This window comes from Balearica regulorum, chromosome 15 (genome assembly GCF_011004875.1).
Source record: "Balearica regulorum gibbericeps isolate bBalReg1 chromosome 15, bBalReg1.pri, whole genome shotgun sequence".
Classification (NCBI taxonomy): Eukaryota; Metazoa; Chordata; class Aves; order Gruiformes; family Gruidae; genus Balearica; species Balearica regulorum.
The window spans coordinates 17594164-17716059 of NC_046198.1; the positions used below are offsets into that span (position 1 = coordinate 17594164).

A 121896-nucleotide genomic window follows, 5' to 3' on the forward strand; every position below is an offset into this window, starting at 1 on the left:
GCCGAGTACAGCCTGTAGTGACTGCTCCTGATATTTTCAAGAGCCTGAAATTCATCTTTTGCACAAAAAAATTATTCCACATGCAGGAGGAATATCTTGCGTTACTCAACCTGGATGACTTTGGTATTTCAAAAGAACTGTTATAGACTACTTTGGACAGAACGCTGCCCACTTGCAGAGCAGCTCTTTCCAGAGGGTCGTTTGCCCTTCCCTGGCAGATCGGGATGCTCGTAGCTTATTTCCAGAATTTTGTACACGACAATCACCACGGCCTCCATATGAATTACGGAAAGGAGAGAAAAAGTCTAAAACATGAGCCCAGTCATTATTTACAAAACACATTTTCTGCTGTGTCGGAGTGCAGGCCAGCTCCCAGACTCACTGCCTCTAGGCTTCTGCCTGCTCAATCTCTTCAGAAGTGCCAGTATTTACACTGCTCTACCACCCACAGGCCCAAATTACACACCGACATTGAGTGTGACACAAAACATGGTCTTTTACATGAGTAAGAAACAATCCAAGCCAAAAAGAATTTACAATTGGATGAGACAAAAGCAGAGGGAAGGAAGCATCTTGCTCACGCAGTTCTGATTTTACAAACTTCTAGTGCATTTTGCTCTCCAGGTACACTGACCTTTGCTGCCCTTTTCATTGCGGGAGGTTTGTGCACCTGCAGTCCAATGTCAGATGGCACTGGCATCAGGGTAGGAGTGTCTTCTTCATTTTGGAGAAAAAGAAGGAGAAAATTTGCTGTTACACTAGTACCTACTGGCCTGACCCTCTGCATCAATCTACCGGAACCTGTGGGGAGGGGTGACTCGGGTACCCCTTGTCGGGACAAGCACCCGTGCGACGGCCTCAGACAATCCCGCTTGCATTCGTGTTGGATACTGCGCTGCCCAAGGAGGGAAGAAAATTGAACTGGCGGTCAGAGAAGGGAGGAGGAGGACCCACAAGATTCCAAGGGCTGGAGAAAGAGGTTAGCTAGAGGGCTAGATGGGGAGCACGTATCTGTGGGCTGATAAACACCAACAGCGATGAGTACAAACATTTGAGAAGTGTAAGTACCAGAGAAAAGGAAGGAAGCAATGATTTGTTTACTGTGATTCGTGACACTCAAATACCAAGGCAAAAGGGCTCTTCTACAGGACACATTAGATGGGCAGAATTCAGAAGAAAAGGATGAAGTTAATGGAAAAAAAAATAGGACAAACAGAAGAAACCTATGAGTAATTATATCTCATACAGGCAATGAAATTTAGAGGTGGAATAGCAAAGCGGTGAAAGTGTTTTGGGTTGGGTAAAACACTCCCTCCCTGCCCACCCCCTCCCCAAAACAGGTAGCTTGGAAGAGGCTCACATGGGCAGAAGATGACCTGTGGGCCATGTGCCCTCTCTCACTTTTGTAATGCTATTAACTTTAGAAAAGCATCTTCCCAGACTTCCCTCACCCAGAGGCCACCAGCTCACAGCCGTGCTGTTGAAGTTTATTCTCAGTCAAATTAAGAGCTGCATGACAGGTCCAGTTCTGGTCCCACTTTATGTAACGGAAATCAAAAACACTCCCTTTGAAATGCAGAGGGGACACAGTGGAGTAACATCAGAACCTTTTGTTTCCAGATTCCTAGCAACAATCCCATACATTCCCCTTTTCCATACCATCTTCTCTCTTTTTGGCACTCCTAGGCATAAAACTACGTAAAGGCTTAGTCTGAGCTGTGGTAAAAATCACCAACCCTTTGAACAAAATGTTCAATTAAAATTAAAAACAACGCAAATGTTAAGAGCTTGAGCTATATTAATTAGTCACTTCTTCTATTTCAAATCTGCATTTAAATATGTAAACATTGCAGCACTCAAAGATTTATCTGATATAAAATGAGAACATCAGCAATTTCCTTCTAGAGGGGCAGATGTTAAAGTCGTTCTTGTGAATTTTCACAGATGTTCCCCTCCCAGAAATCCAAAATGGGATTTCTATTTCAGTTCTGAAAATCCACGTTCTCATACCAAAATGCAGGCAGCTGATACCAGCTATGAGCACATTTCACAATACCTGCACAAAGAGCCAGGAACTAAAGAGGAAAGGACTTGTGCATCCACAGGTATCCACAGCAGGTTCCAACGTGCTGTACAGCGGGGTATACTGCACCTTGGCTTCTGTAGTTTTTCTGATGTAACTAAGGAGATAACTAATTGATCATGTCCATACAGACTGAAAATTCTGGGATTTATTACCCACAGAAGACCCAGGGAACTACAGGCAGATTAGTCTGCGCTGGCAGCCCAGAAAGCCACCCGTGTCCTGGGCTGCATCCCCAGCAGCGTGACCAGCAGGTCAAGGGAGGGGATTCCGCCCCTCTACTCATCCCCCCCCTGCAGTGCTGTGTCCAGCTCGGGGGTCCCCAGCACAAGAAGGACATGGAGCTGTTGGAGCGAGTCCAGAGGAGGCCACGAAGATGATCCGAGGGCTGGAGCACCTCTCCTATGGAGACAGGCTGAGAGAGTTGGGATTGTTCAGCCTGGAGAAGAGAAGGCTGCGCGGAGACCTTAGAGCCCCTTCCAGTCCCTGCAGGGGCTCCAGGAAAGCTGGAGAGGGGCTGGTGACAAGGGCAGGGAGTGACAGGCCATGGGGAATGGCCTGAAGCTGCAGGAGGGGAGATGGAGATGGGATGTGAGGCAGCAATCCTTCCCTGTGAGGGTGCTGAGGCCCTGGCACAGGGTGCCCAGAGAAGCTGTGGCTGCCCCTGGCTCCCTGGCAGTGTTCAAGGCCAGGTTGGATGGGGCTTTGGGCAACCTGGGCTAGTGGAGGGTGTCCCTCCCCATGGCAGGGGTGGGACTGGATGGGCTGTGAGGTCCCTGCCCGCCCAAACCATTCGAGGATTCTTTGATATTACAAAAATGCCACGGGGTCTCAGAGCACAGGGTCTCCTTGCTGTGAGCATTGCCCAGTCTTTCCCTAGGGGCTTGCACCCGCCTCAGGGAGCTTCCAAGATAAAGAAATCAGAAGGTTTAAAGCTGGCAGTGTCCCTGGCAGTGTCCCCACAGGGGCACAGGGGAAAGGGACATGTTCTTGCAGATGTCAGATTCCTAACGAGCGTGTTTAATGCTGTTATCAGAGCCATTGCTGCTTAATAACACACAGCAAAGGCAGCAGCGAGCAGCCCGTCCCTTCCTGCTCTTACAGTCTGAACGAGGGAAAGCAATGACATTCTGAAACATGACAGAAGGGAAGAAAACCCAACTTCTTCCTGAGAGTCCAAAATCAAAGACAGGAGACAAAGGGAGAACGTGAAAAAGCTCCACAAACCTTCTCTTAAAATAAAAGTCAGCTTGAAGCAGAGCACTGCAAAAAAATGTCAAATGGCAGCCTCGCAGGCTTCCCCTGGATCAGGTCCATCACAGGCTGGAGCTCTGTCCTTCCAGCGCCCGGGTGATCCTGCAGGATCCTTCAGGTCACTCGCCGGCGCCCTGAAGCCACAGGCATTCCCCCGCCCAGGCAGGTCAGGAGAGCCAAGCCAAGCAGCTCGAGTGGGCAAAGCAAAGCGAACAGCACTTGAAAATCCCTGCTTCTCAGCGGTGGTAGGGTCCGATTCACCTGCAGTGATATCAGTAAGGAATACTGTTAATTAAAGCTAATGGCGGGCAGTGAGCAGAGAGCAGGCAGCACAGCTTTGGGAGAAAAGAATCCGAATTGTGGCGTCTCCTGGCCTCGCCGGCTCCCAAGGACTGCAGCAGTCGGAAGAGGAGCTAGCCAAGACAGCAAGACAGAAACACGGGCAGGAAAAGCTACTACAAATCTGAGAGCAATAAGAATGTGCATTTCCTAAGGGGAGGTTCAGGAATGAAGAACGGGTGGCTGTTGTAGTGCAAATCAGATTTTCTATAACCTCCCGTGCAGCTAGAATCCAAGCAGCCTGGAGCAGGCTGTCCCGTTTGGGCTCCCGCAGGCGTCCGGAGCAAGCAGCTGAGGGACACAAATGAGACGAGAAGCAGATTGGGGAAAGACACCTCCCCAGGTGACACCATCCCTCCCCTCGTCGCGCTGTAGCCTGCTCGTGCCAAGCTGAGGAACAAAAGCAATGGTACTGAAGGGAACAGAAAAAACGCAGCAGCTTTGCTACAGCCACGGAAAGACGGGTCTCTCGCCTACAAAATCCCAGATTCCAGCACTGCGTGACCAGCTTGGTGTTTTACAGTCACACAACACACGTTCTATAGAAAGCAGCAGTAAATTTGTTAACAAATTTACAAGGAAACACTGAAAGGTGCAGAGTATGGACAACTTCATAATCACCTTTCTCTATCTCGTCCTAAGCCTTTCCTCCTGCAACGTTAGGAACGGCCAGGAAACCGGAGGCAAGGTAAAGGGCGGGCAGAGAACGCTGGAAGGCACCCCGCAAGACACAGACCAAACGTTTTAGTATCCAGAGCTCCGCGCCTGTAAAACCTTCTGTGCGACCACCTCACAGGTAGTTGCAGGCAGAGCAGCCGTACACCGAGAGGTTTAGTAAGCTAAATAACTTCCTTTGGCAATTTGTCTTGCAGCCAAAAGTAGGTGCAAGGACACGGACATCTAAACCCTGGATGAGAAGCGATTCTGGGGGGGTGGTTTCTGTTTTGTTATGTTGGGGTTTTTCCATTAAAAAGCAGTCATGATATGCATTTTCATCATTATCAGTTTCCAACAGCACGTAAGTGCACATCCGTGCACACTAGATGGATCAGATCGCAGTCACCCAGCAAACTGGAGTCCTGTTGGAAGTCAGACGGAAACCAGTGCTTGGATGAAGAGCAACAACATACAGCTATTTTATTTCTTCTCACTAATACAGCTAGCACAGCTCTTCCAAAGCTGTGCTCTGTTCTGGACAATCATTAAAAACTTTTTTCCAGCTGAAGAAATAAAAAGGGAAAAGGTTTGTGGACTCACAAGCCCTGTTCACCTGCAGCACTCACTCCCCTCCTACTTCTGCTCATTAGCACCACCGCTGGCATTCAAAAAAAATGTTTTCCTCTCTCTAATCTCTGATCTCGTTTATCTTGGGACTGAAGTTCTAACACAGAATTTATCACATCAGAAGCCTTATTTCCCTGGCAACGCCCTGATACAGCTACAAATACCAAGCAAGAGACAATAAGCTATGACTAGCAAACAGAGCTGTATGTTCAGAGCAGCACTGCCCTGCATAAAGATGCCCCATCTGACACACAATCGCTCTCACGCCAGCTCTGAAAAACGGTCTCAGAACAGATTTCCTCCCCGTTTCCTTTCCCTCTGCTTGGAGCGCAGCAGATGCAGGGCAATCTGGGAACCGGCAGCCCGAAACAATTTTCATGGGGAAGGCGTCTGGCCAGCCCACGAGGACGGTCCCTCGCACGACGCAGGGCTGGGGGAGAGCTCCTGCCAGCGGGCCCTGGCAGCGTTCGACGGGGAGCAGGAAGGTGCAGCGTCCCTCCTTCACCTGCCGTCCGCCCTGCCCGGTCCGTCACTGGAGCCAGCCCTTGGTCCGAGCGTGAGCAATGACACACGGATCTGCCACGCAGATTCCCAGCTACGAACTCTCCGTCACACCTCGGGGACCACAGTGAGGTAGAGCGTGGGTACCTGGCACGACAACCATCCTCTGCGCGGCTGGGAGCTGCACTTCGCCTCCCGGCTTTCCCAGGCGCAGCCGAAGCAGGGGAGGGAGCAGAGGCTGGGTGCCCCACGCCCGCAGGGCTCTCCCGGCCCCGGACCGTGTCGCCCACGGGTAGTCCATCCAAACGGAGAAATACGCCAGGAGGCTGCAGGAGTTTCTTCTCTGGAGTTTTACAAAAATAACTCAGTTGTAATTGGAGAAACTGGGGCTCGTGGAACATTTTCCTTCCCACCAGGCAGATGAATCTATGATTTGTATTCTCTGATTTTAAATGAGATTCTCGCCCATCTTCAGTGGATTTGATTGATACTGCACACGAGGCCACTCAGTAAAATGATACAGTGTAGATCAAAGCATGAAAGATAATTTTCCCTGAAATGTATGTAGCTGAGGGTAAGTTATGACTCTTTGTTTCACAGTTTATGGAACACAATTTCATTTAAAGCCTAAATCTGTCATTTCAGCATTGTTTATCAAAATGCATCCAATACCCTCACTCCCTGGAAGAACAGTGTCAAGTCAAAGGTAGAAAATCAAACCAGTACAGAGACATTATTTCAAATATCTAACCATAAAATAAACTCATGGAGAATAGCTTGTGATTTGCATAAATATTATCCACATATGATGCATTTGATGCAAGCAAAAAGTAATTCATCTGCAAGTTAAATACCCAGAGTGGCAAAAAGTGCTGTAAAATTTATGACAGAAAGACTGCTTGATGTATACCTAAAGATGCTATGAACTGCCTTCACCTGCTCGTATATCTATATTTCATAACTTTGTTTTAGTCATGCAGGAGCTGAAAGATATTCCCAACAATGATAATTTTTAATCTCCTTTCTTCATTACCTGGTTTTTGGCTCACTGGCACTTTGGGAGGGGATTTTTCCTCAGAATAATTTCACCACCAAATTACTATGTGCAACATAATTAAGCCACTCCATTTTTATTTTTTTTCCATTACAGCAATACCAGGTTGGTTGGTTCTAAGCAACCTTGCAAACATCCCTAGCTCTTCTCCCCGCACCCCATAAAGCTGCATCACCACTTTGGGTTAATATTTACAAATTTAATAGGCTAAAATGAATTTGGGAGAGATTTGAGAAAGAAAAGCAGAACAGTCATAAGGAAACGTGTGGGAAGAGGAGGAGGAGAGGAGACAAAAAGACAGAACAAAATTCAAACTCTTCTATGCTTATATTTTATATTTATTCCTGAAAAACTGCCCCTGTAGATTTAACTAGGGACACCTTTCTGGAGAGCGAGAAGCTGTTACGGCAATCTCCTCAGCCCCGACATCACTGAACTGGAAATCGCACACCAAAACCTGTCCCGCGCTATACCTGTGCACCCTCGGATCCTCCACAGCTACTTTTGTGCTCAGCCTGGTGCTGTTCCGCCAAGCAGACCCAGGTCACAGACCAAGGACGAGCGTGGTCACTCAGGTTTTGCTCTTTCCTGAAAGCAAGGCGCTCAGCCGCAGGGGATGCCAACGTGACTTCGCTGCGTTCAGGGCGTTCCCATGGCTGTTGGATTTGTTTTGCCGTGGTGGCTGGCAGAATCGTATCTGTAGGGGTATGACAATATATGATAACATCACAAATATTACAGCTACGTGATGTAACAACACAGTATTATCAACGATGTGGTGATATGTGACCTCCTGATCCTGTCCTGCCAACCATACCAAAAACAAAGCAAAACAAAAATAATAAAATCTCTTCTTGGACCAGCCAACGCCGCTGCAGACGAGCCGAGGGAAGAGGAGCTGGCAGCCCCCCTCCCGTGGGGAAATTCCTGCTTTCACAGGAAATCCAGCTGCGCCCACGATGCAGGTAAAACACTTGCTCAGGTTTTCAAGCTCGAGCCAAAGACTGAAGATGACATTACGCAATTATCGTGCAGCAGCAGCATCCAGGCCGCACTGGGCCAGAGGACGGACGCTGTAACGAACAGCTCAGTGCTCTCCTGTTGCTGAGGCTCGCAGAAGTTCAAGGGGCGTGCGGTACTTCCTTGAAACACTGTCTAGCTGCAGCCTGCTGGGAAACAGCAAGCAGAGGCTCGTGAGACGCTGAGCCGGTCATTGCCCCTCGGTACGCAGAGGGCTGCGCACATCCGGGGTTTGGAGAAGGGGAAAGCCGGGTGGCTCTCCCTCAGACACGGCTGTCTCGCGTGCGGGACGTGCCCCGCACCATCACCTCCACCGCTGCTTCCATTCCCCCTGTAGGCTCCTCAGTGGCGTTTCCAAGCGGAGGAGGCACTTCAGAAAGCGTAGGCTGAAGCCCCTGAGGAGAGGGAGCGCAGAGAAGCACTGCCAGCTCCTTACCTCTTCCAGCGACCGAGCTATGGTTTGGAGGAGCTTTGGCAAGGGACGAAACGAGGTCCTGTCCTGTCAGCTATCAGCGACAGCTTTGCTTTTCCCCAGTGGAGCGTCAGAGCAGGGGACACCTCACCCGTGCGCATTACTGATGCTACACACCCTGTGCACCCCGTGGCTGCCCTGCCTGCTCCCCACGACCCCAGAGGAGACCCACGCTGGACTGCCTCCGTGAGTGCGGACACTCAGCCCACGGCAGGGTGTTGGGAAGACGTCCGATGGAGAACGCCAAAGCATCCCTTGGGTTGGGAGCCGTGAGGGAGAAGGGAAGGAGGGTAACACGACTTCCTTTTTTTTAACCTACTCCTCATCCAAAATTCCTGCTGTGGAAGGGCTACCAATGAACAACTAAGGATTCCTAAAAGCACTATGGGGAAGAAACTTGAACGACCGGTTGGAAAACAAGGCTTCTTGTTTAAACACAGCATAGTCAGTCCTGTTCTAAAAAATCTCAGCTTTAGCCTCTGTACTTTTTACAGTTTTGCAAAAATACACTTAATTTCGTACTTTATTTTTAATAGATCTTTGATTCTTGCTTGTTTTTTCCAATTACTTGCAAACAAGAACCTGTTCCATGAAACAATGTCAAAAGTTCAGCATAAAAATGCCAAGAGATCCTTCTCTCTACTTTATCTGAGGGAACTACAGCAAAATCCAAAATTCCTCTAATCTTATCAACGAAAAATACTAACGTAACCGTTAACTACCTGGAGATAAAGTGGCCTTAATGAGAAGTTGAGTGGTTCAGAAGTTACAACCACACAATATCAAGTGAGCTTGTCATTACCACTGACACTAGCGAAAGAAGGTAGCGCGATGCTGGTCCAGGAGTCGGGGATGGGGAAAGGACCCGAAGTAAGCTCCCAGAGCAGAGACTCCCCGGCTGTGCACAGCCCCACTCCTCTCGCTCCCAGCCATACCCTAGGAACAGCAGCACACCCCCACCGGGAACCAACCTACCCTGGGTCGGCTGCTCCCTCTGTGCAAGTAGCTTAAACACACGTGGTCTGGTGCGCTCCAGCCCTGCTCCCTGGAAGGGCCCCTTGCCTGGAAGCGTTCCGGAGTCCTTCTCTACAGGAGGATTCAATCCAGCTAAACTCCGCACCTTTAACACCAGCATCGCTGCAGGAACAGGGCTGTGCTGCTCGCAGAAGAAAGTCCAGCCACACAGACCAGAGTTTATGTGCCGGCGAGGTAAAACAGCTCTGAGCTGGGACACTTGGTGTTCAACTGAATCCAGGTTCAGGAAGGGTCTGGATAAACGAGGAACTCCATCACGAGCCTGCGTCAGCTCCCTCTGCTTCAGCCCCACGGCTCTGTCTCCTCCTACAGAGAACAAGCAGCTCCCTGGCTCAAACACGAGCAGACCAGACAGACCCCACACAGAGCCATAAGAAATACAAATATTGCCTTTGCAAGAAACTTTCAAGAGGAAAAAAAAAAAAAATTAGATTCACTAAAATACTGTGATTAGTATATTTTACAAACAGACTCTCTTCCCCTACAGGGCAGCTTGTGGGGAAGTCAGCAAGCTGACATATTTAGGTGAGATAAACCAGAAACCAGGATTTTTTTCAAACCTAGTTCCTCAATGGAAACAAACTCAGGTTATTAGCGGGCAGAGAACCCTGCACAAAGCTGTAAAAGAGGGCTGGTCTCCTGCTGCACAGAGGAGAAACAGGGATGCTTATCACCCTGTGAGAAACGCCTACAGGAATCCTGCCGCGGGTTTTGTTAACGATACACTGCTTCAACTGTCAGCAACAGACAGGGGCTTCGCTTAAATTTGTACCTAATACGGTTTGTCAGATTTTATAACCAGCTAAAGAAGTTACAAACGGCCACGCGGCATTCAGCTACTCGAACTAGAAGGAATGTTTCCCCTATCACAGCTTAATGGCAACACATAAATAATTAAATCCAAAATAAAACAAAATTAAAAGCAAAATAACACGGACGCCCAGATTTTCACCCTCCTGCCCTACGTCTGTTGATTAAAAGATCACAAGTGATTCTTTTCTATGGACAGAAAGTCGAAAGGCAGCCATACTTCCAGACATGACTGTTACTTATTTCTGGTGTGGAGCCACATCAGTTTGAGTCTGAAGTGTCGGACAACACTTGACAGAGAGTCCCCCTCGATTCCAGTTAAAACTCAGGTGCTCAGTCACGTGCACCTTCGCCCCACACGCGCAGCCCTGCCCTAACTCCACTGGCAGGCAGGCGTGGGATGGGTGAGCTGCCTGGAAACACAGAATCTCTGCGCTGCTCTCCCGGGGACGCCTGGCTGCACGTGCTCCTCCAAGGCAATCCAGTCCTGCAGGGAAACAAGAACGCTTCCTCACGGCACGCAGCAGGACCTTCAGCACAAAACTATAGTAATGCACATCCAGTGCTCGACACTACTTAAAATCTACGTGCTGCTTGGATTATTTTTATTTAACCTCAAGATATTTCTACTTCTAGCCCTTGAAATAAATGGACTTCTCCCTTCCCACCAAATATCTAAAAATAAAGGTGGAAGCATTTTGGGGTTTATATAAAGTCTTTGAAAAAGCCCCTTTTTATAACTAGAAAAGCTTTATGGGTGCTCTTTGTACCTGACCATTTCAAATCTCAAATGAGTCGTATCTCCTGAAATGACCGCTGCACGGTGGTAAGAAGTCAAAAGAACAACTTAGTGTTTATTCCTCTTCAACACAAGCCAGAGGGCTAAGTCCAAACTACCTTGCACAAATGCTACTGTTGTTCAGCTGGAGATTCCACATATGTTTGGTCTAAAGTCTCTGCTCCGTTTCACACATTACACATACACCACACACCCACACCGGCATGGCAAGCACCTATTTACGAAGCCTTTATTATCTGACACTCAGTATTCGGTGCTTATAGATGTTCGAGCAAAGCCAATTACCTTTTCTTCTTAAAACACCAGGCTGTACTTGCCAGCACGAGCATCTGCATCACACCTGACAATATATGGCAGCCACTCCTGGGAAATCCAATGATCTAATTGAAACAAGCAGGCTGTCTTGGAAAGCATTTATTATTCATTGTCGTGCCATTAATATTGTATGGCATGGAAGTGATCACATTGGAAAGGTTACTGTCAAATGAGAAAGGAACCTCTTTGTCAGTACAGGAAGGTCAACATCTAAGACTAGGACAGAGGCAGCTAGTCAGTCATTTATATACACCACGATGAAAAATGACAGAGCTGGAGACAGACCCGCCACTAGAGCTTCACTTTGAATTATTCAGTAATGCTTTTGTTCTTCTCCATGGAACCTGACAATAGTTTGCATATCTTTAAATTGCCCTGATAAGGCCATGGGAAATGTTCTACTGATAAAAGTGCAGAATACAAATTGGAGCTGGATTTACTTAACTGCCCACAATAGATCATCCTGACACACTTTTCCCCTTAAGCAACAACATGGAGAAAAAAAAGCAAGCGGTGTTTCACTTCCAAGTGTCTATCGGCAAATGTTTCTATTTCAAGCGAAAACAGGAGACACAAGGAAGAAAAGGAGGGACCTAGCAGGAAACCGTTCTCATCTCTGCGAATGTATGTATCCCAAAAAATCATCCAAGTGATTTCATTTCATACATTACTTTTTTCCAGTAGGAAGAAATGACAACAAGCCCTAACGGGAGGTAGATGAAACCGAAATGGGGACATTGAAATCTGGACGTCGGGAAAAACAGAAAGAAGAATACCCCACATGTTTCTCTCTCTCTTACCATTATGAAACCCCAGAGACTGATTCTACAGCAGAAGCTACTAACTATTAAAGCCAACACAGGTGGGAGGGGCGGGGGGGTATCCCCTTATCCTAAAGGAATAGCAAGGCCTTTAGCACAACTGCTCGCTGTAACTGAAGTCTGGAGGCTTTCCACTTCTGTCCACGGGATCTGGAGAAGCGCTGTGATATCACACAGCAAAGAAAAATTATGGATGACCTTGCAGAATTCATCCCCACCCACCTGAAACCTTGAGAACTGGGAAATAAGTTAAGCCAAAAAAAAAACCCCAAACCTCTTTCTTCAAGAGTTTGGCAAAAAGGGGGACAGAACATCATCGTTCCCACCTCCTCCCTCGGACAGCACCCAACAGAAGGGGCACACAAATAGACGTGTGGGTTGTTGCTTCTGGGTGCTGTCTCTCTGGTGGCTTTCTTTTGGGGGATGAGGGAGATGAGATAGCAAACCCCATCCTTTTTAAAATCACTCATTATGGACAATGGGTGGTTTCTTTATTAAGGGCACAGAAATGCACAATGTGCAGAAACGACCGGGGCAGACGGCAGGAGACGGCAGCGCCTTCGCCCTGCCCGTGCCCACTGAGAACCACCCACACGGGTCCTTTGGGGCCCTTCCCCCGTGGAAGCTCCAACTGGATCCAAATGAAACCTGGGGCTTCTACACAAAAGGCTTTTTTGTTCCAGACAGGGTAAGATACAGGCTGTGCAGAACATTTCCGAGGAGCGTTCCAGCTCGCATTCACTTCCGACGTCCGGCATTACTGCAGGATCAAGCTGAAATGACTTGGGGGGGGCAGAGGGATGGAGCATGAACGGTCCCTCTCCTCCTCCACCCCGTGCTTCCAGCTTCCCAACGTGCCCTCGTGGCAGCCCACTGCACCTTCTGCACAAACCGTGCAAGAGTTCCGACCGGGGAATTGACTCATTTCACCCTTACCAAAATTTGTGACATGAGAATGTTGTCAGCCGTGCATTCACTTTAATTAATTCCCAGGAAAGACCACTTTCCTTAAATTAACATTCTGTGAAAGCGGGGAGTAGAGGGAGGGGAAACCTAACATCTTTGAAAGGGATAATAATACCTAATCGACTAACTTTCTGATAATTAATTAAAATGTTAGCAGTTCTCTAATTGAAAAACGTTGAATGTATTCCCCAGAACCTTCCATTATTTTTTCCATTACACTAATCATTAGAGGACACCTATTACAGATTACCCCTTTCAAAACACAATCTTCCTGATAAAAAAAAAATCAGGAATGCTGGCAAGGTCAAATGCCCAGCTAAATCCCGATGAGAGCAGGCAACCAGTGAGTATAGTGTTCGGTAAGATTTAGAGAATGTCAAACTACGAAGAAGATAAATGATGGCTTTCCAAATTTAAGGCAGAACACATGAAATGCAGTACACAAGTCAATACTTCCCTATGAATAATGTATTTGTCCTGTGAGGTGGTCCACATACTAGCCTATTAGTTCCCTATCATCTTAAAAGAATTAAGTTAAGCAAACAAGCTTTAGGTAGGATCTATTTATGTAAAATACAGAAGGAAGAGGGGTTTTTTTCTCCTGTAGGTGATAGATGTTCCATAACATCTCAATGCTCTCCTTCAATTATTTTTTGCAGGTTACAAAGATTTTACTGCATATTATTAATAGTGGCATTAAATATACAGCTCACACTTAATATCAGTATACTTCTAGTCCTTTTCAGATGAAGAGAATTCATCACAACATGAATTCATAATGGCCAGAACAGTGGATAAATACTTTTCATGAGCATAAGTTATTTTTGTAGACGGTGCTGTACAGGAGCTGCCTGTGGGTTGTCTCTTACTTAACTGGTAACTTTGGAGATCGGGGAGAGAGGAAGAGGCCCTGTGAAGCATGCTCCATCACACCCAGGAGACTGCAGGCACCGCTGATATTTCTTTCTTTCTACCTGCTTCATCATTTTGTCTAATAAATATGAATGGTCACACACGGGTAGCATTAGAGGTACCGGGTACCTGCGCTGCCCTATTTCACTCACCATGACATAGGAGAGTCGGCGCAGAGACAAAAGAAGCCTACAGCATGGTTAGGACGTGCAGCACGTGGAGGGGAGCCTACGCTGGAGGAACATCCACACGCAGCCCGCGTGGCAGGGAAACGAGGTTTAGGGGAGACGGACCTGCGGGACGGAGCCCTGGAGGAACCACAGAGGTTGATGTCACCCGCGCCCCTGGATAAAGAAAAGCGCGCAGATTGGCAGCGAGAACACGACTAGCCCTTAGGAACAGTTTTGTGACAGAACATTTCATAACGAGACTCGCTGTAATTATGTAGTAAATAGCCATAGATGGTGACAGAGGCTGAAAGGCTGACTCACTCCTCCATGTAGTAAATGCTTATTAAACAGACATCACACGGGACCTGTGGGCAATTACAGCTTTATCTCTCTCCTTCCCATAGCTACTTGGAAACCCAAAGGACTGGGCAAACATGGTCTATCAGCATTGCGCTCAAGGAGCAAAAGGCAAACAGAGCTCAGTAGTACTTTACCTGATGTATGCTTCTCCTCTACATCTATTTTGTTGTCCGTTATCTCCTATAGCAGAGGATCCAGTCTGAGAATGAACTTTGAGCCAAACGCTGCTCTTGGGTGCTTCATATGTAAATACAAAATAACTCGGTGGTGTTCAGTGGCACCAACGATGTCTTGTTTCGTTACCTGACGTGGCAGAAATAACCTGACTGCTACCACCCCAGCTACGCTTTGTTCCTAATGTGTAAGGAGGGAGCAGATGGAGGTATCTAGCCTAACAGTAACTTGGGCAGCCCTGCAGCAACCACTTGCCCAAAGGATGCTCCAACAGCAACCATCTCTAGTGGGAGTCTCCAGTTAAGGACTGGGAGAACAGACCAGGGAGCCGACAACGAGCTGTGAGAGTTCGAGGAGGAGATCGTTCCGGGAAATCCTATTGCCATAACATGAGCTAAGGTCAGACTAGGCCGATTGCCCACGTCTGCTGGCTATCCTCAGGCCAATACAATCAACAGTACCTTGGCATGCTCTTTTTTCAAAAAATCTGCATTTTTCTATAAGCCTGTATGGAATCATCTTCTTCAACATTTGCTCAGCCATGCTTTTACGAGTGATTGTGAATTATTAGCAGGGATTTCCACTCCATGCCTTTACTTCTTCCATGATAACCTGTACTGGGGTGTTCGATCACTTGGGAGATATTGCATGGTAAAGCTAATCACAAACTTCAGCATCTTGCTGCAGCAGAGCCTTATTATTCTTATCTGGCATTCCTTGCTTGGATGGGCCTAACTAGGTTATGCCTTCCAAGAAAATTATGGCCCATCTTCATTGTTTTAAAGTTATCTTGATCCACAGGGAGATTATTTCAACAAGTCAGAAGTGAATGAATAAATAGAAGTGACAACCCAGAAGTGTTCTCCTCTCTAATGGCACTTCTCCAATCACAATGGGGTCCCAACCTCGCTGGTACCTTCAGATATTAAACTATATCTAATAGAGAAAAAGCAGAAAACCAAATGAAGATTCATGTTGACTAAATAAGTGATAATGCCTACAAATTTTCTCAAAAAAAGGTAATATTTCTGCTATGAGATACACAGGAAAGGACAGTATTTCCCCAATTAACATGCTGTTTTGAAGATACAGCAAAACAGAATCTTTACATCATCGGGTTCATTCACTGACAGCCCATCATTATGAACGTTGAGTATCTGCTTAGACTTAGCAGTTTGGTCCCTCCTAAACCCAATGCCTACAACCCCAGAACAACTCCACCTGAAGACGGCAGACAGTGCTTCTCATGGAGGAGCAGCATCTTACGGACTCTGACCGGTGAAGTGGTGCGTGAACAGGATAAGCAGTAGCCACTTCATTTCTATGAGTAGTTCCAAAGAAGTTCAGGTCTTCAGCATTATCCCAAAATAAAATATCAAACGGGCTACTGGAAAGAAGAGCAGTGGATGGAACTCCACAGAACCAATATTAATTCAGTAAGTTAAAAAAACCAAGCAGAAAACCAGAGTTGCTATTTGTTCCCTTTTCTAAACTTGCTGGAGAAAATAGGTCTTACAGCTGTGCTTCGTGTATTGAGCAACACGGTTGCTCAGCAGTGCTTTAATGTGGAAACCTGTACAAACTTTTGAACTGTGATTATGGTGATACATTAGCATTTTCGCTAGTTGAGTTTATGGTCCTTGCACATGTCACATAATATACGGGTTGTCTTACACATACAAAGAATACATTAAAACTGCCAATACTTGCCCACAGGACAGACTTCTTTATGGCTTAATATGCTTATGGTTGTAATAAAATTTATTTTAGGAGAAAGAGTAATAAAACAAAATTCAGAGAGTAGAATAATGAGATAATTATGCTCTAAAACCAAATGTGCTTCCTTTATGTCACCATTTCAAAAAGTCAAAACAATTTATGATAGTGGTGCCTCAATAGCATCACTGTAGTTAACGGTCAGCTGCCGCCCCCATTACAACCCCTGCTTTTCAACACCTCCATGTGGTTCCACAATTCTCACTCGTATTGCACTAGGACTTGGCATATCAACAAGTTATCAGCACGGATGCAGTTCTCCCCACCTAGAATGGCTAACATCCATTTTTAAGATCAGGCCATATTCTTGGGGGGAGGGCAGGGACAGAAGAAGGTTTGCTCCCAGGAACACAAGTAAACAGTGAGACAATATTAGCTACGTAAAAGTGCTTTTTTTCAGAGCCTTTCCCAGTGTCCCTGGCATTGCAGAGATAAGGAACAGAACAGAGCCTTAGGAAGGCTAAAGGAAAGGCCATGGGGCCAGAAGTTGGGGCAGGGGGGGGAGGCAGCCCTGTTATTTATGTACCAGGAACAATACAGTACTATGGTACAGCTTTCACAAGGAGGTCATGCCCTGAATCTCTTGTACATCCAAAATTTTTATTCACTAGAAGGTCGAAGTTCGGGAGATGAGGAAAAGAGGATCAAGAGCAATTTCTTAAGTCAAAGAGGAGACATATGAAGGAGAAAAAAAATACTTAATAGCAGCAATAGGATTTCAGCTCTACATTGCTAACCGTATCCTGGGCAACTTTACCTCATAGAAATTAATAACAGCCAAGGTTTTTTGAAAGACAATGAGAAGGGGCATTCTGTAACACACCGTTGGCACACAAACAAGGCAGTAGGTAGTAAGGCACGCATTCAGGCTGAACATGTAGTAAGTTCCATGTTTTTGAAATGAGTCTCTCAGAAACAGATACTGTCACTTCTCGTTCCTCCAGCTGTTCCTTGCTCCTGCTTCCTCCAGAAGCGGTTGGAGCTTCAAGGTTAGTTCTGGGATGCCTGCCTTGGCACCATCCCTCTCCTTTCTCGCTTCTCTTGCTTGGGCAGAGGCAGCCCAGACCCGTGCCAGCCGCAGTGGGTCAGCCTTGGGATGGCAAAGCCAGAGTTGCCCACAGTGCTGAAGAGCCCCGCGCCGGCTCCGTTTGCAGGGAGGAAGATGCTGCTGGCGACCGGCACCGTGCTGCGCTGGCAGCCTGAGGCCAGCCACCACCGGGGCTGCGCAGGGATCCTGCGCTCAGGAGACAACCAGTTCCTGGATCCAGCAGCAAAGCCAAGCCTTGAGGCAAGAGGAGAGATTATGATGCTGGTTTAGCAAAACAATTTGGAAGTCGATTCCATGAATTATCTATAATCTTGTGCATTCTTCTTTTGTGTCTGGCTACTAACGTGGAATTGGCATTCAGCAGCTCCGGTATGAATCGAAATCAGTAATACTCTCCTACTGGAGACGTTCTACAGAGAGGAAAGGTATTACAGGGTCAGGAGAAAACCACCCCGTCCTTCGCCATGCAGCGGCAAGACTGCAGGGAAGTCCTCATAGTCTAAACTTCCGCATTCATTCTGAAGCTTTCCAATTTACCACTTCCTCACATCAAATATAGATTAGTTTCTTTAATTGCCCTATATGAATTAATAGTTGAAATGTTTGACTTGCCCAGAACTAATTGTCTGCCAAAAAGATATTTTGCAGCCAAGCAGATAGCTTAATTGGATATTTAATTTAACTGCAGGCTTTGTTTTTTCATATTTCAAGTCTTATTCCTTAATGTTTGCTAAATTATGCATTCTGAACACATCCTCAGATTGTCTGCCTTTAAGTCAGTGTTCTGTTGTTCTTTGAAAATAAACATGTTTCATTATTAGCTTCTAGCTCCCTGCCATCGCTGACGTGATTTTCCCCTATTCAGAAAAGCCCAAGACAGGCAGGTCCCTGCAGGAAATAACCCACAGATTGACTCTGCTGTCTCCAACCAGTTAGCGTTTGGAGAATTAGAACTAAAACCTAGAAGACGTCCCTTTATTTGCAGAGGAGAAGTGTCCCTGGTAGTGGTGTGAGGCACGTCTGGGTAGAGCACGGACTGGCAGAGGCACGGCGAGTAGGGGCTGGTGGAAAAAGACACGACCAAAACCTGCTGCTGCTGCTTACGGCTCCGGACTCCCCTGACAGGACCGTACCCCGACGGCCACAAATGCCGCTCTGGAGCGTCGCCGCTCTGCCCCCTCCCCACCACAGCCACCCAGAGCCAGTGCTCCACAAGACCGGGACCAGCGCACACCTCCACGCACAGGCGAGCCCTATGAAGAGTCAAGCCCAAGCAAAACCAGTGGAAGTCAGTATTTCATCCTTTCTCTCTCCCTTCCCATTGGAGCTTTCCCCAGGAACAGAAAAACAGTTTCAGATCCCAGCCTCCTTTCCCCTTTGCAGCTACAGAGATCTGGACAGTGCGGTGTATCGGCAAAGCGTTAGCCCAGCACGGTACCATCTACACCCTACCATCACCAGTCGCAAACTCAAGTTCAACAGCCTGCGTTATAATCACAGGAGGAATCTCTGAAACGTCCTTGTTTTCACAGATCCTTGCTCTCGCCAGATCCTTAGCATTCTCCTAGTATTTTTGTCTAATGATCAGCGTACAAGAGGAAAAAGAACATGTACTCAAAATTTATATCCCATAGCATATGGCAAATTGGATAAAGAGCCTAGTAAACTGAATAAATTACATAGACAGGGATGCTTCTGATTTTATTATCGGCCTTGTCTTTGGGCATCTGCTGTTCCCTTTGAAGCTGCACGACTTTCGCTGCTGATGGCCTCCCTCCTTTGATTAGTGCAGCGTATGTGATCTCCATTGTGTCACTGATTAGACGTTTGCTAATAATTTTTCAACATCACTTATTCAGACACTATTGATTTTCAAATGCATCTAATTACATGACACTCAGAACTTGTTTGTAAGAAGCTTTTTATTTGCATGAGACGAGATCAAAATAACGGTGTTAGAAGTCCAGTGAGAATCAGAAAACCCAATTCCATAGGACTTACAGGCACTTAGAAGTACACAGTGCTTCCAGCCTCCCCGGAAAAGCCAACCAGCTCACAAAGCTTCTCCAAACGACACCCTGGCATTAGGCATGGCACCTAGCTTTACCATCAAGGCAACACCGGCTCTGCCCAGAGCGACCTACCTGAAATCCGCCTGGGACTGGAAAGCAGTTCGCTGCGCTGACATTTATCATCTTTATGCCTTATTGTTGCTAATGGCAGGATAACCTTCAGGACTATTTTATAATTTGCTATTCTAGTTCATATTTTCTTTTTACTCCATGACAGAACTTGGCCTTTTTGAACAAGTTCATTGCAATACAATTTCTAATCTCTTCATCAGGGCTTGGAAAAGAGATTTCTGAGAGCAGAAATCAGTGCAGAGCAAAACAAGTCTGCTCTGCAGAGCGGGATGCACAGGATGAACTGAATGTTCAGCTTAAGGATGAAGGCAACTTTAATTTAGCTGTAAAGCTATGTTGTGTGATCCTTCGACAAAAAGCATGCGCTGTTCATAATACATCACTCCATGTAGTTAGAACACAAGGAATAATGGTCCTATCAGTTCAAAAGGATCTGATTAAGGGAACCACAGTCTTTTGACTAGGTTACGATAAAAATTAGTAACAAACACCTACTGAAATCAAGACAGAGAACACTATATAGAGTAGATAGTGAATGACACTATATATATATATATGGAGAGCTGAGATGTTGCCTTTCAAATAGTTAATGAATAATTAACGGTGCACTTGATGAAATGAATTTGCTTATTTTCATAATTTCCATACTGTCAAACCCTTTGCACCTACATCAAAAAAGGGGACAGGAGCAGGGAAAGAAAATGGCAATTTGTTTGAAAGCCTGCTTCATTAATATTCAAGATCATCCATTTTAAAGCAGCCGTTTGCAAATCAAACAGCGTGTGCCATTTTGCATATCAACGATATTTTAATACGAACATCATCAAATTTCAATTACAAGCACATGAAGCCAAAATCAGCTCTCAAACAGAAGTAGGACAGATGAACAAAAATGCTCTAAATTCTTAGTGTAGGACTTCACAGAACTTGAAAACATTCTCTCCGCTCAGAGTAAATTATTCCTTCGTCCCACAGGATAACATGAAGAATGTATTTGGTGTCCCGAGATGGACCTGATCCTCTTCTGCTGTACACCACTTTCATACCAAAGGAAAGGAATCAAACCAGGAGAAAATGAGCTCAGCAGCCTGGCAAACGCTCTCGCTCATGTTCCCCCACACACCCTTTGCAGCTTTTATTCTGCACGCTTATCAGTAAAATGAGATCCCTTTAAAATATTTATAACACCTATTTCTGTAAAATCCTAACATTAAATATTGGATACAAATGCATGGATAAAATCCCCTCCTAGGTAGACATGCAGGAATAAGTATCCCCAATTCTGAGGGAAATTAACTTCTGCATTTCTTTTAGCGTACAGACCTAAATACGTAGGTAGAAGAAAAATGCGGTTCTCACTCTTGGGAGCTATTTGTTATGCAGAAATATTAGTGATGTTCCTCATGACTTTAAATAGAGGCAACATGGTTTACACAAAGCTCTGCACAGAACCAGAGGCCAGAGACCGTCTCCTGGGCTGCTCCGTATCCGATGTGTGACCAGTGCAAGGCAGTCACAGCAGCAAAGGAAAAGCCCCAGCGACAGCATCAGCCCTTACTCCGCCAGCAGGCAGCAGATATCCCCAGGACGTCTGGCACGGCTCGGTGGTCAGGCTGCTCTTTCCTCTGTCCTCCTCTCCTGCTAGGCTACGCTCTTGCCCTGGGTCGGCACCTCCAAGGACAGGCGGCGATAAAAGCCACCCCAAGGGGGTCAGCTCAGCCCTCCGCAGGGGTGTCAGGGTGGTGTCACTGCGGCCGCTCTGAGCTGGTGGCTCTGCCGAGCTCCAGGAAAGCTGCTCTCGGGCTGTTACTACAGGATTAGAGCGGATAGGCTCCTCAGCATACACTGTCTCTTCATTTGGCCACAGAAATACCCATCACAAATACTGTTCTGCAGAAACATTGTCAATTAGTAAACAAAGAATCACCACAATGAGCTAAGCGTGAGTGCAAACTTTCTTAGACATGGGTGTAAGAGTAAAGGTCTCCCTTGAAATTCAGGTAAGAAACCCCCCGATGTTTTGCGTGGTGTACACAGAAGCGCACTTTCCCTCCTAGCAAGGTTCTGCCGGAGTTTGGCAGGAGTCCCAAGTGCAACTAAGTCAATTACTCTTCTCTCAAACCAGAAAAGAGTCATTTAAAATAATTGCAAGCTATCAGAAAGTCATCTACATTTCAACTACATTAAAAAAAAAAAAAAAAAATTCTCTGGGCCTTAAGCATGTCTTCTGAAGACATTAAGCCAGAGCTGCTTAATTCCGAGCTCCTGGACTCAGGCTGCCTGCCAGTGCTGGAAGTGACAAAAAAAAATTAAAAAAAAAAATCACTGCAGTATAGTGAAAACATGCGAGGTTGCAGCAATCTACCTGGTGAAATAGAGAACCTTCTTTCCATTGCAGGCTCTGCCAAAATGTTGAACGTGGCAGCAGCAGTATTAGAATTGCAAACAATTAATGTGCTGCAGTGACTGGGAAGCTTGCTAATTATTTGTTGATTTTCCACCCAAACTACGCCATTACTGGAGTAAATTGAAATCAGAATGAGCAAAGGAACTCACTAATTCTAGTAGCAAACCAGTCAGAGTGGGAAGAAGCTTGGTCCTTGCGTTTCCCGTTTGGCCGCGTTTCCCTGTTCAGGACTGCCTCACTACGTGCGTACAAGGAAACCAGACAGAGCAATCCACTACTCCAGCGTGTAGCAGGTCAGTTTACGACTGGAGGCTTCAGGAGACTGGTGCAGTCTCCGTACTGGAGGATCCACACGGCACATTCACAAAGAGCACCAGGTGGGGCAAGGCTGCAGCCAAACGCAGCTGCAGAATCGGGAGTTCTGGATGAAGCGCTCCGCTTAGCGCCTAAAACGTTTACAGAACAGGGTGGCCTAGAACACAAGCTCTGTTGATAAAGGGCAAAAGGAATCTCAGTGGTCCTTGTGGCGCAAGGATGAATCTGGGACGTGCGTATGCACATACGGGCAGCTACTGAAAGGTTTGGTGTGACCAAGAGGCGTTGTGTTAGTAATTTTAATCTCATGCACAAAAGGATTGACTCACAGCTTTTACAGACTAAAGCGGCATGCCAGAGAAATGCTGGGAGGTAGATCAGAGGGCTATGGGGGGGGGAAGGAAAAAAAGAAGGAAAAAACCCCCATGCATTATAAAATACCTTCTAGTCCAAACACTTCGTTGCTGGTAGGAGGGAGAAGCATGTCTGGGTGTCACAACAAAGGGCTCAGCTGCAGACACTCAATGAAGCCATCCACAGAGGCCACTGAACTGGAGCAAATTGATGAGTCGGAAGAGCAAAAGGGCAAAACAGCAAAGATCGGAGCTACACAGCCCAGGCACCCAGCAGGGAAGGCTAAGGGATCAAAAATGCAATTAAAAGTCTGCAGACAGGAATGGAAATATTGACCAGGAAAGTTACAGACCTTCAAATGCAGAGACAGCAGGTAACTCCAGAGAGGGGGAGAAGCAGTAAGGTCAACCTGGGCAGGATTTCAATCAAGAGGAGCAAGCTAACACCTGGCCAGAGGCTGAGAGGGCAGGAAAACTAATCTCTGAATGCCGCAGAGGAGCTGGCAGGAGAAGCCTGGTTTAAATGGGACAACTACAACGCAGCAGACTAGGAGGTACTGTAGATACACCACATCAGTAAGGTTGCCTAACCCTGGGCAAATATTTTTATTAGATCGACAACTGATTGCTATTTACTACTTCAGATAAAGACAAAAATATTCAGAGAACGGTAAAGACGGAGGTTTAGTCACTCAGCGAGCACCTCTGACCCTGGAGAGCACGTGGCCAGCGCTTCCATACGTGAATCTGGCGTGGGTCAGCTCCCATTCCACTCAGGAGGGAGCAGCCGACCCAGCTCGTTACCCTTAGCAGAAGTCATGCTTCCTTCAAACTTCTCTTCCAGAAAGGCTATTTAGTCCTGTTCCAGCAATACAAGTAAGAAAATAAATTACTGCCCTGGGCTTTTTCGTCTATGGTGCCTCATTCATCGATACAAACGTGTTTTCCTCTCTTTCTCATGTGAATTCGCATGACTCCAGTTTCGGCTCCCTTTCTACACTCAAACACGTGTTGTGTATGGCGGCACTAATCTCCAGAGCTCTTTAACACTCAGGATTTTATCCCCAGCAAGGCTTTCTAATCAAGCGACTTTTAATCTTCTTTTCATACACTAAGTGGATTGAACTCATACGTTTTTCACTTGAAGACACATCCTGAAACCTCCAAAACACTTTTATAGATTTTTCCATACCTTCTAAAGTCTCCAGGACTATCTGCAGAGAGGGGCAGTTGCCTCAGAGCCCTGCTCGTTAATGCCCGGAGTCCCATGTGTTCCTGTTGCTCTGGGGTACCACGCTTCTCTTCATTGCCCAGTATGTTCCCTCCCGAGAGTCCCTACCGGACTTTTTTTCCTCCAGAGTACGCATTTCACTCAACATCTGTCACAGCTCATGTAGAAATTGAGACTGCACTGGATCATGTCTCAGTCATATCACGAATCCGTTTAAGAGATGTGAAATAACTCATTATGCTACAGCCTCGGTATACAATTAGACTCCATTGTGAGGACAAATGCAGTGGGCAGACAGTTATTTAGGCATAATGCGTTTAGAGGTGCCTACAAATAAGCACAACTAAAATAAGTGTCCCAAGCAGGACAATTACCCTTTGTAGGTAATTTACGTTCCTCTAAAGTAGCATCACTTCATCAGACCTTTAGAAAAAGTCCATAGGACATCTTTTCCAGTGTTGCACCATGAATTTAATTTACAGATCAAAAAATAAAACTCCAATTTGAATGGGTTGGGTTTTTTCCCTCTCTCCCCCATCCCCTGCTCCCACCAAACCCCCAAGTATGGCTTGTAGCTCTTTTTACACAGCTGCTGAGAGCTACATTCTGCTGTTCATAGATCGCGGAGTCTGTTATACTCGGAATGATATCTAAAACTGATCAAGCTTTTAAAGGGTAAGTTAGAAGTTTAGTATTTACATGGAGCAGTGAATTGATCACTCCAGGGGACCTGGAAAAACCTACGGAAAAGTAAGAGTGTGGCACTAGTACGTGCCAATTGTACTTAAGGTTAACTGTTCAACAGTGAAAAAATACGAGACAGACGCGTTGAAATGTACTGCACCACTCGCCCAGCAGCGCTCTCCTTCCGACCGAGCTACCCCGTGGCAGGAGGTACCAGGCAGCTGGGGCACGCTGCCTGCCCGGCCACCAGCCACAGCACCACCGAGCCACAGACCCTTTCACAGCACAGGCGACACCAGTGCTGGCAGGAACTGCAAAATCCTCAGGGGAAAAAACCAAGAACTTTGTCCTACTTTTAAAAACATCATTTTCTCAGGATTAAGCCCTTACATTACAGTAAGGGTTGTAAGACATCAGAACAAAAAGGGATTGGGTTTTGGTTTGGTAAGGGATACTTTTTTGGTTTGGGTGTGGTTTTTTAATTGGCTTTGGATTTATTTGGGGAGTGCTTTTTTTTTTTAAGCACATACTTCAGTTTAACATCTGGGGCCTGAAAACATTTGAGTCATATTTCTTATAGCCATAGATGTGAACATATACTTTGAGAACATCGCCCCAGACACATCTTGTCTAGAACCTAGCTACTGTGCCTAAGGATATTCAGATCCTATCTGTAGCATCAATAAGAGAAACTGCAAGTGGGCCCACAAAAGCAGAATTTCTGAAAGAAAATCCTGCAACCATGCGAAGGCCTGAAGATACTTAGTCTTCGCATCCTTTCATAAAATAAGATAAAGCTGAATCAATACTAGATTAGAGTGTTTACACAGGACAGTTAAAAACATTTCAAGTCATATGGGGACACTCAGTAAAACTGTGCCTGTGCACCCACATCCAAAGCTCCTAGGTACCACACAGCTTCATCTAATCCCGCACAAACGTGTTTACCTGCAGAGTCTGCGCTAGTAGCCTGTTTCAGTCTATGCAATTTTAATTCTGGATATGTGCGCTAAGGTGTCTGTTAAGAAAAGTGTTTAGGACAATTGGCTTTCAAAGCATGTTCAGCTGTACAGGGAAGGTGCACTTGCTGCCTGTCCACCTTCCATAAAGAATTAGGTACCCAGTGGCATAAGGACAGGTCTAAGCCCATGAACAGAAAAATACATTTTTGATATATGGGAAAGAATTAAGAAAATTCACTACTTTAGGTCACCAGCTGTATTTCAGGGATAAGACCTAAAACTCCGTCTCTCTCTGCAGTTTCAGTATTAATGCATCAAAACTGCCAATCAAAGGGTCTTGATACTCTCTTTAGATCTTAAGTGTACATCTATTTATAAATAAAACAAATTATAACTTACATAAAACTTAAGAGATGTGGGTCATTACACAGGAGTATAATTAAATCTGACTGGGTTCCTACAAGCTTCATAGAAGCCATGATAAAATCTTCTTAACTTGGATTAAAAATAAATTGCTGAGTAAATTAGATTTCCTGGTGTTTTATCTAATTAATCCACCCCTTAACTCAAATTGGTTGGCTTTTTAATTACCAGCTGATCTCATCCATATGATGGGGGCTTTTTTTGCTCATATCTTTTCTTTCAGGTATACTATGGTTTGGGAGAGGGGGCTGTGGTTTTTTTAAAAAAGGTCTGGCTTATTTACTTGCATGGGCACGTTACTGGAAAGCAAGGCTTGGGCGATGAAGTTAGGGAGAACCTTCTACTGGAAGAGAATTCTTCTACTTCTACCCCACACTATTTTGCAGAACCATACAGCGGGGATGCAACCCCGGTACATCTACAGTACAAAAGGCAAACAAATGCCAGTGCTCTGCGAAATATATTAAAACTCCCTGGGTTAAAGTTTCACATAAGCATGTGTCTCAGTTTCCTCAGAACAGCACTAGAGGGTGATAGTCTAAAGGCAACTCCTGGAGCATCTTAAAAAACAGAAAGCGATCTCAGTTCCTCCTCCCTCCCGAGCCCTGTGAAAGAGCAGACTTGACAGCAACCTCAGTCTTCAGGATTTGACTGGGCCAGGAGGGAAAAATAAATTCAAGTCAGCAGAACACCAGTAAACATGAGTTCACTGGGGAATATCGAGAACTCAGGTAGGTTTTACACTAATTTTAAGTTTGCTTGAATCCTGTGGGAATTTCAGGCAAATTCAGATAATACTGCCTGCAGCCTACAATGTGCTGACTCTTCTCTTTACACTTTTTTCATTTTTACAGGACAGTCTCAAACTCACAGAAAGCATTCTCCTGCACCACAATTGTTTCATTTTGCTAAGTCTTTGTTTGCTCTAAAAACTGTTGGTGTCTGCTTCCAGGAGCACCTTGCACGGAAGCACCTTGCGTAATCCCAGCGGAACGGCAGCCTCCAGGTAATCCCTTGAGTGACAGCGTTATCCTGTGCTCACGCTCACTCTTCCAGCTTTAAAAAACAAAAATAAAAAAACCCCACACCAAAACCACAGCCACATTTATTCTTTCACCCAGACACGTAAAGCTCAAGAAAAAATATATAAGGAAAAAAGGCTGTACGCTTGTTTACTCGTATTTGTACGCTGCTTTTACCTTGGAAGCCTTGGCTGTGTTACTGACCTGGATATCTCTACCTGTGGGTTGGGCAGGCCAGTCTCCATCACCGGCTCCCTCCCCTGCTCACTGCCAGTCAACATCCCTCCTTCGGCCGGCCCAGAGCCACCCCCAAAGCGCCGCAGGAAACCCCTTGGCTCACCTTGTCCGACCCAGGCCAGTGCTTTTGTACCACCACTGTTTGTCACAGATCATCTCGGAGAAACAAAACTGCCTGTCTAGAGGACACTAAGTTTCCCTGTTATTTCCTCAAAGACTCTCTGTTCCTCCTTACAAGGCCTTCTACCTGCTATTAATCTTCCCCTGCCTTTTAATCTGCTTGGGATTAATTATAAATTCTGATACATCCTCCTTTCCCTTTCACCCCCCCCTCAGCAAAACAAAAGGTAGTAAATGTGTTGCCACTGGACATTGCAAAGGTCAAAAAAGTATAAATGGGTTTGAGAGCTTTAGACGAGTCCATGGGGCTCCTCAGGGACCATACGAGTCGTGGCATTCAGTCTGCAGCTTCCAGCAGGGAGTCGCCAAACCACCAAGCCCTGAGGGGACCGGGGAACAGACACTCTACGCTTCCTCGTGGTCCCCCCAACCTTAACATCAACCCACCGCTGAAGGCAGAATATCTGTCTAGAGGCTCCTCTTACCTGATTACACAGGCAAACCGAGGCACGTATGTCATCCATGGATCCCTACCGCACCCTCTCTAGACACCCCACATTTTAATCGTGCCTCCGGTTCGATAAGGCAAAGAATAGGCACTGCGCAGAGAAACGGCGATGTGGCCGAGCTCAGCCTCTCCTGCTTTCAGGAGTTCGGAGGAAGCAGCTCACCTCACATTTTCAGAGTTGCAGGCGTCGGCATTGCTCAAAGCGTGATCCTTCCAGGCACGTTAGAGATACTGGCCTTGGAGGAAGCCGGCAGTGTGACACCTCCAAGGAGAAAAGCAGTTTCTCAAAGAGACTGAACACATGATAATTTCCCAAACAGACAAACTTTGCAGTATATTAAGAGCTTATTCTGCTGAACTGAAAGTGCATTTGCTTTAGTTCCACAATCGTTGCTCTCTTGCTTTAAACTCTGCCCTGAGGGTAACCAGATGAAACGCCTCCCAGATTTTCTGATCTACAGCGCTAGCTAACCCCCCTGCCTAAAGCGCGACTCTACAACAGCACCTAGATCGGGCCGCATTTCTTATTCCCTCTCCCAGGTACGCAAGAGCAGTGCAGAAGCTTTCCAGGTTAGCTATCGAACGATAGGGTTCTTAATAAAAATGATATTGGGATGAACTTACAGAACATAGGAGCTTGGTATTACACATTATAAGAATTGTAAAAGCAAACTCAACAGTTTTCACTTACTTCTAACATTTAAACCTATAATATAGGCTTACATAATATACTATTTAAAATAATATATTTAATCTTAAAAAAACACCCATAAAGCGAGCTTTTTCAAAAAGCCCTACAGTTGTTTGAATGTGATCTGTACCATGTACCTCTAAACCCTCAAACACAGCTCAGATTCCAAAACTTTGGTCTGTTGACTTGTTTTCTTGCCAATGAAAATCACAATACTTTTTTGGTTATGTATGAACAAAGAGGGAGTGCTAAGCCAGTACTGTTAGCAGCCTTCATTTATTTTTTAAATGTCTCACTCACAGAAGGAAATTGCATTTTGCCACCAGAAACATCATTCACAATGCTTTCCTCCAAATCAACTGCCCCCTTGTTTGTTTTCCAATGCTTCAACCAAAAGCCAAAAAAATACAACTTCAAAAGTGAAATTTAAATCGTATAAGGGGTTTTCCCGGTCATCCAAGAATGTTTCCAACACAAATTGCCCAGTATTTACACAGCCGTGTTTCATGCAAATGGAGTTTACACATCCCTCACAGTACCTAGCCCTATCTGCCAAAGCTGATCAAACACAGGACCATACTTGTTAAGCTTTGCTAACACCACAGCCCTCGATCACAGTTTCCGCAGACAAAGGACATGAGTTAAACAGTCTGTGCTGCTCTCAGGGAGCAATCTGTACAACCGGCTCTGTCCTACCCGGCTGGAGGTGGAGAAGCAGAGCGTAGTAACTGCTATTAGCAGAGCATATTTATTGGGTAACCCAAACGTTACACCCTGAGAACACCCCCACGCTTGTTTTCTTTAAGAAAAAAAATAAAATATTCCCCTGGCTTTACACAAAAGAATCCTAGGATAAACGGGAAGCCAGGGCCATTGCTTGATGTATTTCAGGCTGCTGAGTCGTGGCATTTGATGGCGAACGCCAGCACAGCACACGGAGCGGCAGAGCTGCCTGCCAGCTACACCACGGGTCCTGCTCCGAGGTGCCGCCTGCGTCCGGAGCGCTTGCGTACCTCCTGGGCTGCCTGTCTCAATCCAGACCCCGGCCTCGCGGTGAGACTGGGATTTCACGCTCTGAGGGGAAGGAGGGGGATATTCAGACTGGCAGTTCTCTAATCTCCATCCAGGAGAGCCAGGAGGCAGCACAAGAGGGCTGAGCATTCTTTATACTAAACTTCTCGAAGTTTAGCAAAAAAGAGAACGTGCTTTAAGACAACCTCAAGATTTCCAGGAGCAGTAAAAATTGGGAAGGAGGCATCATTTGTCACAGGCTGGAAAACTTCACTGCAGGTGCATTTATCCTGGCAGTATCTCCGATACCTTACAAGTCACCTCTCGAAGGGGCTACAGTTATTTTATACACAGAAGCACTCGTCAGTAAAATCTGACATTAAAATTAAAATGCAGTGTGTAAGTGTAAACAACATCTCAGAGTCAAAAACCAGCTGGAGTAGTTGTTAGCTCAAGTCCTATGTAAAAAGGCAAAGACAGCTTAAACGGGGAGATCGACATGGCAAACCCACAGTAGTTACATTCCTACTTTACCTTAGGAGGCATTTTGACAGGATTATGTAAAACAATCCAGTTTTCAGAGTAACCTTCCCTGCAGATTACAGCAATATGCTCCATCTAATCTCTCTATCTTTTCTGGGCATTAATGTTTATGTGCCAATCTCCACAGAGCCAGGCGGTGACAGCAAGACAGATGCAGACACTTCATGTGTTTTCATAAATTTGTTGTAGGGAAAGAGTAATCCAATGATGTACAGTCACCAAAGTTTAACACTGCAAAGTCTGCATCAGTAGCTGCAATTTAGATGCACGGTATTTCTGTTCGAGTAAAACCTTTACAAAGCCTTAGGAATGATTTATTCTGCTCATCAGCCTGCTCTCCACATCTGAGGTGTGCCAGAGCAGTTTACAAGAAAACAGGAGAGGTTATGGGTAGCTAGTAAATACTAATTTATAATGGCTAATTACATCCTGACCTACACCACCTGTATAACCACGGGTGAATACCCAACAGTGTTACAGCGGCGCTGATGCACACCCTGCCGTGGCTGTCTGCGGCACACAGTCGCTTCACACGCCACGCTGGCTATCTCCCGGGTTGCCCTTTGCTGGCTCCCAAGCTCTCCGGTTAGCTGAGCAGCCCCTCCACGTGCCTGCTGAGGCCGTGGGAGCCCCCGTTCGCTGTGCCGCGGGTCGCCCCTCCTGCTGCGGGATAACCCAACAGCATCCGCACTGCACTGCTTCTCCTAGTCCATCCCTCCAACCAACCACTAACTCCTTGAGAGCGTGCTGCTCTACGATACCAAGATAACTGGGGTTCCCCAACTCAGTGGTAAACTGGTTTCAGTGGGTGTCCTCATTTTATTGAATTGTTTTAAAGAAAACATCCAAAAAGCTTTTCCTGTGGCCATTTAGAAAGGAGTCCACGTCCCCGGTGCAGACAGCGGCGGCGTGGGGCTGCCCGTGACAGAATCCCACCTCGCGCTGCTGGTGAGATTTCGGTAGACTGAGGCTGTGTCCTGCTGGGGGGCTCTACACCCCGACATGCAGGTCCATTAGAGAGCCCAGAAAATAAGCAGCAGCTAATTTGATAATTAAGATAATCAGCCGTTTAGAAAATTATCTACAAGGAAGACTGAATATACTGTCACCATTTAACATGAAGGCGGGGGGAAGAGACAGAAGAAACAACCTCTTTCCCATCTCACATTAAATCCATCTCTGCTGAGACTCACGAAGCATTTTCATAAATGCAGCCGATTGTCATTGCGCTGTTCCCTCAAAGGTCGAGCTCAATTACATCTTAAAAAAAAAAAAAAATCAAAATATTTGTTTTCATCTCCTGCCCCTCGCAAAGCCTGTATCTTTAGCATGTTGCTCAAGACCAGACTCTTAATCTTCTGGTACAACCGTCTCTTCCCGCATGACGGCAAGCACAGAGGAAATCTTCGGGTGGAAGACAACCTCAAGTAATCCCTCCAGCCTCTCCCTGATACAATTCATCACGACCACCCGTCACAGCATATGGCGAGTTGTACACTGAATGACTGATATTGTGTGTATTAATGAATGTATATTGTGAAATGTTATGTTATACTTGATGAAGACAAATTTAAATAGTTTTCACTCAAAGCTAGCAGGCTAAAGTTCCCCTTTCTTGATATTGGGTATAGTGTGACAGCTCTCTAAAACTATTTAGATTACTCTGATTTTTAATACAGCCACTAAGCTGAAATTCTCATAGTGCTAAACTCTGCATTTACGGTCCAATGACTTTGTAATGTTTCCAAGTCCCATTTCCACACAGTTTGTAGAGAAAAGTTGATGTTACTAACCCAAATTTCACCTTTTTCCAGCTGTACTTGACTATTTCCTTCTGACTAGATCAAAACACTTTCCATCAACTGTTTGTGATTTACAAAAAAGTAAGATGAATGAATTCAAACAGTTTTCAGATATATTGACAAAACATCTCACAAGGTTTTTCATTTTCATTCATTCAGCGTTTGCTAGCAAAAAAAAAAAAGCTCTTTCTCTTCTGAAATTTTTAATACTATTATGCTTAGTAGAGCCAGTGGAAAAGAATCTAGGATGCATTAAAAAAATCTGGTTTTCCAAACTCATCCTAACTTTTATTGTTCTCACATCCACCTGGGTTTAACTGTTAGCCACACGTGACTGCTGCCTGACAAGTCCATGGGTTCCTTAGCCCAGCAAATTCTAGACCTTGCTGCAAATTCACAAAATTGCTATAGCCCTCAGGACGCTAGCGGTATCCACCACCTACAATTAGCCTGTCATTTCATACTCTCTGCTCAGGTGAAGTCAGTTAAGAGTTGAATTAAAAGCTCCTTCAGATCAGGACCAAGAAATACCATCAGAGTTGCGCAAAAAAATTCCTGTTCCCCATCTCTACGCAGCATGACTTGCACTCGCCAAGTTCAACGCTATTAATAGCTTGCTTTCATAAGCATTCATACAGCACTATCATAAAACCAAACACGCAAAAATGCTGAGGTATATTTATGATTTTTCTAATTTCAGTGCTACCTGGCCACTAGCAGCTTACCCAAGTACAGCTTTGCAGCAAGGAAAAACCATCAGCTATCACAAGTTGTGTTCATCAGAAAAATACCTACTATTCTTTTGATCTCTGTGTGCAACTTTGGCTCAGCTCCAATGCAAACTAAAGCTACCAGCGCTTGCACCGATTTACACAAAAGTTCTCGCATGCTTCACTCCAGCAAAGCGACCGCATTAACTAGTCGTACCTCTCCGTGCGCGCTCGTGCAAAGGAGCCGCACAGAACCTGCTGGGTTCCTTCTGTCCTGCCAGCTGACTCGAGTAAGTGGGCACAGTAACCCTCACCCAACACCGAAAGATTATTTTATTTGTTTTCTTTTAAGATTGTTTCTTTCTGTGTATTCCCCCAACCCAAGAGAGTGATCTTGCAGTTTTCAAGGGTAGAAAGTTTGGCACTTGGTAAGTTTGTGATTTTAAAACATCTCCTAAGCATTAAAGAGGCTGCTTTGTGAAGACATTCAGAAACACACTCACAGATTAAAAAAAAAAAAAAAAATATATATATATATCCCCATGACTTCTCTGTCTCAATTTCCCTAGCAGTAAACTGAAATTAACCTCTATTAGGAGATAGGAAATAATTAATATGAGAAGACTTTTCAAACCACTGCTAAAGCCTCAGGAAAACATAAATCCCTAACTCATAATTCACACCTCCAGCAGAAACAAACATTAATTCCTACTTTGCTGGTAGAGAAAATAAGTCAGGGAAGCTGGAAGAAGCCTCTTCTGATTTGCATACTACAATATTAGGCCCCTATATTTATATATAGATAACCACATAAGTCATCAGATATTCAGAAGGGAACACGTGCCCAGAGTAGCTGGTACTGACAACAGGGAAGGGTGTTCTGTTTACTTAACGCAACTCCGTCCTCTTCATTTCTTGAGTTTCACTTCTATGTTACTACCAGCATTTGGCAAACAGTAATCTAGAGATACGTCAAAATTTTTTTTTACTCTGAGGCGAACCATTTTCTGACAGCCGGTATAATTATTTCTCCAGGACCCTGCTCTGCCATCATCCGTTATGTTGAATAACCCCGTTGGCCGTGAACGGCCACAGCAAATCTACGGCAAGTCAGGGGGTTTCCAGGCTGCGCCCGGGAAGGCGCCGTGCTCTCCATGCCCATGCCCTGCTGCGGTCTTACAGGGTTCAACTCCAACAGCCAGCCTGCCCAGGCGGGCAAACGCAGAGCTGCCCAGCTCAGCCACTCCTAAATAGTAAAGGAGAAAGTTTTAACCTTAAAAACCAAGGGAAGATAAGAATGGGAGGTAGAGAGGCATCATATCTAGATGGAAGCAAGAAAAAAGATGGCTTGGGAGATCAGAACAAATGTTTTCTAGGATTTAAATAAAAAGAAATTAGATCAAACCTTTGACAAAATTGTTCTGTGAGCTACTTGAAGAGGAAAAATGGAATTTTGAAGGACAAATTGCAATAGGTCAGGACTAAAGAGCTGTTCAAGTAACCAGCGTGTAGATCCTTGCTGGCAGCTCAGCCAGGACTCCCAGCCCCAGGGCAGCTCGCGGCGTGCCGGCCGGGAGCCCCGAGGGGCTCGGTGGGAGCCCGGGGAGCCCTGAGGGGCTCGGTGGGAGCCCGGGGAGGGTGGGGGCAGAAGCGCACCCCCCGCCTGCAGGACTCCCAGCTGACACTACGCACGGCAGATGTACAACTGCACGGACTTCTCCATTTCTTATTTAAGGCTTGCAATAAATATTTGCATGACTTGACATCTGAGAGAAAGCATACGATAACCCACAAGCACGCCTGTATAGCAACTATACCACACTGAAATTTCAAACCAGGGCTTATTAATCTAATAACATCCCACTTTTTGCTTGTAATTACCTCTTGCCTGCTATCTTGCCTTATCTCCAGCTTGGAGAAGGATAGGCTGCAACCCAGCCATTAAAGCTTTTCCTATGTCGTCTGCAAGTAACAGCAATAAACCGTGGCAGACTACGCAAGTACTACAGAGCAGCTTCTGAAAAATTAAGATTGTATATAGCGATTAATCTAATCGTTCCTGGGATATCAGAGAAGTTGAATGACAAGGTACAAGGAGCACACCTAAATATTCAGCAGACTGTCACTCTGTAACATACCCTTTTCAAAATAATCTCTTTCCAGTGTTATGACAGCTGTTGAACTTCCAGTAGCAGAGTTTTCTGGTGTGCTTTCTGATTTCTTTATAAACAGAACAGGAAAATGGCAAATATCTCCATTATTTAGAAGAGGGTCAAGAAACACACCAGAAAACTAAAAAGCATAAAGTTTAACATCTGTCGCACAATAAATCTTGGAAACTGTCTGGAGATGTGCAGGAAGAACACCTGGGCATACATAGTTGATTAACAACAGGCTTGCTGGCATTTCTGGGAATAAACTACTGTTTTAATGCATTTCCCTGAAGTATTCAAGCTTTCAGCAAGCAGCATGCTGTTCTCAGAGACGCATCGGTTTTGTGTGGTGATAGAATCACATTAAAACTTTCAATGTACAGGAAGAACACACAAGAAAGCATTAGAGGTCTGTCTTGAGTGTCCGACCACCTTGAGTGCCTGCCCCACCAAATGTGTCCTTCCAGAAATTGGAACCAAGTAGTTAGATAACGCCTGGCCGCTAATGAGACAAAGACTCAGGCCACCAACAGCTCCTCCTTAGTAAGGAGACGGTTCCACAAAAATCCCCGAGTCGGTGACTTAGCTCTGCCAGTATAACAGTCCTCACAGCATGCTTGGAAACTAGCTGTAGAGGTTCAGACCAACAGAAAGAGCCAAGAATGGTATTTTGCTGGAAGACAACGTGCCAAAGAAAGAATGCTAGAATGCACAAACCCCATGACAAACCAGCAGTCTCTCCCCTGCCTTCACTGAGCAACCTAAATTTGTTCCAGGGCAGTAACTTGTAAACCACTAAGAACTCAAGTCAACTCAGAGACACGTAAGGGACTTTCTGCAGAATTTCACAAGCTCTTCCCCCATGATGTTACCTAGACACGCAAACATTTGTTCCAGTGCTGCAAGCGCAGCAGTTTGTGGGGTATGAGAGCCCAGCTCCACCAGTTCCTGTGACAGAACTCCCAAACGTGGTCCACAGACACGGGTGTTGCTGTCTGCATGCCTGTCGTGGCACACTGTGAGATCAAACACACAGTCCTGCTTTTGAAGTACGAGTTCTAAAGTTACTCCCATGGGAAGCCTCTCTGCCAAAACATTTAACCTACATGATTCAATCCTAACCCTTAAATACCTGTCTAACAATAAAATCGGTGTATGTTTCTGTATAACGTGTTCCTATTTAAAAGGAAGGTTTCATTCACAGAGTTTCAGTTACTGAAATTAAGACCAAGCTGTGACAAAACACCCAAAAAAACCTCATACAATGTAGAGAAGAACAAGGGAGCAATAGAAATGGGTTATTGGTATGTAGGAAGAATGTGGATGGTCCCACATCAGGACTCAAGAGAGAATGTAGGGTATAGAACAGAGGGCCTGAGAGCAGGACGTGCTTTCAGCTGCAGGCACCGTACCCGTGGGCTCCTTGGTCACTATTCGTACGCAGGATGTTAGCAAGCGCTGGTCCTGCACCTCGGGATACAGCAGCCAGCCCAGGGAATGATGCCTTTGGCAGCTCTTCTGAGCGACCTGCTCTCGTTTGCTCTAGAGCCGCAGTACTTGCTGGGTTTGGCCACAGCCACCTCGCACCAGCAGAACGGCGCTTGCCGCGTACTGGACGCACATAAAGGTGGCACAGCAGGGGACAGATCATGCAGCCGCGGAGCAGGAAACATCTCTGTTTAAGGCTAGTCTCCCAAACCATGCTTAATCATCGTCACATCTGACCCATAATGACTGGCAGCCACAGCTAACCTACACATGTGCATGCACACGTATAAGCCCAAGCATATGTGTGCAGTTACACCCACTTAACTTTTAGTCAACTTCTCATCAATTACCATATTAAAACCTAAAATACTGCAAGATCTAGCTATTTCTCATTTTCTCTGCTAGCTAAACTTTAAATCCTGTGCTTGTATCCAAGATTGATTACCAGAGCTTTCTGTTGCAGCACTTCAGAAAAATAAAATAGACTGAAGTCTAGAGGAAAATTCTGCTGCTGGGCTTCAAATTAAAAAGACAACAATGATGTGCTCAAAGCCAAAGTATAACTCATCTTACAAGAACAAAAGGTCTTGTGAAGAACATGTTATAGATTTCCATTGCCTTGGGAAGAGAGAAGGAAGTTGAAGGGAAATATTTGCAATGAAGAATTTCAAAATTAAATACCTTGCTTGCACATATTAAAGTGTAGATGTGGATAAGTATAAAGTGAATACAAAAGTGAGTAAACAGAACATATTGGCCACAACAAGAAAAACAAGTATAATGGTTTAGTGACATAACCAGTACGGTGCCTCTTCTTGTCCTCCCAATCCTTAAAATAATCAGAAAATGCATGAAAGCTCTTCCCATGCTGCAGGAATAACGGGTTACGGGAACTGTAACGCTCGGTCAGATCCAAGGCCACATACCAGGAACACGGGGGTCACGGTTCCCAACGGGACCCAATTCCAACCACTGGCTCCACAGCCCTGGTGTGGAAAGCAAGGCTGGGTTCTCCTGCAGAACCACCCGTGGTGGCTCCATTTGCCATGTCCCTTTAGACCTGGCCACGAGTTTGGGGTTTTTCCCTCAGTGGGGGGGACGGGGTGAGCGAGCGGCTGCGTGGTGCTTAGCTACCAGCTGGGGTTAAACCAGGACAGTTATAAGGTCCTACCCTCACTGGCAGCAATACCTGGCAATATTATGTCATGATATAAGTGCTTCATTATTAGTATGAAATTACACAGGGCAGAACTCAATCAATATTAAGGACACAAATGCCACATAACTTGATCCTCTAAATTATGCGCCGAAATCACTCAACATCAGCTGCGCCTTGGTCACGAACAGGCTGGCACAGCAGAAGAATTATTTGGTGGGTGTTCAGTATGAGCAATCTGAGCCCAGGTGAATCAAACTGAAAGATCCTAATGCTGAAACTCTCTTGTCTGAGATTTATCATCAGCCCCCCCACGTTTAAATGATTCAACCGGTCCCCTTGCAGCAGCTGTCCCACTAGTATTACACAGAATTTGGAATTTCTCTGCAGAAAGGGGGTAATGCGTTTGTGCTCATACTCTGTGATATTTCATTTGTCATAAAATCAATAGAAATTTTCAGAAAGGGCATTTTGTGCTCAATGTGCTAATGTGACATTCACTGGGCCAAATTCATCCCTGAAGCAACAACCGGCTTCCTGGAGTGTGTGCTGTGCCTGATTCAACATGAGAGCCCGGTCGTTTTATTTTCCTGCTGTCTGCAACAGGGTGAATTCTACCCTTGGTGACATGCAGAAGGCAGCAACGAAATTACGACAGTTCCACTTCAGACTTGCCATCTCTGCTTCAGTTTGTCCTTCTCAGCCTCTTCCCGAATAAGATAGACAAGTTTGTCCCCTGTGATTCACTCCCCACCACCCTCTCCTTGTAGGCTAGCGCTGCATCTCTTCTTTCCCAGCGGGAATTTCACACGCTTGGGCTGATCCACCAACATGTTATGGCTACAACCCCATTCAGTTTGCATGCTGGCCAAAACCTCAGCCACCCACGCTCCTTATCGCATACCTTCTACTAAACTCCCAGGGTCCGCTCTGAGCACCGCTTCCTCCCGCTGGGACTTCCCTGGGTCCAGCCAAGGCGGGGTAGAGCTCTGGCCTTCTGCCAGCAGGCTTCGGCAAGAGAAAAAGCAGAACTACGCACGACGTGCCCGCTCCCGAGGGGAGCGGCAGCACCGCTGTGCCAGAGGGGTGGAATCCAACGGCTTTCAAAGGGCCCCGGGGAGGCAGCTCGGCAGCCACAAGCGGGCGATCACTGCGCTGAGGACTGTTCGACACAAACACGTTAAAAATCGCAGGCAATTCCTGAACCAACACCTAAAACCCTCCTTTTTGTAGCTCCTTTCCACACCGTTCTCCCCTTGCGTGGGGGTCTGTGCCACCCCCTCAGAACCCCACCGATGGCTGCCCACCCCTGGCTAGGTCTCTGGCCGGGCACCTAGCTGTGGCCCAGGCTCCCCCCTGCACCCGACCAGCGCCATCAGCAGAGGGCCACCACCTCTGCCCGGCCAGCGTAGCTCAGGGCCCGGGTTTCCTAGGGCCCAAAGGCACACAGAGGGTGGCCAGCCCTTCCACCGCCGCTCCCGGGCAGTTGTAGAAGCAGAAGCTGGCAAGCGCCCCGGGCGATCCCCTTCCCCTCCACTGCCATCTAGTGCAGTTCAAGAGAAAATAAAAACCCACAGAAGCAGCAAACGCGCACCGGCGGCAACATCTGCTGCCAATCGCCCCCGTACTGCTTCCCATCTCTACACAAACCTAGCCGTTTCTTAGCACTCTCCTTCACACCCTATGGAATCCATGAGCGCTGCCTTAGAGGGAAAGTTACTTAAACGCAGGTAGACCAGTCCTGACGCTGGGGTCAGAGCGCGCCTGCCTGCCGAGGAACAACGCAAATGCCTAGTCTGGGTTTCCACAGACTAGGTTCTTTGGTTCGCCCAGAGAACAGCCTCCTTCGTGCAGGCTTCCCTCCGAGCCAGAGCGGCGCTGAGCCGCCCGCGACACCGGCTCCTCCCGAGCCCCGACGGGGCCAGTCCAAGGGAAGGTTGAGAGCAAGGGAGAGGGAACACCCAGCCAGCCGCTGGCCATGGAGCGTCACCGCTTCAGAGAGGTGCCCAGAACGAGCCCTCTGTCAGGGCCACGTGCTGCTTACGTGTCGATGGGGTTCTAACAGCCCAAGGAAAACCCCCCACTAACACGACACCGACCTAGGCATCAGAACTGAAGCGGCAAGAACAGCTTGTCCCATCCTTCCGAAAGGCAGATGTGCTTGTGCAACACTGCACTGGTGCCTCCATGTTGACCACGGATTACCGAGAGTGCACAAGGGATTTGTTCTCATACTATATTATTGGTAAAGAAAAGTAAAGGGCTTTGGTTTACTGTTGAAAAGCTTTTAGAGACTGGATATATAATTCATCTAAACAGTATCTGCTCTATCAGACATGAATTCTGGACAGGTTAATGCCAGCTTGTCACACTTTTCAATGAGCAGCATCCTTATCTTGCCCATGTAATTCAAACAGTGTATATAAAAAGCTGGGAGGAAGAACGCTGAGGGATGGGAGAATGTTAAACAGAATTAAAATGCATTTAGAGTCAGGAAAGCAAGTGGTGAAAAACTGGCACACTACTCCACAGCAAAGCTGTACGGGCAAATTGATCTTCTGGCTCACTGACAGAACAAAAAAAAAAGTTTTTTTACTCGCAGCAACATTTTGTTGTGAGTAAACTTTACCCTTATTTAAGCAAGGGTAGAGCATTTTGAAAGTAAAAGTCTTTGCAAGTGAAGAATCTAAATATTATGCTTCTAACTTCCACATTTTCCTCCACGACCTCGACAAAAAAAAAGTTAAGTAGTTTCAGTTGAGCAAAGTTATTTTGTTGATAAAACAGTGGAGCGAACCCGCTCCCTTCCCACACGCTGCGCGTTCGCGGGTGTCCGTTTACGCGTGACAATTCTCACCCTCACGCCAGCGCCTGCCGGGGAAGGACTGCTCCCTGCCAGCGGCGGGCTGGAGAGCACCGCTGGATAGCCAGCCTTGCACAGCCGCTGTCGTCCCCGAGAGCTGGGCAGTACTTACGTGCACACCTACACGCGGAATCTTTTGGAAAGAAGTGGGAAGATTGTGCCATTGGTCGTCCCCCCACCTCCACAATAAAAAAAAAAAAAACCCTTAGGAAAACAGGTAACGGCTACACAGATTGGAAGAGAAGGCTTAGGAACAATTCACAGCTACAGCAGCTCGTGTAGAACCACAGCATCTAGTACGTACATTGTACAGCATCCATGCATACACGTTAAGGACAAAATACATTCATGCTTTTCAGGGCTCTGAAAGATACCTAAGGCTCAGAAATACATTTTTCTTAAATATGTCTCGATTTAATGTAAAAAATTCGATTGTCAGCTGGAAAAAAGCAAATTCAATAATAAAGTTCAGATGTCAAAGCTAAGCTGTTAGTCTAAATTTAAAACATGACATTTTTGAAATGACTAACATCAAGCGGACGTTATTTAATTTTAACATCAATTTAGATTTTTTTCCTTTCATAACTTTGCAAGTGTACTGCAGAACAGCTATTTCAGATAGAGCCCACTCTGCATCCTTCCTAAGCTTCTATAAATAAAACATTCAAAAAAAATCTCTACTCCAGCGATTCTCTTTTCCATCACAATTCGCCTGCGGTGTTATTAAAAAAAGAAAAACATCTATTGCACAACAAAATGTAAGCGAAGCTCGTGTTCAATCAGCACTCCCACCTCACAGGAACAAATTCTATTTTCAATAACGTTATTTACTTTCCTTAACAGTCGTCCTCTTCTGCATTCACAGCTCCCATTTAAAGTCATTGCATAAACTTCTGCTACCCATAACTGGTTGAGACAGATTAATGCAATAAAACTATATCAAATTGATTGGTTTATTATTTACTGAAGGATCAGATCATTGCTGGCAGTCAATAAATGCATGCTCTTTAGGAAGCAATCTAATTATGTGGTGCTTCCAGTTAAACCTGTTAATAGTCCGTGTCCGTAGAGCAGTCTGGGACTCAGGCCGCAGAAAGATGCTCAGACTTGGTGGGGGTGATGTCACATCGCATCTGACATCGCATCTGATACGGCAATAGCACACTTCGCATTGTAACTAATTACTAGTAGTGAGAAAACACCTAGCCCCACTTCTACGAACAGAAGCGCTGCCACTGATTTCAGTACAACCTGAGGTTTCCGTATCCCCTAGTATTAAGGTAACCTTTCGGGGGAATGCCTAGAATCCAACTGCTTTCAGAGCTCCATCCCTACTTTTGTGGCTGCAGGCTCCACATTGCACCCACCTCCCCAAGGGGAGGCAGCTGAATGCTTTGACAACAACCCAGGATTTTGGTGAGGAGCCAGATTTCAATGCAGGTCTATCTCTAACTGCTACAGCACTACGCATTGCCAGAGAAAAAAAAAATGGAACAAAATAAGTAGAAGAAAAAAAATATTAAGGTCATGATCTAAGCATCATAGATATTTTTTCCTACTGCAATATCCAAATTGCTCTTTTCCTTTACTCCAGCTTCACATAAATCCAATGCAATCAGGAATTTCGGGATGTAGAACAACTAGATCTTCCACCCACACTGGCAAGTGGGTGGCAAGACCAGGGTCAGACTGACTCTGTATTATGCAGGAGTTCAGGGCTGCTGTAGGCAATCAGTAACTGAAGCAGTTGCGTTGCCGCTTTGTAAAATATAAGGCTTTTTAAACTTTGTACTAGGCTTAATCTGGTCCCCTATGTCCTGCTTCCACCACACGTTTTGAAGATGTCCTGCAGACAACTTTGAAGATCACCTGCATGAGCAGTTGGAGTGCACCTACTGTGGAGCTCCCCCATTTATTTTGGAGAATTCTGAACTATCACACGCACTAAAGTCATTCCCCAAAAACACGCAGTAAGCATGGATGACTGGGAGATTCAGTTCAGGATAACAGCATGGTTTTTGCAGTGAAATGCTAGCAGAATCAGCCATTCATTGTCTTTTATAGCTTTTCTTTAAATCTCTGCCATTTCATCAGCACAGCGCCCAAAACCGTTAAAGAAAAGTTATGTAAGAGCCAGATTCCTAGGCCAACTATTGTCTCAGTAAAAAGACAGCCCCCAGGAACCCGCAGGAGCCATCATCCCCTTACACCAGTGCTGTCACTGCCAGGAAATAACGTCACATTTTTTTAAGCCGCCAGGAAGTTTGGGGTTTCTTCACCTGTACCAATGGGTACCTGAAAAAGAAATCGTGCCCCTCTATCACCGGGTAACCCCACCTCTGGGGACTGACACCATAACGCTCAATCAATCAGGAAGATCTTACCACTCTCTGCCTTTACACACTGGATAGTAACTAAGGACTGTCCCGTAACTCTCACAACAGAGTTGACTGGGAACGGTAAACAGTTAATCCACACTTTTTAAAGCCCCCCCCCAAAATTAGGATGCAATGCCATAAGGACCATTCATATACTAAGAGAAGAGTTTGCCATCTACATGCACTAAAGATGAGAACAGAGGCTGTTAATGCTTATTTTACAAATGTAAAATTATTTTTCTAGCTTTTAGAATAAAGAATTGGTAGATCTGAGGATTGAGCTAACCTGGGCTATTTATTTAATTGGAAGGGCATCCTTTTGTGTCAAGCTTACGCACAGAAACCACTTGGCTATCACCACGTACTTACCAACATTTTTCAGGAAAGTTAGCCTACCATCTGCAGAAAACGACCCACAGGAACCATCTGACTGCCCCCCACCCCCGCGGCAAGCAACCGAAGCGGTAACTGCGGGCAGTCAGAAGCCCTCAGCAAAGCTTTCTTTTCCTTCACACAGTGCGGCGTCCGGAGCCCGCGGATGCTTTGGTTTCCCTTTCCACCAGCCCAGAGGCAGCAGGCACTATTCCGTCACCCAGGGCTAGGCCAAGGGCTACGGGTGACCGAGGCGGCGGGCTCTGGTGTACTCCTGATCGTTACCACCTCTCTGCCAGGTGACAGCTCTTGCTTTTACTATTGGCAAGCTTCCGTCTGCGTTCTTCAGCACGCGTTCAAGTACGGTCGTACAGACTGCTTAATATTTCTGAATTAAGTAAAATGAGCCCCTCGTGGCTAGAGGTGTTTATTATTCTAAGTATTTTAGGTTGTTACGCTAATTTCATTTAAATTACTATCCACTGCCTGACACCCTTAATATTTTTCATTGATACGCCTTCAGGGTTTTATTTTACCCTAAAGCCAACTTTGCTGAAGCAGTATATTCGATTTACCGATAATTTTACCGCTACTAATTCTTCACAGCTGTTCAGATATAGCACATCCCTAATAATACTCTGTGATACAGAGACACCTTTTATTACCTATTCCACGTGAGCTAACACCAAGCTGCCGGGAAGAGCCGGCAGCTCCCAGCAGCACGCTCCGCCCGGAGCAGGGCCAGACCTCGGCACAGGCACAGTCAGCAGAGCCGGCCTGGCCGGCACCAGAAGAGCGCGTGGTCCTGTGGAGAGCAATGATTTCCTAGCGTTCCAGAAACACTCTCACACTTTGGAGATTCAGTAACTTTGTTGATGGTTTCTTCCCCAATCTTGTCATTCTTACACCTATTCGTGACTTCATTTGGGGACCAACAAATAACACTAAGGAGATGTAAAGTGGTCTGTGCTACCTCCTCAGTCAAGCAACTGTATTCAGAAGAGAGAAATCTTAACATTTGCGGCCTTAATTTTCCAAAAAGCTTTGTCATTCATAGGATAAAACACCAACTTTAAATCATCAGGCTTTATATTGCACAGACAAGCTTGAAGTGACATTTTCTCAAGCTCCCTGCCATAGAGTGGACTCTGCTCCCTGGAAGCGAGCAGCTTCTCACTCTTCAGTGACATCGCAGTCCCCGGCAGGTCTCACATTGCAACCACGTCTGGAACATTTACTGCGCTGCTCACACCCACACGTGGCCAGGAGTGATACCCCACGTGCTCCATCGAGCCTTGGAGCCAGCTAACTACTTTGGGCAGCATCATCCCTGGAAAGCTCCAGGGAGGTTGCATCGCTCAGGACCCGTGCTGCTCAGGAAGGGGACAGAGAGGAGTCCCCAGGAGCCACAGCACTGCAAGGAAACGCGCCAGGCTTTGTTCCAGCCTCACGGCCGTTATTAACGCAGAGCGGGTGGAACCAAACCCTCAGCACGGTGCCCGCTTTCACCACTGGCGATAACAAAGACCCACACTTCGTACAGCAGCCAGCCGGGCCGTTCAATCGATGTTCACTAGCAGCCCCCCGCACAACTGAATCCAACTCCTTCAACTTTTCTGCCACGTGCTTTACAGTATGTGTGGCAATAAACATTTGTCACTAGCAAGGTGACTGGGGAAATCACACAATATTAGCAAGCGAGCGTTTAGTGCAGAGCAAGAAAAGCATCATGTCTAATTACGAGTTTTACAATAACCGTACGACACAGTAATTGGGATGGATTTGAAGTGCCTTCAGCAAGCTCCATTTAAACAAAAATTGAGATAGTGAAAAGTAATATTCATTATATTCAGCCATTAGTAAATATTCTCAACTAATACAGTAATGGGAAAACACAATTCCTAGAAGAAACATTTCTGGGTTTCCTATAATTACTGGAAATCAAAACATATAGGATTAAAATTAATTATTTGCCTGCACTGACAAACTTCACAGCTATGCAAGGTTTGGGGTTCCCCCCCCCCAGTTAACAAAACATTGCTTCAAGAACCAAACTAATTTTCTCATTTCTTTTCTCCACTCCTATTCACTCCTTCGATTAACAAGACGCTATTCCAGAATTAAAGCGTTATTCTCCTATAACCGTGTAACGTTAACACTTAGCGCAATGGCTACCCGTGCATGTGTAAAGCCGCACACCTCCACAGGCCTGTCGCTCGTACCGGTTCGAAATTCGGAAGCAAAGCGCCTGAGCGGGCCTCGCGCTTCGCTCGCAGCGCACACCCGCCAGCAGCACGCTGCCCAAGCCCCGCAGAGACCCGATGGATAAAACGGTGCCCTCTCAAGGGTACGGTAATTCAAAGCCGCTACGAAAATCGACAGGAATATAAACTGACTGAACGCGACACGAACCAACGTACGTGCAAAGCCGCCAGCATGTGCGACCCGTCGGTGCTCCGCCAGCCCCGCTGCTCCGCCAGCCCCGCCGCAGCCAGCGCTGCCCTGAGGCCGCTCTGCGCCAGCGCAGCCCGGCACCGCACAGCACCCAGCCCGGCACCGCACAGCACCCAGCCCGGCACCGCACAGCACAGCACCCAGCCGGGCACCGCACAGCACCCAGCCCGGCACCGCACAGCACCCAGCCGGGCACCGCACAGCACCCAGCCGGGCACCGCACAGCACCCAGCACCCAGCCTGGGGGGGGGGGGGGGCAGGGGGCCGGAGGCGGGCCGGACCCAAACAAAGGGCGCTCCGCAGCCCCCGCAAAGCGGTTAACGAGGCGCAGCCGTCAGCCAAACAAAAGCCATGCCGAGCTAAGCACAAGGGCGGGTCCGCTAGTGCCGAAGTCAGAGGTGTTTGAGCTGCGGGCGAACTGCCCTAATTAGCAGGGCAGACCCACGCCTCCGGAGCACGGACCCCCCCGCTGACCCCCGGCCGCCGTGGCTCTCAGCAGGGCCGGGGAGGAGCAGCCCCCCCCCCCCGGGTGCCCCCGCCTGTCCGTGGCAGCAGCGCCAAGCGCTGGGAGGGCGGTTCGCGGCGTGTGGCTGCCCCCGGGCCCCCCAGCTGGGCCGGCTCTGCGGGGCGCCCACCCGCTCCCGCCTCCGCGCAGGCACCGGGCCCCGCCTCGGCTCCTTGCACACCGGGGGACCCTGCTCTGGGACGGCAGACACGCCGCGGAGTGCGTTCGCTGCTCCCAGGTGTAACCCCTACCGCTGTTTCCGTTCAAGAAAAGAACAAAGCGCGTGGCAAAATTAATTCCCACAAGCTCTTTTGATTTGGCATTGTTTTTTAAACTGGCATGTCTAGTCCGTGCATTAGACTGCAAGATAAATTAGCTACAGCGGCTTGTGATAACATCACGTACCACAAACACGCTGTTGTCGTAAGCCTGAGGATTTCTTTACCTCCGATATGATTTGTATACTTTGTCCTTGTCCTTGCAAGTGTAAATTACCTTCTTTGCTCTTTTTTTTTTTTCCTTTGCAACTGTTATCACTGGAAGGTCATCACAGTATTACCAGCCAGCATTCAGAAAATGCCAGTTGGCCGATAAAGCGCTCAGTGAGGCCTCCCATCCATCCATCCATCTGAGGATCACGGAGGGAGGCTGGAAAAGGAATTGTGCCATTTGAAAACATAATTCGACGTCAAACTGGCTCGTATGCCACAGTATCCCCGACTTGTAGCTCAGATGTGTACCGTACCATAACTACAGCCTTAGATATAATCATGGTTTTCATCAGGTAGCTAAACTTACTCATTCCAGCATGCAAATTTTAATCAAGCATGTCACTGGAACATCAAAGCTGGCTAAAACCGATTTGAAGCAGATACCTCAGATGGGATTTTCAAAGGCCCCAAGGAGTCACATGCACACCTTCAAACAGGATTCACTTTTATTTGGGAAACGCTGGCCCTGCTCCCCAGCTCCAAATGCATGCCTGCACCGGAAAGCTCCCGGTGCCAGTCCCCGTGCTGCCATCCCTGTGCAGCACCTCCTTCTAACTGAAGGGCTTGGAGGCTTAGCCAGAGGTTAGGAAACTAGAGCTCAGGCTCTGTTGTTTCCTTTATAATGGAGATAAGCTAAATCCCAGGAATAAACCTGAAAGTGTTAAGCGTCCTAGGAAAACATGTACCCAAATAATTATAATATGTCATTAATAAGGATTAAACATATTAATAAAATTACTTGCAGAGGGGTCAGTCAATTGCTGGTGTCTTTCACGTTAATTAATACTTGGCACGGTATAAATACTCAGACTGTATTTTACTCTATTGTATTCGTATAAGACAGCTTCCAAAGCAGTTTTAGGTAGCTGCCCATGAGAAATAATGGTTGTCTGAGCAAAGCCTTGGACTAAGTTGCAATACAAGGCTTGGTTCCAGAATGTAAAGGTTGCCCATAATTCCCAAGGGATGACTTTCACTCCAACACTTTGATTCAGCCCCATACCTAGTGCAGACAGGCAAGCTTCTCCAGGTACAGGAGCTCTGCCATACGCATCCATCTTCATCTATTTGCGGGACAATATCCTGTACTTGGGATTAGCCCCAGAAACCTATCAGTTGTGTGTGTATGCATATATAAATCTCTTCGCTGAACCTCTTCCACTCAGCAGAAAAAAAACGGGCTTAATTCATTTTTCAAGATCTAAATACAAATTTGTGTCTTATCTGCAGACCAAACGCTGAAATGAGTTTGTCTGGCGTCTTCATCTCTCAATGACCACCACAGTAGCCCTTGTTTTGGCACACATTCTTTCCAGAAGGGACAAATGGGGCCTATTTAGCTTCAGTCTGGCCGCGTGGAATAATTCATTTGGCCAGTCAATAGTGCTACTCTCCAAAATGCCAGCCAACGCCATCAGAGACAGGCTGCAAGGCCTTCAGCCCAGACTGAAGCACTGGCTTCTCCACAACCGTGAAGCTCAGATATTCATTTAAATAGCAGTTAGGCACCCTGCAGCAGTGCTCCTGTGGCTGCGGGATTATCTGACCTGTCAGACGGGAATAGTTGTCCCTGCTGACCCTGGCTCTGCACAGCTCCACATCTCCGCATCACTTGGGAACATTGCCTGCCTCTGTGCCCAGGAATCATCCGGTTCCCGTTCAGGATTTCATCTGACCTTCTCCCAGTTACGTTGCAGATCGTCCACTCACCAAACCGAAACAAACTGCCAGCGTGCTGCCAAATTCATGCACTAAACAGAAGAGGGTAACTCCAACTCCTGCCCCTTAAAGGATAGGTATTTGCTGTAGGAGTAAGATTTCCGAAAGAAACATGATGCTCGAGCCGATTATTTCGGGTTTTCCACTGAAAATTAAACTGTAACACTTAGGTCAGGTTGTCCTTAGCGGCCAGTCAAGATACTCTGGCTGTATTTCTGCAAATGCTAAATCAATCCTTCATACTGCAAGCAAATAATCATTCCTTGGTAAAGGAGAATAAACCCACAACTTTTCCATAGCCTCCCTCGGTCAGCAGGATTTTTTCTGGCCCTGCCAAGCTCAGAGGATGACAGTACTAGACAGGTTATCATCACACTGTCAGAAAGTCTTTAAGCTGCCAGCTGCTGCTCCTTCAGCCTATTTTTTCATAAGCACGGCTCACCCTGCTGCCTGCCAAAGTCTCCCACTGCTGGAACACAGTCACTGCAACTGGCAGCATTCCTTCAAGGAGGAGAAAGGCTTTGCTAGATGTCTGCTTTCCCCACTCCCTCAAAGCAGAAGTGTCAGTTAGTGACAGGCCCCTGTCAGCCCGGAGTGACGGGCAGGTTGCTTGCATTCCTCTTGAGAACCAATTTTGTAAATACGTGCTTAAAACTTGTAAGAGCCCGCAAGTCAAATAAGCTTAACAGTAGTTCTTCAAGTACAAGGACGACTTAAGGTTAACTGCTTCCTTAATGTGCGATAGTAAAACAGATTTACACAAATAAAGTACTTTGATTTTAAGTAGCACTCTTTCTCCTAAATAGTTCCACAGCAGAGGAGAAGTGACCTCGTTCAAGCAGCCTTTGAACTAACGGCATAGGAAATCTTTCAGACAGGAGTTTCCTAGATTCAGCTGACTAAAGGAACTCTCTCCCTACAGCAGGGAGGAAGATGAAGCATTTGTTGCAGGGCTTTGCTCAATAATGAACAGGTTTGGTGAGCAAGCACAGAAAGCTTGGCTGGGACCAGACTGGTGCAGCCCACCCTGCAGAAGGGCCAGCATAAACCACAGCCAGGCTTTATATATACCACACGCAGTTTTACTTGTACCAGGCTTTGAGAATGTACCAGTCAGGCTTTTCCTCTATGACTGTGCTTTCCGTCTGCCTTCTCAGGCAGCAAGGTGCTGCAATGTGAAATGCCATCTCTCCCAACTCCCACCCTGGCTGGTTGCATGCGAGTTCTCATCCGAGACCTTGCTTAGATTTCACTCGAAATCCAAAACAAGGGTGCACAGAGCACAGTTTGTGCGGCACCCCTGCAGAGCCATTGCAGGGACTCTCTGAGTACAGGTGTTTGCCCGCTGTCAACATTTTTGAGAGAAAAAGAAGGGAAAAAACACCACAGACTTGCAGCAAGCAGGACAGCCCATCTTGGACAAAATCCGTAAGATAAGGCTCTGATCTGGAAAATCGCATCCTCACAAGGGTTTCTTACTCACCTAAATAGCCCCCCTGAACTCAGCATCTGCAGTCCATCAGGACACACCAGCTGCTACAGAGTAAGTGTCAGGGTACACAGGTATCCCCAAAGAACTTGTATATTCCCAGCATTAAAAGCACAGTTTTAGGAAGGGAATAAGGAAAGTATCACCCAATGACTCTACTTGCAAAGCTCGAAGTGCCACCAAATGCTTTAACTGGTATGGGTACTGTGCAAAGGGCTGGAAGCCACATCTCCAGGGATGGCAGCGGGCACCTCCCAGCCATCTTGTGGGGACCAGCAGTCCCCACACTGGGGAGTGGGTAGAAACCCAAGGAAAACACGCTTTCCTGAAGGAAAAAACTCACAAACCCTAAAGCTTGCTGGTTCTTCCTGCTGCACCTGGCAGTCTAGAAAGAGACACTACATCTCCCTACAAAACTTGCTTTGCTATTACATGGGCTGGATCTTGGGCACAAAAAAAAAATAATCAGGTAATCATTCTGATATTACGATCTTCCTCACCCGTGCCTTGGTCTGCTCTCAGACAGAAGGCACCCTCAGTACTGAGCCTCAGCTCAGCCATCCCGTCCCACCCCAGCCATCAGCTCCAGCCCTGAGGAAACACCAGCCACCATCTTGTGTGCCCACAGCCATGCTGAGGGAGGAACGTGGAACAGCCATTTGCAGGGTGCTGGCTGCCGTTGACAGCTCCAGGTGCCCTTACGAGCCCGGGGAGAACAACGGCACCCAGACAGGGCCCTGTGTCCCCCACGCACCGGAGACAGGGCACCCCAGGCATGGCAGCTGCTGCGGCCCCGTGCGTGCAGTCCCCTCACCCGGCCCAGCCAGTTTCCCCCAGCTCCACAGCCCCGTGGGGTGCAGGGGTGAACCCCCCCCCGCAGCCTTACCCACTGCAGCAGCACACCCGGGAGGAGGTCTGCAGGCACCCGCCTCGCACGAAGGAGCGGGAGGGAACCACAAAGAGTAGGATGACAAGACAGTCACAGGCACAGCACCCCAACTGCCCATCGCCTCAGGGAGGCCTTTTGGCACCCACAGCAAAGATGCAGAAAGTCGAGACTAGGGAGCAGAGATGTTTATTTAGCTGTCGTGTTCATCTTCCCTCAAGGCCCCGATCAGCAACCCAAAGCCCGTGCTGACTGGCAGCAGCTCAGTTGGGTAAGATGTGCCACAGCAGAGGCTGCGCCCCAGCCGCCCCGCCACATGGGCCAGGCAGCCATCCTGCCCTGCGCCGCCCACCGGCACCCGCTGCTCCTGCCTCTGCACTGGCCCGTGTGGTACCAACCTCGCACCAAGCGGCCTGTAAGTGCTTTAGATTACATCATTAATTATTATAGTCATTAAGATCCCACTTCAAGATTTATCTTCTTCCTATATTCCCATTAAACAAAGTGGATATTAGTTTCCAGTTATTCATTTTGCAGAAGCAAATCCATCAGTGAACTAATGCAGTAATTTTACACATTAACTCCAGATCTCTCCTGCAAGCCAGATTCTTTTCCAGTTTCCAAGACAAGGGACTGGTCAGTCATACAGGGGAACTGCTGCCCATGCGCTGGCGTGGAAAACAAACCCAGATCAGCAGCACGGCTTATGAGATCAGATCCTGCACCACACAAGAAGATGTCCAAAAACAAGTGACCTGGAGCCTCTTACAGGAACTGACTCTTTGCTCAAAAGCAGGGGCCTTGAAAGGAGTTTTCGCACACAGCAAGCATGAAATCTTAAAGGTGTCTGGTTTGGCAGTGGTGTGGGGTTTGCCTGTAGTGCTGTTTCCAATCATCTGGGAAAAAAATCCTGATTTGTATGGAAATGAACATAGGAGGATGTTTCTAGCTCTCCTGAGCTCTCCAGAGCACTGCAGTAGTCAGGTTCTGGTTAGCAGATCTGTACCAGTACCTGGTATGATTAATGCCGACTACTCCCAAGGACAGGATCAGAACAGAGAAAATATACGTGAACCTTATTTAAAAGCAAGGCAGGGGAAGAATTATATTCAAGAAGATTAATCCACAGACAAAAGTCTAGCAAGTAACTACACAATCCCATTTAAGCACTTAAATTCCCTTCTTGTTTCCTTGAAGTTCACTCTCATCCAAAGCACACAAGCACATTTGAAATAAGCGTGTGCTGAACAGCTTTCTCAAATCGTACTCTAAAGAACTCGCCTGAAAACACCTGGCAGTGGGCAGCTACCAGCTGAAAGGCTCCCTCTGCGTCAGCAAGAATCTGAAGTGGGTGGCAGTCGGTCCTACCTGGATCCCAGAAGACCCCTAGAAGTACCACAGCTGGATGCCACTCGCTGCTGTACGCATGCGAGTCCCAGGCAGATGTGGGCAGGATGGCAGCTGCCTGGCTCAGGCAGAGGGCACAGCAGGCTTCCCCCGGACAGGAGCAGCACAGCCACAGACCAGTGTTACAGCCCTCCAGAACCTGCTCGGGCAGTTGGGTCAACAGTGACCTGTTCTACAATATCTGGACTACCCCGGGCAGGTTAGAGCCAGCTTAGCTACACTCACGAGAACTGCCGCTGGTGAAACAGGCACGTACCCTGCCCATGGAGGATGGGGCACGCGGTCCAGCACAGCAATGCCGGAGAGTAAACCTGCCCCTCCTCCCGCCGCCACTAACCTTCCAGTCTCTCAAAACCAACTAGAGGATGTTACGTCTAACAGTTTGACTCTGGATTATAATTTTATCTGTTCTGTTTGCCTCTGACACACTGCCTCTCCTTCGCAGGCTGCCAAGGGGAGAGAGGCACTGCAGGGTTGAAGGGAGCATCGCGTGCTACCAAGGCTCTTTCTGATGTACCTTCATGGACAGTCTCAAGACCAGTGGCTCAACGGGCTAGAAAAAAAATTGGCACAGTATCAGAAAGTAATTTAATAAGCGTTACCTATTGCATTATGGATTCAGAATTCTTCCCTTTAAATGCATTCACAGCATAGAGCTGGATATTTTGACAATTTCTGAAAACTCTGTCAAAGCCATTGGAAATACAAGCTACACATCGGTGAGCCAGAGAATAATATGTCTTAGAAAAACGCGATCCACACAGCAGGTGGATGTTCCACCCCATCCTCAAATGGTTCATATGTTATTTCCAGCTGAGTATGAAGATCATGATGGGTGGAGTGCAGGCAGGACATCCAAATTTACAAGTTTCTCATCAATTTCTCTAACAATTACTATTTCCTTTTTTAAATAAACTGAAGGCATCTTGTTTTATGCCAATGATGGAAGACAAAAGACTACAACATTCAAGTAGCTCAGATTACAAAAAAACCAAAGCATGGGAAGGGAAAGCGTCGGACAGAAGTGAAGGTGCCAGTGCAGGTTATATGGGAGAGCAGAAACAAAACAAAGATCTTTTCAAAGTCTGTCTCCCTATCCTAAACTCTGAATAAACCTGCCTCCCTTTCTTTCAAGCCATCTGCACCACCTCCTTCCTCCAGTTCTGGAATTCTACTTTGATGAATTTTCAGAATTAAAGCAGATTATGGAGACATAACCCCATTTTAATCCCCCTGACTCCACTTCTGAACTCTAGCCTTCTTTGGTTCCACTATTAAAAAAATACATATTCCAGTAACTCTACATTATTTTTTGTTACATTATTTGCCAGAATCTATAAGCACATGAGTTGCAGAAATTGTGACAGTTCTTAAAAAAGTTAAAAACCACACTCATCCCCCTCTAAGAGCTCAGAGCTTTCAATCAACATTCAGAATAATGAAATCGCTCTCTCCTGTAAAAGCTCTCCAGCAGCATTAGGGAGGGCAGAGCCAATGGCTTCCCACGCCTGTCAAGTCAATGCTTCTCCTGAGCTGACGCTGTACCCGAGAGACACACTGCTCTTCAATAGGAAGCAAATTGCATTCTCCATTAGGATGGATTCCCAGACTAAAGAATGTGTCCAATTTTAATTTGCTACACAGAGATAATTGACTTTATACTGAAATTGCTGTCATTTAATGTTTATCATATTCAGATCTGATGAGCAACCTGAGGAGTAGAAATTACTCTTCCCAGGTTTGATTTATTTATGATATCTTTTCTGCTTACTAGAAATGAAAGAAAGATCTTTGGCCCATTCCCAGGCCACACATTAGGTCATCCTGTGAAGTCTGTTCCATACGTGACGTACCAGGAAATCACAGCCGTACGTCACACTTACTCATTGCTATCTGCAGAGATATATTATTGCTGCAGCTGATACTTTAAACAGAAATACCAAGATGCAGGTTTTTTGTTTCGCACCTCCAAATTCTTCCATCCTTTGTCTCTTCACTGCAGCTCACTGCACTTACCTGCTGCTCTTCAGCTTTCCGTTCTCCACACATTAACACCTAGTCATCAAAAGTCTGTACAGCATCAATCTGTGCTCCAGCACGGTCACCTTCAAGTGTCGTAAAGCTCTTCCTACTGCTGCAAGAAAGATCAGATGTGTTTTGATACTTCAGTTCTCATTGTATCAGCACGGCTTTACTCCTTTCTCGAAAGCCCTCAACACTAAAGACACCCCTTGGCTCGCAGCCACAGCATCTCATACCGCGATCCGGAGGGAGAACATATGCACGCTAAGGATTATGAAAAGCGATGACAGAGAGAATACTTGCTCTAGATTGCAAGTGGCACACAGGAGATGATCTTTCTTTTACATCACAGTGGGTCAAGATGAAACACTAACTTTCTGTTTCCCCTCATTTTAAGTCTGGTGTGCTGCCTGGGATTCATCCGTAATTATATCCTATGAAAATTCCACCATACTATCAAGCAGCCCTAGTTTTCTTTTCTGTTTTGGGGTGTGTATTATTGCTGCGCCTATTAAACAACTCTTCTGCTTTGAGACCAAAAGAACAGGCAGGAGGTAGAAGGCAGGACTGCTGAGAGACGTCGCTTCACATCCTCAACTTACTGCATAGGAATTGTGAATATCAATTATTTACAAAGGTCCAGGGAGTACCAGGTTATACATACTGCAGAAAACATACAGAGTTTGGGGACCGGCAATGTGCTCAGCACAAACGGAGAGGCACTTGGTATTACTTCCTGCCGGGGGGCATATATGTCATCACCACATGGCAGGTCATGAACGTGGGAAACAGGATCATTGTGATCTCCTGCCCCCATTCTGAAATAACAATAATAAACACAATCTATTCCTCACTTCTCCCGGGAACAGCAAGACTCGAACAAGGAACAAGAAGAATATTAAAGCAAAAAATACTGGGGAAGAAAAGTGATTTTTCAAAGTTAACTCCAAAACAGTCTGCAAGCTCCAGCGCGTAGCTTGCAAGTGCATCTTCATTTCAGTAATAATTAGATCCCTAGTCAAAAGCAGCAGCATTCATTTCCAGCCATTCCAGCACAGTGCAAAACAGCACCTGAGGAGCTCAGACCGACCTCCGAACACCCTTTGCAACGAGCAAGCTTTCTCAGTCTTACGAAGCCGGGAGTTTGCTACGGACTCCTCAGGGAATCCCAAACCGGTGGGTGTTGGAAGGGACCTCTGGAGATCACCTAGTCCTACCGCTGCTAGAGCAGGCTGAGGCCCTCTCCCCCTTTGCCGACTAACTGCCAGCACCGCGAGCGCTGCACGCACCGTGCCAGGATTGCTCGGGAGGCTTCCAGCACCCACGCGTGAGTAACAGCCTGTCTGGTACTTCACGCGTGATGAGCCGTAATAAATCTGTCTGGCTGTTTGCTTTCCCTGGTTGAAACATCCTCGTGGCTCCAAGGGGTTGGACCATTCAGAGATTTTGGGTTTGCTAGTCCTACCCCAGCTCCAAATGCCGCATGGGATTATCGTTACCTGCAGAACGTGCTTGTCGCCAGCGGAGGGGACGCTCACAGCCACCGGACCGCAGCGTGCTGTAGGGCCAGCGGAGCTCCCTGGAACCAGTTCCCTCGAGCGCCAGCAGCTGGTTAACCAGGCTGCCGTGAAGCCACCACCCCTGGCTTAGTTATTCAGGTTCTCCTGTGCCGAGTTCAACGCTGCAGCAGCTCATTCACAGCCCAGGCAGCCGTGTCTCCCAGCTTTATGTTTAAAACACCTTCTTAAGATGCTGAGACCCCCTCCACTCAGTCCAGCAGGGAGGAGTGACTGGAAGCCGAACGGTTTCCTGCTTTCAAATGAGCGCTTCAAGTGGCAAAGGTGGGACTGGATGTAAAGGAGTGGAAAATATTTCAGGGAAAAAATTGAGGAAGGCTTTATTGATGTGCTAGCCTGGAAAAGGAAGGAAGGAAAAAAATTCCAAGCTCTAAACCATCTCAGGGATCTGGAAAATGCTTTCCAGCTCAGACCTAATTTACCTTACTGATGGATTTCCCCCGAGGAGGGTGAAGGACAAGGCAGCAAATTTCTGCAGGGAGAGCAGCTTGTTTCTCACAAGGGCACAGACATGGCAGGGGTATCACGTACCCACCACAATTTCTCAGGTTAGATAGCTGGCCTGTATAAATGTGAGATTTCAGGAAAAGGCTTTGCTCACCGCAAAACATTCGGGGTGCTCTGGCTGCAGCCATTTGAATATACAAGTTTCCTTTCCAGGACAAAGACCCGGCAATTTCAGATTTCTTTCTGTTACAACATGAAATGAAAAAACCATAAAAATCCAGGAAAATGAAATTTCCAGAAATTTTAGGCAAATACAAACCTGTTTTTATTAAACTAAAAAGTCTTGCTCCATTTTTTATTTTTATCATTATAGTATGAAGTTTACTGTATAAGATATAATAAAATGAAAAAAATATTTAAGAGAAAAAATGGTCTCTATCAGTATCTTCCAATCTTCTAAAATGTGTTTTTATTGAAGTCAACACATCCTCATTAATTTAATCCATCACAATTTTTTAGATTCTTATTCCCAGTGTTAACCAGAGTACTTAGCTTCTGTAGAAAAAAAATGTGATTACATGCCATAAAGTCACAAAGTATTTTCACCTGGAAAATAAATGGAAGTAACCTTTCCAAACAGAATATATTAACATATGCTGGAGAATCCATTGGTTATTCACAGACCTCTTTCTTTCAGTCTTTAATCACTAAAGCCATCATTTTAGAGTCGGTTTTACAAATGGCAAAAGGACCAATAGCTCTCATGAGAACGTGGGGTTTTTTCCCCAATCTGGGCAAGGTCTCACGAATGTGCTATATTCTGGTAATTATTTTTTAAGCAGAAATGTCGTCCCATTCCCTAAACCGAAAAACATATCTGATTCTTCAGAATTCCATTAAGCTCCTTGCAAATGCAATCATCCTCATCTGAGAAGTACAAATATGCAGATGGCTTCCCCCTATTATATCTTGTTCTCTCAAACAGAAGGAAATGAGAAGAAACCAGAAACCAACAAATATCCCCAGGCAAAATTTGCAAGAGCCTGAAGAAAATGGAGAAACACATCTGTTGCTCTTCTCCTCCTGTGATACGGAGAACAAAACCAACACGATACACCTCAAAAAGGGTCAGGTAAGGAGAAAGGAAAATATTTGAGATTTACTTAAAGGAAGTCAGTTGTCAAACGCTCAGGAGAGCTGTATCATCATGGCTTTTTAAAAGACTGACTCACTCTGCTCTGTCTTCAATCAATGAAGTTCAAGCTCCTGCCTTTAGGAGAAGCTGCTTTCTCTCAGTCCCTTTTCCCCAGATCCCAGAAGCACCCTGCTGCCTTCTTGACAGTACATCCAAAGGCTCTGGCCAAGTGATGCGGGGGTGCGGATCCTCTGCAGGGAGCAGCTGCCCGGGACCGGGCACTGCCACCTTCGGTGCTGGAGATGTAGGTCATGGTGGCCATCATAGACACTATGCACATTTGAACTCCTACCATCTGTCTGATCCCCTTAGACTGTAAGGCCTTTGGGCTTTAGTTAGGGACATTTTCTTACCTAGGTAGGCAAGGTGGCTAGAATGATGGGCCATTAGAGCTCCAGCTTGGCCTTCAGAAAGCCTCCACACTTCAGCTAGTAAATAAAAATAGCAATTTGGGACAATGTCCATGCTGTGTAGCACTAAAAAAATCCCAATTTTCCAGCACGTCCTTGAAAAGCAAGTTAAAAATTTCCTTGCTCTTGACAAGATCTCTTTCTGAAAGTGGTAACGCGAGTTGGAAGCTGGGGCTGTTACCGACCTTACGGCTGTGGAGCAAGCGAACGGGAGGAATTCTTAAGGCACGAAGTAGGTGTGAAACCACTTACTGGACGTCAGCTGTAGGCTCTGACATTTCATCTGATTATTAAAGAAAATATTACAGCAAATAAGATTAATAAGACACAAGGAATTAGAATTTACTTAGTGATTTTTGTTAAGCTAAGAATGATTTTAGATGCAGAGCTGGGTTATATTCACCAGAACTAGAGCCGGAGTTTGGATAGCTGAGAGAGCGCGGCTTCAACAGTTAAAGAAAAAGCACCCAAACCAAGGGAGGCCGAAAGGTCCTGCAGAGCTGCAAGCAAGGTCAGCTCGGCGCTGGGAGGTGCAGTTCACAGGTAACAGCCCAGGGGCATCTCTAATGGCGGAACAAAGCGAACCCGATGAGGAGCGTTGCTGGAACATCCCAGTCCCTGAAGGGCCCTTCCAGTGACTCCACCTTGCTCTGGGAGCTGCCAGTCGGGAACGTGGAAACGGCTGGCTCTCGTACTGTAACACATGGCAAAACCTCCCTGATTTGGGCAAACGGGACAGGGTGTGAGGAGAAGGCAGCATAAAAAGCACTATGAGACACAGTTCTGGCCTCACGGGACGGGACCAAAGCGTCAAGAGATTTACTGAGGTACCTGAAAATGCACATAGGTGTTTATTAGATATTTTTATGTATGTAATTCTGTGATTATTATTAAAACCCTGTGAAATAATGGCCTCACTTGCCTAAATCCTTTTAGAAATTCCATCTCTCAAGTGCTGAACATCGGCCTTCAGTGCCCCAGGAAGCCTAGATAAGGAGAAGGGCAGCAGCCTGCTCCTGTTCTGAGGAAGATTAGGAAAACATCTGTGTGTGACAGCGGAGCATCCAGCTACGGCGATGATCGCCACTGGACTCACAATGTCCTAGAAGCCCCTTACTCTCTTATAATGAGAAGAAAAAAGAAAAAGTGAGCAAATAAGGAGAAGCTAGGTATCTAATTCAGCTACCAGTAAGGACAAATGCCTGCATTCAAGATTAAGCCAATAAATTTATTGAATATTCATGTTTAGTGAAGTACGGGATAAATCTCTCGTGGTTTTATTTAGGGTTTTATGATGTACATGCAAATCAGCTTCAGTACTGCTGCTATTAATCACCCTACCCATAGATCTTGAGGGAGGATATCTGTTGCCGTTTCACAGTGTTACTAACAGCAGCGTGTCCCTGTTCTTGCTGTTTCCCCTCTGCGCTACTGCAGCTCTGTACCGGACCTCGTGGAAAGGGAGGGGAGAGATTCATTTTGCCTTTCCCACAATACCTGAACTGCTCCTTACACATGGGTCTCAGCCGGAGATCTGAACCTCCGCAAACCAAAGTCCCAGCTCGTCGAGCTGGAAGTTACACACAGACAGATGAAAGTGAGTTCCCAAAGCACCAAGATCTCTTTCTGGTCATCTTCCACCCTGGTGCTCACCAGAAACAAATAGCATTGAGAGCAAAATTGTCACTTTGGAAAGTTCACCCATACTATAAAAAGTGAAGTCCATGGTCTTATTTCCCACCCTTGAGTCAGTGCTCACTGTGCAGAACCACCACGGCATCGGTTACTCCTCTCTCACACCTGGGCCATAGAGAGCCAAGAAAAAATTTACTGAGTAGAAATGTAAAAATATAAACCTAAGCTCTAGAGACTGCCGAAAGGATGGTGCTGTGCTCTTTGTGCTCTGCTTGGAGAAAATTACATTTGCCAATGAAGAGATGAGTTTGGGATTTACAAAGTGACTGTACCCCACTCTCTCTCCACTTTTAGCAAGCGCTGTGTGCTGGGACCCCCTTCTACTCCCGGCTGCCTCCACCAACAGGAGCTACGAGTTGATCTGGAAAGAGCACAGCCAGTCGTATCGGTAGTGAGAAATGCAAACGAGATGACAATTTTTAGAGGTAAAGGTCAGGCATCTCTCTATTTAGGAAATTCGGGGCTGCATTCAGGACTCCAGCAGAGTCTTGCCCTGTTCAGGGCACCCCAGGGCCGAGTGAGAAGTCCCTGTGGATGCAGCGTGGCCAAAGGGTGGAAGCCTGGCCGCACTGAAAGCCGAGCAACGGGCTCCAGCAGGAGAGGACAAAAAGAAATAATATCAAGTGCAAGACGACACCCATCTGCAGTATCTCAACGTGCAGACAGACCCACGTCCGCAGCCACACAAACAGTTTTGAAAGACAGCAGGAATGATCAACGAGACAGCTGATGAGTGACATTACAGAAAGCATCACACAATCATGGACAAGATTTACACAGCTACAAACATGAAAAGTAACACGTGAATACTTTTTTTTTTAAACTGCTTTACTTTGTGGAGTTCTGACTTTATTGTATGTCACCAATTCCACATCTGCTCGCCATGACTTGAGATATCACTGCTGGACTGAGCTTTGCACGAGCACGCATAGCCACGTGAATCCTTATTAATACAAGCTTAGAATAATACGCCCAGAGCTTGTTTCAGAGCTGACACTAGTCAAAGCTGGTCCCTCCTTCCCTCATGCCAGAAAGAGTGACAGAGTCCCTCGGACTCGCACTCGGCAGTCGCACCAAGCCTGCCCCAGGATGATGGTACACGCAGCCGGAGTGCTGAACAGAAGGGAAACGCCATTTCTGATTTTAAATGCGTAAGCAAATTCACATCCAATTTCCATGCTTATTAAAACAAAGTAATTTTTCTCTCTGCACATGCAGGGCTTTGTTCCCACAGCGCCGGAGGGCTGCCACGGCAGGTGCTGGCTAAGCTTCGTCAGGCCCGTCGGCACAGCAGGAACCCGCCCGGCCCAGCCCGCAGCGAGCTCCCAGTTCAGCCGCAAAGAGAAGCCGTCCCCGTCTGCCACATCCCGTGGATTCGGGAAAGGGCAGAGGAGGCCCGCGCAGCATCCCCGCGCAGCCCCACGGTACAGAACGGAGTGCGTGAACACGGCGCCTAACGACCGCGATACCTAATGACTGCTGTAGAAACCGCTTCAGTGCAGTGAACACTAGAGCCCGTCGGAACAAAATAGCTCAAATGGCTCCTTCTCACGGGTTTTACTTAAGCCCCCATTAGTTCCTTCTGTGCCTTAGAGTAGGAAAGCTTGGAGTGGGAATTTGGTGGTGGTTTACCACAACCCCACGCTTTAAAAAAAAAAAAAAAAAAAAAAAAAAAAAAGTAGCTGGCCTTAGTGTGATGAGAGACCTATGAAGAAACTGGAGTCTTTGTGATGGGGATTTAATTATTCTGGTATCGACAAAGATGAGAATTAAAGGAGGAATCAACCTGCGGCTTTCCACTGGCAGTAAAAAACAGGTTTATCTTTCACTGTTTATTGAGCTCCTAGATATGATAAATTCAATAACAGTCTGGTGGGTGTTTAGTGCTTTATGATAATCTATCATTGGGCTTAACGTAATCATGGTCTTAGGCTACGAAGGTAACAAATAAGACTTCAGACAGCATCATGTTGCTAAGCTCAAATGCTCCCAGAAAGATGGTGGGAGAGGAGGGGGTAGAAGCAGGAAAAAGTGATATTTAAAGCAAACAGAGTAAATAATGCAATCATGTTGATCCCAGTAATAGCACACAGTTAAAAGTGGTAATGGAAGTTACTGGAGTAAAGCAACAACATATCAACTATAGACAGAAAGCAATTACAAAAGGTATAATAGAAAATTGAAAAGACAAGCTAGCTGATGTAAAAAGCTCACAAAACCTCTGTAAAACATTCAAGGGGAAAAAGTTGCACTTGCTAATACTAATCCACGAAGGCTCAGGGAATGCTAATTACATTGAGCTGCTCTTCATTTGCACAAGGACATGTGGGCCCGTTCCAAGTTTAAATAAATGACTGAATGACAGAGACTATGCTCATTGGTGTTCTTTTAAAAGTAAAAAAAAACAACCAGAAATAATTACAGAGTTCTGGCATCAGTTGATAACGCACCAGAAATAGATTTACTGGATTTCCAGACTTTCAGAGATTTTCTAAAGCCACCACTCTATCGGCAAGGAAAACATGACTTCCCACGTCAACTTGAACCCCCGCTGGGTGCGACTGGGGCCAGCACTGCTGTTCAGCTCAGGAAATCCGCTGCCTTTCAGGCCTTCTCTATGCCACCCATTTTATTGCAGCTACCTGTGCAAGAACCCCAATTTAAATTACCTTCAGACTGGAAAAAATAGAAATACAGGTACCATACAAAGTACGGAATACTGAACAGGGGGAAAATTAGACATCAGTCATCTCAGGGTTCAACTCCACATCCAGCCCCAGCTTTTCTGGACAAGTCAGTTACTTGGGTGTCTGGTGGGATTTTCAAAGCCACCTTACCTTCAAAATCCTCGGTGTTCAGTCCTTGTTTCCTCGGCACAGGGCTGAGCAGGGTGCTCGTTGCTTATTAAGACTGCTAATTCTACAGTTGCACTTTCAACATCTAAAGAGCAAAACTCATGCACAGAAGAACAGCAGCAGGAATCAAGTTGCGGTCTCAGATGGGCAATGCTGAAGGCCCGCAGCGTTGCCGCCTTATTTGCACAGTACGGACGTATCTGCTGATGGAAAGCAAAATACCCAAGGGTCACACCATCGTACTGAACGGCCGTAGCAGAGGATGGCACGTCTGCTGTCGGCCCTGACTCAATTAACGTTCTTTCCTTTCTTTCTTCGGTGAGTTCGAGAAGCTGGCAAGGATCGTAGCTTTTCTGCTGTAAAAAGTAACCTGGAGGGGGGAGCCTCGGTCAGCGTATCAGTGCATCAGCAGTAACTCCCCCTTCAGAGATTTCCTCCTGGAGCCCTGCCCTCCGTAGGAAGGGAAGCACCGAGCTGCCACGTCGGGCACAGACCCGATCTCACACTACACTATCATTTTCCCCTACGTGTTCTTAATGGAGAAAAACAAATAAACACTTAGCCCCAAGAATCTGATTCATACAACTATGTATCTTAAATTAAATAGTACAACTCAGCAAATACTGAAATTTCAATTTTAAAAATAAGTGCAAAGACTATTAAATAGGAGGGAACTCTTGCTGAGAAAGTTTTTTTCTGTTTTAAAGCATTCGTTTTCTTGCTTTTAAGTACATTTGGTTTCTAAACTGCTGTATCTTTATTTAACAACATTGTTGCTTAAGCATCAAACCCCATTTGTTCTTGGAATGTGACAGCCATCTAAAAGATGATGCTTTAGAAACTAAGCTGAACCATCTATGAAGAAATTGCAATATTCAATATTAATGACCCATTTCATTCTTAAACAGAATTCTGTGCATCACTGATGAGCCAACCAAATTCGTAATATTCATTGTTGCTTTTGATAGAAAAATCAAGTAACACGCAGTGCCATCTTTATCCAGAGGGCCTTACTCTCATTTCCAACAGAATTCACCCGTTTGCCGGTATTTAGCTCACCAAGCGAATGAATCAATCATTCTTTCACTATTGTGCCTGCAAAAAAGAAGAGTAAATATCGAGCCTTGAAAATTTTCTAGTAGGAGTCAACATCTACATGTTAGTCCAATTCTGCATTTATTCTCTGTGTTAACACAAATTAAAGATGCCATAAGCAGCTTTCACTGACCGTTTCAATACAAAAGCTCAAGAGGCCGGTCCAACTGCTACGGCAGTCTTGGTTTTAAGAGCACAAACCCTAGATACGCAGAGCGAACAATCCCTAAAGCTTCCGCTCAGAGTACAGAAGGCAATCCCGCACCGACTCGCCATTTCTGCGCTGAAGCGCGCGTGTGAAGGAGACCCTGTCGAGCTACGTGCTCCGTGACACCACGGAGGCAGAGCTGCCGCCACCCCGGTCGGCGGTGAAGGCTGGAGGAGGCAGCGGTGCCAGGCACCACCGGGAGCTGGGCCGCGCAGCCAGAGGATCACCCGTGAAGAGCACTGCGTCCACACAAACCTTTCTCCAGTGCCCGTCGGGCTGCCCACGGCTCAGCCTGTCCTCGCTTTACACGCGTGGCTCCGGGGACTGGAGAGACCACATCGCTGATTGCTCTGCTTGGGTCCGTGCCTCTCATCATTGGTTTCCAAACAGAACTGGAGATATTGATTTCTTGACATTTAATACGTCAGCTCTGCTTTAGAGAACGATCTCATGCATTCGTTTTCCCTGTGTTCTTAAAGAGCGCCATGCCTTCTCTGCCAAGAGAAACTGCAAGCTATAGTTTTTGTTAGGAATAAATTCTTCAAAAGCAGAATAAATCTCAAACACAGGGCTGGAACCAGGTGGGCCACCGGTGTGCTGCAGAAGGCAAAGGAGAGCAAATTTTGAGAAGAGACACTGGGGAAATCCTAGGTTTGGAAGCAAAGATTAAATTAGCAATCGCTAACACTTTTTTTTCTTTTTATTAAGAGCATTTCCAATGTTTAAGGTCAATCATCAGCAAGTCCCACAGCTCAGAGGTCAGAATATCTGGTAGTCCCCTGAAGGCACGTGGACACGTGCATTTCCTCCTCGTACATTCCCCCAAAGTAGCAATATCGTTCTTAACATTCACCAGCTTAAGAGAGAGGGGTATTGAAAATGTACAATTTATTTTAAGTCTTACACCACTTTGTTTTCCCCCAGATGTTTCATCACGGCAATATAAAATTCAAGGTCATTAAATAGAGAGCACGATATTTTATTAGAGCTTCATCTCAAACTCTATACATACATGCTTTTTTGACATTCTTAATTTTTAATAAGATCTTGATAGAATTTCCCTCGGAGAGATTAGAATGATCACTGAATGAAGTTTTAATTATTTAGGCCCAAACTAATGCAAAATACCAACAAAAATAGCATAAAACTTTTAGCATTCAAATTTCTAAGAATGGTAGGGTTTGTAAGCTTAAATATTTAAATGTAAAGGGACTTTATTTCAGGCACTATAAAAGAGAAACATTGCCACTTGCTGGCAGTACCAATGTCTTTGCAATACTTGTAAGCATTTAAGTGCATCTTTCAAAAGCTCTATTAACCTTTATACTATTTGTCAATAAAAAGCCCCATTAACATTTAAACTGTGTATGTCCAACCGTCTACTTCAACCAAGAATCAAAACAGAGCCTGTAAGAAACAGGTATTTATTACAGACTACATTGTTGGGACTGTACACCTTGCAGATTTCAAAAAGCTCACGTCTTAAAGTAAAAGAAAAAGAAATTGATCATCAGTTGGCAAGAAGGCTGCACATGGCCTGAGCAGATGCGACAGCCACACGGGCCGCAGGCATCCCCGACAGCACCAAACAGCTTTGGAAAGAGCTGTACAACCTGCTGGAGCCATGTCAGGAACCCTGGAGGTCTGAAAAGATCACACTGAGTGTGAAACTGGAATTTAAACACGGCTTTTGCAGTAGGACCAACAGCACTTACCTGACACTAACCATTTGTCTTCATCGGGCAAAAACTTGATCTTAATCAAAGATAACATAATCACTGGATAAGAACTGAAATCACAGCTGTGCAGATGACAGACTCTTCAATCAAGCTGCTGAACTGGAAGTGCCAAAGACATCATTCACCGCCTTATGTATATTCCCCAAAACTTTGTTTCAAGCACCACTGATTTAGTAAAATCCCAAAGTGCTGTTTCTAAAGTGGGTATTTCAAAAGGTAAGGAAAAATGATCCCAAAATCTACAGACTGAAAGTGAAGTCACATGGTCTATCACCACTGCTTTTACACATCAGTAATGAAGACCGCATGACCTGCTCCACTGAAGAGAAAAAACATTAATGAATTGTCTTCGAGTACGGGAGATGCATTCACAGTGACAGCAGAGGCATTCATTTCATTACTTTACAACAAGGAAATCCGTAGACTCCGTAGAAAATTTACAACCAAAACGGACCTAGTGTGACAAACGGCACTCACGCAGCAACAACAAAAATGGAAAGTCCGCAAATTCAACAAAAAGGCATTTTAGTGGCTTTGCCTCCTCAGGCTCCAGTTTGGCGGAGCACCACTTCATGCAGTCACTCCTTTCACCTCACGTCCGTCTCGTCTTCTGTTTTTTCGTTTGCCTCTTTGCATCCTCTGAGGCGCCTGTGTCAGAACCTGTCTGTCCAAGAGCACGTACTCCCTGCAATCGAGTTGTCAGCTGCAGCAATAAGGGAATAAGCTGGGCAAAAAAAGGGGAAGCCACGTGTGATTACAATGGTACGTGAGGTCTGAATGATAATGTTCTTTAGACCCATGCACCCCCAAGCAGACAGAATCTGTTATGTAAATGGCACATCTGCAGAGATATCAGAAAGTGGCAGCAAATCTTTGGAAGGAATCAAACCACTCCACTGGGAATTTCTGATAATCAAAACCTAAAATGACTGTCAGTAACTTTTTTCCCTGAAGTCATCCAGCCACAAACAGCAGTTTGAGTCCAGAAGATAACCGCTGTTTTCAGTGGAGACACTTCCAGTGACGCCAAACTGCACAGACAAGTTTCTCGTACCAGCAGAACAGAAGTCCAGTCATATCAGAGAAAACTAGAACAGCATGGCTTGTTAACAATGACAAGGGTTACACAGTAGGTAGTTACATTCCTCTTGAGACCTTTTCGCCAGGGAGGGTGTAAAGCTAAAGAGACCAGACTCAATGACTTGCAAGATTATTTCCAGTCTGATTGTTCCTGAAGCCAGTAAAATAATTATTTTCATTCCTATTATCACTGAGTCTGGTTATGTGAATTTGAATGACGCTGTATGGGTTTTTTTCCCAGAGCCATCAAATGAGAAGACAAAATTCAGAAACAACACAGGAACTCACCTTCACACTGAGCTTTTTTAAATGAAGGTAATTGTCCAAAAAAGTGGCTACATTGTGGCTTTTCTTAAAAGATGTCATATAAGGTGACTGCTGACTGCATCTCTGTCTGGTCTGGATAACCACCTCAACAAACCCTCACCTAACACAGGACAAAGTATTCATTGATAGGACAAAAATATTTGGGTAAGACAAAAAACTCCATGACCCACCTTATCATGGTTGTAACCAGCCAACAACAGAAGCAGCGTCAGCGGTAACGCGATGTAAGACCCTTGGGCAATATCTTGTTCAGGCAGTTTTCTCTGAAAACAGTGAGGACCATGGATTTATTTTTAAAACAGTCATTTTGGCTGTGAAATCCCTCAGCTTTAAACAACGTCAGCAATAGGACCATGTGGCACATCCAGCCCTTCCCCAGCTTCCCTCCAAGTACTGCTCTAAGCTGTTCTTTACCTTCTCCTCCAAGCAATCCCCTCGATCAGCTTTGTTCACCTATTACCTCCTCCTGGGGCTGTTGTTTTGCAAAGCTAACTCCCTGCTGGTCAGTCTCCACTTCCCTGGTGCGCTTAACTCGCCTCTCACATGCTGCCCAAACCTCAAACCTCTGCGATCCCAACGGTGACACTACAGCAACCATCCTAGCACTACAGCTTTCGGGCACACCTGCACCCTCCATTTATAATGGCCACATCACATTTCCCTCGTTTCCCTGGCATCTGAGCATGCAGTGATGCAGAAAAGAACTAAGTCATTTAAGTATTACAGAATGAACACCACTAAATTGACAGCACTGTTCAGCGGTGCAGAGAGACACTTCTCTGTCTCAAGGGAGCAGCTTTCCCCGATGATACTCTCGAGACCTCCTCTGCTTTACCCTCTACCTCAGCTCCAACAACTAAAGCTCTCTTTGTGGCCTGGTGATACTGCTTTCATCTAAACAGAAGTCTTTATAAGAATTCTGACAACAATCCTATCTTTCTCCTTCAGCCCCGTGTTACCGCAACCCTTTCGTTCGCGTCACGGCTACAGCTCCTTCCCGAGCTCCCTCCCTGCCTCCCATAACATACCAGGCTACTGCAGCCCTGCCTGAAGCCGTAAACACGGCCACATCCAAACTCATTGTCACTGCAATGCCTCTCACAAACCTCTTCGCATTGACATTAACAGAAAGTTTGGCCAAGACCACAAAGCAGATGCAGGCTATACCACCAGACATTGCTCTCAAGGTGAGCACTTCAACATTTAAGTAGTCATTCTGTACTTACAGTGGGACTAAAGACCAGCGTAATGTGTTTATGATATCCAATAGCGGTGAAGGAAACTTGAGGCAGGGTGTAGTCATACTGTGTTTTGGACAACGTAGAATCCAGGAGGACCACGTAATTCTGCGGGTAAAACATACACTCAGTCTACAGCACCAGTAGCAGTCTGAGATGAAATTAGATTTAAAGGCAAAAGGCAGTTTAACAGGCTTCAAATCTTGTGAGGCGCTGGTCACTCCAGCGTGAGTACAGTATTGCAAGCACACCAGAAAGAACACTTCAGTGTCCCGAGGCGAAAAAATTAAAGTGAGCTGAACTAATCATTCAGCGATATTCTTACCTCTCCATCTCGGAGCAGTGGTGGGAAATGGAAAAATAAGGAGAGGCCTAAGTTGACTGTATGAATTGGGTTGTCAAGGTTTTCACTTTTGTAGAGCTTCACCTGTGAGGGAAAGAAGAAAGCACAAACCAGGTATTTCTGAGCTTGCACCACAACAGATATTTCAAACATCCCACATCATGAGGAATAAAAGCACTTCAAAATTCATCATGAGTTTTATAAACAGAAAGCTGTCAAGTAAGAACACCTGGAATTGTTCTAATCTGGGATGTGAGAAGTCACAGAAACAGTCTTTTTACAGAACCTGAAATAATTTCGGAACAACTGATGTCTGCCATTTTCACGTATGTACTGTGTTCAAAGCAGTCTGTGCTGTACATCCACCAGAACTGAGTATTCTGTTGAATAACCCCAGCAGTTTCACAGGAATTTGCAGCTGAGGTTCTTTCTGTTTCCAATAGGCTCATTTTGCTTGATTTCAATTTCTCTACACTTACTCAACAAGCTAGACATCCTCAAGCTACCAAACAGGCCTGAAGTCCCCAGCAGACAGTTTGCTCAGAAACCAGCATAATTAAAAAAGAGGGTTGTATCATAGTTGAATAAGGCTGGTAGGAGCAGCAGGCCCTCCTCACGTGAGGCTGCCCATACACCCAAACGTCTCCTCCAGAGGACCAGGAAGCGAAGCGGTGGGTTTTGAGGAGCACTCTGCAGCAGCCTCTACACCACTGCTTGGCATTTGCCAAGACTCGGCTCTCCTTGCAGACATGGCCCAACGAAATTCTCATTGATTCCACCCAGTGCTACCGTGGTTGCAGCTCCAACCACAGTCCACTAGAGTGTTTCCAGTTGTTCCATCAAGCCTACGCAACCAGAAGGGACCAGACTGAGGTCACAAAACCTTGTGTCGTATTGAATCTTAGCGCATCTTTCAAAGAGAAAAATTTCTGCCTTGAAAACAAGGGTGATGATGTGCACCCATCAACAGCACACGTGCATTGCATGCAACGCAAGACCCAACCTAATATGAAACAGGAACCGGCTTGGGTAACTTCCATAGAATTACATCAATTCCTATTTGCTTAGGCTAAACTGCAAGGGTCTAAATTCCCCCAGAAAGATGGGAGTTTGCTCTTCAGTAAGGGGATACATCTTCCCTTCACACCTGCTCTGAGTGTGGGATCCTTTGGATATGTCCTAAAAACCCCAGCATCTCAGCAACGAGATCTTGGCAGGTGAGATGCATAACAGACTAGTCTGAAAGGAATCCAGGCATTGCCTTTATATTTGCAGGTAACACTTAAGCCTGAGAAATGGTACTATAACTCCTAGCACACTAACACCTCTTGCAGATACTTCCAGCATTTGCACCCTAAGCCAAAAGGATCGCACGTCTTGAGAAAGTTCTTCCAGAGTGCAGTCTTTTGAATTTTGAAACTTTCAGCTTTACTATTTGTCTCATACTCTCTAAGTACACTTTTAAACTCATGTGTCCTATGCTATCCTTGCATTCATATGGTATCTTCTCACTAGCAGACATGCATGTCAAAAATTCCAGGTATTTCAGGAATCAATGCAGCTCTCTGATACAGAGGACTCATTTCACCCCTGGTGTCTTGCTTTCCCTACGGACAGGGCACCCCTTGTCAGGGAAGCAGACCTAGAAATGTACAGGCCAACCTGAGAAAGTATTTCTTAAAACATACTCCATGAAAAATGGAAACATTGAAGGAAAGCAGTGAGGAACACTGGAATCTTACTTCTATCTGGAATTCAAATTCACCTTCATTAAAGTATTAGTCACAATTTGAATTAAATGTGTGCTCTGGCTGCTGAGCAATTTCCAGCCACCCCGCCAAAAAACACTGGGAAACCAATGGCGAATACACTTGACAAAGATGAAAGGCTTGAACTTACACATAATGTGGAGAGATATTCGGAAGATGTAATTACATTTCCACTTAAATCAAATTGATTAATTTGCCGGAACGCTATAATATTAACATCATCAATGTCACTGTTCCCAACCTGCAACATAAATCACAGTCATGTTTTTTCCAACAGAGGAACAGTTACCAGAGAACAGTTAGCACAGCACAAATACTGCTCAGACTTCTAAACAAGAAATTATTTTTGTTCTATACTAACCACACAGAAACATGAAGGCTTTCCAATTGCAAGTATTTTTCCTCCAGAGTTCACAGCTCACAATTACAGACTTGTGCATTATCAGCACAAGGCCGATGGCATTAAATTAAACTAGAAATGGAAGAAGTATCAAAAGCATGCATTATTTTGGAAGAGGCTGAGTTACATACACACGACTGCCTGATGTCTGAACATTTGTGCTAGGATGTTTATACAGTTGATTAACAAAGAATATGCTCATATCATAAAATAACCTACTTCAAAAATACATAACTATATTCCTCAAAATTGTTTAAAATACAAAACACTTGTGTTTCTAAATCTGAACCCCGCTCGGAGTAAGGAAAGACATTTACTGAAGCCGACAGAAACAGACAGGTTGGGGTCAGGCCAGGTGCCGTATCAGCAGCCAGGCACCACCGAGGCTGCCCGGTTTTCCTGCGGGTGCCTTTCACACGCCTCTCTCTCCTGGAGAAGTGGCAGGCTAGCCAGGACACTGCCCATACAAGCTACTGCATACACCTGTCACTCGCAGTACAAAACCTTCACATCATTTTCTGGAATCGGGTTTCGGCTCTCTTCCCCTTCCCAACCAGCAAGCACTCTCAGCAAGATGACACTCAGGACTTGAAAGAATTCTGCCCTTCTGTTTCACTGTGAAGAAGGCACCCTGGCCAGGCATGTGTCTGACCTCAAATAATGGCCATCTCCCCCTGAAAAGTTCTGGACAACTAACAAAGGCTAATTAACCTTTGCTGGATGTCAAGAGATAAATGCGAGGCAGCTAATCTGAATCTGTAAGGACAGAGGAATTTTTAACAAGATTTCATCAGTTTTTAATTCATTACTACATTACATACTACATTTTATAAAGATTTGCTAGTCTGAACGACAATTTCATCTACATCAAGACTGTAGGATTTGGACCAAACAAAGCATAACAAAAATCTATCTTTCGTTCAGTAACTAAATACAAAGATAGGATAATATGACAATTTATGACATCCTCAAGTCGCTGGGGCTTTATTCCACATCATAAAGAAATGCTGAAAGATATTCTAGACAGTTATCTTATTACTTGACGTACAGTTTTTGTGACTGTGAAAGAATCCTTTTCTCTTGTTTACTGCTTGGGCTTTACCTTATTTCAACGTTAAGCTACAGTGCTGACACACGATATGGGGCCTGTCTTTAGGGAGCTAACTTGCTGAAAGCCGCTTGTCTAAACAGAACACATTCAACTGCATTGCTGCTGGTAGAACAGACATAATGCCTGACAGATGCATTTCATAGTTAAGTGATACTACAAAAAAAGAAAAAATTACCTCAATTGCCCGATGCTGTGGTAAAGCTCTTTCAATGTGATCATTGCCTTCAGCTTTGAGTTGGACATGATAAACACAACCAGGCTAAAAGCAACATTCAGATGATAAATCCCAACTCTGAATCATACATACGTTAATTTTAGAAGACAGTAAGAGATTCCATTTAAGATAAATCACCCAAACAGATCTAACTCTATCCAGTTAAAGTTTCCCTTATCCCAAACAGAAAATTTAACTCACTAACACCATTAGGGTGTTTACTACCAGCAAATACAAAAGGCCTATCACAGAACTTTCACTAGTTTATTACATTACACTATTAAAAGAAATCATCTGCTGTGAAGTGTTTTAGCTAGAAAGAAAATACATTAAACAGGACTAAAACCTGATCAAATACTGCTTTCTACTTCAGCGTAATTGCTTACTCCATACATAGAGGTCCCATAAATTCTGTTTTCTGCAGAACAGCTCACTTTAAATACATGCTGTACAACCGACATCATACATACACCTGATGTCCTGCCAAAAATACCCTGTCACAGCATTTTCACCAGAGAAACAAAACGCTTCCCCAAATTCCTTCGCCTCAGAAAATTCCCTGGTGTAGCACCTGAACACTGCTGACCGCCCATTAGCCACACTCAGCACATCGACCGGGGGCCGTGTCCCCTCGTAGGAACTGTTCGGTGTTTGTGGGAGGCCAGCAGCGTGCTGGCAGCAAGTCCCACGGACTTACACTCTAAGCTTTCCCCCCTTCCCTAGAATGAATGTTCAGCACATGACACTGTTTCTGAACACAGAGGGACTCAAGGGAACCTGAGCAAGCAAATGTGATGGGAAACCAGCAATTGGTACCTAATTAATAAAACACATTTTACTGCTCCATTATCACACTAAATAAATGACAGAGAGGGTTCTAATCCTTACCAGAAGGCCACGGAGCCTGAATTTGCCCTCTTCATCAGTTATGGTGTCTTCTCCATAGATGCTACAATCCTTCTGCCCCACAGCTTCAACTGAGAGTCCCTGCTCAGGCTCTCCGTTTAAAGAAGAAACTGTGCCGTAACAGCTAGAGGTGTAAAGAGAACCAATTGCTACAGATGTGCAGATACTGGTTCAATGCACATTTAAAAGACATTTTATTGTTATAACCGATGGAAAAAGTAGTTAATATATTTAGCATAGCATGGAGTAGAAAAGGGGAATTTATAATGTATATGTAAAACTGTTCAAAGCATGATATTCAGCTGCAGTTCAGAGCACAACTTTAGGAATCCAAGTTTCCCCAAGCTCCATGAACAGCAAGCAGCACGTACCCCTGAGGGCAAGGAAAGGAAGGATCCTGAAGTCAGATGCCTGAATTGGCCTGCCATCCCTCTCCCATCCCACTAGAGATGGCACAGGCCACTCCAGTGCCACTGACACAGCGCTTTCATAGCAACATTTCTCCTTACACTCCTGCCAGCTGGGCTCAGCTATATAGATATCCACACACATAAGAAAAGGCTAAAAAAAGTACTTATACACAGCATCAGAAAGTTAAATCGTGCCTTCAAAAATACCCTCAAACCTTCAGAACAGAGGTGTATCAGGAGGAAGCACACATTTTGCATAACACATGCTGATACAGTACATAGCATTTTGCATGGCATTTCAGCTCTACTGACCTGTAAGCTGTTCTGTAACCAGTTATCCGAATTTTAAGATTCTGTCCTTCCTGCACTTCAATCATTTGTGATGATGGTTCAAAGCGAAACTCTTTCATCATGGGTTTAAAATAATACTGCCCTGGGCTCTGCAAAGAAGCAAAAAACAAGCTGTTTGCTGACCGTGACACAAAAATTCACCTACTCCAAACAATTATGTTTCTGTAAGAGCTCCCTAAAGAGCTAAAGTTCTCTGTCCCAACTGTAGGTTAAACTGGTTGGAAAATGTGAGCACTAAAAAGCAGGGAGCACATTCGACAATAAACCAATGGAACTCCACCAGTGATAATGCCTGAAGAGGGAAAGGAAACTATGGCCCCAAAACCTTACCGCAAGACCTCAAGGACACGCAAGTGCCCAGAAGAGAAAGATGTCTGCAAGGAAACTATTCAGGCATGTCTACATGCATGTACAGATCAATAATCTAATTCGATTTCTTTCCTCTAAAGACTCTGAAATGATCATCAGCAAACTGGCTTGTCTCATGTTTACAGACTGCGGATTAGTAACGGAGGTCCATCAACATCACCTACTACCTGTTGGGGAGGAATCTCTTGCCAGGTTAGATTTCACATCTTTCATTTGCTAAGACTTTAAGTGCTGCCCGCTCTGAGGGACGCACATCTCTCACTGTGGGTTACGATTTCACAGACCAAACACCCCCTGCCACTGGAGAGCCAAGAGCATCCCTGTTTTGGAGGGCAAATGAACACAGCATCGCACATGCAGCCACATTCAGAAGAACCAATTTCAACTTACCAGATTGGAAAAAGTCAGCATGCCGTTATCCTGTGTAAGGAGGTTGGACCGGAACATCCCCCCACTGAGAGACAAGAGAACTCCAGCAAGAGCCTGGTCATCCTCCGATTTGATCTGGTTTTGGAAAAGCAATAGTTGTAAGTGTAAGCAAGGGTTGCTTTACAAAGAAGGGTTCAGTTCAGACGCCCCTTACAGAGTGCACAGATGTGCTGGCTCTGAGCTGTAAGAAGGAAAGTAGCCACATCTGCAGCGTGTCCCCTCCTGCAAGACTGCTGGGCTACAGAAGTTTGTGCTCTCAACACCTGGGCAGTCGCAGCCACACACAGCCAGCGTCACCAGAACAGCCAGCCTTTCTCTGTCACTCCACAGGATGTGCTGGGGGCCAGAACAAAGTATCCCAAAGACCAGAACCAGGCAGCAGTTGGACCAGACTGTACATGAAAACAAATCACCTTGAGGGATAAAACTCATTAAGAGAAGGTGGTTCAACTCTACAAAAGCAAGTAAAGCCAGTCTTCTGGACTGCAGGCTCTAACTTTCAATGTATAAACCTTACAAAATATCTTCTGCATGGCAACTCACGGTCTACAGCTAAGCTCATCCACTGAGGTTTGTTTCCCTGGGACAAAATTATCTTATCCCCAAATCCCACACCCATTTGTGTCTGGCTGGGACACGTGGGTTAACTTGTTGCTTGTCTAGCTCTAAATGCACACACTATTCATTCAGAGTCCAAAGTGTTTAGAACATTACCTCGAACGTCACCCCAGCAAGAGCAAAAGCTTTGAAGTCCCCAACTGTTCCTTCTACTGCAGTCAAAACAAACCCTTCTTTTGAAGCAGTAACTGTATATTCCAAGTCACTGTGGAGCGGCCCAACACTTCAAATAAAAGGAAAGAAGAACTCCTTTTAAAAAAAAAGCACTTGGATCTCACACACATGTTGTCCGGTCACCATTGCACTTTAACTAAGGAATCCAGAAGACAAAAATAAATCTGTTAATTACCTGTAAGCACCTTTATCATCAGTGAAAACTGTGATGAGCGGGGAAGCTGCTCCCTTTTCACCAATGACAATCTCAACACCTTCCAATTCAGGATGAATTCGCCCTTCCAGAAATAAGCCTGCTTTTCCATGAATCTCTATCAGCTTTCCAGGGCAACTCTCTTGGTTGTCGTAAAGGGGATTTAAGACAAACAAGAAAGTCAAAAATACACTCACCACTCTGCCTTACAGCAAGAATTTAACTACTTCCAAATGATCAGCTGATGTTCCTTTACCTCAGAACAAGAGATCAACTCACACAATTCTATGGCCTCTCTACACATTTTAAAACATCTGAACATTCACAAAATCAATAACTAAGTTCCAAAGCTATAAGCGCATCTCCACGGATTTGTTACGTGCTTCGAGGATTCGTTCAGTTACAAATACTCAGCCACATGGAGAGGATTCCACCAATATTCCCTTCTAGCTGATATTACACTGAACTGTGACAAAATTTTTTTGAGGTCAAATTCAGGTCAGCATGTGTCACATTTCATGACAGAAGTAAAATTTTATTTCCCTCCCTCCAAAGTACTCGGAACGTGCACAACAAGGAGCACATAAAAAGGAGTACCTAACATTTTCTAGTGATTGCAAAGTATGTTCACTTGGGAGGCTGATGGACACTGACTTAACATCAGCATCAGCTGACTGACGATAACCCTGACAATTCTGAAGTTTACTTTTTGGTGAATATTTTTATTATTGTAATTTACTACAAAGAAAACTTAACAGAAACTTGAATTTGGCAACAAACTCAAAACACAAACATGGCCTTTGCACAACTATTTTTCTAGACAAGTGTAACATGAACAATGTGGAGAATCTGGTGTAATATCCAGAAATCCAGCCCATTCTCTTGAGCCAGGTGGTCTTTCAGCACTTGGAAGCACATTCTGCTGAAAAACTGTACTAGCACCCTCTACCAAATACCCATGCTTTCAAATTCCAGAGTGAAGTTGGCCGGAAGAAATAGCTGCAACTGAAACTTTCCTAACATCACCTTTGAAGAGCTATTCATACGTTCATCTATAAGGATACATTTCTGCCTTACAAATCTACTCCTTCCAAGCTAGATTTTATTTATATTTACCTCCACTAACAACTGTTTCCACATAAGGCGGGTAGAAAAGCAGCTCTTTTGATGATGGTGTCACAGTAATTTTCTCTCCAGACCTATAAACCACAAATAAGATACAGTCAGAAGAAAATGGCATTTGTTCTACATGGGAGCTGCTGAGTACTGTATATTGACCCAAGAATCCATCTAAACACTCCAAGGACAAAATATCAACAATAACCTAAGCAAAATTCCTATTATGTACTAGTTTCCATTGAGCTGAAAGTGAACAAGAAGAGGCAGGGGTACCCTTACAGCAGCTCTTTCCCAGACAGAATACATCGCTGTTCTGTTTGGTGGAAACACCACACAATAGCACAAAGAATACCCCTTGTCCGCTGGAGCTCAGTATTACCTTGCCCAGTATGAAAATTCATATAAGAACGGTCCTTGGAGCTCCTCCACCATTTCTTGCACTGGTGGCTTTGTTCCTTCATCCTCTTGACCCTTCTTTTCTCTCTCCTGTCGGCGGGTCTCAATTTCTGCCAGCTGCTGCTCCCTCCGTAACTCCTGTACGGATTTCAGGGGCCCTAAAACTAAGGCAGGTTCACTGTCAATGGATGACCTGAAAACATGGAGGAGAAAACAAAATCATCTCCTTTCATATGGAAGGATAAGAGCTTGTTATATCTCTTAATTACTGCCTTTATACCACAGCAGACAAGTCCCAGGATTTTTTTTTAAATCTACTTCTTTTTAATTCTGCTATTAACATTTGCATGAACCAGTTACGACTAGAAAGGCTCGTTCATAGTCACTACAGGTAACCTACCCAGCCTAGCAGGAAAGGACCTACATGCAGCTCTCACCAGTTCTGCCTCATCATGCTATAACCCTTCAAAAAGTCACGGCCTCCTCCTCCGCCCTGCTGTGCCTCAGCATCCCACTGCAGAGCCAGTGCCACAGGCCTACAACATCTCAACCACTCGGCAGAGCCTGGCGTCTCAGCTTAGCCTTGGTTTTGGTAAGTAGAGAGTCTTGATCTTGCACTAAGTACCAGACACCAGCTCTGCTGCAGGGGCAATAACCCCACAGAAGCACTGACAAGCCAGCCGCCGGAGTGGTAAATTCTTAAGCCCAAGGACCAGTTTGCAAGAGTACCTTTAACAAAGCCCTGATGTAAAGGGAAAGGCTGGAATTCCAAACCTGAGAACAAGTTTAAAGCAGAAAGGATGAGTTATACAAAATAAAAAGACTGGGAAGGTCCATTTTTTTTCCCAGTACTAGGAACCTTCCGTCAGAACATACCTCTCAGGAATACAGTATACCAGGAGAAAACAACTTTTATCACATATAAGTACTTCCAGTAGCTGGCAACTCCCAGGAAAAGCTCCGAGTTCTAACCTAGCTGCCCTATACATTTGAACTATCCAGCTCTCTTGTCACTGCCCACTGAACAGACTATTAGGTAAGTTTAACCAAGTTCTTTACATGAACTCAGAACAATGTATCTTGTTTCATTTTCCCTGATCTTGCATCCTCTCTTTCCTAGCAATTTCTTCTTGTCTCCAACCATCCTCTGTATCTTATCCTCTCTCTCTTCTACAATATTCTGAAAAACTGTCGCAGAACACTGCAAAATTCTCTATGAGGATTGAACTGATCACGATTACTTTTCCTACACCCACCTTAGATTATCAGGATAGTTCTGTCTCCCGCTTCAGTCTTCACCTATATTCTCTTTTGTCAAAATTTTAAGAGAAACAGATACTATTGCTCTATCAAACTAAGTTTCAACAAGGCTTTAAATTCTTTCTTTGGAGTCCAGAGACAATACAGAAACGTACCAAACCAAACGTATTAACAAAAAAAAAGCCAAACAACTCCAACCAAAAATACCTTACCAATTTTTGATGATGGCTTGTTATGTTTGAAAAATGAGACCCTGTGTGTATCCGTACAGATTTTTAATAGGTTTTAAGCCCCCAAAAAAATTTTGGTTTAACTGAAAGTTAAGAGGTGACTGTCATGGATCTGGTACACAAACACAGACTTGTTAAAACAACTGGCTTGCTTTTAAATCCAGAGCTGCCCCTTTTATGCTGATGGCATTCGCTGAAAAGGCAGGCAGGCATCAGGCAGGCTTGAACAGAGACAGTTTGTCTGCTGCCTCCAAAGCACTTGCCAATCGTCTCAAAAAACCCAACCAGCCCAGAAGGTCAGCATAATATTCACCTCCTCACTAAGGTGTTTTTAAAATCCTAATGGCTCTGTGCTGTCTCAGTGATTCTTTTCCAGCTGCTGTAGTTGCCCAGTAGTTGCAGTTATAGGTTCATTAAACTCAGGGAACTCGAGGCAATGCTCTGCAGGTAATTTGTTCTCTGAAAAGATGATTTCTACACTCAGAGAAGTTTGAGAACCCATAGTTTAGAACAAGTGGACATCAGCGGAGTATTAATAAAGCACTCATCATTATCAGACACTTCCAGGCAGATCTGGCACCTCACACAATTAAAGCTGTTCACAAATCAGTGCTCCCTAGTGAGCTGTCTGTTCAGCTAAACATAAATTGGCACATTAGTGTGTAATCACTCTGCATGGTTTTCCTTTTATAACCCTCTTCACATCAGTAACAATGCTCTAAAGCAGCAGATTCCCATTCTGAGGGGGGGAAAAAAAAGGAAAAAAAATAGATGTCAGTGCTAAACAGCTCAGACCTAAGCTAAAACAATACCCTCTGAATTTTGAAATTTCAGCTCATTAAAGCATATAAAAACTCAGAATATCATTCCTTTTTATCATGACACACCAGTAGAAAGGGGCTATACTGAAATGAAGTAACAATGTTAAAAATGAGGGCTGGGAATTATTTATCTATCTACAAAGACCTCAAAGCACTGCTTAGCATAAAAACCTCTAGCAGTCTAGAGCTGGATGCCAGCCCCTCAGAAAGCAGCCACTGTGGTATTAAAACTACAGTAAAACTTTATGAGAGAGATGTCTTTTTCCTCCACTTTTTATAGCCCCAGGATTTCTTTGTTCTTACTTAATGGTAATAGTCACATCCATCAGTTTATCCGTTACAATCGTGCCAAGGACATGGTGTCGAACTGCCGTGAGCGTCAGTATACTAGGAGAGGACCTGTAAATCAAAGTAACAAAGAGATGAATTCAAGGCTCCCCTCCTAAAGAAAATAACCAAACCTTATTTAGCAGGGTTTGTGCTCCCATCCCTAAGTCTGAAGTGCTTTATTATAAAGATGACACACAAGTTCCACAGTGAAGCTGTAGCGCTGAGATGACAGAATATTGGAAAGGGAGCATTTTCCAGCTCTGAACTCCAAACCACTGCATGACATTGGCCAAGCCAATTCCTTCCTTTGTGCCTCCTGCTTCCTCTCAAGCTGAAGCTGATTTGATTGATTTCACATGTACAATTCCTTTACGCACAGCAGAAGGACACTCAAAAGTTTGTCACGTTAGACATAGATCACTGAGATGCCCCAGGTCGTCTAGTGCTTTGCTGAAAAGGAGAATTTCTGCTTCCATCCATTCATTCACCTTGTGCTGGCTCTCGTGTTTAGCATATCTCTCTTCGAAGTACTTTTATTTCACTAACACAGCAGAAAAGAATCAGATTTTAATGCTGAATTCATTTTCTGCCATGTTCATGAATTAGAAGTAGTCTGGGAGCAGAAATCCTCTTTTTTGAAGCAAAGAGCCATTAAGCACATTGCCAGACCATAACCTATAAATAATAAATAACTAACAACACAACACGGCTGACTTAGGCAGATCAGCACTGCTTACTTGGGATTAGGGTGAGCAGAATCAAACCACCATGGAGTCACAGCACTAGGGACGTACCACGGTGCGATATGCCTCTTAGTAAACTTACTATCCTATCTTTTGCATTTCAACTCTCATAAGCGATCAACAGTTTCCACAGAAATCTCTCTTTTGTTATAAAGCAAAACCAACATTAAACAGACAGAAGGCTGACAAAAATCTCCATTCAAAGTAGCAAAAACATCTTTAAAGCCTATCATTAGTTGATTATTTTTTTTAAGACTAGAAAGGGCAAGAGAACACCTCTGATACACTTTGCTGAAGCTTCCCTCTATTGGTTAGAGCCAGTCACAGCAAAACACCCTGAACTGCTGAAAGAACGCAGCTGCAGCAGAAGGCAGCTTTGTGAAAGCATACTGACAGGCATAAGATCCAAACCAGATTTTGCTCTTACGTGTCGTAAGTGTAATACTCATGTTCAAACTGGTGGCAGGAACGTGGGGTCACTTCATATACACCTGTGAACATTAAGCCAAAGAATGATCCACTGAAAAAAAAATTCAGCTGTGTGGGCTGAATCGTCAAGAGCACATGAGACCTGAGGTACAGAAACAATTACCAAATTTGACTATCTATCTATGCCTTTCACACAGACACTTGTTAATCAATTCACCTCTGTTCAGTCACAGATCACTACTGGAAGCTGTGCGGAGTTTCTAATGCACACTGGTACAAAACACAATTAGGCATCACTACAAATAAACATAATTACAAACTCAACAAACCAAACAAGCTCAGGAGTAACCTATTGTGGTCCCATAGCTGATATCCTTTGACTGGTCATAGAACCACTGTACTATTGTGTTGTGAGACCACTGGCTCTAAGGACGACATGTACAAACATGAAAACTGAATCAAAACCAAATACATTTGTTCACCGTTTTGCTAAGGGGCCATAACACAGAATTTGCTCTAAGACATTAAAAGGAGAAAAAAAAAGAAGCTAATTTTAAAACATTCTTTTTTCTTGTTATAGATAACCCTATGGTTATCACATTCTAACGTGGCAGACAAATAGAACCCATATGAACAAGATTATTTTAACATGTCCTTCATCCATCAAAGATTAAAGCCCTTCATCGAGTCCAAAAAAGTTATTTTACGTCTGGAATCCACATTTAGGTGAAGGACTAAACAGCAGGAGAACTCTAAAAACTTAAAACAGAGCATTTATATACAGATGTAAATAAAACAATGCCTCTCAGAAACAACAACAGATTTTTTTTTTTTTAAATTCCCAGCAGTACTAGTTGATTGGTTCTTTTTCATTTTTAAAACTAACATTTTAGAGCTGTTACCTGGCTTTGAAAGACAGAATCTATTAACTCCCTTGGACAGGTTGTAAACACCAACATTCTCTGGTCCATTCCCATCCTGATAAAATTCCTGTGAAGCCACAACACAATTCACTGTTAGTAACTACAAAAGAACCAAATGAAAACAGTGTTTGCCTAAAGATACATTAATCCTTCTCTTTTATAGCAGCTAACAACACAAGACCATTTTACCAGATCTATGAGACAAATCTCAAAGCACTCTAACATCGATGCTGCTGTGCTGTATGACTCCCTAGTGACACGACAAAGCCTTGATTCCAGACATAATCCAACCTACCTGCACAAGTTCATTAAAAAAGACAAGGACGTTTGTTACCTACGTACCAGTGTAATTGCATGAGAAAGAGAACACCTCAGCATATATCCAGTCTGCCTGAATTCTACTCCCGAAACATCTTCCTCCATGACTTCCAACTCCAAAGACTTGTTCTTCCAGCACCAGTCTTCATGTACAATGCTTACTAGAATACACACCATGCAAAACGCTTTAGTAACATAAAACTGTGAATAAGGGCAGGTTTTGTGGTAAAAAAAAGCTTGTATCGCTCTAACTTCCCTGACCATAACCTTCAAAGGCAGATATACAATGACTGTAGTAACAGACCTGGCTCACAGCACTGTAGCATCACCAGGAAGCCAGCACGTCTCGTAGCAAAAAAGCTATTGCAAAAAGGAACAACAAAGTCTGGTCACCCTGGAAAGTTCTGCATGTGCACTGCCACTGTGAGAGCCTAAGAAGCCTAGAGTCCATCAGAACCTAACTTGGGAAAGATGTTCTGCCTCGTGTATAAAGAGAGCAATCTGCGTATACTCCTTCTACACCCTTCCCTGGACAACAATGTATTTTCACAGTAGGCCAAGGCAGGCTGGCCAAAACCCATATTGCTCTCGGGAGAGGTACTCCGGCAGCAGCAGAAGTAGGGTGTGCCCCTGTTCTTAGGCTTGGGACAAGTCGCTTCATGATAAAGCCCTTTTTCCTCACGCCAGTCATGTAGACCCTAAAACTTAGGGGAGCAGTTATTTGTAAGCTAACAAAAGGGCTAAACATACAAGACTAAGAAAACTTGATGCACTGTTCTATTTTTTCCAGATTCTCTGAAGTTTCAGTACTAGTTCCATGTTGGGCATAGTGTAACGGTACCTATAATAAGAGAAGTATACAGATTAAGTCACAAATTTAGCTACTGAGGTAAGACCTGAAGCACTTCCCCATAATCCTACCTTTGTATTTGCCAGGTAGCACATTTTCAAATGTGAAGGCCACTGAGTCCATGCTTCCAGAGAGCTGCAGGTTGCGCTTTTCACCCTGACGGCTCACAGACTGTAATGTCACCATTAGATCACCACAAGCATCTGTGCAGAAAAGACAACAGAAAAGGAGACTGCATTCTGACTTGCCAGCTTTGCCTCCAAAACCCCCACTCCAAGCAAGCTTCGTGTGTACCAACACCAAAATGATTACTCTCTTCCAGTAGAGAATGTTTCCAATTAAAACTCTTACTCTCATTCCTTAAGCACATGTTCACCAGTGCTTTTCTGCATTCTTCAGGAAGTTTGAAACTGTTAATCATATTTTATCTAACGGCAAGTAACAACCAGAGGCCAACATTAAATTCCTGGGTCCACCTCACTCTGCAGAGACTGCAGGGCCCACTAAACACCTGAGAGACAGAACACAAAGTGCAGAGAGGGTTCAGAGAGGAAAATGGAAGGGGTAAAAATGACAAAAGTCAAGCTCCAATCATCATCTGTTGAAATCAGTGGGTAATCAAGGAAAAGAGCAGCGGAGAGGAAACTCAGACTAAAATAAAGACAAAAAGCTTACGAAAAAGAACAGAGATTGCAAGCTTCTATCAACAGCTTGAGCCTCTATCCTACAGGTTTTTATATGCATTGCCTTTTTTTTTTTTTAAAGTCTTTTTTGCCTCCAGTACTTCTCTGATTGATGTACAGTATCCCTAGCGTCAGCCATGATCATTTCCTTCCAGAACTTACCCATCTCCTGAGGAAGGCAAACAGGTCAGAATACCTTCCTCAGGAAGAAATACTTGCTTATTCTTAGCAAGTATTACAAACAGATACATAACTTTACTCCAAACTTTATTAAGGTACCTTATTAGGCTGTAAGGTCTCCTGAAAGCAAGAGTTGCTTTATGTATGTGCTTGAAGTTAAATTTACTTATCTGCGGACAGGGCTAACCACAGCAAGTGTCTGGATCTAAACAGCACTCATTCACACATGCAGTGCTACACTCCTCTGTTCCCATTTCCATTTCACTTCTAAAACTGGCTTACCTAAACAAGATATTTTCCCCGAGACAGATGCCAAAAACTGAGAGAAGGTCACATCCATTACTGGTCTGTCTGTAACAGTAACAGGGAACATTTTGGGTTTCAAAGCCAAGCCTGCTCTGGTCTCAGCCTCTGGGATAATCACCTGTAGAGTATATGACATCAAAACATCACCAGTTTTTAGACACCAGTCCAAATACACCCACTCTGCTGAGTTCAACTAACTTATCAGAAAGTAGCAAAATGGAAGTTTACTGTAAATCCCAGGCAAAGCAAAACCTGCCTCCCAAATCTGCTTTTCAAAATTCTTTATTAAAAATCCTCCAAAGAACTGTAATCAAACTGAGCTAAAAATCCTCCAAACAGCTCAGTTTCAAAAGTCTGAGTGAATTTTGCTTCAGGATGTACTGCTGCTCTACATGAGGCTATTCACTCTCTGTGAGGACGGTTGAGGCCTTATAACCATGTACTTCTTTATCTTCCAGCCTGCGCTCTCTCCTACAATGCAAATTCACAGCGGTTGTGCTATAGGTTCTGCTGTGACCTATAATCTCAGGAACCATTTAGGCACCTAAGAAAGTGAGACATGTAATGTGTACCTCACAGGATAATATATTAGGATAAGAAGTGGTCTAAGGGACATCACAACTAAGAGAGAGAAATAAGAGCTTTCAACCCCAATGGCCTGATCTCCTTTTAGCAAGTGTAAAGGACAAGGAGCATGGGAATCTCAGCTTATTAAGGAAAAACAAAAAAAAAAAGAAATAGCTGCCATTGTTTAAATAGTGCAAACAGGAGAAAAGGACCAGGAAAATCTAAATTCAACTTCTCAAATTTTAGAAATTAACTATTTATAGTCTTCTAAAACCTCAGGACAGTCCTACAGTGAAGAAACAGAAGCTCATGCTTACCTGAATATTGTATGTACCCGATTTTGCCTTAAAACAAAAAGCTCCATGAAGGTCAGTTTCTGTTGTAACCAGTGATGCTTTGTCCTTGTCTTGAGGCATCATGGTTACCTTGTATTTACTGATCTGTTTGACTGTGTCCGGGAAACGAGTTACTGAGATCCGGCCACACACGCTGAATCTGTTAAATAAAAGTCAGCCATCGGAATGAACATCTTTATTTGACAAAGCTCAAAAAAAAATACTTGTTTTAAAACTTCCTTAAAAGGTAAACCTCACTACATTGAGGTACTAATGCATGAATTGGAATGGATTTCTCCTGAAGGAGTGTTCATATCCAAGAGATACTATAAACAAACAGTGGAGCAAGCGCAAACTCATGTACACAAGACGACAAATTAGAAGCTGTTAAGTTTTATTTTTCATCTTTAACAGCATAACATATTTAGTGACTGAAAACCATGTAACTGATCATCTAACAGCACACAGGGTTTTTTCCCAATCAGCTAGCTAAGTCTGTATGAGCTAGGTGCCATTTGCCTCAGCAAATTCCGAGTTTTCACTTCTCTGGAAGGTTGCCACTGCTTCCTCCTCAGAAGGAGCTCCTGGACACAGAACCATGCCCCTCTTGTCTTCCTCAGCTCACACTGTATCTCCAACCACTGCAGTGCCTTACACTCCCCAAATCATGCTGCCACGTTACACAGGCTTGTGCCCAGCAGTCCAAGAATCACAAACAAGAAAAAGACAAGTCATATAAGACAACTATGACCTCGAGAGCAAGCAATAAAATGTAGAAGTCTAGTACAACACCAGATGGCTATGTAACTCCACTCCTGCACAGAAGGAGGATACGGGAAGCGCAGCATCAATGGCAGAAAGCCACTCTGTTCCCTTCTTCATTCACATACCATTCTAAAATTGCTCAACAGACCCATGTCTCAGCATCTTCATTTGCAAGGGAGAGGGTATTAAGGGGGTGCTCTAAACCTTAACTAGGATTGAGCAAAATACTGTGGACAAAACATTATCCTGCACTCACGCTGTCCTATCTACCTTGAATTTCTCGAGCAACATTTAGCTCCTGACAACAGTACACAAGGCTGGGCATGACGTGGGAAAGGACCACCCGTTTTCAAGACCTTGTCCACACATCAAATTACATTCTCATCATGACACCAGTACTTACCCTGTGGCAATGATGTTTGCTAGCTGAGGTGTATTTGGTGCAATCTTCACGGTAATAGTGTCAAAGAAGAGATGCTCTTTCCTGGCATGAATTGTGTATGTGCCTGTCGTTATGTTCTCAAGGCGGAAAGAGCCATCAGCTTTTGTTTTTACTGTAACAAATAATGAGTTAAAAAAATAGAGCATGCATTGACTGTCCATCCTTATGTGTCAAAAGAGCCAGAGAGCATGCACTGCTTTAGGCTACTTTTAATTTACATTGCACAACAAAGGAACAGTATTATGCTTTCTTACTAGATCAACCATCATTTCTATATTTCAAAGCACAATTTGGCATATGGTTGCAAGAAAATAAGAAATTTTCAACAGTAAAACAAATCAACACCTAATACTTTCACCTAAGCCAGAAAATGCAAAATTAAGCAACTGCAGGAAAACTACTGTAATATTTCAAATAAATTGCATCAAAAGCAGTGTACTATCCTGAAGGGTTAATTCCATCTCATACACTAGTCCTGTACTTGAACTTAATAAAGGCTTCCCTGTAGCAACACAGATCAAGACCACTGCATACCTTTAATCTGGCTGTTCAGAGTCACAATGGCATCAGCAACTCCTTCTCCTTCAGGACCATTCAACACTCTGCCTGTGACAGAGAAACCCATCACATGGAAAACAGGCTGAAATGGGAAAACAGTTAACATTAATCTTTACTCAGTAAAAGCAAACACACACCTACAGCAATCAACACCAACCGTTTTCCACACGAACACACATAAAGGAAATTTATTTCCAGCTTTAGGAAGAAAACGTACCAGGATAATCAGAATGAAAGTACATATCAAGCTCCAGGCATACTGTTCCCCTAAGTCCAGGAACAGATTCTGAATTTATCTGCATCAGTACAGTTTGGAAGGCTCAAATCACAAATCATAACGCCATTACACAAGGCACTCTGCAAACCACACAAACCCACGGGCCCTTCTCCAGAGATCTGACAATCTGAACAAGAACATTTAAGCAACCTGAAAGATTACTATCTGTTTGCGACATGGACACGAAAGTGAACGTAGTAGACAGCCCTTCCCTATTTTGTTTCTTCCTAGTAAAAGGGACTGAAGTGTGGAAATACAGCACGATGCTAGATATTGTCTTCTACCTGTTGTGCAAGATGGTACACGTAACAAATGTCTTCAAACTTCTTACAGAGAAGTTTTTCTGTAATGCACCTGCTTTCTGCTAAAATCAGTTATACTTTTGGAGGAATGAATGGCACAAAAAGATTATTTGCTCTGACTGGCTTACCTCAATCTGTAAACTGTCGTGCTCTACAAGGAAGTCCAATCTAGATGGCGCAACGTCAAAGGTAATTCTCTCTCCCCTGTAGAATGGTATCTGAAAGAAGACACATCACTTTGACTCGTAAGAAGCTATGACGACAGAATTGTTTTCCTTTACCATTTTCCATGTCCTTATCACCATCAGACACCTCTATGAAGAGTCAAATGGGCTGCAAACTTCCCAGAAAAAATAACTCAGAGGGATGGACACAAGAACAAAGGTGGTATTTCAAGACTGCTTGGTGGAAACCACATAGATTATCCAAAGAGACAGAAAAGTAACCCTCTACTCAGAATACAGCAAAGGTACTTGGATGTGCACAAGCTTACAGACAGAAGACTATATGATTGCTAGAAGGGTTAAAGGAACTAGAGAAGTTTGAATCCCACAGCTAGATCATGCAGACTGAGACTGCAGGACCGTTGCTCTAGGCGGAGCACAGACAACCATGCTCCCACACTACCCAGATGTAATAAAGAGAATGGGCAAAAAAGAAACCGGAGAACTTAAAGGACATGAGGTGGCTGTAGCCAGCTGAAGCTTCCGGTCTCCCGGCAGGGTCTACGTGCTGTTCTGTGAGTGGGCAACGTATCCAGGTCATTCAGAGCCTGACGGCAAATAAGGCCTTCCTCAGAAACCACACCACGGAGCCTTCTCACAGGAACTCACTTCACCATCACGTACTTTAGGTTGGAGGTTCCTATTCCAATTATTTCATTCAATTAAAAATATTTCAACTATTTATGATTAACAGCTATAACACTATGCATGATCTAGTTTAGAAAATGAAGGTTAACAATCCAATGGCTAGACAAGCAATGAACTTTCTAGCTACTTACCACAGTGTATTTCCCACTTGGCAGAGAAAGAAAGCTGAAAGATCCATCTTCTTTTGATACAACATTGCACAAATAGGATAGAGACTCATCTCTTGACTGGAATCCATCCACAGGAGAAATATTGCAGCCCACAACATCCTGTGGCAATAAATGCAATACAACTTTTTTTCTCATAGGAGAACAGAGAAAACAATTTTAAGGGGGATGTAGGAGGGTTCAAAAGGCTATACTGTGAACAAAGGATGGGAAGTGCAAAACCATTTTAGAGGCAAAGTTTGATAGTATGATTTAAAATTCATGTATATGTAATAGAGGGAAAAAACAACCAATAATCAACTTTCTGGTAACAAGGACAGAAAACTGGGAAATTCAACATACCCCAGTACCCCAGAACTGCACTGCATGCCTTAATGTTAACTGATTTCAGTTCTGTAGAACGGAGCTCTATTCTACAGAACAAAACACAGAACATGACCAAATGTTTCACACTTATTTCGTAACACACTTTTAAGGTGGCTACAGAAGCTGTTGAACTTTGTCTTCACATCAAGAGGGCAGAGAGCAATTAGGACCTCATGCCAAAGGCAAATTACAGCTACCATACAGAGAATTGCAGGATTTGTCTGGCAACATCTTGTGCCTTGTCCCAGGAGCTGGTCTTTCACTATGGAGAAGTGTCATCCTCATAAGGGAACACATTTACTAACCAACGTTTAACATACAAAAAGGTAAAACTGGAAAAATATTGTCTTAAAACTGTAGCCCTTAACCCTGCTGATCCACAAGGAACATACAGATCAACAACATGCTGTGAACCATATCATATTTTGCACTGCTTCGGTTCAGGTCTTAGTTTTCTATGCCCCTGAACAGCCTGATTGCTGAGGAACCTGGTTATTTAAAAACAATAATGAACAGTTCAAAAGAGTTGAATTAAAAGAATTTTCTAATTTCTTGTGTCCAAAAAATATGTATACCTTAAGCCTCAATTTTGCCAACATTTAAACAGATGGCTATTGTGTTACACATCTAAGTAATTCCATGGAGGTCACGTGAAAACTCAGAATGTACATGAATGTTGTATTACCAGGGCCTTGTTGAAAAAAAACCCTTAAAAACAAAAAAAACAACCCAAAAAATACAGCTTGAGGGGTTGTACAGTTTATGTTGTCCATAAGCCCAGCTCAAAGAAGGACAGAGATGAGTAACAGGGCAATATGAATCCAGAAGCTATTTAGCTGCTGCTTATTTACATCCATACTCATGTTGAAAAGGCACTGATACACCATTACCTCTTTAGTGACCAAAGAAGAGAAAAGGAGAAACATGACCCCTTTCATCGGCTCTCCATCACTCCTCACTGACCCAGAAACATTGTAGCCGGCAACAATCAGAGGGCTCGCAGCATAAGCGTTAGAACTCGTCACCCGTACCACTGTGTTTGACTGAAATACAGAAACACATACTTTTTCACCAAAAGTAGGCATTAGATCTCACTTACAGCACCTAAATAACAATCAGAAGCTGTATATTCAACAACAGAAAGAGAGGCCAGAGCAGCAGTACCCAGAGGGACCCACAGGCCATTCCAAATGCAAACTTGTTTTACTGATTTAGGAATTGATCAGGATCCCAGAGCTCCTCAGAAAGCAAGCAGTCTGAGAGGGAAGGATTAGATTATCTGCCATAACATTCAAGCTCCTACAAAATGCATAGGATTACAAGACCGAAAGCAAGAGCTCATTTGCCAGTCGTTCCCTGGCTGGCTCCACTATCTCCAAACTGGGCCTGCACGAGGCAGTTTCTTGACCATCTAAATTAAATGTATGAAAACTCCATTACCCTTGCCCACTCACTAAAACCCTTCCTCACACTAGTCGATCAAGAAAAGGTCTAGCAGATCCGCCCTCGTTAAACAGGTAAACCAGGACTTTTGTAGGCTCTAACCTCTTTCAACATCCAGGTAGGATGAGATGCAAAGATTTCATATTCACCAGGAAGCACTTTAAAGAAAGCGAACCTGTAAGGCAAGAAAGGGGTTATGCCTCTTTAGAAATAGTCACAAACTTTTGTTTACAGAAAAACAATTCAGACTCTACGCACGCGTTAGAAAAAATATTTCAGAACTACTATAATCCCAGCTGACATGGCAGAATTGAAAGAATCTTGTGCAAATGAACAGATGAATTAAGTATGCACCACCCACACTCACTTTCCTCCAGGTTGTGTAATAGTTGCTTGTATGTTTGTGTCACTGCCAGCATTTCTCAGTACAACCTGGACTCCAGCAGGACCTAACGTCTGACCTTTGCTGAGAACCTGTCAAAATGAAGAGAAACCAGAGTATAAGTGGATAAAAATAACTTGCAGAACTGAAGCAGAATGTTTTTATGAAGGTAGAATTAGCATAAGATGGAATAAATAAAGGAGTCTAACCTTTCCGTTCACAGAAAACCCTGTGAACACAAAGTTAATATCGCCTCCCTTTGTGCAAATGTCATTAATGCCATCCACATGGATGTCTACACTGGTTGGTTCTGGAGGAGGAACAACAATGAAACAGCATGGTAGTTAGTGAGAGAGCAATCATGAAGCAACTCTACTCTAGCTTTACAAACCTCGCACAGAAATGCATTTACTCAAGCATATAAGTGTTGCTCTGAAAGTTCTGCCTCAGCAAAGCTAAAGCACCCACAAATCCCAATGATGAAAGTCCTCTTCCCCTCATTACAGTGAAAAACCCACATTCCTTCAAATCAGGTCATGGGCTACTTTTTCAGTGTCTACCTTAGAGTTTTATTTACTCTGTACAGTAAGTACATTTTAGTTATTAAAATCATACAGTAAGGCTTCTCCCTTTTCAAAAGCGCTTGATTTTCCCTGCCAATTGCAACTTAGAGATAGCAAAGTCCCACATTGCAGATACACTGTCCTAGTGTAAGAATACAAATGGCACTTACCGAAACTCCACCCTAGGGGAGGCTCAATTTTAAGAATGAAATCCCCCTAAAAAATAAAAAAATGATAACTGTCTTCACTGATCTACATTCATTAAAGCTAAAGGATAAAAAAAAAAAAAACCCTAAAAAGTCGGAACACAAGCATCATGCTGCAGAGAGTAACACAAGACTCAAGTGTCCCATTCTCCTTTCCTCCTACCTAACTGTTCAAAGCAGCAGAGTATCTACCCAGACAGGCCGGGATGCTGGGCTCGCATCCAGCCAGCTAAGAGCAAAACTAAGTATCATCATGTTTATACCACTTCCAGGCCAAACCTGGCTCATGTTCAAGCAGCTCAGTGTTAGCAAGTGTTCAAATCTCTCTCTACCTGCCCCAAGAGATGTGCTCCAGATCAGCCTTTAGTGTTTCCACTAGGAGGTCCTGCTCAACCATTCTGCCCAAGCGTGGGATAACAAAATTCCAATCCCATTAAAAGCTCTGCACCAAAAGGGTATTAATCTACACAGAGATCCTCTTTGCATCAGCAGACACCACATATGTTCTGGAGTTCATCCATGGACAGGCTCAAAGGCCTAAGAATTAAATCACTGAGATCAGAAAGCATCTTACTTTCTTAGATTTGGAAGGGAAGGATTTATTTCTGATCCCTAAGGTAACTAGCTCCTTAAAAGAGCAAAACACTTAGACCATCTGAGGGCAGCTTGCATTTAATTTGAATATAAACATCTGTCTGGTCTAAATAAACATAAAACTTCTGATACATTCCAAGCTTCCTGGATCATTATTTTCTAAAGATATTTTTAATAGCTGAATTAGTCATTCAAGTTATTTTCAATTCATTCAGATCAAAACACATTTTCATACAGATTTTTCTTCATTTCTACAGGTAAACAAGTGAAAGTTTTATCTGTACTCTGTAGGAAACTGCACTTTCTGTGCAGTATTTGTACAGCTGCTAGCACATGGTTGTTGGCAGTAACGCAGGCTCCCAGTCATTCAGATAAACAGCACAAACGCAACACCGCAGCTAAAGTTACCTGGCTTTTCTCACGATAATGCTCAGCACTGAGAAATAAAACAGGTGTGTTACAAAAAGAAACAGTTAAGTTTGGTCCAAAACTAAATTCTGTTCTGACTCAAATATTTCACGGGTGGGTGTCGTGCTGACGTTTAATCTGCCGGCAGCTCCTGCCTCCAGCGCAGAGGAGACAGCTCTGGTATTTCAGTTTCTTACCTTATCATAGAGGGGAATCATGAAATACCCGTTGTTTGGAGCGCAATCTGTCTGGTACTTCAGAGTACCATGTTTTGTATATAACTTAATCTAAAAGAAACAAACAAAAAAGACAAAAAGATATTTTAAAAGATGTGAGCAAAGCTGGAACCGGGCCTTCTCCAACCCAGCGACTTTACACAGCAGCACCCGGGGTCCCCAGGGGTGACAGGGGAAAGGCCTGACGCCAGAAGGCTGCAATCCGCCCGGCAAGCCGGCGGGTCAGCACCGGGCTCGGCTGAAAACGCCCAAAGAGCCCCGCTGCTGCCGGCCCCACGCCGCAGCACAGCCTGCTCGAACGGCGGCCCGGACAAAGGCGCTGCGGCCGCTCCGCGCTGGCAGAGCCCCAGGCAGAGCCGCCGGCCGGGCCCTGGCAGCCGGGCCGGGCCCCAGCAGCGTGCGAGGGCCGCCAGGCGCCCTCCTCCAGCCCCGGCCGGCGGCCCACCTCGATCAGCGAGTAGTTGATCTCCACGTCGGACTTGACGAAGCCGCCGCAGCCCACGACGATGTCCTCGGAGCCCCGCGCCAGGGCGCAGCAGAGCGCGCAGAGCAGCGCGGCCGCCCCGGCCCGCATCCCGCCGCCCTGACCCAGCACCGCCCGCCGCGCCGCCGGAAGGGCCGGGCCGGGCGGGGCGGGCCGGGGGCCGGCGGCGGGTGCTGCCCCCTGCCGGCCCGGAGGGCTGCGGGCCCGCTCCGCGCCGCCGGCTGTCCCGCTGCGCCGGCAGTTCTCCGCCGTGCCAAAGCCTCGGCCGGGGTCCCCCGGGGATCACCCCGAGTCTTCCGGGCCGCTCCCGTGTGATGCAACGCCCCGCTGCCTACCCGCCTGCCCGCCGCGGCTGAGGCGAGGGAGAGACGCGGCAGCCGCCGGCCCCTGCCCCGTCCCGCTGCCGGGGGCTCCGCCTCAGCGCGCTGCGACTGCCGGGCTGCACCAGCCCAGCCGTGTCCCCGGGGAGCTCCGGGCCGGACTTTGCCCGCCGCCCCCGCGGCACCTCCCGCCGCCTCCAGCCGGGACGGGACGAGGCGCCCGGGGGCTCCTGCCAGTCCCCAGCTGCCCGGCGGGAACGGGGCTCTCGGCCGCTGCCCAGGGAGGAGACGCCTGTCCCGCCGGCGCTGAGGCGCGCCCCGGGGCACCGAGCGGAGAGTCCGGGGCCTCAGGCGACCCGCTCCCGCCGGCTGCCGAGCCGCGACGTCCCGCCCGCCCCGTCCGCGGGCACCATGGCGGCGGGCAGTGCCCTCTGCGGCTCCGGGGAGGGCTCCGCCGGGCTCTGGGTGAGTGAGCGAGCGAGCGCCGCGGCACCGTCCCGCCGCCGGGCCGCCCCCGGGACCCTGCCGGAGCCTGGCCCGGGCCGAGCAGCCGTGCGAGCCGAGCGGGCGAGCGGGAGCGGCTGCCGCCAGCCCCGGCCCGGCCGCGGGGGACACGGGCTCCTCCTGCGTGGGGCCGGAGGGCGGCAGCGCCCCAGCACCCACCCACCCTCCTGCGGGGCCGCTGAGGGAGGCGGCCGGCGCGCTGCGAGCGGCCAAGTGTTCCCCTCAGAGATGGCCGGCGGTGCGGACTTTGCCTCCCAGGGCCGAGTTTTCGCCCAAACAGAAACACCCGAATCCGCACCCGGTTGCGATTCGAGGGGAGTTGTGGGGGCGGGATTGCAGTCCGGCTGCGCTCTGGCGGGGCAGTGACGGTGGTCCCTTCGCTGCCTTCAGAGGGTCTCTGCTGGCTGACCCACTGCGGGAGTACCCTGGAAAGGGCTCCAGTGAGTTATCAGTCCCGACTCACGTGGATTTCCACCCGCAAGGTTGATAAACTCCCGTGATAATTTGTGAGCCCTTACCTGCTCCCTCTTTGCATCAAGTGGTTCCTTTGCCCTGGCCTTGCTTTGCATCATATCCCCCCATGAAGGACTCGAGCCACCTCCACAAGCAGCTGAAGAAAAAATACCGTTGCCTGTTCATCTACAGTTGCTGTATTTTTAGTATTACTGTGTTAGCAGATGAGATCCAACTGTTGTTCAGTCAAAAAACTACAAATGGAGCATAAATGCAGCTGAGGAAGTGCAGTCATGGTGCCGTTTATGCACTCAGACGCTTCTTTTCTCCTAATCTCCATTTCACCGGTCATTCCCTACTGACTGTTCTGATGGTTCCCAAATGCCAATAATCTTTTTCATTCCCGAATTATTTTTTCTCATCCCACAACTTAAATTTCCTCCCTTTTTTTCTCACCAGTTGTGATATATGGTGTCCTTGCTTTGGCATCTTTTGCTTTTCCAACCTTTTATTTCTCTCTTTCTCCTCCCATTCCCTCCAACATGCTCTGCTGAGTCCTCCCTCCCTCCCCTGTGACACCTTACTATTCTCCAGCAGCCCCTCTGTTGCCAAATGATTTTTACATTGGAAACCCTAAATCAAATTCCTCTAACATTACAGCAGATCTCAGTTGTAGCATTAGCAACTTGCATTAGTTGTGAAATTCTGCAAACCTCAGCTTTACTGTTTCACTTCTCTGTTGACTCTGTGACAGGACTGGAACCAGACATGGTATACAAACACCCCAAGATTTACCTGGTGCTTTGAGAGCACAGTCATTGCTTGGACCCCTTGTGCCTATCTTTGGATCTGTTTTCCATTCTACTACTTACATCTTCGACACAAAAACAAAGGCTATATCAGGATGTCCCACATCTTCAAAACCAAAATGGTAAGAGTGGAGGATGGGCTTTGATCCAAACGTTGTCACTACTGTGATGCAGTACTTAATTTTTCTAAATCATTAACTCTTTTCTGATGACCCATCTGTGTGTTTGCTTTGACATTTACTGACTCTGGTAAAGTCAGGTCAGTATAAATCAAGTAAGGTTTTAGGAGGAACTGCCATCAGATCTTCCCCCCTGGACTTCCATCAGGTTCCCCGCTACTTCCCGTAACACTCTATCCCAAACCTGCTCTTCCACCTCTCCAGCCTTACCGCCCAGGCTGCCCCGAGTATGCAGTTCCGTAGATCGTCCCATCATCATTTCAGTCCATTCCAACGTGTGCTTGCTGTCTCTGCCCCAGGTCCTTGGATTCATCCTGGTAGTACTGTGTTTTTCCAATGTCTTCTTCGTACTGTGGGAAATCAGCCAAGGAATCCCGCGGGCTCCAGCATTCTTCATCAGCCCTGTGGTGGTGGGAATCACAATGGTAATTATTCCTTTATTTTGTCTGTGAGCGGCCCAGCTCAGCTGTCCTGGGGTGGATCTTGTCTTTCCCAAGTTTCACAAAGAGAGACGGTGGGGACTAGGAGGCTGGAGACGTGCTTTGGGAGTTGCTGCTGTGTGGCACAACAGAGGTTTGGAGTTGGGGCAGACCGCTGGGGCTACAGCTACAGTACAGAGCCCTGCGGGCAGAGGACACCCCGCAAGAGCCACGGCAGCGATAGTGTTTAGGAAGAGGTCTCACAACAAGACAAGATCTAATTTCTCATAACCACAGTATGCGATTTAGTTTGGTTCAGAATGAAACGGGATTTCTGATCGACCTAAATGCCTATCCTCCCCTTCTGTCATTGCGTCTCCGTAGCCTAGATCCTCCCAGCCTGTTGGCCCACTTGGACTTTCATTATTTGCCCTTTCTGGAGAGACTTTCTTAAGTGCAAAATTGCACGTAATGCTTTTCAGTTTTAGCCTTTCAGGAACAATACTGCAGCTCTGAACATCTTGAAATATTTGGGCGAGACACTAACTGATTTTCCTCTATTGTATACATTAATTTGATGGTAATGTTTGGCATTCCATTACCAGCTATTTATTTGGACAAATTTGTACTCCCTTGCAGATCCTCGCCATGTTCCTTACCCAAGTGGAAAGAATGATGGGCATCCAGTCTTCAGGCATCCTGTTGATTTACTGGCTGCTCTCATTTGTGGCCGCAGTTGTCATGTTTAGTTCCAAAGTCCAACATGCCCTGGAAAGAGTAAGTGAAATCACATATCTTTAACATGCAGGGGCATGAAGTCTCTGCACAACAGAGCTCTTTTTGCTTTAATGATTGGGAAGTGGAGAACCAAATTCCTCTCACCATACGTGCTGAGAAAAATGGTTGATGACACCTTGTCATCTCCATCCATGTTCTCCCTTTCAATGTAGACAGAACGTGGTTTTCTGAGCACTCAGCAGACTTCGTGTATGAATAACAGCAAATGAACGTAAATGCTGTCACTAAAAACTGGCCTTACACCAGATTTCATATCAGCATAAATACATTGATACCTTTTTATTATTTGGGTCTTTGTGGTGAATGTTTATTTGTGGAGGAGTGCTGGCTGGGTTTATGCATCTGAGACTTATTGTCAGTGGCCATTTTCCTCAGGCGAACAGTTGTACCTTTCCATCACAACAAGGAATAAACAAAAGTTTGTGTTGCCTGCGTGTTTAAGTAATAGGGGAAAAATACACCGCCAGTAAACAAAAGCAAGTGGGAACTTGCTCGTTCCTGCTGTGTGGAATGACACTCAGGCACCAGGCCTCTTGTAGAAATAACACTTTCCCACTTCTTGCTACCAAAATACAGTTCCAAAAATACTCAGGCTTCTTCTTTGGTTTTTCTCTTTCTCATTCACAAAATTAATGAGAGAGCCCTGCGTGGAGCCCCTTAGACATACCATTTGTAATAAAACCTGGCAGGTACTTTATTATATCAACAGTTTGTCCCACTAGGTGAGCAAGGAGCGTCTATCCTTCAGAGCACCCAGAGTTCCCTGAATAGCGATGCAATGTGGACGTCTGACTTGACTAGACTGCTGTGAAGCCTCATGATAAAACTGTCACTATAAATAATAAGTATGTCCATTATTTAGCATTTTCTGATATTCCAGCTTCAGGGGTTACCTATTTAAGTAGCTCTACATAGCTGCAGTTTAAATAAATGCACCTCATGCTTTGAACCAAAACTCAGAGCTCATGGCTGGTAGAACCTGAGAAGCTATCTTTCTCCCCTGATTTCACGTGAAGGTTCTTACCTCCTTCTCAACAGTATTCTGTTTCTTAGGGCTTCCTGGAAGACCATTTCCGCCATGTTACAACTTACGTTTATGCTAGCCTGGTGTTAGGAGAACTTGTGTTATTCTGCTTAGTTGATGACCCTCCCTTCTTCTCTAAAGCTGTCAACAGTCCTGTAAGTATAACGTAGCTTTTCATAATGCATTGCTTCATTGCTCAAACGGGAATTTAAATTTACAGGGATACACAGGAACATGAGTATCTGGGAGATGTAAGATACATCACTCTCTATAAAGGCTGATGGTGTTGAAAGGTAGTTGGCAGAATTTGGGGTAACAGTATTCTGTCTCTCTATGTATGTTTTGAAAAACTGAAAACGTCTTCTATCCATACTCATGTTTATTTTCACTGAAACCAGTAGATAGGGCTCATATTGCTTCCCCGTGCTCTGCTGTGCAGCAGTACTCTATCTGAGGTCTGAGTACAGCAGAGCTCTGTGTTTCAGAAAATAAATGTCTTTGGATATGAAGAATGATATTCTTTGTTCCTCTATCTGAGCCATTATTCAAAGTCTAATTCTCCAAAGTCTCCTGATCCCATTGATCCTCCACAGAACATTTACACTGTCAGGGTCAGTGAATGGGGGGGGAAATAACTGATTGTTTTTCCTGGGGAAGCACAGGAGGGGATATATTCATCTGACACATACCCTTTTCTATATATAAATATCACCCATGTTTTTCCTCCCATCAGAATCAGTGTCCAGAAGCCAGCAGCTCTTTTCTTTCCAAAATCACATACTGGTGGTTCTCTGGGTAAGAAAACACAGAAAAAGACATGGTTTTGCTAGAATATCAGAAAAAAACCAGCAGCATAAGAGAGGGTGTGGATGACAGCCAGTAGGCAATATCTCAGCCCCCAAGTTAGCTTGTACAGTGAGGATTTAAATTCTTTGGGGACTTGAGGTATTCTCACAAGATCAAATTCTAAGAAATTAACTTACTTTTCTCAAATTAGTTCAAAACACAAGTTTGTGATTCAAGATAATTCTCTGACCCCATCCAACTACCCTTCCCGTGCCCTCCCAATCTGGAAACAGACCTCAGCAATCTCAAAGCCTCACTGTACACCCGCCTCAGCCCTGTCTGCCTGCCAGACCTTCCTCCAGCAAACCTGGGCACGGGGAGAAGAGTGACTGAGCCCAGCCTGCTGCTTAGCATTCAGAAATGAAATAGTGACACACCTCGGGCCTAATGCCCGCTAGGATAACGCCTTGGCTGTGTTTCACTGAGCCACAGAGTAAGTTAAACTGCATTTTGTCCCCCACTGCCCAAGACCCAGCTCTCAGTACAGACTAGAAAGTAGGGTTTACTTGCAAATCCTCATTATGTTGACAGAGGATAGCACAGGGATTTGAAGGAAAACTGCTATTCCTGACCATTCATATTTATTCTGGGAACGGGTAGTGCTGAGGTGTGTTCTATGTAAGTGCGTGCCTGTGTGCTCACTGGATGCGCTCACTTAAAGCCCACCTGTTCTGCAAACGCCACGTGCACAGCAAATCCTTCTGTGCCTACCCTACAGCAGTCTGTGTGTTCTCCAGGCTTGTCTGGCAAGGCTGTCAGCAGCCCTTGGGGGTGGACGACTTGTGGCCAGTGAGGAAAGAGGACTGCTCTGAAGAAATTGTTGCCTGGGCTGAGAGAGAGTGGAAGAAGTGTCATAGCAGAACCCCGCAGTGAGTACTTGATGGGGAGAGTGTGTTGGGAACTCAGCCAGGCAGTTTCTGCCTTGCCTCCAGATGAGCAGAGGTGCTGGTGTGCCATCCCAGAACAGGATTTAACCCCTCCGTTCCCCACGGAGTGCTAGACAGGCTGCTTTAGCACGCATGCAAGCTCTGCACATAAGCTCTGCGAGGTGCTTCCTATGTGGGCAAGAGAATGGTTGAAAGATTCAATCCCGCTGAATTATTTGTCCATTGAACAAGAAGAAAAGGATAGCCTATATAAAACGGTCCAAGTAATGCTCTGCTGTGAAAACTTGGGGATCTTTACTCTTCAGCAGATGAGTGCTCAGTGAGTGAGTTCCTTTGTACAAAATCTGATTTTAAGTGTTGAAATCTGCTGGAGAACATCCTTCCATGCCTGGAAGCACAAAACTCTGAAGTTTTTGTGAAAGGGATCATTTTTTGATGAGCATTTATACTGGACATGGCACAAGACCCAGTGTGAGATATATGATTTTTTTGAAAGCACAAGATTGCCAAGCTTTCTCCAATTGTAGATAGCTTTCTCCTTGTTTCTTTCTTTAGAAAAATGGAGTCTGCTACATTTAAAAAGAGTCAGAAGAGTGAAACTGGTGTAGCAGAAGCTGAAGAGACAGAGGTTCTACTGCAATCAGAGCACAGTCAGAGCAGGCCCTTACTGAAAGCGTTTTGGAGCATGTTTGGAACCTATTTCCTTCTCAGCACTGTCTGCTTAGTTATCTGTGATGTCTTCTTGTTCTCCATCCCAAAGGTACTGAGGTATGTGCATGTGTAATGTATTTCTATCACATGTACAAGATTGCTGTGTGCATGAGCTCACATAGAGACGTGTATGCCAGCGCCGAGTTGGGGACACAAACACCTTTTGAAATATGATGATGATGATGATGATGAAAAGAACTGGATTATCATTTGTGCTAAACCTACGGTCAACTCAGTTGGGAAAAACCCACAAACCACTGTGTAAAGCTGTGCACACTTTCTCCACTGCTGTATCCCAGCAGTGGAAGGGACAGGCTGTACTAAGCCTTTTGACAACTTTACTAGAACAGGAGTGAGTTGTTTGATGGTTCTATGTATCATATCATTTGCACAGGCTGTCAGCCCCTTGCTGTAGTGTAAAGGCTCCGTGTTCCCTGACTAATTCTAAGAAGCACAGCTGTGCATCCTACACAGCTGAAATAGCTTCTTTAGTCAGTTGACATAACGCTTTGTGGGTTCTGTTGGCACCACACAAACCCGTGTTACAGTATATTTTCAAGGGCAAAAATCAATTCTTAGTGATTCAGATTAAGAGACGTTCTGGAAATGTCAATGACTTCCTTAGATTATGGCTCCCAATTTGCGTAGTTCTGACAAATTCAGGACATTCAGGAGCCATCCTTAGCACTGAAAATGAGATCTGCCCAGAGAAGATACTGAGATCAGAGATTACTTCAAGCCCAAGAGTGGCTAGATGTCAAAAATCAGGATACTATATGACACAGGATACTTGGCAGTTTTTCCAGTTCTTCTGCTACTTTATCGATAAACATCAGCCAGAGAGAATACAGAATAATCGCTGGTATTTCTGCATTTTTGTGTCTCTGATATTTCATCAGTTCTACATGGATTCATCAACATTTTACTCCCATCTTGCAGTCTCTTCCTGGAGTTCATTGACGATCAAGAAGCCCCTAGCTGGCACGGGTATTTCTACGCCTTCACTATGTTCCTTTTGGCTTGTCTCCAGACTCTGTTTGAACAACGATATATGTACATGTGTCTTGTTCTGGGGCTGAGACTGAAAACTGCAGTAACAGGGCTTGTGTACAGGAAGGTGAGTCTGTAGCTCCCTTTTCAGCCTCATTTTTTTTCTAGCCCTACATTAGTGGTTATGACATTGTTGGTACATTGTTCTTAACAATATTAGGGGAGATGTTGTTAGAAAATACTTTTAGGATGTAATTCTGTGCTATGTTCTTCTCTGAACAGTACATGGGAGGTATTTTACTATTTATTTTTCAGATCTTGTCTCTGGAGGAAAAAGCAACATAAACTTTTTAATGTTGTAGATTATGGTTGGGGAAAGGAGTAAATTTTTCATCTTAAAGTGAAGTTGCAGATCCCAAGGCAACAGCATGTTTTCAGTACCTGGGATTTGACATTTTTCTCCCTCTTTTTTTTTCTTTCTTTCTGAGGAAAAGAAAGTTGTTTAATTTTTGGAGCAAAGCTGCTGTTTAATGATGCCTTTCCTTTCTTCTCTACCCTGTCTAGATCCTGGTTATGTCAAATGCATCAAGGAAAGCAGCAACAGTAGGTGAAATTGTTAATCTGGTATCTGTAGATGTCCAAAAGCTAATGGATCTGATTATATATTTTAATGGGACCTGGCTTGCTCCTGTTCGGATTATCATCTGCTTTGTCTTCTTGTGGCAGGTAAAATATGATGACAGTGCTTATCAATCCCTTTCTATTCTAGGTATCGAATGAAAAAGGACTTTTCAAAATTCTGCTTAGATCTTTGCTGGTTTGAATAACCTGAAATTGCCATCTTTTTCTTTGCTCATTCTGTAGCAAGGTGGATTCACTTTTCTTTTTAGAAGATATTATTGGTATAGAATCCTTACCTGATCCTTCATCTTCTCACCTGTGTATTCAGCATTCAGTCTCTTTCAGGGAAAAGACTGTGAGTATGGTTATTCTGAGCTGACTGATAAACTTCTGCCTCAGATTGTCCTCTGTCACCTCTTTTTTCAACCAAAATGTGGTGGCCCAGTGCAGGCTGAGAGGCCAGTTCCAGCTCCTCAGCATAGTTACAGAACCTAAGGGGAATGGTCTGAAATAGCAACTTGACATACTGCATCCTGGAGCCGGATTACCACAAGATCAGTGAAATGGTTTGAAGCAAAGTTCTAGGATGTTCAAGAAGAGTATTGGATACATCGAATTTCATAGATATCGAGGAGTTTAGCAAAGAGAGAGCAAAGCCCAAATTAGAAATACAGGATGATAATCTAAATGACCCCTTTTCCCCCCCTAATTCAATGTATGGTATTTTCTCAGCAGGACAAAGCCCTGTTTCTTAGTCCCTGTTTTTGGCAGCACACCAAAGGAAGTACAAGCACTATCGAGACAGTTGATTCCCAGGAGCTTTCCAGAGGCCTTTGACACCTTCCTTTGCTAACCCACATGGACTGTGCCTTGTTCCTGGCAGGATATATACCTTGGAAAATTAGTAGCCATGGTTTAGACTGTTGGAAGCTCTTCATCCCGTTTCTAGTGATGCTGACAAGCTGAATGTGGTTGCCTGTAGTTGGAGCATAATTAACACTTTGTTTGCTAGTGTTCGTGGACCATTTGTGTAGAGAATACTTTTCTCTGTGCGTGTACCAGCACTCACCTCTAGCAAACATAAGCAGTCTGTAGAGAGATGTAACTAAACCATCAAGTTTAGTTACACCAAGTAACTAACCAAGAACCAAACAAGTTCTCTATTTTGATATCCGAGTCATTATGAGCCCTTGCATCCCAGAGCTGTCCCAGGAGTACATGGCACAGTATAATGCCGCCATTTCATCTCACTAGTTGGTGTAAATTCAGACCAGCTGGGTTATTTATGCTGCAAGAATAGTTTGTTGAGGGTTTGGGTTTGGTTTTTAAACAAGCCCTGGTTTTGTTTGGAGTCACTTCCTGATGGCAGCCACGAGATGTCCTCCTTAACACATCCAAGAACAGATGGGCAGAAACAGAAATGACTTGCCAGCATGCTTCTGGTTGGCTTTCAGCACTAATCTGGTTCCTAAAAGGGAAGCAAATAAATTCAGCAGAGCATGATGACAGGAGTTACCTCACCTGTTACCTGGTGAGTTAACAGGCCACAGTGCTTCGGGAGCACAGTTCCCAGGAAAGGCAAAGGCAAGACTAGAGGAAAGCCTTGGCCATGAGGGATCTTGGGTGTATGTTCAAATAAGAGGGAGGGTGAGTGGAGGGGAATGGAAAACAGTCATTTCTAGTATCACCAGAAGTTCTTCCTTTCTTTTCTCTCCTGGCAGCTTCTTGGGCCATCTGCCTTGACTTCCATTGCTGTATTCCTTTTCCTCTTGCCTCTGAATTTTGTGATCACCAAGAGGAGGACTCAGTTTCAGGTACATTTTGCTTCATAAAAATGAAGTGGTTTACTGACTTGAGTTATGCTAGGATACTGCTTTTAAATCTAAGTTAAGGCTGCCATGCTCTTCCAGGAAAGGATCACATGGAACCCAAGGCTACTGATGATTACAGTAGGCATGCTTGTTGGAAACAAAAAAATAAAATAGTATTGTACTGAAGCATATCACTAACATTCAACATCAAGTGATGGCTTAATATTTATTATTCATGCTGATCATGACTGTCTGAAGGAACATAGGAGGAATTGAAACCTGCAGTTTCTTGAAGTTTTGAGTAAGCTCTTACATGTTCAGTCTTTTGCCTTGTTTGCCCACCTTTTTCTGTGTTTTTTACTTTTTTTTGCCAGTAAAAATAAACCTCTGAAGATGAAAAGTAAAATATTTCCCAGCCTGGAAGATTCATAAGCAAAACAGTATACACAGCTCAGCTGCAGGGAAATTTATTCAGAAGTCATGGGCAGGAATAAGGTGGTTTTTTCAGAATAATTGCACTGTTAAACATTCAATGTATTAAATGATAAACATTTATTACAGGAGATCCAGATGAAACATAAAGATGAGCGGGCTAAACTCATCAATGCCATTCTCAGTGACATTAAAGTAATCAAACTGTATGGCTGGGAGAAAACCTTCATGGAGAAAGTGTTTGATATCCGGAAGCAAGAACTTCAGGCCCTAAAAAGATCGCAGATTCTCTTCTCAGCATCTCTAGCTTCTTTCCATTCATCAACTTTCCTGGTGAGTGGTTCACCTCCCTTCATAAAACATGTGCTGTGACTTCCATTTCTCTTTGTACTCCTCTCTGGACAGATTTTTCCTGTGGGGCAGCTAAGGGAAATGTCTGCCCAGAGGAGTTGGTGGTCTCACAGGAGTTGCTGAGCCCCAGTGGAATCAGCCACACAGACATTTACACTGTTCCATGGAGAAGTTGCCTGGTCTGGCAGTGTGCTGTAGGCAGACCGAGCCTGCTTTGCAGGAACCACCTGGAGACCTCCAGCTAGGCAGAGGTCACACACAGTCAGCAGCTGCACAAGCCACTTTTGTACTTGCTGTTGCAGCTCAGCCATATGTGTTTGCAATGGGAAGTGGCTGTGCTTTCACCTGGCTGTGGTTGCAGCACCAAAACTTCCTTAAAGCAGAACAAACATCAAGTGATCAGACTTGGTTTTGTCACCAACATGCAAGACCTTTGCCTATGATATTTGCAGGATGGGTGCCACATGTATGGGTGATAGCCTGGATTTAACCAAATGGGTTCCAGAGTCTTTAGGAAGGGGCCTTTCACCCTTGAACCATTCTCTTCCCTGTCTGAAGCAAATGGTCTGCTTTTCCTTTGCTCCCTTTCAGATTGCATTTGTCATGTTTGCTGTCTACACCCTGGTGGATAACACACATGTCCTGGATGCTCAGAAGGCCTTTGTCTCTTTAACCCTGATCAACATTCTCAACACTGCACACTCCTTCCTGCCATTCTCCGTAAATGCTGCTGTCCAGGTTAATCACAGGCTGTGTTCCTTTTTCTTTGGCCATAAGTGGTTTTTTACATATCACCATTAACAGGTAAAGGTAGGAATTTCTTAGGGCTTTGGACGTCAGGGCTAGCTATTTAATTGCTACTGTGAAACAGTGAAGTGCAAGGACTTGCAGCTAAAGGTACTTTGTAGTAGTGCTTTTCAGAAAGGCTCCATATATTGACAACTCACCAAGAACAACTCTTAAGTCTTTTGGAGCCAATCACAAGGACCATTAGATCTCAGAGGTGCTTCCAGTTCTGGTTTTAGTCACAGAAATCAGAACAGATGGAGCAAAATTTCCATGGAAGATCAGTGGAAACCCTGCTAGCCTAGGCCAGAGAGAAAAGCAATTAATTGTCTAGTAAGAAATTGGGAAATTGCACTTCTCTCTTGCACCTTAAGACGACTGTCACAAATCTTCATGTAGAGAAGCAATCACTGCAAAGATTGCAGGATAAATTGAAGTGCAAGGTACTGCACGTGGATCAGCACAATTCCAAGCACAACTACAGGCTGAGCGGAGAATGGATTGAGAGCAGCCCTGAGGAGAAGAACTTGGGGGTGTTGGGGGACAAGAAGCTCAACACAACGTGGCAATGTGCGCTGGCAGCCCAGAAAGCCACCCGTGTCCTGGGCTGCATCCCCAGCAGCGTGACCAGCAGGTCAAGGGAGGGGATTCCGCCCCTCTGCTCTGGTGAGACCCCCCTGCAGTGCTGCATCCAGCTCGGGGGTCCCCAGCACAAGAAGGACATGGAGCTGTTGGAGTGAGTCCAGAGGAGGCCACGAAGATGTTCCGAGGGCTGGAGCACCTCTCCTATGGAGACAGGCTGAGAGAGTTGGGGTTGTTCAGCCTGGAGAAGAGAAGGCTGCGCGGAGACCTTAGAGCCCCTTCCAGTCCCTAAAGGGGCTCCAGGAAAGCTGGAGAGGGGCTGGTAACAAGGGCATGGAGTGACAGGCCAAGGGGGATGGCCTGAAGCTGCAGGAGGGGAGATGGAGATGAGATGTGAGGCAGCAATCCTTCCCTGTGAGGGTGCTGAGGCCCTGGCACAGGGTGCCCAGAGAAGCTGTGGCTGCCCCTGGCTCCCTGGCAGAGTTCAAGGCCAGGTTGGATGGGGCTTTGGGCAACCTGGGCTAGTGGAGGGTGTCCCTGCCAATGGCAGGGGGTTGGAACTAGATGGGCTTTGAGGTCCTTTCCCACTCAGGGCATTCTATGATAATTAGAGAAAAAAGCACCAATTTCACCGAACAGAAAACACAGGCAAGAATATGTTTTTTTATTAAGCTAAGTGGAAATAAAGGCAGTTAACATTGGAAGAGCTGCATTTGTCCATCTAAGGCTACAGCATGTGCAACAGCACCTAGTCAGCAGGCTAAGTGGGTCTTCAAGTTGAGTCTCCGCTTTGGGTTTTAGCTCCCTTTCTATTAATAAAGCTTATTCTTTGTGTGCTTCTTCATTTCAGGCCAAAGTTTCTTTAAACCGCTTAGCAGCTTTTCTGAATCTGGAAGAACTGGATCCTGAGAGCTCAAGTGGGAACACTTCTGACAGTGGTAACTTTTGTGTTAGCATTGTTGTCTTATAAGAGCAGTAGCTTCCATTGTTCAGCTTCCATTCTTACGGTGCTTACCATCATCAAGAGAGAAAAATGTTTGCCCCTTACTGTCACCTTAGCTCTCCAGCCTATTTATTTCTAATGGTGAAATCTAATCTGGTAATTAACCCCTTCTTTTCATACTTAAGGTTCATTTTATGTAATATAAAAACACACTGACACATAAAGTCACGTAAACAGGGATGTTTCTGTACCTACCTTAGAATTTACAAGTGTTCTCTTTCTCCTCATATTTCAGTAGAGGCAAGCATCACCATAAGAAATGGGACTTTTTGCTGGAGCAAAGAAACTGCTTGTCTTAGAAGGTAAAGACTTACCTTAGTCATCTCAATTCTGTAGGTGAGGGTGGACGCTGAGTGAACGAATTCCTCAGGGCCTAAGTGAAACCAGTGTGGAATATCTAGAGGCTTCTGAGTTTGCTTCTTGTTTCACATTGAATTCTGCAAATTATCAAGTCAGACAAAATGTAATCTTGCTTTTATGCTTAGGAGCACGTAAATGGGAAAGTGCCTGGATCTGGATGTTGCCTCAATATATGGAGACGGCTTTCTTTACACAATTTTCTTGTCCAAATATGAAATTACAGTAATTGAAGTCAAAAAAAGTAGAATTGATGGTATGCGGGCATTATATACAACATTGCTACATGCATATTTCAAAAGGCATTGCAGTTTTAGAGAAGAAACAGTGTTGAAAAGCTCTGACGTTCAGGAATGTTTCCTATCCAGTGCTTTGAGCTAGCCTACCTCCAGAGTGGGGACCTGGGTCTTGGATCTCAATCTGAAACTCAGACAGGGATGTGGATGACAACTTTCTGGTTGGAGGCATCTTGGAAGGGATGGCTCCTGTTCTGCTGCAAAAAGTCAGCATGATAGGAAGAGGAACCCTGTGCAGCTGAGGCCTCAAGTATGAAGTTGGGGGGGGTAGTTGGTGTATTTTTGTTGCTACAAAACAATAACAAGAATTTTGGTCATTTCCCTTTCAGAAAATGTATCTAAAAGGTGATAAGAGACTAATCTTTTCTCTATAGGATAGATCTTACTGTGCCCCAAGGCTCCTTGCTTGCTGTAGTTGGCCAGGTGGGTGCTGGAAAGTCCTCCTTGCTGTCAGCATTACTTGGTGAGCTGGAGAAGACTGATGGCTGCGTGACCATGAAGGTAAAGTTTCCCCTGAGCATTTGTTTCTAATTAGGCTGTCTTCAGGAACAGTAAGGTATTAACCAAGGTATCAGGTACTTGATGAAAACCCATTTAATGCTGAATTTAAACAAAGGCTGTATGTAGCAGCCCACTTTCAATTATCTGAAGGTGCTTAGGACCTCTCGAATGAGCCTGGCCCTTGGGAATGGGAACTGGAACAGGACTTCAAAGATCCAGTTACATTTCCCACCTGACAGCGAGCTGAAGCGGCATTCTGGTAAATCATGACATGTACTTGCACCTCTGTTTCCTCCTCTATAAGATAATAAGAGCGCAGACTCATATTTTGCAAAGCCTTCTGAGACCTGTCAATGGTGATGATCATTCCAGACTTCTAGAAAGCTAAGTGGGAGACAACTTCTTCAGAGACAGGTTCCCACAGTGTCAAGTTGAGCTTATGAAAGAGATTGTCAACATTCTTCCACTTCCATTTTTATAGGGCGCTGCAGCTTATGTCCCCCAGCAAGCTTGGATACAAAACGCCTCAGTGGAAGATAATATTCTCTTTGGGAAAGAGATGGATGAAGCCTGGTTCAATAGAGTGATAGATGCTTGTGCACTGCAGCCTGATTTGGAGAGCTTCCCTGCAGGGCGGAAGAGTGAAATAGGAGAGAAGGTACTGGCTTAAGTTTATATTTTGGCCAATTTTTCCATGAGTAGCTACAACTTTGGGTGTCCTGCTTAAAACCTACAGAAGGACTAAACTTGCAGGAGGCAGGTGCTCAGTAATTTCTGAAAGGTCAGGCCATGATTTAACAGGGTCCAAAGCCCACCTCCAGACAGTTAACCTAACCAGAGATACAAGAGATGCCAAAGACAAAAATCAACAAGTCCAGCTCATTCCTAGGGCCTCTTTTACAGGAGAGTGGAGTTGCTCAAGAGAATCTGCCTCTGCATCTCAAGAGCCCTGTTTGGAGGGAGGGAGAGGAGAGAGATGCACTGATATAAAAATAAGGAAGTCATAAAACCTCAGCATAAACTGGAGCCAACAGTTGGCAAATATGCCGTAGCTTTGGGATAAATGGTGTCAATACATTTTTACAGGGAATAAATATATCTGGAGGGCAGAAGCAAAGAGTGAACCTTGCTCGTGCCGTGTACCAGAAGGCTTCAATTTACCTGCTAGATGACCCCCTCTCGGCTGTTGATGCCCATGTTGGACAGCACATTTTTGAACATGTTCTTGGACCCAACGGCTTACTGAAGGACAAGGTGCGCTATAAATCCTGAATTGTGTTGCTAGATACTGAGTTGTATTACTAGATTGCAAAATGGATTTAATTATCAGGGCCCCTGAAATGTTTCTACTAAGATGATTACTGACTTTATCAAAGGCTCCCAAATTCTTCTTGGTAGTGGCAGCAGGTGTAGTACTGTTAACAACAGCAGGAGTGGAACAAGTAACCTCTGCAGTCCACACAGCACAGGGAAGTCCTGCAGTGAATCTTACCAGGGAGGAGGAGGAGGACTAAAAAGTTGGGTTCTCCTGAAAGACTGTCTTTACCCTCATGCAAACCACATGCCTAGTTTCAGCCTTACTTCTACAGCATGTTTATAGTTCTTTGGTCTTCCATCAACGTTATCCTTCTCCCTTTTTGGAATTTACTTCTAGTGTAGTTTGGAAGAGCTGCCTGATCTCTTCCAGCTCATTGTACCTTATCATAATGTGTAATCCCATCACTTCTGAATAGTTCAATGGTGCCTTGCCAGTTCTCATCACCCGAACTTCAGTCTGAAAATCCATCCTAAACACTTCCATTCTTTTTTTGCATTGGTTGCATTTTGTTACTCCTTGGTATTTCTCTGCTGTCAAGCAATCTGGATAATAAATGTGTTTACATGAGAAGGGATGCTAGGGCAGCTCTATTTGTTTCATGGTGTAAATTGCTTACAAATACTTGATTTAGTTTCACATTGTAGAAGGAAAATAGGTAATTTCTTTCATTAGAAAGTCCAATTAAAACAGACATGTCTACGAATATCTTTCTCTTCACATGTAGATTGGTTGCAAGTATCAGAATGTAATTATTGTATTGAAACATAGAAAGACTGGCAAAAAAAGCAGGTATCAGACTTAAGCAGTACTCAAAGGGCTTGGTTGTACATTAGAAATACATAACACCAATTTGTTATCTAGGGGAAAATTACTTTTCTTAAGTCCTTAATTATCTGTACAAACATGCTCAGAAGTGTAAATGAAGAGGAGCTGCACTCTAACTTTATTCAGGTTGATGAAGTTTTCAGGCACAAATTCGATTCTGAAATACTGATATCAGTGACAACAAATGTGACATACTCTTCAATTAACATCATTCTATCTAAGAGCTTCACCCTGAGGGGCGTCCACAACGTGGAACTGGTCAGTGAGCCAAGCTAATGTCCTCCTACACACAGGGTGCTAGTCTGGGACTTCAGGCTTCAGTTCCCATCCTTGCTCTTATTCTCCACGTGACACAAAGCAAGTTGGTTCACCCCTCCCTCCACTCCGAGTTCTGCACTTTCAAAATGGCCACAAAGCTGTGCTGCAAAGATAAACTTCATCAGAGAGACAGTCAGAAGTGATAGGAATAAGTAACAAAAATATCTCCAAGTTAGTAAAAATCATAGCTCACACCGCATACAGGTCTTTCTTCGGAAGACAGCTGACTGCAACAGCTCGAGTGAGCCGGGAAACACCAGGACGTTTGTAACTGTTCCCTCTTCATTCAAGCAGACTCGCCTGCTGGTGACTCACACAATCAACATGTTGCCTCAAGTGGACAACATTGTTTTTCTGGTGGATGGAACGATCTCAGAAATTGGTTCCTACCAAGAACTTCTACAGAGAAATGGGGCCTTCGCAGAATTTCTTCATTCACACATTACTGCCGAAGAGAAGGCAGGCACTGGTTTTCCAGGTAACCCAAATGAGTTGGAATCATTCTTCCTAGGTCTGTCAGTCAATTAATATTATACTTAACATTAAAGAACTGGGGGGAGGGGTGTGTGTTTGTCTGCTGCTGTTTACAGTTGGGAAGAGGGAAAAGAGACTAAAACTAGAAAAGCCAGTCTTGCATTTGTTCTCTTATGGACATTTAAAGCTGAGATCCAACTGCAGTAAGCTGTTCCTTTGTGTGGGGAAAAATATGCCTGTCAAATTAGCTGACTCATCACCTCAAAACTGGTTCTTGAATAAACAGTTTCATCTTAGTAGTCAACAGCCATGCAGTAAACACAATTACCCACTATATGTGCTGTTCTTCAAGCCTCACCTTGATATTTCTACCCTTAGAAACAATTCTGTGCAATGAGTATTTCCTCTGTATTACCAGTCTCTGAAAGGCTATACAGGACAAAACGAGATTCTAAAGCATTTAGGAAAAAAATGCATTTATTTCACAGCTATAGGAGACACCAAAGGCACCATCCCCTCTGGAAATGATCCGTCACAGGAGAAGCTCTTTAGGTAAGCTTAAAGTTCTCTCAGACACTGAAGAACTTGCTCCAAAAGTCCATACGAGCCTACATGGAGGCTCTTACCGAGTATGGTACGGGTTTAGGATTGAGCTGTAATTTAATATTAAGAGCAAACAAGCAAAACTCAAGACTAGGTAAGGAACTGCTCTTGAATGTGGAGGGTGACTGATGTTTTCTCCGTATTTCACAAGAGCCCAGAATTTGTTCCAGAGCTCACGTACAAGGCATGTTGATACATTTGCTTGCCATTCACTTTCCGGTGGGGCTGCAAGGTCTGACTCATTTCAAGCCAGGCAAAAGTGAAAGCGTAAAGCCTCTGCTTGTCAATACCATGACAGAGCCCAGTCCCCATCATAAATACAGACATTGGTTGGGGTCACTCTGGAGGACTCCAAAAACTGCAGCCCTCAAAATAGGCATGAATGTAGGGGTGGATGGGTAAAGAGATCCAGCTTTAAAATACTCACTGCCTTGGCTAAAAATTGAAAGGATTTTTGTTTTCTTTATGAAGTGTGACAGGAAGGGAGACCATTCCTGTAAGTCAAGATTGCACCACTGCTGCAGCCACCAGAGGAAGATTAACCACGGGAGAGAAAACTCGGCACGGCAGGGTAAGCACAGCACCCTCCTGACAGCAAAGACACACACCATGGGTTTACTACTGACCCGCTCACGGCAGGCAGGTCAGCTCACTGCCCGTTAAACTAGTGCAACTCCAGGGAAGGCAACTGAGCTGTATGAATTTGCCCTATAATTAAGACAAAGTCATTTCAGAATTATTTTACATAGCACCTTCTGTGCAAACTGTATCTCCCTGGATGCCCCAATCAAAGCACTGGTTCTGCAATAGGACTAACGCATGTACATTGCAGAGAGCACATTATGGAAATGAGGGGAAAAAACAATTTCACCATTTGAGGAGAGAGCTCCTGATGCAAGAGTTGACCTGAAGGGGGAAAGCACACCAAGGCAATCAGGGTGAGGCGGTGGTGAGGGGCAGGAGAGGACACATTACAGGGGACTTGTAATCTTGAGTCTGTCCACAAACTTTTGAGGCTGGTGGGAAAGGGGAAAGAGACACATCACTGTTCTCATCTTGCCCAGGGCAACACCACAAAAGGCTGTGGCAAGGAGGGCACTGTGAAAGGAAAACAGCAGACGGGGATTCCAGCTAGGAGGAGTTGGGCATGGGTGAGGTGTGTATTCAGGGCACAATGTGGGGAGGAAACAAAGAGCTGAGGCTACACACTGGTACTGGGAAGAGAGGAGCAAGAAGCCAGACACGCCAAAGGGAAGCACAGCATTAGCCAGACTGGGATCTCCTACCTCTGCCAATCAGCAGTGACTCACACAAGCAGTCAGCGGGGTACAGGATCGTTCTCACTCACACCGACAGCAAATGAAAACCACTGCCCAGCGGAAGGAAAGCCTTACGTGCGTTCCAGCAGTAACACGAGCCTATTGCAGTAACATTTGTCAGTTGAAAATAATTGCTCGTTAACACCATAGATTTATTTAAGTATAGCTTCATTATTCATCCATGAGGAAAACAAAAAGAGAATTAACACAGTTGCTACAGCCCATGATATATAACTGAGTAGATATGCCATAGCAAGTCAGTCCTTGTTTCAGAGCTGTTTTTCCTTGCTAGCAAGCTTGACCCTCCCAACCTCTCCTCCTATTTTTCCCCAATTGTTTTGCTCTAGGTTAATACTTCGATTTATGCAGCCTACCTGCAGGCGATAGGCTTACCACTGTGTGTGTACATCCTTCTGTTGTTCACGTCTCAGCAAGCTGTGTCATTTTCTCGTGGGTACTGGCTCAGCGTGTGGACAGATGACCCTGTCCACAACGGGACACAGCAGCACACAGAGCTGAGAGTTGGAGTCTTTGGTGCACTAGGAGTCGTTCAAGGTTCGTTGCTCACCTAATTCTTCTCTGTATTTCCATCCTTTCCCATATCCAGGACATTTTCTCACAATATAAACAAGTGCATACCCATGGGCTCTTAGCCTCCTGGGCTTTTGGCACCAGCCCTAAAGGTTTGGCGTGGGACCTAAAACTACAGACTCTGACGCACAGAGAGGATTTCTAAGGATCCGAACAATATTTCCAGTGTCGCTGCCTGAAATTCTACTTTATGGCATGCTAGAAGTGTTCTCCTGTGCCTTTCAGCAGACCATGATTAATAGCATCTTCCTCTATATTTCCTGCTAGAACTAAATGGCCTGAGCTCCTAAAAACATTCAGCAACGGAAGAGCTACAACATCATTATTTTTCTATCCTGCCCCATTGTATCCAGCATCTTTTGCATATCTTTCTTCCTCTTATCCCTTTCTGTTCCTCCAATATAAACAAATCATATCAAAGTGCAAGTGGTGGTTTTTCTCCATGCTGAATTAAATCTTTGGGTCTTCCGAGTGTAAAGAGAGAGAGAAAGAGTAAGTTGTGAAATTCTATGTTTAAATCTTTCTGTTTAACAATGACCACAATTCTTTCAGTGAGTCTAAAAATAAAAAATAAAAAAAAATCACTTGTTTTAGGACAGAAATCAAATCTGGAAAAAAATCTCAGCCCAAGTGACAAAAGATTGAGACAGCTTTGAAAAGAGTGGGAGGGGTTGGGCACCCTTCTGTGCCAACAGTGAATCTGGAGGCAGGAAACCTAAGACTTTGAGTAATTCACAGTAATTCCAGTCAAGCTCATTTTGTGAAGGATAAAAATTTGTCCTGTATATTTAAGTTGCTGAATCTGTGCCCCCATCAAGCTTGCTTAGAAGGTCTTCCGCCCCTCTAACTACCCTGCAGAAAGGGTAGTTTACCCTGCAGCTCCGAGCCTTGGCTTAATTGCTACCGAAAGTCAGCTCCTTTCACTAGTGTAGCACTCACAGTACTAAGTGAAAATCACAATCTCACAGAGGAGAACTCCAAGGTGAGTTTGTTCAGAGCTAGTAACAATAATTATTTTTTTATCTTGCAGCCCTTGTGAGATTTACCTCCACAGCAGCAGTCCTTCTGGGTGGTGTACTAGCATCGCACAAGCTGTTTCTGCAGTTGCTGAGGAACGTTGCTAGATCCCCAATGGTCTTCTTTGAGCAAACACCCATTGGAAACTTGCTGAACCGCTTCTCCAGAGAAATGGATGCTATTGATTCTGTCCTCCCTGATAAGCTGAAGTCCTTGCTGGGATTCTTGTTCAACTTGCTGGAGATCTACCTCGTGATTATAGTGGCTACACCAAGGGCAGCAATGGCCATAGTGCCCCTGACTGTTCTTTATGCTGTATTCCAGGTAGGAGCTCACAGGGGTGCGCAGACAGGAGGGGCTGACGCAGCATGGCCATGTCCCTGCAGAAAGCCTCCTGCCATTTCTTAGGAACAGAGCCACGCAGAAACTAGTTTCATCATCTGGAATTGCACCTGAACAGAACTAATGTCAGTGGCTCTTCCCACATCACCTCAGCCTTCCAGAGCTCACTAAGAGGCTTGTGCTTTTCTGATGTCCAGATCAAATCCACCTAGAGCTATATTCCTTCTCTCCATTACTGTAAATGAAGTCAGAGTGAGACCAAAGGCATTTTTCCTTTCCTCCAGAGTTCCTACACTGCTTTTTAATATATCCATGTATGCCATGCAGCTCTCCCACTGGGCTCTGAAACCTCAGATGCTTTGCCAGCTAAGACTGAACATGAGGGAAGGGCAAGTAAGGGTGCAAATACACCTCTGTTCTTCATCAAACAAAGGGCTGGTCTACAGGAGGAAGTAAGCATGAGTTTAGAGGCCATGTGAACACAGAGTACCCTGGCTGCTTTGCATCAACCAGCCATGGGGTTATTCTTCATGAAGACAGAACACATCAGGCAGAAACCCTACCTCACCTTTTAAGGCCATCACCTACCTGCACACTAGGTTTTACAACACTAGGATAGTATGTACTATTGCACTTGTGGAGGAGCCCTTCCCACGTTTTCTGTGGAGCACCTCCATGGAGGCATAAACCTAAATCACTTCCTCTTCTGTTCCCTTTGTACCAGCACTTCTACGTCATCACCTCCTGCCAGCTGAGACGCACAGAGGCTGCCAGCAGGTCACCCATCTACTCCCACATTTCAGAAACTTTCCAAGGGAGCAGCGTGATCCGTGCTTACAAGGACCAGGAGAGGTTTATTTTGAAGAGCAATTTTCTAGTAGATGAGAATCAGCGAATATGCTTCCCTGGAGCCGTTGCCGACAGGTACAAATCTGCAGTGTGAAGAAAATGATAGTTTACTCTCGTGGCCTTGGTGAGTGGAGATAGCTGCTCTTGGGGCTGGGGTGGAAGTACACAGAAGATGCAACAGTGATGCGCAGTGTTTTGGGGGTGGGGTAGCCTCTGTCATTAGCACTGGCACTGCACCCCTCTCTGGTGACGTGCCCCTCACACGACCGGTATGCTCCCATCTCTGTTGTGGCCAGGCACGCACACATGCTCACACACAGCTAGAGATATCACTTGGTGTCCAAAACGCGGGAAGGTGTAGTACAAGGCCAGGGAGGCCCATCGCCACAGGATGGAGTACACGAAACCCGTGGTTTGCGCAGAACCCATCAGCCACCAGTCGAGTGCCAGAAGGAGTGAGAGATGTTAGACCAACTCATCCAAGAAACTGGGTGCTGGCTGCTCGCATCCAACAGGCCTTGGAGAAAATCCCAACAGAGACCACAAGCGAACCAGTTTGGACAGACTGGGGCTGTTCCTGAGCTCAGGGTGGCTGGATAAGAGCAACCAGGGCGTGACAAGAGCTTTGCTGAGCATCCTGTACCCTGGCAGCTCCACAAGTGTTTTGCAAAGTAGTCACGGATTCTGTTGGGAGAAGGGAGGAGGACACCCAGCAACAGCCCTGTGCTCTCCTCCTCTTGCAGGTGGCTCGCTACAAACCTGGAGTTTCTAGGCAATGGCATCGTGCTGTTTGCAGCACTGTTTGCAGCAATGGGCAGAGCACATCTTAGTCCCGGAACTGCCGGCTTCTCCATTTCGTACGCTCTTCAGGTAACTAGCTGTTGAAGTAATACCATGCTTGCCTCTCATCAAAAGCAACTTGCTTTTTAATTTCTGCTACCATTTTAATTTCTAAGAAATCATGAACTATTTCTGTGGCTTTCTGGATGCTTTCTCCTACCAAAGCCTGCTGTCATTGCTGAAACCCAGAGCATGGGGAGCACATGGCCCCTTAGAGAATGCACCGCAAACGCGTGCACCAGCCATCTTTTCCTTAAGTGACAGCATGCTCTGAGCGACTGGAGCAAGGTCTTCAGCGCCTCCCTTAGCTGCTTGGAGACTAGTTAGCAAAGCCTAAGAAATAGCTACGCTATCTTCTAGCACCCAAGTCCGTAGTGTTTCATTCTCTATAGGCTTACTGAGGAGCAGCTATGGGGGGAGCTGGCCGGGCTCTTTAAGCACAGCTGTACAACCTTTCACAAGGATCCATGGTTAGTTTTTAGCCTTTTAAGGGATGATTTCTTAAGTAATTAGCTGATGAGGAAGTCTTAATAAACAAACACTAAGACAAAGTACCAGGTACCTCGCAAGCACAGATCAGGATGTATTTTATCTGCCCTGATGCTTCTGTTTGTTTCTGCTAGATAACTGGCATTCTGAACTGGATGGTGCGCTCCTGGACAGAAATAGAGAACAACATCGTTTCTGTGGAGAGAGTGAGAGAATATGTGAGGACTCCGAAGGAGGTAGCTAACCAACTATTGACCTGACTCGCAGAGGTGAACATCTCTGCAAACCAAACAAGTAACTTTTCTGTTCCACCTGGACAAACCCCTGAGTTTTCCCCTCCTAAAAGGCCAGTTACGTTTCCTTTAAAGAACTGCACCCTTTGTTTTTTATCCAACTGACTCGACTTGTTTTATAACCTCTGATCATCATTATTTCCTTAAGACAGTTAAGCATTAGATTGCAATGAAAATAGCTTCACTTGGTAACACTCATGGAATGAGCTGTATTTTTTGCCCATATTTGGAGCATGTATTTATTGTGCTAGTTCCGATGCAACTCTCTGATAACTGATGGCTGCTAGATAGCCTTTTAGCCACCAAAGTCTCCAGTGCCATCATTTTTGTTCTGTAATCGTTAGAATTATTTCTCCATGTGTTGCCCTGAGATCCTACTAAAGGAGACTTTCACAGCCCTGTTTACAGGGGCACATAAATCCTTTTTTATTGAACACTCATAATGTCAGAAGTCTAACATGCAAACAAATGTTTATCTCTATTTTCAGTTAAGACAACTGGCATCTTTGCATAAAGTAAGAAGTCAACACTTGCCGTATGAAACTTAGGGGCCTTTTTCTCTTTTGGAAAGAGTAAATAGATCAGGGGAATTTGGCACAGATGTCTTCATAGGCTTCCCATTTCAGTATAGCCACTTGATTTGGTAATTTAAATCAGCTTTACACATTGCTGTTTGTTTTCATCTATTCAGGCACCCTGGACTCTGAATGGCAAACTTCAAGATCAAGTTTGGCTCACTGAAGGAAGAATCGAATTTAGAAACTACAGTTTGCGATACAGGCCAAATCTGGAGTTAGCACTGAAGCGCGTCACTCTAACCATCAGCGGGCAAGAGAAGGTAAGCGAGCCGCGTGGTTCAGAAGAGCCGCAAAGGGCGAGAGTGCTCCGCAGTGATAGAGCTGGGCGGATGCAGCCTCTGCCCTACACCAAGGTACAGTCACTTGTAAGCGTGAAAGCCGCAGTGAGGTATGAGCCCATCTGTTACACTGCACACCTCCTCCTACAAAGTGCTTCCAGGGTTGCTGCGTACACGAGACGTTCTTCTGAGTGACATTTCATTTCACAGAAGGTTAGCAGAGTTACAGCAAAAGAATTTCACTTTTTAAATCTAGTGCCACATCAAGGCCCTGCTCTAGCTGCTGAGTCTCGTAGCTCTTCTTCCCAAAGGCTTTCAGTATTTCTTTTCATACAAAACAATTACAGATTATAAATGATTCCCTTTAAGAACATATTGCTAGACTACATGAATCTGGAACAGCCCTGAACATTAGATCCGTGCAAAGCTGTCTATCTCCAAAAGACCAGGAGGAACTACATGACAGGTTTGTCCAGCCATGGAAAAAATGATCAACATCGAAACCAAAAGCTTTCCGTTGCACTTTACAGATCGGCATAACTGGAAGGACAGGAGCTGGGAAATCTACCCTTGCTGTGGGATTGCTGCGATTAGTGGAAGCTGCGGAAGGAGTGATCCTAATTGATGGACTAGATATTGCTCAGCTAGGTCTCCATGACCTTAGAACCAACATAACTGTCGTTCCCCAGGTATGAAATTCATCTCCAAAATGCTTCAGCAACATTGTAAGACTTAACACCAAGGAGGGTCTGTAAAGATTCTGTGAGAGGAGGGACATTCTGAAATTTCAAAGTTAGGAATAACCTCAGGCCACGCTGGCCTCCCACACAATGTAACATTAGCCACAGATGTGCACCCAGCAGGGAAAACCCGAGAGCTTATCATTCATTTCAGGAGTTTTCTGTACTGTCTCTGTGCTCAGGATCCAGTTTTGTTTTCTGGCTCTCTAAGAATGAATCTCGACCCGTTAAACCACTACAGTGATGCGGACATCTGGACAGCTCTGGAACTGACTCACCTCAAGAACTTTGTTGCAGATCTGCCAGATCAGTTGGAACATCAGTGCAGCAACCAAGGGGAGAACCTAAGGTACCTCAGCTGCAGAGAGAGAGGGGCAGGGCAGTGCCAGCCCGTGGGCTAGGGGAACGTACAGCTAGTGGGACAAGGTGTCTCATTAAATTCAAAATAAAAAATAGTGCCCAGACAGCAAATTGCTGCTGTTTAGCAGCATGAAATCAAATCATAAGTTGCTAAGCGGAAGACTTTTGAGACTTGTGTTTGTGCAGTACTTACAGCCTGGGAATCCTCTTCCAAGGGCAGATCCCCTGGGCGCTTTAGTAATACACTCCCTCCTTCCTTCTGCTGTTCCATGCTGTTACTCGCAGCGCCGCCAGCCTCGATCACCCTTTCAGGGAAAGGAAACAATCACCTTTTCGTTACTATTTTCAAATTAATCATGTATTCTGACCCCAGGGAAAGTGACTACTGTTCTCAGTTTACCATCCCTGCTCTTTCTTGCAGCGCTGGTCAGAAACAGCTGGTTTGTCTGGCCAGAGCGCTTCTTCGGAAAGCCAAAATCCTCGTTCTAGATGAGGCCACGGCAGCAATAGATGTAGAAACTGATCTTCAGATCCAGTCCACCCTGAGGACTCAGTTCAAAGACAGCACAGTGTTAACAATAGCTCACCGGCTCAACACCATCATGGACTGCGACAGGTAATATCTTCAGCCGCTTCCCTGGGGAGGAAGGCAGACACAGGCGACCTGCGTGAGCGAGACAAACCAGAGAGCGTTAGTGAACGGCAGTTTCATTTCTGTCCTTTTCTTGTTTAACCCTCAAAGTTTTGCTTTAGAGATTGTAGGAGCTCTCTTACATCATGTGGGAATAAATGATCTCCAATTAACCTGTTGGTGCCTAGCTGATGTATTTCATGCTGTGTCATACCCCTTTTCCCCCCAATGACAGCGAAACCATAGCTACAGCTCTTTGCTTTATCTTAAAATCATGAAGCTGAAATACTCGTTCACAAATCTCACTCCAGCCTCAGTTGCCAAAAAGCTCTCCTCCCGCAAACACGGTACTCGCATGGTCACTCAGCAGAAGCCTATTTCTATCCCACAGCTGCTTCCCAGCTGAAAAGCTGCTGGAAAGCTTGGTTGAATAACAAGTACTGAAATTTCTTTTAGAAATAAATAGAAATAACTAAGTTTATTACAGCTGCTGGTGTATCCCCAAGCTTACACTTCTGTTTTAATGTTCACAGGATTTTAGTCTTGGAAAATGGTCAGATAGCGGAATTTGATACTCCGGAACACTTAATAGCTCAGAAGGGACTGTTCTACAGATTGATGGAAGAATCCGGCCTTGCGTGACTCACTCACAGACTATACCATAACGCCACCACTATCAGGAATAATTGGTCTCGTAATTGAGTTGTTATCTTGGTTTCACTCTAAGATGCCTGACTCTCAACCAAATCCTGTTTGAGCTGTAACCGCAGTGAGTAGATGAAAAGAGAGGACTTGGGATACACATTATTTCCATTGGAAACTTAGCAATTCCATTTTCATTATGTTTCCAGATACCAAAACCTCACTCGTGTTGAAAATGAGCCAGAACTTAAACGCCTTGTTGCTTTTATGGTATGAAAGCAAACAAGCCAAAGAAAAAGACCACAGCATTTCTGATTCATGCTATAAGTGGAGCCCAAATACGCTGCCATACTTAAAGATCACACAGATGATTTTTAAAAGCCAACCAGATTTTATGGACAGCAACCAAGAATTTAACTGCTAGCAAGCAAACTCAACTGTTTACAGCTTGTCCTGAGTTCCAGGCAGAACACATTTAGTCTGTTGCCAGTGTCTTGAGGACTGCTCAGCTGAGCGCTGTTCTTACACAGACACGGTGAACTCCGAGGCAGCGGCTGGGTCTAGTCACCCAAAACCACCGGGGGAGTGGGGACAACCAAGCGGGATGCCACGAGAGCGTACGGCTGCCCACGGGCTGCCTGTAGTGGCAGCTGGGGGTCAGATCCACTCCACATCTTTCCATGCCAGCTGGGGGGGGGCCCCGCGTGGATCGTGCTGTGCAGGGGGCTGACGGGCTGCCCGGAGGAGAGGAAGCCGGCTTACGCACGGGCTCGTTGGCACAGGCAGAGTATCTTGGCTGGGGGTGGGAGCAGAGCATCATCCCTTCTGCCGGAAGGCTTGGCGCAGCCCTGCTGCCGAATGCCGGCTGCTCACAGTGCAGCGTGCCCAAAGGGCAACGCCAATGTTTCCGAATTGAATTTGGCCGCAAGGAATTTGCGTGGTGGGAAGTGTCCTCCTCCTGTGCCTGCAGCACGGCAGTCTGGCAGATGGGGAAAGCGGCAGGGACTCTCCTGTCGACCCGGTGGGTCGTTCCTGGTTTTCTTCTTGAGTGCAAGTTTACCTCCTGCCCATGCCCCCCAGTGCCGCAGAGCCTCTGGCACGCTCACCTCATCCTTCGGACGCTGCTCTAACCAACCAGCACGGCCGCTGAGAGTAAACCTTCCGGGGCTTCCCGCAGCACCGAGGGGCTGCGCCCAGGGCCATCCCCGGACTCTCCTCGGGAATCGCAACAAGGCAACGTGACAAACGGATCACGCCGGGAGATACTGCTGTTTACTGTGACTTTTGCTAACGCACTTCATTTTCTAGAAAGCTGAAATAAAAATAGAATCAAGTGCTGAAACTGGTCTCTTCAGTACGCTGAAGTACATGGAGCATAAAAAGGAGTAACGGGGGTGGGGGTGGCGGGAGTTGGCCCAGAGCAGCAAACCCAGCAGCTCCTCCCTGACAGCTCTTCCGCAGCCTCTTCACCCGTGTCAAGAGCAGCGACGTTTCTGCTGGACGAGCCCCTAAGGCACCAAGTCCAACGCCTGCTGCCGTTCTGGTGCTCAGATACCCGGAAAGAGGCGTTTGTTCCCTCCACTTTCTCCGAACCTTACTCAAGGGCAGAGACAAAAAAAAATTTCAAACAGACACAAGTTATGAGCGCTGTAAAGGTTTGTCAGCGGATCTCAAACCCAGGAGCATTTTGAGCTAGTGAGATGTAAGTTCAGTATTTTCCTTTTTCCCTGAGGTCAGAGGAGCAGAAGTGCCCGTACGTTGCTGGGCGAGTCTGAAACAGACATCTTGTAGCATACCAGCATCTCCCAGATAAACAGCTTTCAAATGCTCGCTTTCGTTCCTAAGTTGGTAATGAAGAGAGGAGGCAACAGAAGGAGGAAATAATCAAAACATGCTTTCACACTGGAATCCTTGAAAGGGCGCAGTTGTGCTGTTGGCTCGCACAAAGTAAGAGCAAGCAAAAATACCATCAGCTTTCACACGTCGAGCGGTGCTGAAAGGGCAAGAGCAAAGGGACTCCCAGAGCTACGCGTGACAACCCGCCGTGTTTCAGATGAGCCGGAGTCCCCAGCTTTACGTGCAGGTGGCTCTGTGAGGAGGTGACAAATCGGGAGCCCGGGCGGCGGGGCCAGGCCACCGGCAGCGCAGGCAGAACCCAGCGTGGGGGTTTGGCAGCCAGCACGCATCGCCGCTACGCAGCCCCCGGGGGACAGCCCGGCCCGAGCACCCCCGCGGCAGCGTTCCCTGCTCACACAGCACCCG

General features: G+C 45.4%; 2 protein-coding genes and 1 long non-coding RNA gene across 6 annotated transcripts; 1 reads left to right on the plus strand and 2 right to left on the minus strand.

Moving 5' to 3' along the window:
* Window positions 1-57284: 57284 nt before the first annotated feature.
* LOC142604027 (uncharacterized) lies at window positions 57285-57902 on the minus strand. Its single transcript, XR_012837930.1, has 3 exons — window positions 57772-57902; window positions 57554-57651; window positions 57285-57386 (listed from the first exon to the last, which is right to left on the minus strand). It is a non-coding gene; the product is annotated as an uncharacterized LOC142604027 (long non-coding RNA).
* Window positions 57903-64179: 6277 nt separating this feature from the next.
* On the minus strand, window positions 64180-92598 carry LOC104642175 (BOS complex subunit NOMO1). The gene is made up of 31 exons (XM_075767885.1): window positions 92409-92598; window positions 91925-92014; window positions 90690-90735; window positions 90166-90266; window positions 89942-90048; window positions 89677-89749; window positions 89022-89174; window positions 87730-87867; window positions 86855-86944; window positions 86124-86229; window positions 85551-85701; window positions 84365-84542; window positions 83457-83598; window positions 82383-82514; window positions 81486-81622; window positions 81123-81210; window positions 80219-80282; window positions 79022-79117; window positions 76391-76600; window positions 76009-76091; window positions 74875-75034; window positions 74622-74748; window positions 73869-73982; window positions 73071-73198; window positions 72331-72472; window positions 71404-71487; window positions 69848-69958; window positions 67931-68032; window positions 67594-67713; window positions 66538-66630; window positions 64180-65684 (listed from the first exon to the last, which is right to left on the minus strand). Exons 1-31 carry the CDS (start codon window positions 92535-92537, stop codon window positions 65553-65555), a joined length of 3627 nt encoding a protein of 1208 aa, XP_075624000.1. The 5' UTR covers window positions 92538-92598; the 3' UTR covers window positions 64180-65552.
* A 216-nt stretch (window positions 92599-92814) lies between these two features.
* Window positions 92815-120968, plus strand: ABCC6 (ATP binding cassette subfamily C member 6). 4 transcript variants are annotated; one of them, XM_075767880.1, is made up of 31 exons: window positions 92815-93232; window positions 94479-94655; window positions 95012-95137; window positions 95771-95908; window positions 96983-97108; window positions 97687-97748; window positions 98537-98668; window positions 99242-99454; window positions 100337-100514; window positions 100952-101113; window positions 102730-102822; window positions 103381-103584; window positions 104194-104340; window positions 105821-105908; window positions 106209-106275; window positions 107001-107127; window positions 107609-107785; window positions 108214-108381; window positions 109883-110066; window positions 110551-110614; window positions 111137-111236; window positions 112332-112539; window positions 113606-113916; window positions 114659-114858; window positions 115527-115653; window positions 116247-116348; window positions 117097-117243; window positions 117792-117950; window positions 118184-118350; window positions 118783-118977; window positions 119526-120968. In XM_075767880.1, the coding sequence occupies exons 1-31, from the start codon at window positions 93179-93181 to the stop codon at window positions 119632-119634; spliced, it is 4512 nt and encodes a 1503-aa protein (XP_075623995.1). In that variant the 5' UTR covers window positions 92815-93178; the 3' UTR covers window positions 119635-120968. The 4 variants fall into 4 exon arrangements, with proteins under 4 accessions (XP_075623995.1, XP_075623996.1, XP_075623999.1 ...); XM_075767881.1 differs by lacking the exons at window positions 118783-118977; window positions 119526-120968 and having other exon boundaries at window positions 93037-93232; window positions 118243-118350; XM_075767884.1 differs by lacking the exons at window positions 117792-117950; window positions 118184-118350; window positions 118783-118977; window positions 119526-120968 and having other exon boundaries at window positions 93037-93232; window positions 116247-116381; window positions 117097-117233.
* Window positions 120969-121896: the final 928 nt, after the last annotated feature.

What these genes read in the sequence shown, in the direction of transcription:
- LOC104642175 (XM_075767885.1), bottom strand. Translation starts at nt 92,537, where the DNA reads ATGCGGGCCGGGGCGGCCGCGCTGCTCTGCGCGCTCTGCTGCGCCCTG. An exon ending in GGGGAAAATATCTTGTTTAG is followed by an intron (nt 82,515 to 83,456) that starts GTAAGCCAGTTT and finishes TTTTCTGCACAG; the next exon opens with ATGCTTGTGGTGATCTAATG. An exon ending in AATATCTCTCCACATTATGT is followed by an intron (nt 68,033 to 69,847) that starts GTAAGTTCAAGC and finishes TTTCCCTCACAG; the next exon opens with GTGAAGCTCTACAAAAGTGA.
- ABCC6 (XM_075767880.1), top strand. Translation starts at nt 93,179, where the DNA reads ATGGCGGCGGGCAGTGCCCTCTGCGGCTCCGGGGAGGGCTCCGCCGGG. An exon ending in CAGGGCTTGTGTACAGGAAG is followed by an intron (nt 100,515 to 100,951) that starts GTGAGTCTGTAG and finishes TACCCTGTCTAG; the next exon opens with ATCCTGGTTATGTCAAATGC. An exon ending in CCTGGAGCCGTTGCCGACAG is followed by an intron (nt 114,859 to 115,526) that starts GTACAAATCTGC and finishes CTCCTCTTGCAG; the next exon opens with GTGGCTCGCTACAAACCTGG.